The following is a 144,179-nucleotide window of genomic DNA, read 5'->3' on the forward strand; positions in this document are numbered from 1 at the left end:
GTTGGGCAGCAGGTTTCATTTCGAAATTCTATGCGTAATGGTCATAACTGGAAGCTATTTTTCTACATATACTGTAATGGAGTTGAGCTCGAAAGCCATGGGGGGCGGAGTTTCGTGTGACATCATCACGCCTCCCACGTAATCACGTGAACTGACTGTCAACGCAGTACATAGAAAACCAGGAAGAGCTCGAAAAAGCTCTGAAGAAAACATGCATTATATAATTCAGAAGGCAGCGAAACAATAAGAAGCGAGCAAGTGACATATACAATCATATTCATGAGTGCTGCTACTTCGGAAACAAAGCACGGTGTAAACCTAAACTTTAAATTAAGTTCATAGACAGGCTGCCGCTGGCGTTTGTCATGCCCACGGGTCATGCGGGATACAAGTTTAATGAGAGGACGCACGAGAGTTTTGATCACTTTGTAACTAAGTTAAAATTGCAGGTGAGGGGCTGTGCTTATGCAAATTCCGAGGGACTGTGTTTGTGGGGGATTGACAGTTAAGGCGGGTGGCAGAGTCACATCATCATCTCCCCTCCCATTCATCTCATTTCGCTCTGAGCTGCGCTCCGCAGCTAACGCAGTGTTACGACTTTGTGACGCTGCCACCAAATACTCACAGAAAAATCCACAAGTTAATACACACGCTGTCTCTAGAGTTTCTCCACACTGAATCCTCCAGGCACTACTTACAAAAGGTTACATTGACAATCGTGTTATTTTTAAAATAGTTCCTTTTCTTAGCACAAGCACAGCTGAGAAGCTTCGATGCATGTGCTCCATAACGCATTAAAAATCACGAATTTAATCACAAGCAAAGGGGAACTTCTGTCAATGCATAATTTCCTGGTACACCGATTACATTGATCAGCGCTTCCCGATTCATTTTACCCTCGCACCCTCTTGGTTTGAGGAGAAGTATGAAAAAATATGAGGTTAACACAGAAAAACAGATCACCAGTTGAAGCTTTATGAATAATCGATCCGCCATCAGTAATTATTTTGGTAAAGCCATACTCAGTGTAATCCTCCTTCCATTTTATAATTTTTCCGCCACTAGCCATGATTAAATGAACGGTAAAAAAGTAAGAGCGAAGCAAGGGTGATTTATTCAGGCAGGCAGGCAACAGCTCAATAGCTCGAATTTGGATATAAGTAGGTTCTATTTAGTCGCCAGAAATATCTTTGTTAGGAATGGAAGTTGAATTTAGTCTTTAAATTTCTATGGTAAAGAAAAAATTCTGCAATGATGACTACATTTAACTATATAAAGTCAAAAGTTGTATATATAAAGTCATTCCCAAATATATAAAGTCAAAACCTGAGTATATAAAGACGGTGTTGGAATATTTCGGAATATATAAAGTCAAAACTTAAATATATAAAGTCAGCATCGGAATCTATAAAGTCAAATCTTGAATATATAAAGTCAGCGTCGGAATACAGGCTATAAAGTAAGAGCTGCAATATATAAAGTCAAAACTTCAATATATAAAGTCAGCGCTGGAATATCCATCCATTTCCCAACACGTTGAATCCGACCACAGGGTCACGGGGGTCTGCTGGAGCCAATCCCAGCCAACACTGGGCGCAAGGCAGGAACCAATCCTGGGCAGGGCACATGCATCATTTTCAAAACATTAACCGAACAGTGTTTTTTAAATTTATTTTTCTGAATACATTTTTTTTAACTTAGTTCAGTTCAGAGTCGTTTCAATCAATAGATTTTGACTTTCACTTTATGTATTCTTGAGTGAGTTTATATACTCCGATATTGACTTTATATAATCAGGAATGACTTTATATATTCCAGCGATGACTTTATATATTCAACTTTTGACTTTATATATTCCGACAGTGACTTTATATATTCACAAAATCAATTTATTTGCCTGTTTGGCACCCCTTAGTATTTGTGTGTGTATATATGTACACATGTATGTATGTATGTTATATATATATATATATATATATATATATACTGTATATATATGCCAACAACACTCATGACAATGACAAAACAATTACATTGTCAATCATGTTACGTTATTATTAAAATGTTTCCTTTTCTTTTTACTTCTCCGCTGCCAAGCGCGGGTATTTTGCTATATATATATACACATATATACATACATATATATCTACATATATACACACACATATATACACACAAATACATATATATATATATATATATATACATACATACACACACACATATATAAACATATATATACATATACATACATATCTACATATATACACACACAGCTATTTCGTATCAGTGCAATACGCTGTTTGTTAAAACGTTGACTCCCGCTCTTACGTGCAATAACAAATCAAATCATTCAGTTGTCTTTGCTCATATGTCATTTTAGAGCTGGACGCCTGGCATCTTTTTGGCCACAAGTTCGTTTCTGTTTGGTGTGAGGTTCTGTGTTGTGGAGATTCTCAGGATGGATTGCAGGTGCTCATCAGTGAGGCGACTCCTGTGTGCTGTTTTGTTAGTCTTTATCACTGAGAAGAGCTTCTCACACAGATATGTGCTACCAAACATGCACAAGGTTCGAGCCGCATGTAGACGGACTTTTTTTGTTCTTCAAAGTCACCAAAGCGCGTGCAAACTCAGTGCTTAATAACTCTAGCTTCAAATAACTTGCAGCATCATAAGGTAGACTTGATTAGCGCGTAAGTGTTGGCAAGGCAGCTGAAGCGCTGCATTATGGGATCTGTAGTTTATTGTGTTACCAGCTTCATATACCGGGCTTTAATAACAATAATACAGTATATAAAATGATCTCGCGGGCGGATATAATTACACGCCGGGCCGGATGTGGCCCGCGGCCCTTGAGTTTGACACATATGGACTAAATAGAACTTGAAAAGATATATTTTTTCAAATGTGATTGCGCAATTCAGATAGAGTTGGCGCTTTTACAGCCTGCATGCCTCAATTAGTCATCCTCCCCTCGCTCTTACTTTTTTACCGTTCATCTAATGAATACACTGAGTATGGCTTTACCAAAACAATCATTGATGGCGAATAAAGTATCCATTATTCAAGTATGTAGAGCGGGATATATATATATACATATATATATACCCGCGTATCGCAGCGGAGAAGTAGTGTGTTAAAAAGGTAGAAAAGAAAAGGGAACATTTTAAAAATAACGTAACATGACTGTCAATATACAGTATTTGTTTTGTGAGTGTTACTGAGTGTTGCTGTCATCAAGGATTTGATTATCATTATTTCTTTCAATCAGGTTCGTATTTGTAGGATGTGTTGTGTTCAAGTTACATTCCGTGTTTGTCAATCGTTGTAAAGATGACAGGTTTCATTCATCGATTCGTTTCTTACTGCATCAATAAACAGCTCGTCTTCTTCTTTATCTGAGACCTGACACACTGCATGCACGGGTTTTTACACTGTCTTCCTTTAGCGGGACATTGACTTTTTCCACCGTGTGCTTTGTTTCCACAGTAGCTGCATTTATGAATATGCTTATCAGGCGCTTCATATTTTTGCTGCCTTTTCAATTGTGTAATGGGTTTTGTTCAGCTCTTTGGAACTGTTGCTTTTTATCTGTGCACGTCGTCAGTTCACGTGAGCCACTCGGTGTACTTGCATCGAAGGTTCCCAGCTGTGCTGGTGCCATCTCGTGCTATGTCCATAGCTTTATTTAATGTTACCTTAGTCCTGGCACTTAAAACTTTCTCTCGCAGTTTCGCTGAGTTTGTGTCAAACACCACCCTGACCATCTCATCTTCCTCTCCATAAGCACAGTCCTTCACCTGTGAATATTTACCCGTGGCAGTTTGCTATTGGATTGCGCTGACGGACGGCCTTATATGGGCAGGCACTAAATTACAAACGCCAGCGGCAGCCTGTCTATGAACTTAATTTAAAGTGTAGGTTTACATCGTGCTTTGTTTCCAGTAGCAGAACTCATGAATATGGTTGTATATGTCACTTTCGCTTCGCTTCTTATTGTTTCGCTGCCTTCTCAATTATATAATGCATGTTTTCTTAGCGCTTTTGAGGTCTTCCTGGTTTTCTATGTACTGCGTGATTACGTGTGAGCGTGATGATGTCACATGAAACTCCATACGGCGTTGAAGCTCATCTCCATTACAGTAAATGGAGAAAAACTGCTTCCAGTTTATGACCATTACGCATAGAATTTCGATATAAAACCTGCCCAACTTTTGTAAGGAAGCTGTAAGGAATGAACCTGCCAAATTTCAGCCTTCCACCCACACGGGAAGTTGGAGAATTAGTGATGAGTCAGTGAGTGAGTCAGTGAGTGAGTCAGTGAGTGAGTGAGTGAGTGAGTGAGTGAGGGCTTTGCCTTTTATTAGTATAGATAGATATACAAACCGGATTCCAAAAAAGTTGGGACACTAAACAAATTGTGAATAAAAACTGAATGCAATGATGTGGAGATGGCAAATGTCAATATTTTATTTGTAATAGAACGTAGATGACAGATTAAACGTTTAATCTGAGTAAATGTATTATTTTAAAGGAAAAATATGTTGATTCAAAATTTCACGGTGTTAACAAATCCCAAAAAAGTTGGGACAAGTAGCAATAAGAGGCTGGAAAAAGTAAATTTGAGCATAATGAAGAGGTGGAAGACCAATAAACACTAATTAGGTCAATTGGCAACATGATTGGGTATAAAAAGAGCTTCTCAGAGTGGCAGTGTCTCTCAGAAGCCAAGATGGGTAGAGGATCACCAATTCCCACAATGTTGCGCAGAACGATAGTGGAACAATATCAGAAAGGTGTTACCCAGCGAAAAATTGCAAAGACTTTGCATCTATCATCATCAACTGTGCATAACATCATCCAAAGATTCAGAGAATCTAGAATAATCTCTGTGCGTAAGGGTCAAGGCGTAAAACCATACTGGATGCCCGTGATCTCCGGGCCCTTAAACGACACTGCACCACAAACAGGAATGCTACTGTAAAGGAAATCACAGAATGGGCTCAGAAATACTTCCAGAAACCATTGTCAGTGAACACAATCCACCGTGCCATCTGCCGTTGCCAGCTGAAACTCTACAGTGCAAAGAAGAAGCCATTTCTAAGCAAGATCCACAAGCTCAGGCGTTGTCACTGGGCCATGGATCATTTAAAATGGAGTGTGGCAAAATGGAAGACTGTTCTGTGGTCAGACGAGTCACGATTCGAAGTTCTTTTTGTAAATCTGGGGCGCCATGTCATCCGGACCAAAGAGGACAAGGACAACCCAAGTTGTTATCAACGCTCAGTTCAGAAGCCTGCATCTCTGATGGTATGGGGTTGCATGAGTGCGTGTGGCATGGGCAGCTTGCAGGTCTGGAAAGGCACCATCAATGCAGAAAAATATATTCAGGTTCTAGAACAACATATGCTCCCATCCAGACGTCATCTCTTTTAGGGAAGACCCTGCATTTTTCAACAAGATAATGCCAGACCACATTCTGCATCAATCACAACATCATGGCTGCGTAGGAGAAGGATCCGGGTACTGAAATGGCCAGTCTGCAGTCCAGATCTTTCACCTATAGAGAACATTTGGCGCATCATAAAGAGGAAGGTGCGACAAAGAAGGCCCAAGACGATTGAACAGTTAGAGGCCTGTATTAGACAAGAATGGGAGAGCATTCCTATTTCTAAACTTGAGAAACTGGTCTCCCTCGGTCCCCAGACGTCTGTTGAGTGTTGTAAGAAGAAGGGAGATGCCACACAGTGGTGAAAATGGCCTTGTCCCAACTTTTTTGGGATTTGTTGACACCATGAAATTCTGAATCAACATATTTTTCCCTTAAAATGATAAATTTTCTCAAAACTTTTGTTCCGTGATTTATGTTCTATTCTGAATAAATTATTAGAAGTTGGCACCTCCACATCATTGCATTCAGTTTTTATTCACGATTTGTATGGTGTCCCAACTTTTTTGGAATCCGGTTTGTATATATGTATATGACAACAACACTCATATCAAAGACAAAACAATTACATTAACAATCATGTTACGTTATTTTGAAAATTTTTCCTTTTCTTTTTCATAACTTCTTTAACACACTACTTCTCCGCTGCGAAGCGCGGGTATTCTGCTAGTTAAACATAAGAGGCAAAATTGGAAAAGCAATTGCTTAAGAGAAAGCAGAGGGTTGTTATAAACATTTTACAAAAAAAAAATTACTGAGGGAATTTAATTACTTATTTTTGAACATTATCTGGTTGGGCTGAGCCTCACTAGTCCTTAAAGCTGAAATCTCACTGGAACGCTTTGTTTGCTTATACATACTGTACATTTTAATCTCTCAGCACAACCTACTGCTAGTGTCCATGTTTTATCCCGTCATTTGGCCTGCATATGTTGGAGTAAGCCTGGGCCAGCACTGTCACACTGTTGTTACATGAAGTTTACACATTCTGCCCATCCCTGTTCAATTTTTTCAACAACAACAACATTTATTTATATAGCACATTTTCATACAAAAAAATGTAGCTCAAAGTGCTTTACAAAATGAAGAATAGAAAAATAGAAGACACAATAAAAAATAGAAATAAGTCAACATTAATTAACATAGAATAAGTAAGGTCCGATGGCCAGGGTGGACAGAAAAAACAAAAAAAACTCCAGACGGCTGGAGAAAAAAAATAAAATCTGTAGGGATTCCAGACCAAGAGACCGCCCAGTCCCCTCTGGGCAATCTACCTAACATAAATGAAACAGTCCTCTTTGTATTTAGGGTTCTCATGGAAGGACTTGATGATGATGATGGTCACGTAGACTTCTGGCTTTCAGTCCATCAATGTTGGAGCATCATGATGCTTTGAGTAGGTGGTGGTGGCGCAGGCCGCCACCACAAAGAAACAGAAGAGAGAGTTGGGGTCAGTACGGATTTTAGAGCCACTAATAGTTATTATGATGAATTGAACATACAGAGTATCAGTATTAAGTTAAAGTGAAGTTATAAAAAGGCCATGTTAAAGTAATGTGTTTTCAGCAGTGTTTTAAAGTGCTCTACTGTATTAGCCTGGCGAATTCCTATTGGCAGGCTATTCCAGATTTTAGGTGCATAACAGCAGAAGGCCGCCTCACCACTTCTTTTAAGTTTAGCTTTTGGAATTCTAAGGAGACACTCATTTGAGGATCTAAGGTTACGATTTGGAATATAGGTGTCAGACATTCCGATATATAAGATGGAGCGAGATTATTTAAGGCTTTATAAACCATAAGCAGAATTTTAAAGTCAATCCTGAATGACACAGGTAACCAGTGTAGTGACATCAAAACTGGAGAAATGTGTTGGATTTTCTTTTCCTAGTTAGGATTCTAGCAGCTGCATTCTGCACTCGTTGCAAATGATTTATGTCTTTTTTGGGTAGTCCTGAGAGGAGTGCGTTACAGTAATCTAGTCGACTGAAAACAAAAGCGTGAATTAATTTCTCAGCATCTTTCAATGATATAAGAGGTCTGAAAAAATGCTGTCCTAGTGGTCTGATGAATATGCGATTTAAAATTCAGATTACAGTCAACAGTTACCCCTAAGTGTTTTTACTTCCGTCTTAACTTTTAATCCTAATGCATCAAGTTTATTTCTGATAACCTCATTGAATCCATTATTGCCAATTACTAAAATTTCAGTTTTCTCTTTATTTAGTTTGAGAAAATTACTATTCATCCATTCAGAAATACCAGTAAGACATTGTGTTAGTGAATCGAGAGAGTCGGTCATCAGGTGCTATTGATAAGTACAGCTGTGTGTCATCAGCATAGCTGTGGTAGCTCACGTTGTAACCTGAGATAATCTGACCTAACGGAAGCATATAGATTGAGAACAGCAGGACCCAGGATAGAGCCTTGTGGAACACCATATTGGATATCATGTGTCTTTGAGATGTGATTACCACAACTCACAAAGAATTTTCTCCCTGCCAGGTAGGATTCAAACCAATTTAAGACACTGCCAGAGAGGCCCACCCATTGACTAAGGCGATTTCTAAGAATATTGTGATCAATGGTGTCAAATGCAGCACTCAGATCTAAGAGGATGAGAACAGATAAATGGCCTCTGTCTGCATTTACCCGCAAGTCATTTACTACTTTAACGAGTGCAGTTTCTGTGCTGTGATTTGTTCTGAAACCTGACTGAAATTTATCAAGAATAGCATGTTTATTGAGGTGGTCATTTAACTGCATAATGACTGCCTTCTCTAGAATTTTACTTAAGAAGGGCAGGTTAGAGATGGGTCTAAAATTTTCAAAGCAGAGGGTCAAGATTATTTTTCTTGAGCAGGGGTTTAACTACAGCAGTCTTAAGACAGTCTGGGAAGACCCCGTATCTAATGACGAATTTACTATGTCAGAATATTGTCAATTAGCACGCCTGATACTTCTTTGAAAAACCTTGTTGGTATTGGGTCAAGGACGCAGGTGGAGGGTTTCAGTTGAGAGATTATACTATGTAATTCAGGTAAATCTATCCTGGTGAAAGCATTTAATTTGTTTATAATGGAGTACCGGGGCTTTGGAGGTTCTGCAGTGTTGGGGAGATATACTATGTTATCTCTAATATCATTAATTTTTTGATTGAAAAATACAGCAATGTTCTCACAGGTTTCACTGGAAGTATTCTGGGGCATTCCTTTGTGTTACCTGGGTTTAACAGACGATCAATTGTAGAAAATAAGACTCTGGGATTACTAGCATTGTTATTTATAATATTAGAGAAATAGCAGCCTCTCAAGACGGACTGTGTTATTGTATTCTGTTATTTTAACCTTCAATATCTCATAATGGATAGTTAGTTTAGTTTTCCTCCATTTACGCTCAGCTCTACGACATGTTCTTTTAAATCAGACACTCTTTGGGTCTTCCATGGAATAACAATGCTAGAAGATTTTTAACTGTCTTTTCAGGTGCAACTATGTCAACAGCAGCTCTTACTTTAGAATTAAAGTTTTCCACTTTACTATTTACATTATCCTCGCTATTATAGTTGGCACTATAAACGGACTGATTGCTTAGAATGTTTGTAAGTTTTAAAGCTGCTGATGAGTCAAAAAGCGTTTTTAACAATATGCTTCTCATGATGTTTTCTATCATTATTTCTATATTAAATAGTAGAAGAAATGGTCTGATAGACCAATATCAATGACCTGCTTTATATCAACTTTTAGTCCTTTAGTAATCACTAAGTCTAACGTATGACCTGCTTTATGTGTAGGCTGATTAACGAGCTGTCTCAAATCAAAAGAGTCCAGGAGGTTCATGAATTCTTTTACTTTTTGGTCACACTGATTGTCGATATGAAAGTTAAAGTCGCCGACTATTAAGAGTGTGTCATAGTTCATAATTAAAATTGACATTAAGTCAGAGAATTCCTCAAAGAAAGAGCGTTATATTTAGGAGGTCTATACACGGATAATACTAGAACGTGAGAATCTCCATGCATAACAACAGCGAGATACTCAAAGGACTTAAATTTACCAAAACTAACATCTTTACATTTTAACGGCTCGAGTAAATGTTTGCCAAGCCGCCCCTTTTTCCCTGGCGGTCTGCACGAGTAAAACTGTAATCGGGCGCAGATTCGATTAAAACAGCGCCCGTCTGAGCTAAGCCACGTTTCACTTAGTGCAATAAAATCAATGTTTCTATCACTAATAAGATCCTTTATAAAAAATGTCTTGTTAGTTAAAGCTCTAACATTTAATAGTGCCATATTTAATGTTTCGGAGGGGCAAAGCTGAATTCTATGTGCGTTATTGGTATTTGGACAAAATAACAAAAAGTTATTTTTGTTAACGCTGCTCTGTGTGTATTTTTTATGTAATCTACAATCTGTTTTTATAGTTTTAATGCATTGTTGATCTAAAGTAGTAATTGCAATTAAATTATTGGTGTTTATGCTGCACTGCCTAGATTTTTTACGTGCATTAAGATTGGATTTCAGGGTATTTTAATTTTCTGCCACCATCCCAGCAATGTACAGGACAGGTTAATTCACCCTTCTAAGTTTGCCCCATTTGTTTAGGAGTGGGTTTCTACCATATTCCAGATGCCACCAGAACTGTTGCACATATGGCCCTGAATTTAATTTATGTTTTTCATTTTATGAGTTCCTACAACAAAAAAGACTTTACTTTCTTCAGTTCTTACAATTGTATTATTAGAATGGGAGGAGTAGCAGTTCCTTACGTTTCTGTGTTAGTTTTGGGACTTTGTCTTATACAGTATATTTATCTGTTGACTGTGGTGGTGATCTCTGAAGGCAGTTTTCAACCCTTAGTGGGTCAAATGACAAAGTTAGATAAATGGCATCACTGTTCATTGCACTACTAAATATCAATCCTGAAACAACATTTTACAGAACTGATATTTTAAACAAAACTGATTTATATTATAATGCTTCAGGACATCTGAATCAACTGAAACTGCAATGAGGAATCACACTGCCTGTTAATAGGTGCTTGTGACACAGAAAAACTGTAATTGTACAGTACAGGAAAATTTAGAGTATCTGTGTAAAACTGGCAAATGTCAACAGTGATTATGGATGCAAATGACTGAAACTCGGTTAACGTTTCACTTATATATCCATTAATTTGTTGCTAGTTTTCCTGGACTATTTTTGGAATGCCTTATACACCATTATAGAATTATTTTGGGTTGCAGAATCTGCTCCAACCATGATTTTTTTAGCTTAGATTCTATTATAACATGGTTATTATTAATAATAATAATTGTGTGCACCTTTTTCCCCATTACCATCTTGCTTTTCATATGCGCTACCATTTTGATTATTACTATAGTCTTCACAATATTGTCATGCAACGTCTTAAGGAGACGCATGGCACTAACATCATCACTGCAATGGGATTAATGGAAGTCATCATCTGAAACTGCAGGTAAATCAAATAAATTCTCTGTGCTATTGTGGTTAGTGTTAGGGTAGTTTTTTTCTTCAAGGTTAAGAGCTTTTAATTTCTTTATATTTAGATCTTTAGGCTTTAGATTTTGATTTCTGGATAGTGATTTTGTTTTGATAAAAGATTGAATTCATTTGTCCATTTTTTTTAAATCATCTTATCCAGTACGGCATCAAGTTACATTCACTTACAGCAAAGCAATTTAGAGTTATTCAATCTTTCTATCCTAATCCTCTTTGAGGTGTGAGAGAAAAACTGACACAAACCCAGGAAAAGCAGCCTAATTTCAAAGAGACAATGACTAAAATAGCTTCAGTAACACGCAGTCAGTAACTACCAGAAAATCTTATTTATTTTACAGTATACAGTGGAACCTCGGGTCACGAATGTCTCGGACCACATACAAATTGGGTTACGACCAAAAATTTCGCCAAACTTTTACATCTGTCCACGACCGCGCACTTGGGTGACGAACAAGCCAGTTTCCCTTACGGTTCGTACGTGCCGATGATTTCCGCACATGTTCAGTCTCTCCCTGTGCAGCGAGCGAGCGAGAGAGAGTGCAAGAAGGCAGTTAAAGAATGCACCAGGCTTGTTTTTAAAGAGACTGCTTTGAACATTGTTTTAATCTCATTGTATTTTAAGAAGACTTTTTTTCTATTGGATTTTAACCTCCACTTCACTTCTGTTTTTATGGGTTCATTTATTTATTGAAGGATTCTGAAAGCACTGCACTTTAATTTGGACTTTGTTTTTGATTGTTGTTTTGTTGATTTTAATAAAAGCACTTGGCACTTTTTGCACCATCCGATTGCTCCATTGTAGTGCCTCACTGTAGTGCTCATCGGTAACATTACAGACGGTGACGGGTTTAAGGGCTCCCAGAAGCGAGATGGTAGCATGCAGCAAACCTGCGTCGTCACAGACTTTACCTCAAAACTGTAATCTCCTCTCCACCCAGTTCCTTCACGCCAGAACTTGACTCATGCAAGCTTAGTTTTCTTGGTTGTTTCTGGTTAGTTTTTGTATAAATTACGGATTTTTCAAATGTTCATTTTTTTCCCTGTGCTTAAAACTCTTAAAACTTGTGTTTACAGAAAGCGGTTTGCAAGGCTATAGTGTGAACTCTTGCAATGTTAATTTTCTCTGTTCAAGGTTTTCTCAGTGTTATTCAATGTTTTTACATTTAGTTTACTATTACACTGTGTATTCTATAGTATAATTAACAATTTTTATGCTTAAAAATCTTTTAAAAAATATATCTACATATAGCTTGTACGGTCTGGAATGGATTAATTGCATTTATATACAGTCCTATGGGGGAAATTACTTCAGGTCATGACCAAATCGGGTTACGACCAGAATTTTGGAACGAATTACGGTCGTGACCTTAGGTTCCACTGTATATACGAGAGGTGTTCAATTATAAACAAGAATTTTCATGCTCTTTTCTTATAAAGAGTGCAAGGTAGACATGACTATTTGGACAAACACATACATGTTTCAACTTGTCATTACTAGTGCTAGCGGCTCTTTCTCCCCTTCTTGTCAGTTGTAATCAACATGTCGACGAAGGAGGTACACAGTAGTGTTGTGCACCAAATGTTTGACAAATGAAGAAGTTATTCAATCTCGGATTTATTTAAGACTTAAAAATCAGTTTGGGGATGAGTGTCTCTCTCAGTCGAGAGTGTATGATTGGTGCAAGTCATCCAGAGAGGGAATATCATCTCTTTGGTCCATTTAAGTAATTTTTAGGAGGCAAGAAATTCAACTTGAATGAGGAGGTTATTGATGCGGTGCAAGAATGGGCCTGCATGCAGTCAAAAGACTTCTACTCTCCCGAGATTAATAAGCTTCCTGAGCACTGCAACAAGTGGATTGCAAGTGGGAGGAGACTACATAGAAAAATAGTGCGCGAGTCATTTCATTGTATTCAATAAATAAAGTGTAGCTCATAAATTCCTTTTTATATTTGAAGGGCCTTTGTATATTCTGTGTATATATTTGTATACATACACACACACACACACACACACATATATACATATACATTATCACACACGTGTGTTTAGAGGACAACTAAAGGGCTTGAATAAATGTAAAATCCATGCTGGGCCAGGGGGTGGCGAAGAGTACTAATTCTATCTCTCTCAATTCCTTGCAGACCATTCTCGGGAAATCTCACCTGGTTCAAGGGCGACCAACGACATCACTTCCAGTTCCGGTCCTGATGACATCACATCCTCTGTGAGCATTTAAAAGCCGCCATCTTAAAGACAATGATCAGTTCTGTTTTGGGCTCAGTCATGTGAACATGTCTGTTCTGTTTGATCAATTTTGCAGCAGGGAAATATTATATGGGTGGCTGCCCTAAACCTTCCCAATGTCTCTGGGTCATTCTTATTACAGTGGCGTAATCGGCAGGATGGAAGAATCCCAGAAGGAAACGGGACCGGACCTGAATTATAACCAGGTGGGGGAGTACCGGGGCCGAGTTTCCAGGTGGGGGGTTCGTCCTGGATTTCAGAAAAAACCGGTGCAGACTCCACTCCCTTTATCTAGTTCCAGGCCACATAGAATGCCTAGGGAGAGTGTCGAGGGGATACACAGAAGTGGGCTGGTCTCGGTGTGGGAAGCGACAGGGACTTATTATGCCTTCTCGGGGGAGAGGGCTGTCCTCCCCACAGGGGCCAAGGCCCCAGAGAAAGGTGAGGGTTCCCCAGACCAGCAGGTGAGGTTTTTGCAAACCTGGAAGCTAGAGACATCTACCCAAGAGCAGATGGCAAAGTGGTTAAAACCTTCTGAGTAGGGCTGCAACGATTAGCCGACGTAATCGACGACATCGACTACAAAAAATCGTTGACGCATCATAAACAGAACCTTCAATAGAGGCTTCAGTCACAAAGAACCACATTTGGTTTTTGTAACTGCAGTGCACTACATGAACATCTGGGGCAGTATCGTTTGTTACTGTTTGTCAAGACTACACACAGTCCTACCAACAAAGAACATCTGAGGAGAAGAAGAATGTGGAGGAAAATAAACATGGTTGCAATGGCGAGTCGGATAGAGGAGGGGGAAGGAGATGGAAAGAAATTGAGACAAAAACTTTATAAAGTGAGGGAGCACTTCACCGAAAAAGAAAAAAAGTGGAATGCAGATTATGCAAAGCGGAGCTTTCTTTTCATGGCAGCACCACCACGATGCATGAGCATCTGAAACGCAAGCATCCTGGAGCTGTGATGCCTCCATCTTTTGAGAATTTATGCTGGTGCTTTTAGTTAGTTAGTTAGCTTTTTTGTTAAGTACATAACTCCACATGTGTTCATTCATAGTTTTGATGCCTTCAGTGAGAATCTACCAATGTAAATGGTCATGAAAATAAAGAAAACACATTGAATGAGGAGGTGTGTCCAAACTTTTGGCCTGTACTGTACGAATAAGGCAGATTTGTGTGTCAGCTTTTATCCATCCAGATCAGAGAATTTCCAGTTTGATTGTCTCAAAACACCACTCACATCTACAGTTATTCCCAGTTTCAGATAAAAAGTAACAGTGTCAGATCCCTAGGGGGCGGTAGTATGTATCATGATCGAGAGTGAGAGAATAAAAGTGAAAAAAAAAACGGTAACTTTTACAAGTACTACACATTATCAGTGGCTGTTACAGACGCATATCAGATGTATGTGTTTATTGTATAATATTAACAATAAGAATAACTCACTACTCAAAATGATAAATATATGAGGCAGTCAGGATAAAACCGGGGGACTCTTGATTATAAGTCAGCAATTCCTACCGCTGCACCATGGAAGCTATTGTATCGTCCTTGAACCTTTTGTGAAAGTGTTCATTTGATCTTTGCACTTCAGGCTTTACACATTATATAGTTTATGTCTACATTTTGTCATTTATTACTATTACAGTTTTATTTTTTGGTTAAGTTAAATGCACTTTTTTTGTTTAAAGACTATGTGCACTTTAGTTTGTATCTTTTAATGTATTTCTTTTTTATTGTGATGGTCACACTAATATAAAAACATCTGATTATTTTCAAATTCATATGTTTCACTGGTTGTTATTTTAATTTGATTATTATTAATTTAAATCGTGTTAATACAGAGACATCAGGGTGACATTCACAGGTTGACAGACGTGAGCAGATGAGGTAAGACATGCACTGGAACCCAGAACAGAACGATCGTGACTAATCGAAAAATAAATTGAACAATTAGTCAACTACCAAAATAATCATTAGTTGCTGCCCTACCTCTGAGTATTCCACCTTTCAAATTGTAAAAAAAGTAACGTGCTTTATTCTATTAAACAACATACCTGAGCATTTTACCCAACCGGTCTGGGGGTAGTTCATTAGTGTGGACGAACATATCAGGCTCGTGAAAACCTCTAGGACGGCTTTCCAACCTGAGAGAGCAGAACAGTCTTTTAGCAGACACCATGGAGATTAAATCCCAACTAAACCGCCCTCTCGACACAAGCCAGATTTTGCGCCGGATCCGTGGGCGAGCTGCTCACTGCGCGACGTGGTGGAATGCAAGTAGAGAGAGGGAGCTGGATTGTGTGCTCTTTCAAACCCCCGTCCATGCCTCATACAGGAGTGATCGTTGTCAATGGATTTAAAGTAAAAGCACTATTTGATTCCGGCAACAACATTTCCATTGTTGACCGCTGGTATGTACTGCCGCGACAACGGATAAAAATAAAGGCCAGCATAACGTGCGTACACAGAGATATCCGATACTACAAAACGACCTGATGCATCATCAGCCAGAGAGGATTGGTAAAAAAAAAAAATCCCTGTAGCAGTCCTCCTGAAATCTCCTTTCTCTGTGATTCTAGGGCAGGACCGGTCTGATATTAAAAGCGGTGAAGTACTATCCACTCCCAAATCTAATTTAGGCCCAGTATCAGATGGGAATAATACGTCACAGGTTGTCTGCAGTCCATGTACTACGCCAGCGGAGCAAGATATAGGAGGTCAAGAGGAGGAGGAGGTTCCTGGACCGTCGCAGTCTCTGTCTCGGCGTATCGGGATGACTCCCCACCCCTTGAGGTCAGATCGGACCCTCTCACAGATCTAAGTTTTCAGTTTAGACAAACGGCGGCCTCGTTTACAAGGGAACAATGGAATGATGATTCCCTGAAATTTGCAAATAATGCAGTGATACTAGTCAATAGCCAACACACCCATCAGCCCATGCCACAGGGACCCCACTTTGTTATAGAAAAATATTTATCTTGCGATCAAGTGGGTGATTACACAGTTGAGGTACTACCTCTTGGGTCAGGAGTTTACACTTGTCACGGACCATGCACCTTTACAGTGGATGGCCCTACACAAGGAGTCGAACCCTCGAGTCACTAGGTGGTTCCTTGATCTGCAGCCTTAGAAATTCTCACTCATTCTTCAGAAAGACTCTCTCCACACCAATGCTGATGCTCTCTTTCGCGTTCACAACCTCTCGAGGCCTGAATAAATGTAATTCCACGCCGGAGCAAGGGGTGGCGAAGTGTACTAATTCTCTCTCTCTCAATTCCTTGCAGACCATTCTCAGGAAATCTCGCCTGGTTCAGGGGCAACCAACGCTGTCACTTCCGGTTCCAGTCATGATGACATCACATCCTTTTCAAGCATTAAAAAGCAGCCATCTTAAGGGCAATGAACAGTTTTGTTTTGGACTCAGTCGTGTGAACATGTCTGTTCTGTTTAATCAATTTTGCAGCCAGGAAATATTATATGGCTGCCCCAAACCTTCCCAATGTGTCTGGGTCGTTCTTATTACAACATATATATACATACATACATACATACACACACACACACACATACTGTTTGTAGATGTATACAAAGTGCGTGCCCTGAGAATGTGAAAGGCTCTATGTATTATTATAATTGTTATTAAAGTGACTCAAAAATCAAGAATTTTCGAAAATATGTTACTCAGTAATTATGTATCATATAAACATGTAGTTTGAAATGATTTGAAAGTGATCTCTCTTTTTTCATAACCTTACACATATATGTATAGAGACACGCAATATGTGTCTCTTGTGGCACACGGTTCATATCAGCCCTGTAATCTAATTAATTCCAGACCCTTTAATACATACATCTGTTTCCTCAAGCTCCAAAATCTAAAAAAAAAAAAATTAAAAAAACAAAGGGTGGCTACAATTTAGAGCATAGTACATGTTATTGTAATTCCTAGTTGGTGAGATGAGTAATATGTTTGGGTATATACATACATACATACATACATACATACTGTGGCCTTGCCCAGCTGGGACACCTGTTCTTTGTATGTCCCAGGGGAACAAGTATGGACAGAACAGTACTTCCCTTGGGACACTAGAGGGAAGCCCACATGCATAGCAGTGGTGCCCCACATTCCAGCAGGGCTCGATGGGAGATGTTGTTCTCTACAGCCCTGTTGGGATCCGGGGGTGCTGCCAGGGGGCACTGCAGTGGTTCCTGAGCCCATGTGGGCAGTTCTTACTCCACACCCAGAAGTGCAGCCGGAAATGGGTCATCAAGAACCTGGAGGACTTCCAGGTGGGCTATAAAAGGAGCCAGCAACCACCACTCCGGGACCCAGAGTCGGGAGGAGGGAGACAAAGCTTGCCGGATAGAAAAGGAGGAGAAAAGAAGTATTGTGTGTGTTTGGTGCTTATTGGGACTGTGTTGTGCCTCTGGGATCGGGGAAGGTGTTCCCCACAGGCAGAAGAAAAATAAAAATAAAACATTTATTTGTTTTATTAGTGTGTCTCCCATGTCTGTCTGTGTCGGGTTGGGTGGCTGGCACACCCCCTCGTGGTCTTGTTACAATACATACATATATACATATAAATACAGTGATCTCTCCTTTATTGTGGGGGTTGCGTTCCAGAACCCCCTGCGAAAGGTGAAAATCCGCAAAATAAAAACCATATGTTCATATGGTTAATTTTATATATTTTAAGCCCTTATAAACTCTCCCACACTCTTATAAACATTTCCCACACGGCTATACAGCATAAACACTTTGTATTCTCTTAGAAATTAGGTAAGATTCAATGATATTATGCATGTAAACACACTGTTTATATACAGTAAAACCTAAATATTATTTTAAAGATATCGAGCGTCTCCGATATCACATATGTTACAGACATTACAATAGTCAGGCCACCAGCAATAAATACATACAATGCAAGAAAAATTGTATACTGTAAAATGTGTGTACAGTGACACTAAACATACGTACATGTACTAAATACTGTATGTAGAAAACTAATTATGGTTACTCACCAACAATGACACGACGAATTGTCCGATAACGATGAGTTTAGTTTTACTGCACAACAAAGGAAAGCGTTACAGCTCTTCTAAAGGAGCCTCTTCAAACGACTGTGTAGCACCGCCGTTGTTCTTCTTCCGGCAGTCTTCAATCCAAATCCCTAAAGCAGATTCCATCCGGACTACCACCCTATTACATCCACTTAAAACTCGTTTTGCGCTCTGTTTAAAGGACACTGCAGCCGTATATCTTATATTCTTTTTAAATTGAAAGAATAGTGGACTCATTGATGCCATAGTGGTGTTCTGCAGCAGTGTAGCTGTTCTCTTCTTTCAAAATATCCAAAACTTTTACCTTTTGGCAATCGTTAGCACCTTCCGTTGGTGCTTGGGCACGGCCCCTGAAGCAGTAGCAGGAGCAGATTGTTTTGGTGCCATAACAAAGGGTTGACTATGCAAACAGATAAACACAAAAGAGCACAAAAGTTAACTCTTTACACAGCAAAACATGTTGATGCTGAATGAGCGAGACGAGACTTCCTGGTTAACGCAGTGGAATCGAATTTTGATTTCCGTCACTGAGCCAATCAGCACACAGGAACTTAAGTGTGTGCTCTGATTGGGTAGCTTCTCAGCCATCTGCCAATAGCGCCCTTTGTATGAAGTCAACTGGGCAAACCAACTCAGGAAGCATGTACCAGAAGTAAAAAGACCCATTGTCCGCAGAAACCCGCGAAGCAGCGAAAAAATCTGTGTTATATATTTAGATATGCTTACATATAAAATCTGTGATAGAGTGAAGCCGCGAAAGTCGAGGCGCGATATAGCGAGGGATTACTGTATTTTATATATATATATATATATATATATATATATATATATATATATATATATATATATATATATATATATATATATATATATATATATACATACATAAGATTTAGATTTGTTTAACAGTGAGGATGAAGAGAAACAGAACACACCAAACATCACAGAAAAAATTAAAGAGGCCCTAAACAATTTCAACTCATAATTGTTGTTTGTGCTTTGTAACATGCACAGATTGAGAAAACATATCAAGTAAACCAGACTAAGGTCCTTTTTAACTGCAACATATTTTAATTTCACTGTGACATTTCCAACTAAATGAGATAATGCATATGGTATTCCACAACTATATTGAAATTATATTTATATTTAAAGTCGGTCTCATGCACTGGCATCACTTATTGAGTTATGTAAGCAATTAATGTATGAGTACGGTCAGCTTCAGTTTCCAACAGACACCGCTGTTGCATTAATGGTGGGGCGAGGCTTACTTTTTCAGTTTGTCAACGTGTGAGATGTCAGCACACCAATCTCTGTATTTCAATCTTTAAATGTATAAAGTGGCCTATTCACATAATGCCTAGCCCCATATTGAAACCAAGACAAAAGGCAGGCCTGCATAGTTTGACAGGGTGTCACCTACACACAAGTTTGCTTAAATTATAATCATTCAGTTTATGCATTTGACTGTGTGAAAGTTGTTTTTTTCACTGTCTCACATTCATTAAGTAATAAGAATGAGATTAATCTTGTGGCTATAAGCAGCTTATTCTTCATTTAGAGAAGTCAAAATTAAACTCAACATATAATCATCTTTTAGGAAACAAACATCTTTGGGGTAAGAACACTTTATGTTCAAATTAAGAATTAGAGAGCCTGAAAGTCAGGCAAATGTAGATTCATCTGCTTGAGCAAAGTCAAATTAATGGAAGGTATCCAAGCACAAACTGCATATCCAGTTCAGTTAATTCACACGTGGGTATGATCAGCACACAGGATGCTTACACATAGTTAAAATAAGTTCAGAACTTTACAATACTGACATTTTAACATACTGTTCATATTAAGGTAAACTTTAAAGTAGAAATACTCAAATACTGTATAAATAATGTTATGAATTTCTTTTAATACACAGTAAGACTTATTTTAAGGCCAGTTGGCAGGAGAGGAGAAGGGAGAGAATAATAAAGACCTCAATTTGACAGCTGTTCTGAAAGAAATAGACCTCTTAGGGGTACATGGACCTTTACAAAGACGTAGGTTTGTAGTCCAACTGGACGCCCCCTTCCTTCAGGACATACTACAATATCATACTCTTATGCTGAGAAAAGCCAAGCAAAATGACACCTGTTATTGGCTAACTAAAAAGATTACAATATGCAATTTTTCGAGGCAACTGAAGCCCTTTCTTCAGGCAAGATGTAATACAGAAACTGAAGTTTCCTGTGTTTATATCCACACACTAGGACAAGAAACAACATTGGTAAATCTTTAAATGTGAAATCTTAAATGTAAAAAATTAATAAGATTAATTCAGGCTAGAGTTAATTTAACAAGAGAGAGAAGAACAATGTATGGTCAAGATCTTTGGATAAGATAACTGTCCAACAAAGTCTTTTCAAGTTTGTAATGAGTTTTTCAAAACAATGTGGGTCTGTAGACAGGTTGTCTGTGTCAGTCTGAGAGATGCAAACAGTCCTCATACCTGGCTATAAAACTCCTGTCTCTATTCAAGCCATGCTGTAATGTATTAAATTTTAATATGAGCTTAACTTCCCATTCTTTTCTCTCTTGCTGTGTTTTGAAGTTGCCCATAAGCACTGTGACTTTAAAGTCCCTCTCACAGTGTCCATGGCTGTTGAAGTGGGCCGCTACAGGAACATCTGTGTTGCCACGTTTAATGTGGAATCTGTGCAAATTCATTCTCTGGCAGAGTGTTTGTCCAGTTTCTCCCACATAGAGTGCAGTGTCAGGACATTTCATACAGAGAATTAGGTAGACAACATTAGATGATCTGCAGGAAAATGATCCCTTTATGTGATGTTCAAGTCGGCAGTGTGGTATAACGGTCTGTATTGTAGATCTGGGCACACGTTTTACATCTTTTCTGTAGGCAGGGAGATGTGCCATTTTTGTGTTGGTTCACTTTGGGAGCTTCGGACAATAAGTTGCTGAAGGTTTGGTGGTTGTCTGTATGCCAGGAGGGGAGGTTCAGGAAATACATTTTTCAGTGTTTGGTCGTTGTTTAGCATTGGCTGAAGTTCTTTTATAATTTTTCGAAGTGTTTCAAGATGTGGGTTGTAGGTGACAACAAGGGGGATGCGGTTATTGTTGTCTTTGTTTGTATATTCCAGAAGGTTCTCTCTGGGTATGGCAGTAGCTCTTCTTATTTGAGTGTCTGTTGTTTTGGGGGTATAACCTTGTTTGATGAAATCTTGTCTGATCCCCTGTAGTTGTTGATCCCGGTCTGTCAGGTCTGAGCAAATACGATTGTATCGAATTGCTTGGCTAAAAATAATGGAGCGCCTTATATGCTTGGGGTGGAAACTGTCACTTCTTAGGTAGGTCCGTCTGTCTGTTGGTTTGTGAAAAACAGAAGTTACAAGGGTGGTGTCAAGGAAGCTGACTTTTGTTTTTGAGTAATTCAGCTTCAGCTTTATGTTGGGGTGAAAAGAATTATATTCATTATGAAAATGGAGGAGGTCCTTCTCACTGGTTGTCCAGATTATGAAGATGTCATCTATGTAACGGAGATATAACATTGGTTTTGAGATGCACATTGACATGAAATCTTTCTCCAATTTTGCCATAAATAGGTTTGCATAGTGAGGTGCAAACCGACAGCCCATTGCAGTCCCAAGTAGCAATCTTGTCCAAAAGAGAATAGATTATGTGTCAGAGTGAATTTTATCATTTCTATTACTGACTTTGTGGGTAAATCATGTTGTCTGAGGTACGTTTCACATGCCAATATGCCATCATCGTGGGGGATGTTTGTGTATAGAGCCTCAACATCCATTGTGGCCAGTAAGGTTCCCTCAGGTAAGGGGCCTAAAGCCAAAGTCAGTGGTGTCCTGGATGTAGCTGGTTGTGTTGCGGGCGAGGGGTTTAAGGATGTGCTCCACCCAACCTGAAACCTTTTCTGTAAGGGAGTCAATTCCTGAGATGATAGGCCTTCCTGGGTTCCCTTCTTTGTGGATTTTAGGAAGCATGTAGAAGTAACCCATTTTGGGGTTTTCAGGAACTCTTAACTGACTCTTCTGCTGAAACAGACAGCTGTGTTGTAAAGTATTCCAAATACTTGGAGGTCTCTGACAGATTTCTTCAGTAGAGACACTTGGCAAAGCTAACAGAATGCCGAAAGGAAAAACTGAAACAAGACTGTCTTTAAACGTTTTTGTGAAAACTAGATAGACAGACAGATACTTTATTAATCCCAAGGGGAAATTCACAATACTGCTACCAAACATAGATTTGATATATGAAAAACTCAACCAAAAGCTCCAATAAAGTTATCCTATAAAGTAGGCCATCTTCCACTGGTGTTGAAATGCTAACACCACAAAGGCTTCCCTTATAAAACAGTTTTGGGGATCTAAAGGCTCATCTAGCCCAGGGTAGTTTTATTTATCCTTGGAAGTTTTGGGAGCCTAAAATCTTGTGATTATAATGTACAATCGAGGAAATTAAGTCAAAGGGAACCAAATCTGTTTAAAGCTTTTAATGTTGAAACCCTCCCCCCTCACCTAAAACAGAGCACAAATTAATAATAAAATGAGAAAAAAAAGAGACACACATTATATTACATAACCTTATAAAAATTAAAACAATGGTTCTTTAGCAGCGACTCAAACAGGAGCTCAGCAGAGTTAAAGAAACTTTTATAAAACCTTGCCAAAATTTAAAGTTGCTCTGCACAGTTCCATATAAAGAAAAACTGATATTTTGTTTCTAGTTTTACATCATATAAAGTACCAAAGTACTCCCACTGATTTAAGGAGGGTTCCATTAAGATTTTTCCAATTAAGAAGAATTAGTTGGCATGCTAACAATGTAGTGTAGGAAATTATATAAACCAATCTAGAATAACTCTAATTCTGCTGTAAGATGATTTGTAATAATAGTATATATTATTTGACAGAAAATATTTTCTCATAACAATTTTGGACAGTACCAAAACACCTTCCCTCGTGAGGCTGCAGCTTCCAGGTATCGTTCACAATTGAGGTCTAATCCCTGATAAAGTTAAGACAGTTTTCATTTGGAAAGGTGTGTGCAGAGACCAAATTTAAGATGGATTACAGTGTGTTTTGCACAAATTGAAGAATAATCAATGATATGAATTACTGACTTCCACTTGTTGCCTGAGATATTGACAGAGATGTCTCTTGCCCAGGATTGATGAAGGTGGTTTAGTGGTGAGCTCTGTGAAAATATTTGATACAGCCTGGAAATGCCGCTAATATTATTCTCCATACTAGTGAAAATATTTTCAAGTATGAGCGATGAAAGTGAAATGAGGAAGTTAGGCATATTAAAAAAATATATAATATATTATATATATAAAAAATATAAATATATATTTATATATAAATATATACATAAATATATATTTTTTAATTTTATTATTTTTTTTAAAGTCTCTAACCTGTAAATAGAAAACTCTACATTGAAGGAAATCTACAAGACATTTACAAGAAAGCTGATCAAAAGGTGCAAACATCCCATCAACATCAAGATCTCTGAAAGTTAAGATCCCTGGTGTCTTCCAAAACGTAAATGCTGTTCATTTGAGAGGGGGGCTTGAATGCAAAATTATTCTGACAGACCGCTGGGTTTCTACCTTAAAGTGTTTTCTACATTGGTTCCATAAGTTGAGAGAGTGAAGAACATTTTGCTTCCTGTTATACGGGGGAAAATTATAAATAACCAAAGCACCAAACATAACACAAGGTGACGAATTCCTAGAAGATTTTCTTTCCTGATCCAACTAGGCCAGGGCGTATTCAGCTCTGTCTTCTCCTTTCCATCACCTCATATTAGGAATAGTTACAACCCAGTAGAATAGCTAAAAGTCAGGCAGCCACCTTCTGCTATTGATCTTTGTGATGTTGATTTTTTTAATAAATAGTATTTTCCTCCTACAAAAACAAGATGATACTAAAAACAAGCTATTAAAAATAAATTATTAATAAATATAAGAAGTACAGTCCAATTTTACCCATATTAGTGCTGCCTAGTAAAGAGCTGACCATCTATCTGCATCTTGTCTGGTGCTTTCTATCAAACTGCCAAAATTTAGTTCGAAAAGATCTTCAAACTTCATTGTAATTGTAACTTTCTGGACAAAGCATGCTTTTTTTTTTTTACAGATTAATTTAAAATCCCGAGATCTTATAAATAGTGTGATTTATGATTACATATTTCAAATTATTTCAATTTTAGATTGGATTGTTTGTAGTTCTGATTGAATAGACTTTTTAAAAAATCTTGAAATGTATGTTTGAATGTCTTTTACACTGTAATGTATTTATCTGTAACAAATTTAGATTAATATTAAAGAAGAAAAAGGGGGATGTTAAAACTACACATTGGCCTTTAACTGGTGTCAATATAAGTAAGAACTCTGTGTTGGCACTTCAAAGAGCTGGAGCATTTCGACTTAACTGAAGGCCTCACACCCAATGGTGCAAATACTCCGTAAATAAGTTTAAAACAAAAGATGTGAATTAAATGTGCGCAAAATATCCTATATTTCTTGGCTGAAAAAAGAAAAACATTTTTGACAGGGCAGTGACTTGAGGGTTTTAAAAAGATTTATGTCAATAAAGGCTACTGCATGTCACATTATGTGACTTTTCCAGCTATTTTTCAATCATAGGCTACATACTGTATATACAGTCTTAGCCAGTTGGCAGAGCGGTCCTGTGAAGCCGCGCATGTAACGTGACCTGCCTAGCAACTCACTCCAACTAGTCTGTGACTCCCACTGATGAAGTCAAACAGATTTTTTCTTTTTTTTGTCTTTAGTTGTAGTGGTGGGCTCTGTGTGCATGACAGTTGATAACCAATGAATGCTTATCGGAACATGTAGCTGCATATTCCCTAAATTACCAAAGTTCAGCAGCTCTAGCATAAAAAATGGGATTCAACAAAAGCCTGACACAGTTCACACACAAAAAAAGAAAAAAGTTTTTGTTAAGAAAAGTTCTGGTCAAAGCTTAAATCTTGTTACATTTCAAATCGCTGCAAATCACTTCTAAACGTTTCTGAACCATTTCAAAACAGTCTGAAAACTGTATGCCTCTCCCATTTCTAAGCTGAAAGTTGGTCTTTTAAGTCTCAGAGTACTGGAACCTGTTCTGAACAACAACTGACACAACTAACACACTCTATCTCAGTTATAGCAAGAAAGTTCAATCTCTTACAAACTGATAGGGGGAAAAAGACTACACCATTGTATAGGACTATGAAAGAAAATTATTTTCTATTCAAATTAAACAAACACTGATACGAGTTTAACTTTCTAAGATGGGCTCTAACAGGAAGTACAATGTATTTACTGCAGCGATGAGGAGTAAGGTGTTTTGGACCACACAAACAGAAGACAACCTTGTCTGTGTAATATATTTAAGTATTGGATGGAAATATGAAAATAAATTAATTAAATAAAAAGGGCAGCATTTGCATCTGAATTCTGCATAGCCGGTAACACTTCATACAGTGCCAGCTGTATCAGCAGTAAAAAACGATGAGAACAACTGTGCTGAAAGTAAATGAGACAAGTCGAGTAATAGGATGATTATGGCTTGATTGTGGACAGATTGTGTGCTGATACCGCAAACTGTTTAGGTCCTCTCATTTAAAAAGAGAATCTCATGTTGCTGTTATACTGTATTGCCAACAATTACTAGTTTGTTTTTTCATATATTTAAAGACAAGTAGTTATATTTACAACAAACGATACCTTTTAATGTATGTTTTGCTTTTTAGCCAGAGATTCTATAAATGAAAACATTTAGACTAAGAAAATCATGGATTTGATTTTAAAATGAGTACAACAAAAACAAAACCCTGCTGTCATAAACTTTCAAAGCTATTTATTTTTGGACTTTTTAAACTGTAGATTTAGCCTGTTTGAGAAATATATTCATCAGGACACTTGCCAGATTTCTGTAAAATATGACTAACTTTGCATATTCATAAAAAAAAAAAATGTTTTAATAAAGTCATTTAGTTAAACAAAACTCATCATTTTCCATTCATCTAACATTAGCAGAATATCATACTGTGTCTAATATTCCTGATGAACTCATTTAAAAGCATGAACTGGCATGGCCCCTCTTAATCTTGCTTTATTTAAATATTCACTTATAGTTCATACACTGGAGTGCAGGAATTAATCTAGCAGCTGTGTTACATTCTTCTTGTATTTTAGATGCTTTCAAATTAAGTCTTACTCAATTAGAAGTTGAAAGTAATACAGAAAGAGACCTGTAAGAAGCTTAAAATAAATATGATGGGTAATGAGAGTCCAAGTCAGGCAAGAGTACCCTCGTGTCAGTACTTTTATTTGAAAACAAGATAAGAAAATACCATAAACACAAGATATTAATATTCCAGGGTGGGTCTGTAAAAAAATCAAGACATTTCTTATATATGGATGCTAAATGCCAACATAGACAGCATTCAGCTTACAATTACATATAAGAAAAGTATTTAGTGAGGCATCAAAATCAAACTAAAAACATAAAAACGTGAGCTTGTACTATGGGGCCAAAAGAAGGAAAAAACCTGATTTAGAAATACAAAAGAGGAAAAAAGTTGTCAGATCACTCTCAAATAATAAGGAAAAATAGATTATTATAAGCAGGAAAAACAAAAGATTTTTGGTAATAAAACACTCCTGATATTATTACACTGCATACATTTTATTACTAGCCAAGACGATAATAAACATAGTAACATGCTTGTGCCTAAGTGTATAAAGGTGGCTGGAGGAGTTACAGTACAAGAAAAGAAAACAAAGGAGGAAGAAAAGTACAGTGGAACTTCGGTTCACGAACATCTCAGAACACGTACAAATCAGTTTACAACCAAAAAGTTCACCAAACTTTTGCATCTGTTCATGACCACACACTCGGTATACGAACAAGACAGTTTCCCTTCCGGTTTGTGCACACCGATGATTTCCGCACTTGTTCAGTCTCCCTGGGGAGCGCGCTTGGAGAGAGAGAGAGAGAGAGAGAGAGAGAGACGCGTGCGCACGAGAGACAAACAGCTGGATGCATAAGGTGAGAAGGCAGTGAAAGAATGCACAGGACTTGTTTTTAAAGAGACAGATCCGAGCATTGTTTTAACCTTGTATTTAAGGAAGACTTTTTTCTGTTGAATTTTAACCTCCACTTCACTTCTGTTTACAGCGATCGGTTCGTAGCGTGCATTGTTGCAATGTTACTTTTTTTGGATGTTTATACGGATTTTTCAAATGTTCATTTTTTTTTCCCTGTGCTTAAAACTCATTAAAAAAAAAAGTGTTTTTAGCAAACGGTTCTTAGCGCTATAGCGCAAAGTTTTGCAGTGTTAGTTTTCTCTGTTGTTCAAGGTTTTCTCAGTGTTATTCAATGTTTTTACATTTAGTTTACTATTACACTGTGCTTTCTATGGTTTAATTAACTATATTTGTGCTTAAAAACTTAAAAGAAAAATATCTACATACAGTTTGTACGGTCTGGAATGGATTAATTGTATTTACATACAATCCTATGGGGAAAATTACTTCAGTTCATGACCAAATCGGTTTACGACCAGAGTTTTGGAACGAATTATGGTTGTGAACCGAGGTTCCACTGTTTCTTTGAAATTACCATTACAAATAAGAGAAAGTGGCTAGTATGTTGAGACACTTAAAAAATTTCATTGTCGATTGAAGCAAAACTGCTAAAGGCACCAACATTTGCCCTACTTTGACCAAACATAGTTAACTAGAAAAATAAGGACCTGTACATTTTTTAAATCTAATATTAGACCATCTTGAGCCACCAAAAATGTTTATGTTCCATGTCATTAGTTCTACAAATTTTTATAACTATACTGAAGTAATCCAACCATTGGGTGTATACTAAAGGCACTGCTCCTGCGCCTCTGATGTTGTTTACATCATTGTAATACAATATGCACTGGCCACTCAGGTCCTGCAGATGGGACAAACATTTCTATGCAGAATTAGTGTGATCACTCACAATTGCTTTGAATTTTGCGTTGTCCTTCTTGAAATATCGGTAGTATGAACTGAACATGGGCCTCCAAATCAGAAAGTATTTTCTCAGACCACTGTGCCAAAAAGAGAACTCCTTAGTGATAGCAGCTAAAAAGACTTCTGACTTTATAAGAAGGGAGGTCATGAGTAGCTGCAAATTGTTTTACCCAATTTCTATGTTAATTAATGTTGACCTATTTTTATTTTTTATTGTGTCTTCTATTTTTCTATTCATTTTGTAAAGCACTTTGAGCTACATTTTTTGTATGAATATGTGCTATATAAATAAATGTTGAATGAATGAATGAATGAATGAATTGAACATCTCAAATCAATGCACAGACATGAAGATTCAGGTGGTTGCACTTCTGACATCAGTTTCCCCTATCATCTTACCTACTGCCCCTTGTGGACCATCAACAAGTTGAGCAGTCTCATTACTTGTGATTGTAAAAAATCTGCCTCAAGAAACAGACATGTCAGTGAGAATTCTTTTGTGAGCCACGGGTCTACACAAAAATTTTTTTACATGACAATACACATGATAGGATGTCAATTGATTAATGCTTTCAATGATCAAAACTCTGGAGATGTACTGATATATGTACAGAAGTATTTAAAAATACCTCTAATCTATTTGAATTAAAATTGCCTGCTTTAGTATGATGTAAAAATAACTGGTTGGATTTTTAAAATGAAATGGATACATTTTTAGGATATTCCAACTCTGAATATAGGCGGCTAAGCATTGTCCTTTACTTTACACCTTCATACAAAATAGTAATAGTTTATTGACAATTATACACAGTGCAAGAAACAAACTAGACAACACTTCATAAGTAGGTTGGGTGTTTTTATACTGGGTAAAAAAAGAAATCTACCTAATCTACCCAGGGGTAAGTGTGCTTATCAAATTCGTTACACAGATTGGTCTACTGTTGCACCTTAAGATTAACACACACATACATAGCTATACGCATACACACAGAAACTCAACAGTGCCCTATGTATGACAAACACACAGCTGGTTAATCTCTAAGCTCTTTAAACCGCACAAGTGCCTTATGAATAACATAACTTGTCACTCTCCTAGCACTTCATGAGATTTACATGCACACAGACCCTAACCACAACACTACCCCATGAATGACACACACACAGCTGGTTAACTTCTGGTACTTTAAACCACACAAGTGCCTTAGGAATAACACAGCCGGTCATTCTCTCTGCATTTCAAGAGATTTACTTATTAATCGGCACGAACAATATACAATATTTTAATGATATCTCAGACCTAAATATTACTTTTGGTCTACGAGAGTACATTTACACATATAAAGGCTCAGCACTCTTGACTATAGACCATTTATCAGCCAAAAGTGCCTTACTTTATGTACTGTTCCCTACTTTTGGGTGAAACTCTCACCCTCAGTCCTTAACCCTCGCAGCACAGAGGTAATGGCAAATCTCCAGCTGCACCAGGTGGTCAAAGAAATCTACCTTATTATTTCAATCACTCTAGACATTAAGACAAAGCATAGAAAGTTAAAATCAGCATGGTATTTATTACAGGAATAATACCACCAGTAGAATAAAGAATAATAGAAAATAGGACTTATAGTTAAGTCCATATAAAGATAAGTCTTTAGAAAAAGCTTACGATAAGTTAGAGATGACAAGGATGAATGTCTCAGGCGGCTTGTGATCTAGCACTCGTAGTTGTTCATGATGCTTCTCTGATGATCAGATGGAAACGGCCGCACATTGTCATCGCTTTGTTCTCTGACGTCTTCATCTCTTCTTCCTCCCTCCTATATCGTTGTTCAGACGAGGCATATTTATTATACAATTCTACCAGGGAGTTTTTTAAGATGTGATTGTTAGATATTCTGATTGGCTGGCTGTCAATATGATGAATGAATTCACTGTCCATTTTCCCCAAACAATAAAGCTTTTTTGATGTTGCCTGAGGTATCGGCATGTCTTCCTTTCTCAGGCTGTAAACCAATTTAGCTACTTGTTGTCCCTGATGCCCAGGTTATAAACTAATCAATAGCCTTTGGCACCAGCATGTGTTCCTTTCTTTGTTGGAACACCATTTTAAAAGTGAGCTACAACTGGGAAGATAATATGCTTTGATGTGTCCTGAATTTAGTTCATCTGTTGTTGTCGTGAGCAAAATATAATGAAAATACAGAACAAATTTTACAGATTTTGTACCCCATAACAGGATTGCATTGGGTATATTTAAGTTTAAAACATTTATATGAGAGAATGAAAAGAATTCTGTTATGAAGTGGTGGGCGTTGATTTGTGAAATTGAAGTCCTCTGTATAATAAGATACAGTCTCTATCAAAATGTAATAGATGCCTTTTTAATGACATAGTGAAAGGAATCAGTCAATTCCCAATTACCATCTACAGTGCGTACCCATACAACTTCAAACATTACCAGTTCTTTATCAGCATCTGCATTGCTCAACAATAATAAGGCATAGGGAAAAAATGTAAATGTAAGGCATTCATTTATGCTCAAACTGCTTCTCAAATTTTCAGCTTTATGTGGTATGTGAGAAAGGCCGGGGTCTTAAGAGAGGAAATTATGAGGACCTCCAGCGTAACTAAAACGGAAACTCTGCCCTAACATACATTTTCAAGATATTTTGAATGTTTAAATGATGAATCAGTTCCCGATGGTGATGTAAGACCTCTGTACACATCAAACCTCTGCAGGCCACGCCTCTATCATCAAAGGCAAAAATATCAAAATGACATATGGTATAATATCAGTTTTAGGAAGCATTTTTAAATAGAATTTTAAATTTTCAGTTTTTAAATAGAATTTGCATAAGCTGCAACACTTGCAAAAAACAAATACTTCAGCTAGTCATTTATAAAAGAAGTTTAACAAGATGTTATATGCCCTAGAGAAGGTGACACGGGTGCTTTGATGAAGATAAAGGACACAGTAGCATGTGAAAGGGGTTATAATTATGTGGAAAGTAATGTTTAGAATATAAAAGCTAACCAGAGATATGATTATCAAATGATTTACACAATGCAGAATGTACATCACAGAAAGAAAAGAAAATGGGTGGGAGTACACACAGCAGAATGTGCTTTAAGGCAGTTAGAAATAAACTAGTGGCACAAAAAAATAGTTTGCAGTAACAATCAGGTACAGGTGTTCTAACAAAAATCACAATTACCTATTGACTGAAGAGACATGGACAGGAATAAAGCAAGAGAAGTACAGGGACATGGATAAAGATTTGAAATCGTAGACCATTTTGAAAGTAAACAGAGCAGAACAGAGCTAGTGAGAAGAGCAGGAACAGCAGTGAGCACGATAAAGTAACACAGAGCTGAGCCAGTGTTAGGAAATCAGCAGATCAGACATTATACCAAATAATGAGCCCATCCTTGAGGTAAAGCTGATGAGGTAGAAGCAAAAAGAATGAGACTGCTAGACTCAAAGAGTATGACAAAGTGTAGGATTCTTTCAGCATCTTGGCTTGCAATCTTCACTAAACTATGTGGGTTATGGAAATGCAGACGAAATAAAAATTATATATGATGTATGCAACATTAAGTGATCAACAATTTCTAATTAACACCTGTGAAAGATGAGTAGCAAAGTGGCACAATGGCTAATCTTCTAATCTTAGCTTTGTCACCGTCTATGGCAGGTTAGTTTGACTAGTCACTGTAAACTGGCTTGGTATCCTCCCAAGTGTCCTCTAGTGAACTAGTGCCCTATCCTGTGCAGGTTCCTGCCTTACACATAATGCTTCCTGCAGTCCTGAGTGGGTTTAATAAATGAATGGAATTGTGAATTATACCAAACAGATTCAACGATAACCACCATTCTCTTTAAAGAAAAACCTACTGATTTTGCACCAGAAATTAAAGTCTACTTTGCAAAATGCCCCGATTTCTACACCACAAGGAATACATATATTATTTCAGGGGAAAAAAAAAAAACGTTAGTCTCAAGAAGAATCAATATTAGACAATAAAAGACCATTTATTTACTTATGAATTTCAATTAAATGGTTTTAAAACAAATAAAATATAAACTTGTACATTATAAATCAAACCCAACCCATGAAACTGGAGCCGTAAATTGCTTCAAACAGCCCAATAATGACACAAAGTTAAAGTTTGCCATCTTGCACACACTTGCATCGTCATACAAACCTGACCAGCAGGATGCAATATAAAAATCCCTTAATATGAAGGATTAAAACGATGTGATCATTAAGTATCTGAAATACTGAAAAGTACTTAACAGTTACACAAAAATTAATTTATTTTTTTCTTTTTTCTTATTACGCACAATACAAAATGTAAAAATATTTAGGATATGTGGAAAAAGAAAAGATTATATTTAAATAATCACATGGAGTTCTGATTTAAAACATATTTAGTGTTCACACACTAACCACATAATAATAAAGCCTACTACTGTCTAGCCTGCTGCTTCCAGGCTAAACAATAAACCTGATGTAACAATTAAGTATGGTGACGCATGTGCAAATGGACACCACCTGGAAGGCCCAGCTAAGCCTGCCAATTTTGCTCCAGTGCGAGAGGGGGTACTGTGTTAACGATATCTCCTGTTTCCACTGCAGCACCAACCAAACCCTGGGAGACGACGCCTATTCCCTGCCTCCACCTCGGCATCTAAAGCTTGCCCCTTCCATGTTCTGACTTATTTAACAAACTACACAGGGAGGTTGCCACTTTTGGACGCACTACAACCGGAGTTCGACTTATCCAGTGCTGTCAGGGCCACAACACTGCTTTTCTTTTGGTATTAGTATTGATGCTCAGCAGAGTAGACTATTTTCTGCTATTAGGTCAGGCTATACAGCTTGATACCCTAAACCTTGTACCCATGTCTCATGAACTCTATACAGAGTATTTTGATGCATGTTACTGCCAATCTCACAAAAGTTGTTTGTTTTTATTTTTTTTAACACACAAATTGAGTATTTACTTTTAAAATACAAGATGCTTCTCCACTTGCTCTTTAAAGTCATATTATGTGAAATCAGCAGTTGGCTAAACTGGAAAAATTCTATAACTAGAGCAGTGCAGGTTTTCCATGTCTCCCAGTACATCACCAGTTTTCAATTTGACTGAAGTTGGTCAATGTAATTAATTTTATATTTAAGGCCAATCATTAAATGTACGAGTACAATTTGTGTTAGAAAGCAAGTCATTGATACCTTAGCTGTACTGGATCACCTGAGCACTACCAATCTTAGGTGGCCATTAGTCTCAGGAAAAAAAAAAAAACATATTTTAGTAGTTTGTACCCGTACATAACCTTTTCTTGACATTTTACTACTATTCTTTAATATAAAACAATATTTTGCCTAGAACAATAACAGTGATGCAGTTAAACTACTGCATGCAGTATATAATTCTGATTTTCAAGTTATTCCATCTGCATTTGCAGAAACGCTATGGATATTACATGGATATTCAATATTACTGAATTCCTGCAAATAAAAAACTCATGAGGTCTCTTGTACCGGGCATCATTCGGCCTTTCACAAAAACTGATTTAGTTCAAAGTGTGCCCCAGCTGTTCCATGCGAGTGCAGCACAAATTACAAGGGGTTTACACTTTCTGTTGCAAGTTTAGCTCAATCAAGCAAACAAAGGATTGGTTGTTCAGATGTTTAACTGTTTGATGTGTTTAATTACTGCTGAAAGAAAACTTTAGTGATAAAGATCTGAAAAATATCCTAGTTAGAAAGTTTTACAAATTAAGCTGAACAAGTTTAATAAAAAAACATTGGCAATAATTCATGAGACAGTAGCAAATTTCATTTGACTATCAACTTACCTACACAGATATTACAATTTCATTTTCAGTTTTAATCTTATGTCTTCATAAAAGGTTAAACAATCTACCACGTTTTGTTTTTAAATAGACCAGTATGCCCCAAATCCCTGATAACATGACACGTTACACTAAATCTTCATAGCGAACATACAGTGGTACCAAAAGTCAGTGTGTATCAAAAATCACAGCAGACTGGTAATGATTTTACTTTCCATATTAACCACAATATGAACAAAATTTGCAGATTTTAATGGTACATAATTTACATAACTAGTGTAGCATATTCTTATTTATAAATCTACTATAAACTATTTTATTGTAAGCAATGTCTATTTGAAAAGTGCTCTTCTATGACTCCTCCACCAGTCTCCTACTGAGTGGCTATAAAATTAAACCCCATGCACATCCCACACACACTCCTCAAAAAAGTGATGCCAGATGTTGTGGTTTGAGAGAAGGCTTCAACCAATGAGCATTTTATTATGTCCAAGGAAGAGAAGTAGGAATTTCAAGGAGACAATGTTACATTCTTCAAAGGTGCCCATTTAGGGAAACTGTTCAGATTAAACAAGGGGACTCCCCAGAGAAACACTGCTAGCAAGACACAGATAATACTGATAATGTTCACTCCAAGGCCAGCTTTCACCTGGGAGAGAAAAAAACAGAACAGTGTTATCACAGTATTGTGCTGAGAATCATATGAAATAAACAACAAAGCAACATAAAACACAATATTAGAAATACAACATTTCACTGCTGGCTAACACCTCCACAGTCCTTGGTTTCAATCCTCATTCCCAGGCATCATGTCTGTGTGGAGTATGCCTGTTCTCTCCATGTTTGAATCAGATTTCCACTGGTTTTCCTTCTACATCTCAAAGACAAACATTTTAGGCAAGCAACACTAAACTGGTTCAGTGTGTGTGTGTGGGTGTGTGTGAAGGATCCCCATGATTCATTAACATTCCTGGTTACTTTCCATATTGTGTCCAATGCTGCCAAGTATACTGTAGGCACTGGATCAATGTGACCCTAAACTGAATAAGTGGTTTCTGAATTGGACCAGGAAATGGTTGAACAGTAGCTCAATTTACAGGATGTCCAAACATAAATCATACCCTGGGAGAAAAATGAAAATGTACAATATGTTCTTAAAAAGAAGCTGTCAGCAGGTTCCATGCACTTTAAATGAATGAGAAGTATTATATTATTTAAAAAGGCACAGACACCATTACACAACACAAATCTTGTCAGGAAGTGCACAGATTCATTTCTCAAAGACCTCAGAAGGAAACAGAGAGGAAGTGCAGTCAAGTGCTTGGTCATAGATACTTGCAGTGCACTGAACTATGGGTGTCTGTAAACACCTGAATTGAGTACTAAAACAGCAACCACATTTGTCCCACCATAGTTTGTTATTTTATCAAGTTAGATGTCAAGAATCAATGTAAGTACACTGTCCTCCACACACAAGCAATGGAATTGAAAATGGCCTGTAAAAGAAATACATAATACTTAGCTGAAGACTGCAAAATATGAAATAAATGGGAATATGACAGATGGCCTAATTCAATTTTTATTTTTTAGGCTAAATTAAATCCTTAAACAACATAAAGATTGTAGAAGAATAATGAGAACTAATAAAAGCAAGATAGTCATTTCTAAAAGAAAAAAAGGAAAAGTTGCTTTCAGGGCATTGCCTGGCCTCCTTCCTAATTATACAGTAAAGCTAACTTTTGATAAAGAAAACCACAATTTTAAATCTTGTTAAATAATCAGAGGAAATCTTATGTTGGCAATTTCACGCTTACAATCCAGACATTTCAGGAGTTAAAGAAAAAAAACACTCACAGCTGAATTTATTGCAAGGTAAACATCAAGCAAGATAAAACGTCAGTGCTCTATTACATTACAGCATCTTTCTAAATACAGTTCTCATTGCATTTATCACTGTTAAAAACACTGCCAATATTGTCATGAAAGAATTTTATGAGGAAAGCAGAAATGTAACAAAATGCTAAATTTATTTTTGATTAAAAACATTTCCCATCATACAGGCCGTCAAAATGTATAAATTAATTTTAGTCATTCGTCACAGACAACAACTGAACCCCAGTTCCTAAAGTTGTCAGGTAGTCATGCTAATTGATGTGCTTTGCTCTGCATACATGGTTCTCGTATTTTTCTCCGTGCCATTCCATCACAAAGCACACTCAAACAGCCACATTCATTCAAACCAGGCCAACTTTTGAATATTACCAATTAACCTAAAATTCACATCTTTAGAACTGTGACAGAAAAAATATCATGAGAAAACTCAAACATCACACAATATTTTATACATATATATATATATATATATATATATATATATATATATATATATATATATATATACAAATATATATACAAATATATATATATACAAATATATATATATACAAATATATATATATATATATATATATATATATATATATATATATATATATATACTGTATATAATTAAATAACCTCTCTGGAAGAAAATAACACATTCAGTCGAAGTGCCCTGTAAATGCAGTTTCAGTTAACACCATAAATTGGATTTGGCTGGGTAATGCTTATTGTTTAGCAGTTAATAAAAAAAAGTACTAAGTGAACTCCAAGAATCTGAACCTCAAATACAAAATTATAAAGTTGGCAAAATGACAGAACTGCAATTTGTTTTTCTTATACTGACATTTTGGCAAAGTAGTTGGACATCAGGTTTTGAAATTAAATCAATCTGTCGCAGGGTTTCCTCTAAACTTGTCTATCAGTTCCAACCAACTTTCAACCAGACCTCTATCTGGTCCTGACTGCCATCTCAAAATTATATTCGACCAACTACTCCTCAGTTCTGCAACTCTCTCATCCAACCAAGCCACGCTGCTGCCCCAGCAATGCCTGCTCTCCTTACCCCTACACTTCTATCATCTCTAAGGTGCTCAAAATGTTCCAATGTGTTTTAGTATTTCTGGTGGCTCATTAAGAGGAAGCAGGTTTCTTTTTCAGAAATTGAGATTAGATAGTCCTGGATCTCAGAGCAAAATTCAGCTCGCTATACTGCGATTTGCACCTGTAGACCAGCCAGTTTCAGAACAGTGGACTTCAATTGGCTTATCCAGTCTTGAATAGGTGAATCAAGATTAACGCGTGTTAAGCCCTTACGAGTCAAGCATTGAACAGCCAATTAACTACGGACTACAAGTCTGAGAAACAGAGGAAGCAGCCTTCATGCAAAGCAAGAGATGCTGGTGGCAGTACATGAATGATTATCTGCATATCTGATACAGCAGCTGCCACAGCCAAGGAAACAAAGATGGTTTGGAGGAATATCACTGATTGAGTCAATGCAGTCAACAGTTAATGAGTCAAACCCATGTAATTCTTGTGTGGTAAATTGTTGCATTGTGCAAAATATACCTCTACTTGAAAGGTTATATGCCCTCAACTAAGCATTGTACTCCATTTTCATAATATCAATGATAACAAAAGACCCATGACTGTAAGTGTTCGGAATATATAGCGTTGTTCTAGTTGTTACTGTGAGAGATGTGAACAGTTTTCCTGCCTGCATTAAACCCTGTATTGTCCAGTAATTACATGTCAAAAAAAAAAAAAAAACAAAGGTTAATTATTTTCATGTACAAATTTGCAACAGATGATTCACAGTGGCAACTCTTTAAATGGCAATTTATCCTGTTCCAGCCTGAGACCCCGGATATATGGCCTCAACATTTGTGCACTAATTATGTGTGTGGCATCCTATATCATTTTAAGAATGGATAAGATGACAACATTGATATAGATATATATAGAGATATATATATATATATATATATAGAGAGAGAGAGAGAGATAGAGACAGAGATGCAGACAGATAGAGACAGAGATGCAGACAGATAGAGACAGAGATGCAGACAGATAGAGACAGAGATGCAGACAGATAGAGATAGAGTTACAGACAGATAGAGATAGAGATACAGACAGACAGAGATAGAGATAGAGATACAGACAGGTAGAGATACAGACAGATAGATAGAGATACAGACAGACAGAGATAGAGATACAGACAGACAGAGATACAGACAGATAGAGATACAGACAGGTAGAGATAGAGATGGAGATACAGACAGACAGAGATAGAGATGCAGACAGATAGAGATGCAGACAGATAGAGATACAGACAGATAGAGATACAGACAGATAGAGATACAGACAGATAGAGATACATTATGTTTATTTGGATGAACAGAAAAAATATTTTCACACTTCAGCTATTCCCGGGAGTTTAAAAAAATGTAAAAAAAAATAATTTCCTAATGATTTCAGTACAAACTGCCAATTTATTAGCATGCTTTGTATCATGTATTTGATGTGTATTTGTACATAGATAGATAGATAGATAGATAGATAGATAGATAATGAAAAGCACTATATGATAGATACTTTATTAATATCTATCTAATGTTTGTGTACAAATTAACATTAACATAAACACAGACTGTACTTATTAGTAAAACATAGAAAAAAGGATAGCAGTATTTACAACACAGATGCTTCCACATACAGTAGTGCACCTTATGCTAATAATAGAAGTAGGGTCTCGCATTACACAACTTCAAATCTCACATAATTACAGCTATCAAAACAGTAAAAGAAAATCTACTGGTTCTTAAAAGGCAGGGGAGAGTAGTCAAAGAATTGTTTTTGCCCAGAGCACTATTGATCGACACAGCTCAATATGACTAATAATTAATAAGTTATGAAATGTAAAATGATATTGGCACAGAAACAGAAAAGAAAGATGTTATCAAAGTTCTTCAACAGGCGGAAGCACATACACAACTCCAGGGACACAATTTGCATTAAGTAAGAACATAGAGAGATGTCATCATGGATGATCAGGTGGTGGAAGCACATACTCCAGAATTGCAATGTGCATTAAATAATAATATAAAGAGAAAATGACTCAAAAGTTTAACACCAGCCGAAAATGTTTTGCCAGAAACCTCACAAGGCTGATAATGCTTTTTAATTGTGTTGCATACAATTCTTACTAGACTGTATAAGTAGCAGTGTAAACAGAAAACACAGCAGATGAGAGAACCAAAAAAGATAAGAAATTCAGATCAGATGAAAATTCCTTTACTCTGTTCCAGGCAAATGGCTATATACTGAACATATGACATTAGTATAAAGAACTACTGTATACAATATACATGTCAAGAACGTCTGTGAGTCTGTCACGCAATCTAACAATTTTGATAAGATATGGTTGTACTTTTCTGGTTATCATTCAGATAAATGTTATAATGAAAAAACAGGCCCCATTTTCTTTTATCATTTTTCTGTAATTTTTGTTCAAATGCAAAAAGAGAAGAAATATCTTAAACCTACCATGTCCAACACTTTTAGGTGTCCATATGAAAAAACAATAGCGTTTGGCGGATTGGCAACAGGCAAAAGAAAGGCACATGAGGTGCTAATTGTTGCAGGAATAACGATAAAGAGAGGATTCACGTTTATTCCTTCAGCCTAAAGTGAAAGAAAACATATACAGCTTTATCAAAAATTGAAAATGAAGTCAATGAAGATGCAATAGAAAGCAATTTTCCCTTATGGAATTTTTTTAAAGAAGTACTCTAGTTAAACATGCAAGGGTCTCCTTAAATGCACTGTAAAGACAGTTCTTTAATACTAAGCTTTTCAACGACTACATACAGACTTTGTATACTTTGGTTTACCTTTTTCTTTGGATCAAACCATATTAGTAAAACATTGTTCTGTGAGAGATACACTATAGGTTAGAAAGTAGTGTTACACCTTTTTTTTTTTTTATTAATTATATTGATTTTATTGTAATCATTCCATACAAATAGATTAATTTCTACAAAAAAATAGGACTGAAAACAAATCAACCCCCACACCTGAGAAAGAGAGCATGACCAACGGACTAAAAATTAAAAATAGTAAAAATGAATAAAATGATGAGTTGTTTTAGGCGGATACAGATACATGGGGAAGAAAAAGAAATGGGGAGAGAATCTACTTCCTCTGTGCTTTAAGAGCTTATTCTAAAATAGTATTGATTTGATCCTGCCAAGTTTTGAAAATGTTCTGCACAGATCCTCTAAGTGAGAATTAGATTTTTTCCAATTTCAAATAATATAAAACACCAGTTACCCACTGACTTAAGAGGAGGGTTAGGATTCTCCCAGTTTAGCAAAATAAGTCTGTTTGCTAATAGTATAGTGAAGGCAATCACAGTTTGTTTGTCCTTCTCCACTTTAAGCCCATCTGGGAGTACACCAAACACAGCTGTTAATGGGCTAGGAGGGATTGTGACACCAAGGCTGTCTGAAAGGCATTTAAAGATTTTGGTCAAGAATGATGTTAATTTGGTGCAGGCCCAAAACATGTGGCCCAGTAAGGCTGGAACTTGAGTGCAGCGTTCACAGGTTGGATCTTGCCCTGGAAACATTTTGCACAATTTTAAACAAGACAGATGTGCGAGATATATAATTTTGAGTTGAATAATTGTATGCTTTGCGCATGTGGAGCTCAAATGAATTCTCTGCATTGCTACCTACCACTCCTTTTCTGATATGGTGAGAGATCCTTTTCCCATTGTCCTCTTGGATCTTTAAAAGGGAGGCACTGTAAAATATTTTTATATATTGCAGAAATGCTGTCCGAGTCCTCGAGACTGAGCAGTATTTTTTCCAGCATAGAGGAAGGTGGGAGATGGGGAAAATCGGGCAGGTTCTGTTTGACAAAGTTTCTGAGTTGAAGATAATGAAAGAAATGTGTTGCTGAAAAATTAAATTTGGAATGTAATTGTTCATAGGATGCAAAGATGTTGTCTAAATAAAGATCACTAAGCAATTTAATCCCATATTTTTTCCAGATATTAAAAACTGCATATGTTTGTGAGGGTTGAAAAAGGTGGTTCTCATGCAGAGGTGCCACAGATAAAAGATTCTCCATCTTAAAATGCTTTCTACATTGGTTCCATATTCTGAGTGAGTGAAGCACAATTGGGTTATTAGTATATTGGCGATAACTTGCATTTATTGGGACACAAAGCAGGGAATATAGAGAGGTACTGCAGGATTTTATTGCTATTGCAGACCAAGCCTGTGTATGTTCATTTATTTGTGTCCAGGTTTTTATAGCTTGTATGTTTGCTGCCCAGTAATAAAACTGAAAGTTGGATGGAGCCATGCCACCTTCTGTCTTAGGTGTTTGTAGAGTCACTCTTTGGATAGGTGGATGTTTTAGGTTCCAAATAAATGTGGTTATGGTTGAATGTAATTGTTTAAAGAATGATTTATTGATTTATATTGGAATGTTTTGAAATAAAAAGAGAAGCTTGGGAAGGATATTCATCTTAACAGCATTAATTCTTCCAGCTAGAGCGAGATGGAGGGTAGACCATCTATGCAAGTCTTGCTTAATTTTTTCCATACAGACGCCGAAATTTTGTTGATAAAGAGCTATGTTTACTTGTGATATTTACCCCTAGGTATTTAAACTGATCTGCAATGATAAAAGGGAAGGTATCCAATCTGATATTATATGCTTGAGAATTCACTGGAAAGAGCACATTTTTATTCAAATTAATTCTGTGGCCAGAGATCTTTTGAAATTCTGTAAGTGCTGTTAAAACTGCAGGCACAGTATTTTGTGGGTCTGATATATACAAACTCATGTCATCTGCATATAGAGAAAGTTTCTGTTCAAGTCCTTCTCTGATAATCCCCTTTATCTGATAAGCATTTCAACAGTGAACTGCCAGTGGTTCAATGGCAATTGCAAATAGCAGTGGTGACAAGGGGCATCCTTGTCTGGTACCACGTTCTAGTTTAAAGTAGTCTGAGCAAATGTTGTTAATACAAACTGAAGCTTCTGGATTGGTATACAGTAGTTTGATCCATGCACAAATAATCGGGCCAAACCCAAATTTCTCTAATGTAGTGAAAAGTTAGTTCCATTCAATCATATCAAATGTTTTTTCTGCATCCAACGATAACAACAACTCTGGGGAGTTTGACTTTGCAGGTGAATATATTACATTAAACAGGCGTCGGAGATTGGAAGCTAAGTGTCAGCCTTTAATAAATCCAGTTTGATCTTGTGATATTACCGATGGCAGCACTTTCTCCATCCTTCTAGCTAGGACTTTGGAGAGTATTTTAACATCATTATGCAGAAGTGAAATTGGTATGTATGATGCACATTGTAGTAAGTCCTTGTTTTGTTTAGGAAAGACGGTGATTAATGCTTGGCAAAGAGTTTGAGGTAGAATTTTATTGTCTCTAGCTTCTGTAAATGTTGCTAATAAGAGGGGAGCTAGCCAAGTAGAGAATTTCTTATAAAATTCGACAGGGTAGCCATCAGGGCCTGCTGCTTTCCTGCTCTGAAGTGACTTTATAGCATCTAGTAATTCTGATAGTACCAGAGGTTTATCCAATTCCCCTGAATAGAGTATCTTTTTGTGGTATCTGTAATGTATCCAGAAATTTATTAGATTGTGTGTTGTCTTCTTTGGACTCGGTAGAATATAAGGATTTATAGTAGTCTCTAAATGTGTGCATTATATTTTTATGGTCAATGGTTTTATCTCTGTTCATGTTGGTGATTGCTGGGATTGTATTGTGAACTTCTTGCTTGTGGATTTGTTGAGCTAAGAACTTATTAGCTTTCTCACTGTGTTCATAGTAATGATGTCTTGATTTAAAAAGGAGTTGTTCAATTTCTTTGGTTGTTACGAGGTTGAGCTCTGAATGCACAGACTGTCTTTTCCTATGAAGAGCTTAACTTGGATACCTGGCATGTTCTTGATCTATTCTAGTAATTTCACTGGTTAGCTCTGATACCTTCTTGGTTTCTAATTTATTTCTGTGGGAAAGATATGAAATAAACTGTCCTCTTAAGAAAGCCTTTAGAGTTTCTCCAGAGTATTCCTGCAGAGACCTCGGAGGATGTATTTGTCTCTAGAAAGAAACTGTTTTGATATAAATACTGTACAGTTCTCATCTGCTAATAGAAATGGGTTAAGACACCATCTGTGAGATGAGTATGTGGGGCATAATGGTTTCAGCTCCAAGATCAGAGGGACAGAAATAACAATAGCGTCATACTTGCAAGATTTAATCGCAGGCAAGAAATTATCTGTAAAGAAATAATCAATTCTTGAGTAGCAATGATGCACTGGTGAGTAGAAGGAATATGATCTTGAGTTTGGGTTTAGAAACCTCCAGGGTTCTGATAAGTTAAAAACTGTATAATTGTCTTCGCAGTGTTAGATATCATCACCCCTGTGAAAGAAGTCCTATCTAAGAGTGAATTTAAAGCACAATTAAAGTCCCCGGCCATTAAAATTTTATGAGTGTTCACATTGGGAATAGATGCAAATACGTTTTGCAAGAATTCCATATCATCAACACTGGGTGCATAAACATTAATCAAAATCACTTTACAGTTAAATAAGTTGCCCATGACAATCACAAATCTCCCTTCAGGATAAGATACTACATCTGATACTACAAATTTATTTTATTTATTTATAAAGCACTTTAAAAACAATGTCAAGGCTGACCAGTAGTGCTGTACAATAAAAACTCAGCATATCAGACACACAAAACCAAAGGGTAAATGAAACAGAAACACACAAACAAATAAGCACATAAGAGCTGAAGAGATTCTTAATAAAAAATATACAGATAGCCAACATCCCATACTCAGTTAAAAACCAGAGAGTAAAAATGTGTTTTTAAAAATGATTTCAATGCAGCTAACGAAGGAGCCTGCCTAACGTGCAATGGCAAATCGTTCCAGAGTTTTGGGGCCACAACTGAAAAGGCTCGTTCACTTCGGAGTTTGCATCGTGCCTTGGGAACACGATGCATGTGGTCTGCTGACCTGAGAGAACGAGACGGTACATAAGGGTGCAGCAGTTCCGACAGATAAAGAGGGGCACAACCATTAAAGGATTTAAAAACAAATACAAGGATCTTAAAATGAATTCGAAAGCGAATTGGAAGCCAGTGAAGGGAAGCCAAAATTGGGGTAACATGCTCATGCTTTCTTGTGCCAGTTAAAAATCGAGCAGCAGTGTTTTGTACCAGCTGTAGGCGAGCAATGGAGGCCTGGCTAATTCCAAAAAGAAAAGCATTGCAGTAATCTAGACGAGATGTTATAAAAGCATGCATCACTGTTTCAAGGTTGCGCTTAGACAAGACAGGCTTGATTTTTGACAGCCGCCTCAGCTGGAAAAAGCAAGATTTTACCACTGCGTTCACATGGCTATCAAGTTTCAAAGTTGGATCAATTTTCACACCTAAATTTATGATTGTGGTTTTCTCAAATTGAGCCACAGTGGAAAGGTCGATGCAGGGGGTCCCGCTGGTGCTATTGGATCTAAGTAGCATGACTTCTGTTTTGTTCTCATTAAAATTAAGAAAATGTAATGCCATCCAACTCCTTATGTCAATAAGGCAGTCAAGCAGGGGCTGGACAGAACATAGGCCTTGGCGCTTCAGAGGGAAACAGACCTGACAATCATCTGCATAAAGATGAAAGGAAATACTGTGTTTCCGAAAAATAGCGCCAAGTGGCAGAAGGTGTAAGGAGAACAGAAGAGGTCCCAGGATGGAGCCCTGTGGTACCCCCCAGGGTGGGGCAACAGAGATGGAAGTAAAATCATCAATACTGACACAAAAACTATCTGAGAAATAGGACCTAAACCATTGGAGAGCTGAACCTGTGATGCCCACCCACTGCTCCAGCCTGGAGATGAGAATCTCATGGTCTATTGTGTCAAAGGCAGCTGTTAAATCCAAAAGCATAAGTAGTACACAGTCACTAGAGTCCACTGTTAAAAGAATATCATTAAAAACCCTTAACAGAGAGGACTTAGTGCTGTGGTGAGTTTTAAACCCAGACTGGAACACTTCCAGAATTGCATGTTCGTCCAGAAAGGACTTCAGTTGGGCATAGATGACATTTTCCCAAGAGTTTGGACAAAAAAGGTAGTTTGGAAATAGGCCTAAAATTAGACATAACAGAGTGGTCCAGATCCTTTTTTTCAGCAGTGGTTGCACAACAGCATGTTTAAAACTTTTAGGCACCACAATAGAGCTTAAACTATTATTAATTGTAAGAATAGAAGGACCCAAGGTAGAAAAGACCTCCTTAAGAAGTCGAGGAGGGACAACATCAAAGGGGGAGCCAGACGGCTTCATACTGAAAATGAGCTGCTGTAAAGAGGGAGGAGTGACAGGCTCAAAATGGTCAAATACAGCCAAACAGGGTATTAAAATGGATGGATCATGAGAAGGTGGTGAAATGAGGGCCCTAGTGCTTACAACCTTCTCCAAAATAAAGTAAAGAAATTTGTCGCAAGTTTCCCTAGAGGTTTCCAGAAAGACAGGTTCACGAACATTAAGTACAGAACTCAATGTGTTAAAAAGTACACGGGGGTTGTGAGAGTTGGAGCCAATAACTTCAGAAAAAAATTTTGATCTTGCAGCTTTCAAAACTTTCTGATAACACAACCAACTTTCAGTATTTCAAAAGAAACCTGCAACCTGTCCTTTTTCCACCTCTGCTCAGCTCTCCTGCACTCCCATCTATATGCACGGGTATTCGCATCTAACCACGGCTCGGAGCAGGGCTTTAGTTGCCTGCTTTTTAATGGTGCCACAGAGTCCAGAGCAGTTTGGCAAGCAGAATTAAATTGAAGTGTTAGCTCCTCAGTATTGGAAGGCACCGAGGGCTGTGAGGTCACTTCGTAATTAAAAACAGCAGAAAACTGAGCAGCAGTGGAAGATCTAAGAGCACGGCAACACCATACAGGTGCAAGGGGTTTAGCAAATTGACAGAGAGGAACAAAATCAAATAAAACGGGCATATGGTCTGAAAATACTGCATCACCAATTTCCAGATTAAGAACGGATACACCACGAGAAAAGACAAGATCCAGCGTATGCCAACATTCCTGAGTGGGACCAGTTACAGACTGAATTAGACTAAAAGAATCCATTAAATCTAAAGCCTTCACCAAAGGCTTCTCAGTACAACAGACATGAATATTAAAATCCCCTACAATTAAATTCTTATTTAATTTTATTTTGGCAAAAATTCTGCCAAGAACTCAGAAAAGTCACTTATGAAATCCTTATTATACTTTGGTGGACGATAAACCATCGCACAGAGCAGCACAGGAGAACGACCCAACTCAAAAAGACTTGGTTCAAAGCTGGAGAAACAGCTAGAAACCGCTGTTTACAATCGAACCTGGATTTGAAGACAGTCGCTAAACCTCCACCACGACACGAGAGCCACGGGGAATTAAAATATGAGCAGCCACACGGCAACAATTCAGAGAAGACGCTGGACTCACTGGGAGGCAACCAGGTTTCAGTAATACTGAGGAAATCCAATTCATGGGATGCGAAGAAATCCTTTAAGATAAAAGTTTTGTTTGTTACAGATCTAGTATTTACTAGACCCATCCTGATGGGAGCCTTGTCCGAAACCGCAATAGCAAGCGGAGCACGCGCCAGAGGCCACAAATTCTGAAAATTCACTCCACACCAGCACAGGTGACGTGGGCAGAGCTGCGGGGGTGACATCACCTGATCCGAATCAAAAACAGGTACAAGCCAGGAGTCCAAAGGGTCCTGGGAACACCATGATGCAAAAAGGTGAGGAGCCGATCTATGCTGAGCTAAAAAAGCTTTGGGAGATCGAGCCAAACCGGCCCTTAACTTCACCAACTGCCTGCCGCGTTTACCTCGGCGTTTGTGGTGCTTCCTTCAGCGACGTAAAGGAATGCCGGTATTCCAGATAGAAGCTGGGGAGGAGGATAATCTCGCCCTCCATTTATGGACTGTTTAAGTTTTACAGCAGACAAGCAAAGATCCAGAAGTGTTTGACGATCATACAGCATTAGTGAGTTGACATTTTGCATGACACACACAAAAACAACAACAAAAACATAAGCAAGAACAGAGAACGGTGGTAGACATGCCACACACACTGGTACCCTCTTTTTTGATTCATCCATCTTTTTTACAAATTAATCTGTTCTATGTATAAGAATTCCCACACCTCTGGGTTTCTTTGTGAAGCTGGAATGGAACACTTCTCTTTTACGGTTATGTTTCTTCTTAGTAAGTATAGATTCCTGATGGTTATAGTTATAGTTAGAGTCACTCTCACAATTTCGTAATCAATCAAACAGCATATATTGGACTGCTGAACAAAGAGTCCACCTGAAGAAAACATGGAAATGCCATACGGAAGGTTCAATACCTAAAAATCTAATAGAGTCCTAGAGTCGTAACACAGCAAGGCAGTTAAACCTAAATTCGGCAAATTAAACCCCTATAACACATGACAAATAAGAACAATTTCCTTTTCACATAAGACAAGAAAATAAATTCTACAGAAAAAAAAGTTTAGTTTTATAATGTGCCTTATACTTTAGATTACTTACCATTAAACACAATTCTTTAAAAGTATATTTGCTACTTCCATAGTATCTAAGTAAAAAACTAGAATATCTGAAAAAGAACCCACACAGATCCAGGGAGAACCTGCATACACCAGACCAAGAATAGGCCAGAACCTAAACACAACTGTGCTACCCCCTTTTCTAAACGCTGTCCATTACAAATATAATACAGCAGGTATTATGTATAATGCACCTGCAGTGAATGCAAATCAATTTTAGACAAATAAATGGAAATCAAGATCAACTGACAAATGCTATTGTTAATAAATACTTAATATATAAAGAATATCATCAATGCATACCAGGGTAATAGCGTTGAGGCCATGGAGCTCCAGGGACATTATTTAAATTGCTTGCCTGGGCACTGACTATTGCATGTTTTCCTAGGGTTCTTGTGGGTTTTTCTCTGGCTAATGCCGACATCTATAAACTATCTATAGTATCTCCGTTTTTACATGGCTACTTACCAGAGTACATAAAATGGGCTGAAAGATTGTAATAGTGGCAGGGTTGCTCGCCACTTCTGTTACTGTTGTTACAATGAGGCAGGTCAAGAGTATGGTCACCCACACAGGAAGGTTGCTTAAAGGCTCTAGTTTGCTTCCTATCAAGTTTGACAGACCGGAATCCTATAGAAAATATAAGGAAATTCAAAGATTTAAACACTTCAAGTTACATTTAGTCCATTTGGAAGGTAATGTTGTAGCACTTAAATACAAAGCAAACTCAACAGAAGAAAATAATGGCATGTCGCTTTAGCAGAAGTAAATTTTATGTAAAACACTACAAATAAATCAGTCAACAAACATTAACTTGGTACAAATGAATACAGTTCAGTAGTCAACACATTATGTACGGTATAAGATCACATTGGAGCTGTGGTATATCACAAATAAACTAATATTAGGACTTAAGTAATGACTGATAAAAATTAAATGCTGGGCCTCTAGAAGGTTAGTAATAGTTAGGATGGACTATTTCAACTGGTTTCTTTTTATCTTCTGAAACCAGAAACTCTGTCCTGATGGTAACAATTGGAATTATCAATGTAAATAAACGAGTTCTGTCTGACTAACTACACTCCGCTCTACAATATACATGCTTACTAAACAGATCTATTAGATTTGCACAGTTTTACAATTTTGGTTCATCTTGTTTTGATGCTAACAATAAGATATTCAAACTAGGTGAGAGGAAGATAAGGTGCACTCAATACAGCATTTCTAAACAAAAACAGATCAGCAAGGACAACGAGACAGATTATAGAGAGGAGGTCACATTCTTGGTAGAATGGTGCTAGGGCAATAACCTCACCCTCAATGTTAGCAAAACTAAGGAACTTTTCGTGGATTTCGGAATTCATCCCATTTACATCAGAGGGGAGGCTGTGGAGCAGGTTAGCAGCTTCAGGTTCCTTGGGGTGGCCCTCACTGATGACCTTAAATGGTCAAGTCACACTGCAGCAGTAGTTAAGAAAGCGCAATTAATATTTTCCTCTGTCAGGTTCTTCTGTGTAAGTGCTTCAAATGCCTTCCTAACAAGTGAGCTCTGAAGTCATTTAATATCTAGACGAAAGAGATGAGGAACACAAATCATATAAAACAAAATATGGGATTTGTGTTTCACACATCTCACCATAGATTTTGCAGTTGTGCTCTGCAATGCATTCAAAATAAAACTACATTGATAAGCTTGTACTCTTTAATAAGAGTTAAAACAGAGAAAACAGGAGCTTTTAAGCAAATGTATTAGCACTGCAGAACTGCACATGCACGATAAGCCATTGTGAAGAATCTACAAATTATAAAGTAATGCCTTTTCTTACAATTCGATTTCCCTTCAATTTCTCATTACAAAAATGTAATTTTTTTAGGCCAGTACAGAATTTATAGTTTTAAATTTAGTAATGTCTGTTTTAGAGATTAGTGCAGTGGCGGTTTTAGTGTACTCAGATTCTCTACCCACAAGCCAAAGAGATACACACATTAAATACTTAATAAGTCTTAGCAGTTTCAGTTTAATTTCAAAAGCCTTCCTTTGTGATAAAAACCTTCATAATAGAGAAGTGCTCACCCCCTGCTGGCTTCACTACATTAATGTGTCTAAACTATGAACAATAAATATATTTAAATAAACACACATACACACACATGCATACAGTATATTCTGAATGAAGTTCATTTCACAAATACAAACAGGATGACATGGCCAGAGTTACAGAACTGGGGCTTATAAAGGATACTCTGATTTCAATAAAGGAAAATTCACAAGTAAGGGCTTTACTGAATCTTAAGGAATATGGGAGGTATTTTCTGCAAAAAATGAAATGAAAATTAAAATTATAAAATAAAAGTGCAATCTCCCTTTTGCCATTTATTTTTCAAAGTCTATGCACAAGGATGCTGCAAACATTGAAAATAAATATGTGGTGTTGAAAATGAAACTGCAAATGGTGGGTGTGGAAAATTAAATTGCACATGGTGTTATTTCATTTTATTTTTCATTTTTGCAGCATATGTGCAAAAATAAATAGGAAACGAGAGATTGCATTTTCATTTTAGAATGTTAATTTTCATTTCTTTTTTTGCACAAAATACCTCCTTGTATTGTACATATGTGAAAAATTTTTAAGAAAAACTCAAAGTCCCCATTTGGATATTCATTTCCTACATAAACTGAAATGAGGCTGCAAAAATGAAGCCAAACACAAATAGGCCCTGCTGCCACCTGCTGCTCATTTTCATTTTCAAGTTCAACATGCAAATCTATTTTAATTAGCACAGGAGAGTGGGTGTGGGTTCAGCATGTGACTGATGCATTTTTTGAAGGTACCAGCAGCTTCTTATAAGAAGGAAGTTGTGTTTTTGTTAAAATGTTGTTACATATGTATTGCCAACCTAATGGAAAAGAAAATATGATGGAAATACTGAATTTTCATGTTAGCAGTTATTATACAAGTCATGAAGAAAAATTCAATCTAAAGTGGGGATTGCATTTTCATTTTAATTTATTATTATTAAATTATGAGACTGACACACCAAGACAAAATGGAAAATGAAACGAAAAAGGAGTGATTTAATTTTTAAATTTTCACAAACTCTTATGTGGTGTGGAAAATGAAATTGCATTGCATTTTATGTTTAACTAGCGACTGGGAACCCGATCGAATCGGGCTATAAATTCTACGTTTGTGAAACCATACTTTCTCTGCAAAGATTTGTTTTTTTAAGTACTTAAAATTATTTTGTTACCAATGCACTGATTTGTGCTTAAAATAGACCTTTTCGGCCGATGTAATGAAGAGCTTCCTGTTTAAATGGGGCTGCAAGACGTGAACTCAGCTCTTCAGCGTACTTCATTTGATTTTTTCCAGCAAACAAATTTTCAAAACCAACCATATTTTACGACTCTAATCAGAGTCAGAGTAATAATTATGTTGGCGTGGTCATTTTAGATCTGAGATTGGCTAAAATTTAAACAATGACCGTTGTTAATACCCAGCTGTCATTTCTCAGTTTGCCAATAGATGTCAGAAGGACGGATGCCAAAACCAAACTGCCCAAAGATAGATTTCGATGTACCAAGCAAATGGCGATAGGTTCTAAACTACTTACGGTTCTGGAGCTGTCGAAGGGTTTAAGTCAGTCGACGATCTTAGTCCTGGAAAGTACGCCCCACCAAACCAACGTTCCAAAAAACAACCGAACTTACTGTTATCTGTTCGAACCAACACCGATTTACTATACTCGGCCTCTAGCGGCATCACTGAAACATTCGAACAATCTTAGCCAATAATGCAATACTGCGTCCGCGTTTGCCACGTTATGTTCTAACTACAGAGTCCCATTGCATGGTTCTAACTTGTATTGAGTCGAGGTATTGACGCAAACACCATACATACAGGGTATTGATGCAAACACCATACATACGTATAGTATCAGATTATTTATAAGGATTTTTGCACATCCTTCCGCATAGACTTAGAAAAATAAATGGCAAAAGAGAGATTGTATTTTCATTTTATAATTTTTATTTCCTTTTTTTTTGCAAAAAATACTTCCCATATATGGAATACCTAATCTAGTCTGATTATTTTTGTAATTTTTTTAACCAAATTTTCCAGATTATTATTATTCTGCCCACACTTTTACCTGAAAACGAACTTCATCTAATGGAGCTGGCCATATTTTGTTTTTCCCCACCCCCCACACTTGAGTCTGTCACACAATAATAAGGCACAGAAAAATTTCAGATCACCTGTCATATTCCTATAAACCCTACTGAAACTAGAGGTTTACATTTATTGTCCTGTTTGTATTACACCTTCAAGGATTTTAAATTTAATGAAACATCTGATTAAATAAATAAATGTATAAAACGTGAGTCATAGCCATGCTTGCTCAAAGTATGCTATTAAGAGCCAGCTCATAAATATTTTTGTGAGAACACACCCTGTGATCTAACAGCTGAATTTACTTACAAATTGACAGTCTTATTTTTAATACATTAATGCAATCGGCACATGGTATAATGTCAATAAGCATATTTGATATTCCACAGTACACTTTTAAAAGACAATTATTCTCTAGCACTTTTCTGCAATCTGCATTAAACTGATGCCCAGCCTTCCTTCCAATGCTCCCAGGATAGACTCTAGCCGCTGCAGCACTGAACTGGATTAAGCAGGTTCCAAAATGTTATGTAACATTTTTATAGTAAGCACCATTGTGGGGCACTTATATAGTATATATTATAGTTTGTATTCTTATTCTTTCGTTTTTAACATCTTAAACACAAGCAGGTTAAGTCAGAGAGAGGGAGGTAAAGGAACAGGAGACGTTGTGAATTACAGTCCAATGTTTTCATTACTAGGACAAATGTAACTACTGTGATGGATGGCCAGGGCCCATGCCCGGCTCAGACGCCCCTTCTTTATATGTTCCAAGGGAGCAAGCATGGGCTGCACAGTACCGCCCCTGGACCACTTGGTGGCAGCCCCCCTGGGTGACTGTGGTGCCTCATATACCTGCAGGGCTCCATGGGAGATGGAGTTCTCCACACCCCTGTTGGGATCCGGGGTGGCCACCAGGATGCACTGCAGGGGTAGTTCAGCCATACCCGGAGGTGTAATCGGAAGCAGGTGGTCAAGCACTTGAAGCACTTCCTGGTGAGCTAGAAAAGCAGCCAATAGCCACCACTCCGGGAACCAGTGTCGGGAGGAGGGAGATAAAGCTGCCAAGGAGTGGAGGACTTGGAGTTTATTTGTGCTTGTGAATTGTGGTTTGTGGGACTGTGTTGTGGTTGAGGGACACGGGGAAGACGTAGGCCCCCGGCTGAAGAAGGAAATTAAATACTTTTTTGTTTATTTTAACGTGCCTCAGTTGTCAGTCTGTGTTGGGTTGGGCACATATATAGCGCCTTATTACACTATCTAAAGTAAAACGTACCTGCATTTAATAGACCATTCCTGGCCTAGCCTAACAGATTACTGTTCCTTAAAAAGAAAAGAAGGCGTTACTTTGTACCTGGCAGCCCTTTGCCAGAGCAAAGCCTCCGCCAACCAAGATTACAATTTGCCAAGGCATGGCACTTTCAAACTCTCTCCAAGAAATCATCGGTTCTGATGGTGAGTCATCATCAGTTTTTGATTCTCCACCTGTAAATTAAAATTCAAAAGCAACCACCATTAATAAAAAGCCCACAGGGCACCCTTTGAAAAAAGCATTTACATTCATAACAAAAGAACACACAAAAAGAAATACCCAAAGGGGTGGATTTAAGGCCGCTTACTTCTTAGAAGGAATGGGTTTCCTATTTACAACCAGTTATGAACCTCAGGGCAGCAAACAGTGTTAAAATTAGTCAATTAAAGAATATACCTTTGAAAGGCCAAGAAAAAAGTTTTGGCTTCTTTGAAGGAATAATAAATAATAAAAATCCTAAAAGCACTCCTGATGTGGCATCAGTTTTGAACCCCTTCCTAGAAGGCAAAAAAAAAAAAAAGTAAACATTACAGGTGTACCAGCTTATGTAGTGAAATAATTAATAACTACAATAAATACTTACGGACCAAACAAGGACTCCCAACCTGGTATAAACCCCGGGTCCCTTGTAAACCATGACAGTGCCATCAAAGTAAAGATAACTAAGGTAATAATCTCTTGGTAACTAGAAATGAGGAAAAAGTATGTTGAGATACATTTGTGTACATCATAAAATGTCTATAAGCAAGCATGCACCAAATATCCAAAAACATCTACCTAATGCCTCCTAATCTGTCATATTCTTCTTTAATTAATTTTCTAGAGACATCTTCTTTCTTGCTGACTTTCTTCCTTTTAAAGGGAAATAATTCCTTTAAACTACAAGCAAGCAAAAAGAGCAATTATTTCAGTAGGAGTTATTTCACTAAATGTTTTCAGTCACAACTCTGCAGTCTAAATAATAATGGGCCAATAGTAATAATGACAAAACAAAAAGATAAAAGAAAACTTTTTAACACCCACAAAAAAAGGATAAAATATTTTTTTCTTCTTCAAATGCCAACGATGGGAACACCTGCCAAGGGGTGGTGCCCAGGTTTAGAAAAACAGTTTGTGGCTCTGGTTTAATAAGCATCTCCAGCAGGTGTTTGATAAAGGTTTGCTTGTTCTGCACCTGAACATGTAATGTCTTATTAATTCTAGTTTGAGAGGCAAGAAAATATCTCAAAGCAATGGCTCTAAGGAGTACTATACAAAGAGATCCTAAAAGATGATTTAGAGGAGGACCTGGCAGCATCTTAGGTGTTTGACTGCAAGCTTAAGTCCATATCCTGGAGTCAGCCTCCGACGTGCTCTTTAATGGACAAAAGATCTCTAGCACCATTTAACATTAGGTTTCAGATTAATGGCTCCAAATATAAAAGGAACACTTTACAACCAAAAAATTCAAGGGTCAAAAACCAAAGTCCATAAAAATAAACTATTACTAGTGTTATTTTAATTTATTGCACGTTAACATTAGCTTCATTAATCCTTTCATTGAGAACAATCAAATTATTATTGTGGGAAACTGGAGTCTGCCCCAGAAGCAGCCTAACCTGGGTACATCACTTGTCCATTACATGTCACGCTCATGGATACCAGACCATCTTTAACTTACCAATTCATTTAACATACGCTTTTTGGGATGTGGGAGGAAACTTGGAGAATTTGCACAAAAACACAGGGATAAAACACCACACAAGCAGTGACCTACTTAAATTTTAACCAACTCTTCTGGAGCTGTGAGGCTGCAATAGGAGCCATTGCACTATCAGGGATAAATTAGTTGAGAAATATAAAATCACAGCTTTGGAATGTGTGGTATAAATGTTGGCACAGTTGAGTTGCAGTAGTCACTATACATTTTGCTCTGTCAGATATATCAGACTACAGAGAAATTCAATTTTGAACACTAGCTAATTAAAAGATAAAGTGCCTATAAAAAAATTCACACTCTACTGTACAATTTCCATTTTTATTGTTTTATAACAATGAGTGACAGCGGATTAAATTAAACATTTTTGACAATGGTCATCTGGAAAAGGTTGTTAAATGTCAAATTATCTAAACATATTACAATTAATAACTAAAAATAATTGATTGCCAAATTATTCGCCTCCATACAACAACACACCATTACTGCTACAGCACGTTAGTACAGAAGTCACATAATTAATGGAGATCACTTGTGTGCAGTCAACATATTAAAAGCACAGCATTATGTGGAAGGTCCAACTGCTTGAGAGTCGGGTTCCTGGCAAAAACAGCAGCATGAAGACAAAGGAACACTGGACTAGAGATTGGAGCAGGATTAAATCCACTGTGACTCAACAATAAAACTCTTTATAGGCACTGTAGCACTTCAAACTAGACATTATTTTGATTATTAGTATTGTGACATTAACACAGGATGGTCTGTCAGACCATTTCTTTTCTAATCATTACAAGGAGTTTGTTATTTTTAGCATTATTCAGGTCATTCAAAACATTTAACAAATCATAATGTCACAAGTATCTTTAATAACATACCCCAACCAATTTAAAAATACATTTTTAAGTATATTCTCCAAAAAAAAAATACATAACTAAACAGCAAAAAAGTTGACGACTTACAAGTATATTAAACAACTGTAAAATATTTCCTTGCTATGTATCTAAATTATAAAGAACTTGATATTAAGGATGCTGTTCAAATATTCTGCTTTTTGTTCTTGGTTATAAAACTCTATCATCAATGATAATTAGGGTACAGTAAGCATCATCTGCTAAAATATATTCATATTACAACTTACTTTAGATCAAGAAAAAGCCAGTACATCCAGATCCAGGAGAAAATAAGAATTATTACTGCAGCAGGGAAGGAGAAGATAAACCAGGATCCAAAATTGATGCATTTGCAATCAGGGTAACGTCTGTATGGAAAAGAAAAGGTAAAAAGCGTTTGATTTAGCTTCTATAACCCTGGTTTTGTCTTTAAAAATCTTATAAACATTAAGGAATGGTACACTGGCTATTCCAGACTAACTTATACTTTAAATCAGCCCAATAAAGTCAATCACTTAAACCAATTTCCATATTACAAATAAGTATAAAATAAAGTTAACATTTGGTGAAATCAAATTGACATATTTTGAAAAGCAGAGAAAAAGTGATTAGAGATTAGGGGAGTAATACTTAGATTATGTCTAATACTAAAACTATTATGCATAATAATGTGCAGTGTGTGTGTGTATATAATAATAGGACAGAATATCCTCATGGCATCTCTCCACACTCATAAAAATTCAAGGGTATTAAAACTGTATGTTTACTACCACAGTACTGTACACGGAGAGAGGAAAACGCAAGGCAAAAAACAAATTACAAATGGAAAACAAAGAAAACCCTGTTGCCACTCTTGGTCTTCTTAAGCAGGCCATGACATTCTTTCCACAATATTGGTGTGCTGGGTGCTCACCTACTTACCTGCCTCAAAAGTGCCACCTAGCACTCGCATAATAGTATGCTTTTATCGTAATTCTTCTTCAAATTCTCTTGACCATGAGGCAACTTTTTTTGGCTATGGGAATGCTAAGGAGGACCACCCTCTAGTAGATCCCAATGTCCCAGCCATCACAAGTTCACAGAAGGATTTAAAGGGTCTAAACTCTTGTCAGCACTCACTTCATGCACTTTTACTGTGTAGACGGGGTTCGATATCTGTTGAGTTGCCCATGTCCTGATATTTTGGCTTAATATTACTGGTTTGCACTAAAGGTATAACCCCCCCTCTCACACACAGATGGTCCTGCATGTTGCCCTTAGGACACAATTCTCAGTTGGGTGAACCACCTTCTACTGGTCTCCATCCTTCCACATATGCATGTACAATTGTTCTTTCTGTCTTGATCTATTCCATTCTAGTACTACCATGACACCAAATAACATCTTGACAGTTGAGCCATTCCCACATCTAGCATCTCCTAGAAATTAACTTTAATACTTTCCTGAAAGTTTGGCAGAAAATTTGAGAGCACTGCTAATTTTTAACACCGGAGTCCTGAGTTTAGACACATTAGTCTGTTAACTATCATTGTGGAGTTTGCTTGGTCTCCCAGGTGTCTACATGGCTTTTCTCTACTTTTTCAGGTTTGATATTTTGATAGACATACTTGGTTAGACCAACTCTAAATTACAGTATGTGGAGGTACACATGCCATGCAATGGGTTGGATGATATCCTATTCATGTTTGTTTGCCACACTGCTTATTATTCTTCTGGCTCAAGCTTTAGACTCACGCAACCCCATTCAGAAATAAGCAGGAATAGAAAATGAAAGAATGAAGAAATGCATTTCAGAGATAACCAAAAGAGATAAGATACACAAGTAAATGCATTCCAACTTGTTTTGAAATTACAAGAAAGAAGTGTAATAGTTATGTAGCATATGCATTTATTAAGGTTGGTACCTTTCTTATAAGCATGGCTTTGCTAACATTAGCCAAAGAAAATCATATATGTGAACAAAGGCAGCTATAAGCTCTATGAAAGATGTGAAGTGTGGGAGCAAGTTCTTAGTTCCACAGATGCATGCAGGAGAATTCAATAAGCTTCTGGTAGAACAGAATAATTGATTATAAATATGAACACTTTTCGGAATGTACAGGAAAGCAAATTGAATCTTACACTGTATCTACCTGTGTATTTCCCATATTGCTGTGGATCATGCTCTCTCTGCTCTGTGGAACTGGGTTCAATATTCAACACTGCAATGGTCTTTCTGGATTTTACTAATTTTTCTGTATGCAAGTCAGTTTTCTTCAGTATCTTTCTACGTTAGGTTTCTAAACTGGACTGGTATGATTCAGTATAGGAGTTGCAAAACAGTGACAAAAGAAAGCCAATAATCTCACCCAGGATTTGATCCTGTGTTATGCCAGATGCTGTAAAGACGAGCTCAGGCTCTCCACAGCCACATATTGGATCATAATATTGACTGATGTACTTCGCATGTTCAACTTAAAATCAGAATACTCTACAAGACCTCCAAATTGATAGTCACAGTTTCAGTTCATTTTCAGCACATTACCTGTACACATACATTTACATGTGCATATATACACAGAAGTAATTTTAATGTTTATATTTTTATTTTTTTAAAAAGTTTATTCAAATACATCACCTCCAAAACAGCTCTATTCTTAGTAATCTTACCTAAAACAATACAATGGACATATCATGTAAGACGTCAACTAACAATTACCCAATGCCTCTACCCAAGGCAATTTATGTTTAGAATATATTAAAGCTGCTTCCATAAATATTTTTCATAATCAGAGTAAAGAAAAGTTGCAGTAAAAGTAACCTTTGTGCCTAGGGTCACAAAACAGTCAGATGGAGGAAACGAACCAGTAACCTCACAGGTTAAAGTCTGAAACCTTGACCACTACATCACAAAACCTTTCAATAATCATGCATACATACAATATGGGATTTTATTGCTATATCGTAACTTTGGCTACTTTAATAGGTACACTTCTACAAATAATCCATTCTTCCTGTCTTTTGGCTACAATTCAACATATTATATGTGTTTTTGATACAACATGCAGACAAGGTCTTGAAATGTAGTTGTTATTTGAACAAATGTTAGAACATCAAGACATAGGACTTGACCCCTGGCATGGTTGCTGGTACCAAACATCTTAAATTCCACTCCTTCCAGGTTCAAGCAGAAAGATGAGGCACCAGCAGGTATGTAGTAACAAAACTACACTGGACCACTGAAAATTGGAAAAATGTAATTAGTCTATATTAATCTCTATTTCTGCTGCACCAGGCAGATGGCAAGGGCAGAATAAATCCACCCCATGTGTGTATTGTGTTGGTAATGCTTTCAAGACAAACATTAGTTGTCTTAATACCATTTGGCTGTCCTTTGAATGCCACAGCGTGTCACAAAGCATTAATGGCATGCACAGTACCCAGATTTCAATCCAACACAACACCTTTAAGAGGTCAAATAGTGGGTTCACAGCATGATTTTATAGTTGAAAAACTTCATGTTGCATCTAATAAAATGACCATGAAATGTATATTATGTTTTTGTTGGAATGATATTTGTACACAACCACACACCTCACTACGAGGTACTCGGAGCTGTGGACATAATCCTGCACTGCATGGGACTTTGGGTACCTTGTGAAAAGGCACTTAATTGCTGAGTGTACAAACACTACCTACACTCACCTAAAGGATTATTAGGAACACCTGTTCAATTTCTCATTAATGCAATTATCTAATCAACCAATCACATGGCAGTTGCTTCAATGCATTTAGGGGTGTGGTCCTGGTCAAGACAATCTCCTGAACTCCAAACTGAATGTCAGAATGGGAAAGAAAAGTGATTTAAGCAATTTCGAGCATGGCATGGTTGTTGGTACCAGACCAATCTGCTCAGTTACTGGGATTTTGACGCACAACCATTTCTAGGGTTTACAAAGAATGGTGTGAAAAGGGAAAAACATCCAGTATGCGGCAGTCCTGTGGGCGAAAAATGCCTTGTTGATGCTAGAGGTCAGAGGAGAATGGGCCAACTGATTCAAGCTGATAGAAGAGCAACTTTGACTGAAATAACCACTCGTTACAACCGAGGTATGCAGCAAAGCATTTGTGAAGCCACAACACGCACAACCTTGAGGCGGATGGGCTACAACAGCAGAAGACCCCACCACGTACCACTCATCTCCACTCCAACTAGGAAAAAGAGGCTACAATTTGCACGAGCTCACCAAAATTGGACAGTTGAAGACTGGAAAAATGTTGCCTGGTCTGATGAGTCTCGATTTCTGTTGAGACATTCAATGGTAGAGTCAGAATTTGGCGTAAACAGAATGAGAACATGGATCCATCATGCCTTGTTACCACTGTGCAGGCTGGTGGTGGTGGTGTAATGGTGTGGGGGATGTTTTCTTGGCACACTTTAGGCTCCTTAGTGCCAATTGGGCATCGTTTAAATGACAACGGGCTACCTGAGCATTGTTTCTGACCATGTCCATCCCTTCATGACCACCATGTACCCATCCTCTGATGGCTACTTCCAGCAGGATAATGCACCATGTCACAAAGCTCGAATCATTTCAAATTGGTTTCTTGAACATGACAATGAGTTCACTGTACTAAAATGGCCCCACAATCACCAGATCTCAACCCAATAGAGCATCTTTGGGATGTGGTGGAACGGGAGCTTCGTGCCCTGGATGTGCATCCCACAAATCTCCATCAACTGCAAGATGCTATCCTATCAATATGGGCCAACATTTCTAAAGAATGCTTTCAGCACCTTGTTGAATCAATGCCACATAGAATTAAGGCAGTTCTGAAGGCGAAAGGGGGTCAAACACCGTATTAGTATGGTGTTCCTAATAATCCTTTAGGTGAGTGTACACTGGCGCAACATAAACAATAAACCCATAACTGTAATTTTAGAAGAAACCATTGAAATCCTGGGTAGAAGGCACATTTCAGCAGATAATTCATACAGCACCTTTGAAATTATGTGCAGCTTAAATACTTACACAGCTCTATTTATTGAGTTACACTGGGTGGTTCCTTGAATTATGCAAACATTAGGATTTACTTGACTACCAATTTTAACACATGTAAGACTTATTATCAGAAGCCAGGATCTTATTAGTCAAGTTCTTGCTTTAAAACTTCCTATAATTTTCATCGAGGACTACATTATAAATTTTGTAATTGATATCTGTGCACCTGATACTCATCAAAAAAGCAGCCATAAAGCATGTACTCTGTACCATTATGGATGAACATGTCATACATTAGCTTTGCTTCAAGATGAATCAAGGTCTTCCATCTTTTATGATGTTTTTCTTAAAAAGATCCATTTATATTATGATATTTAAGAACAAATGTAGCTTTTATAGTTTATATTTTTCTTTACATATTTTTAGTGTTCCCAAAGGTTGTCCAAATTGTGTTCTGCTTAGATCTGAACTAAGGCCTTCCAAGAGGCATATTATTTTTTTCTTCAGTATCACTGAAGCCTATCAGGTAACCGAAAAGGTTCTATCATATTGGCTTGCATACTTTCCCCTGAAACTGATTTAGTAGTTCTCTGCTTTTTCAATAGGTAGATATTTATTTTCTGTCATTGAACCAAGGAGATCTATAACAAATTCATGCAAATAACTATTTTGTGAAAGTTTCATTGAAACATCTATCAACAATTCAAAACTACCATGCTTTGACAGAGTTTTAAGTGCTCGCGATATAAAGAAATGGCAAGCCAGCAATTAACTTGGAATCAAACTCAATAATGTAAAGCACATGGTGTCAGCAGGTTGAGAATTAATATGCCTGAAAGTTAAGTGGCCAAATGTTAGTTTATTTTTCAGGGAATTTTAAAATGGGCCTCAAAAAAACAGTTCCAAGAGAAACTGAACAACTACAAGAATTTCTGAAGTCGAACACAGAATCAGATTATGGAATATGAGAAATCTTCTGATGACTTGAACCTTGCCCCAGGAGATATGGCTGAATGCTTGTGTCCTGCCAGAGTCAACTGCTAACATAAGTAAATGCTGACCACATAAGAGTCTTTTCTACAGAGCAGTTCCTTTCATTGAAACAGATCCATGCATTGCTCTTTGCAATATAAATCTTTTACAACTCTGTTAAATTCACCAATCCTTTTTCTAAGCTTTCTTATTGCATGTTATGGTTGTGGAATCCTGAAGCCTGAAGCCCATCCTCTCCATCATCAGGCACAAGACCAGAATTAGCTCTAGATGGGGCACCAGTTCATCATGGTGAACACACAAGCACACTCATGCATACACCCATATTGTCTAAAAGAGGGACAACTTACAGAGCAACATGCACCTTCTGGATATTCTATACAAACTGGAATACATAAGTGTTAATATGAAAACTTCACACATTCAATCACTAGAACAGGATTCCAAATGAGGTCAGATATGAGAACTACACCACCCATTTCCAATAAATATTTATTTGTACAGTATATATATTTGCTATAAAGTATTTCATTACCTATCCATCTATTTTCTGAAACTAGATAACAGATGTTTGCTTGAAGCCAGTGCCTTTCCCAGCAACCTTAAGGCAAGGCTGAAAATGACACTTGACTGGATACCGGTTAAATCACAGGGCACACCGAACAGCACTCATTTATACCAGGCCAATTTAGACACACTCTTCAGGTGGGAAATTTAAAACACCAAAGAAAACCTCCATAGAAATGGGAAGAAAATACAAACCTCATCCTTGAGACATAACAATGCTAAATGCTATAATTCACTTTTCCCTCCCTGAAACGATATATTATTTCTTATAGTCTCTACACAGGCTAAAATGACAGGAATTGAATTCATTTGGATTTCACTAATTACTTTTCCTTCACGTGTTTTCTGAATTTCATCTTCAATAGTTTATTGGGATATAATCATTAGCAAATATAAATGTAAGAGACTACCTTTTGTCATTGTTGACTATGGTACAGAAAAGGCACCATTCTAGTTTTACTGATGCTCAGCAAAAGAAACAAAATTCAGCAGGTGCTAAACTACTGCGGGACATTGCCATCTGTGTTGTCAGTTTACGTTTATCTGTGCAAAATGACATGATGTGGCAAACATTCAAGGAAGAGATCATAATTAAATTAAAAAAAAAAAATTCTATAGTGCGGGTGGCACAGTGGGTAACGTTGCTGCCTCTCAGTTAGGAGACCCGGGTTCGCTTCCCGGGTCGTCCCTGCATGTTCTCCCTGTGTCTGCGTGGGTTTCCTCCCACAGTCCAAAGACATGCTGGTTAGGTGGAGTGGCGATCCTAAATTGTCCCTAGTGTGTGCTTGGGGGGTGTGTGTGTGTCTGTAGGCTGGTGACCTGCCCAGGGTTTGTTCCTGCCTTGCGCCCTGTGTTGGCTGGAACTGGCTCCAGAAGACCCCCCGTGACCCTATATTTAGGATATAGCAAGTTGGATAATGGATGGATGAATTCTATAGTGCATCATAATGGGGTTATGCAATGCAGGTATTCTGAAATTAAAAGCACACTTTAACTATTGAACACACAAAACTGATAGGCAGAAGTATACAAACGCTTTTAACACTTTTTAAAGTAAAGTTTTAACCTTACACCATGCACATACAAAAAGCCAGTAAACCCAAGCCAATTCTTGCTGACGCCTCAAGAGCTACACTCATCTCTTTTACAGTAAAGTATGCTTGAAGGCTTCACAAATCACACTGGTGTTATTTGGCATTGTGCTCATAAGTGAGCAAACCTGTTCATATTGCTAATAAACAGGGAATGTGTGAGTGGAAACACCCACATTTTTACAACAGAGACACAGAGAGAGATACAACTAAGAAATAGCTTTCTGTTTTATAGGGTCTTGTTTTGACAAACAGAAGAGACATACTGTAAATTCAACCTGTGAAACTATACAGAAACAGGAGAGCTCCTTGTCGAAATACACATGGGTGAAACTACTGGAGAATTACGTAGCACTTTATTATACTTCTTAAGTGAAAGTGTAAATGAATGCATCCCATCCAGGGTGGGTTCATGACGAGATAGCCTTTAGCTCCCAGCGTCTTTGAACTGAATATAATGGCGATGCACATGTACACTTCAAATCTACTTCATCTGATTCAGGATTGCAGGGGCTTGAAGAGTTTCCTAGCAGTAGGATTAGCCACAAGGCTGGAACAACCTTGGATGAAACACCAATCCAGATCAGCAGAAACACATTACTGAATACATAAATTATTATTTAAAAAAAACATTCGACAGTACATATAATCACAGCAAATATAGTAATTGTGAAAGAAATTAATATTGTTCCAAAGTATCATTTCAGTGACACTTCCGTATTTCCAGTTTCCAAATCTTGCATATGACTAGCATCCGATGTCTTATTAAAACTATATTTTATATCTTTATATAAAGGCTTTATGTGTTTGAGATATAAGGATGTGAGTAAAAATAGCATATAGTTAAATGCTATATACATACGTATCAAACTGCTCAGCAAAAATTAAATTAGTTGAAGTCCCAGTAATTGTTGTCATCCCACCAATAGTTGAGGAATACGCAATACTGAGAGAAAGTGCTTTGCACATCATGTGGTCCTTCTTGGTCTTGTATGGCTGCCCAGTCGTCTGTGCATGAAAACAAAAAATGGTCAGCAATTTCACAGATAACTGGGTAAAAGGGTTGAGTATCCAAAAAGAGCAGTTCATCATCCATTCCTAGGAACCTGATAGAAAATGTATTCCGAGTATAAATTCAACTTTTAATTTATCAGTAATAAATTTACATATTCACCATACTTGGACAAATAGGATAGCTGGGGGAAAATGTATATCTAATATGGTATAAAATTGTAACTATTCATCTTATAGATATATATATATATGTAGATATAGATATGAATCAAACATTATACCTTCAACATAGCAATATTCTTTTGTAATTATTTCTTTAATGTGGACAATAAGCTTGTAACATACTCAATGAAAGTGAAGATGATACACGAATCCTACACAAAAAACTTCCTTCCAATTAGACTGACTTGCACCAGAAGTGTTCCTGAGTGTTAAATTTTGTTTTAACGTGAACTACTCAAAAGGTTTACATCTTTTCTTTTGAAACCAGCAGGAGTGTTTACATTCCAAATATCAGTTGGATGTTAAGCTAGGAAATGAGGAACACACAGTATGGAGGCACAGCACATTTTGTTGACTTTTCACATTGTTTTGTTCTGCCTGTTTTGGTGCTTGTTTTCACTCACAGACAAAAAGACAAACTATCGTGTTGATTAGGGTCTTTAAACTGACTGATTCTAGAAGACTAAGACAGATTAAATGCAAACAGTGAATAAATGTGTAAACGTGTGGATGGTAGGAAAAGAAAACTGACTGACAAATAAGGAATGCATAAGCAGCACTATTTTGAATTCATGTCACAACTGAGCTGATGCCAAGTACTTCACTAGGTTTCTAAATATTTGGAAAATAGTTACCTTATTGGTAGAGGTGAATCCTCGAAAAGGTTGTTTTTCCTGTAAATGAAAGAGGAATCAGATGAACATGTATTAAATATGAGGTGTTTTACTTTAAGCTTTCCTCTGGAAACCACAAAAATGTTTTATCTTGACAAACATAATGAGATTAGTAAAACAGCATAAAAAATGTGTTAAGTAAACTTATAATGCTAAAACAAATACTTAAAAATCTCTATATATATCCTCTAGAGAATATTACTTGTTTTTAATTTTCAGAGAATAAGACGTTGACCCTGTAAAGATCTCAGAGACTGAATTACATGAAATGGATCAGACATTTAGTGAAGAAAAAAAAACTGCAAATGTAAGTAACACCCAGAACTTAATTCTTTTCATAAACTATACAGTGAAAGGAAAGGAGACCGATGAATATATTCTAAAATATTCGTTTATTTACTCATGTCTAGGACCACCACAAATGATAGGAATGAGTGAACTGAACAAGGAGACAAGCTTGGGCTCTAAACATGGGGTCCACACCACTTGTGCTAGCCATTTTTTTGGTAATTATTTTTTTATTGAGTCACACTTGCAATCAAATCTGAAACAAAACAGTTAAACAAGAACCTACCCAAGACCTGTGAGGAATGATTAAGAATAAAAATACAGAAAGTGCTGAGGCAGGCACAGAAGATGGCAAAACCACCAACTACTAGGCCAAAAATCTAAAGGCCAATTTGAAAGGCCAAAAAGGATTTAATAGATTCCCACATCACTGACTTCCAGTCACTTAGCTGCACAGCAAAACCCATTTCTCCATATAGGAACTGGGCCATTAATCCATGGAACAGCAATTTAGAGTTACAGAAGAATTCAGAAAGAAGACTTTCACTATTTAGAAGAAAGAGATTCATGGAGTTCTTTGTGAGAAGTCAACATTAACTGTGAAGAAATGGCATCCAAGCTGAAGAGTTTATACTGAATACACAGTATGTGAAAGGAACAGCAGATAAAATAAATAGACCCAATTCTTTATGAAAAGGAGAATAATAAATGGTCAGAAGTGTGTTGCAATCATAGGTGACCTGAAACACAGCAATACACTTCAACCTCTACTGGCATTTGTCTTAATTGAACACACACGTTTATTTGTGGCAAAGCACAACGGACACAGTGAAGGTGCCAATATCATGCGATAATGCAAAATACTGTAAAACCATCTGTCCAAAATGATAAACATTTCGTGATTTTGGTTAATTTATGCAACATTAATTAACTGACATTAAATTTGTCATTCTGAGCTGCAATATTTAACTACATAACAATACAACGTCCTGTTTACAACGACATTAATCTGCATCCAGCCCTGCATGTAGGCCCTCCAATCTGTAAGGAAAACCTGGGGGTTGGTGGCAGAATTGGCACTCCAGTCACCATAAAAAAACCTCACACTGGTTCCATTCCATCTGAACTAGTGTGGTGCTGAGGTGTCACCCATTTAATGGAGGCACTCAGGTCCTAATCTGGGATCCCGAGTTGGTTTGTCATGTGCTGGGTGTGGCGAAGCGCTGTATCAGCACGTGCTCCTAACCTCTTATAACAATATAAGAAGAATATATAATTTACTTTAAAAAGTGAATTAAATTTTTGATAAAATGAGCACCCAGTTTTCAATATTCTTATTTACAAACATTAGTCAAACTTATGTTAGTATAATCTTACAAAATAAATTATAAAAATGTATAACCCTATTGTCATTAGCTCACCAGTACTTTCAGTGCAATTTCAGTATGGTAACGTAACAGCAGCAATAATAATCATTTTCATAAAAAAAAACAAAAAAAAACCTGGAATTAAAAAATATTAAAACACATATTCAATATTTTGATTTGTGTATTTGGAAATTACCGAAAAAATTATGATGACCATACACAAAGCTGGTACACGATACCAGCACCAATAGTAATATCATGGAGACAAGTAACACCTAATTTTTTAAGACTAACTTTACTTTCATAATAAATCAATTTCTTCCATTACATAAAGTTTGCATTATTTAACATTTGTTGGAGTACAATAATGAGTGTTCATCACTGTTTCAACTTATTGTTGACTAGTGCTCCGCTTTCTGTCTTATCTCTAATACTGCCAGGAAAATCCCAGGCTGCGTGCAGTCCACAAATGAATTAAGAAAGCCTGACAATGTTCATATAGTAATCAGCCTGAATTTGTGCTGTACTTAATTTAGACAGAGTAATGCAAGAGTGCAATTAACAGCACATCAGACCACTAGGAATACAGTATTTGGTCTTGCCATATGGTTTAGTTAATGTGCACACAGTATTCCACAGTTTCTTGAATGACATATTGGGATTCTGTGTGCTGGCAAATATTGATATTTTCATATCTTTCACAGTATAGGTCAATGAAATCAACTAAAGTGCATGACATAACTCTTTCAAACCTAACATATGTGTTATTTCTAAAATATTTTTAATTCAATATTTGCATTATGCAGTTAGGAATAAGGGACAAGTATAGATCATCCTAAATTAAAGGCTGTATTGGAATGGTCTGTTTTAAATTTCTTTAAACTCAAAGACAAACATGTACTGGTTTATGCAAAAAAATTACAGAAAATTCATTATATTCTTTATAATCAAGACAACATTTTCAAGTATCAAAAATGAAAAGCAAAATTACAAAAAAACAGAAATGCAGGTCAAAGCAGAAGAATTAGAGCATTAAACACTAGAGTGGCTCTAAATGATGGCTTTTACAAAGGCAATAAGTAGTCTATGTTAGAGCTGACCCGCCGTCTGGTCATTCCCTTTTTATTTCCCCTGCCCCTCCAATCATTGATTGCTACTTAATTTGTGTTCCAATGAAACAAACACAGACAGGAAAGGCAGTGGAACCAAGGTAACAAGGAAGTGCAAGTCCCAACTAATGCCTGAATGTTAATATAATGTGTTGAGTATGTTATGAGCAAGGATGAACTAAAAACAACCAAGAGACAACTTCACATTATAAATATGTCCAAAGGTGGTCTGCAGTGCCTTTTTAATTAAAAGGAAGGGAAGATCCTCAGCTTGCAAGCACATAATGACATTGTAATGCAAGCAATATCAAATAATCCAGCATTAACCCCTGTTGTCTGAGGTCAACTATCACCACTAGTTAAATAGTTCTGGTAAAAATCTATATGGAATACAGAATAAATAAAATAGAGAAACATTTTTCTAAATACAAACTACTTTATTTACTTTAGTTATAAATGCACTAAAAAGCAAAAAAAAAAAACATTTTTTTTCTTTTTATCTAAATAAAATCGTGGAGTGCACATCAATTAATTGATTCAAACAATTTTTGAAACTTGTTTAGCATGGCGGGGAATTACAATGTTATTTTTTTTTATATTCATCTTATGAAGAAAGTAGCTATTCTATTAATTGATTGAATGAATTAATCTATATGTGCCCCACGATTTTATTTAGTCACATATAACTATAAAAATTGTGGTTAAAGAAAAAAAATATATTGATGACAGAATGGCAAGCTTACGCCAATATTTCCTCCTCGTGATCATCAAGGGTACTCCTTCGTAAGAGTAAACAAGTAAAGTTGGCACGCATATCACCCACTCCACTCACTGGAAGAGGCAAGTGGAGGCAATCCGATGAGTCCCTCACTTGTATGCTTCTATATCTCACTATATTCTCTCTCCGCAATTGTTGTGTGTGTGTGTGTGTGTGTGTGTGTGTGTGTGTGTGTGTGTTAATTGGAATTGTATCCCCATTGATTATGGCAAAATTTAAGTAATTGCATTGGTTTTGATGCAATTTTTGAAGAAATTCGCTTCACCAAAAGTGGGTTGAAAAACATTACCAAGATTTGACCCAGACAAACAGACAGACAGTGGAGTCAAGTTAAATAAAATAGTTTAATAAAAATATAAAATGGTCATAAGGTAACAAGTAAAATTTAGCTATAATATTAATATTCTGATAAATGATAAATAATCCAACTTTATAAGGAAAGAAGGGTGATTACAATTGTGATAGACCCTTCGAATTGCACATTTTAGATTCATGACATTCATGCAGACAACCGCTTCAGAAATAAAGAAGAATTATAATAATAAAATGTGATCTGCATCTTGCTTTCGTGGGCTAAAACGTTTTTGATGGTGCAGCACTGTTCTCACATTGCAGGCTACAGATTTCCATCTTCCATTCCTATATAGTACAGGTGATAGTAGGTATTAGGACATGAAGGAGGGGAGGGAAAAAAAAAAACAAAAAAAACAGACACCTCTTTTTGCAATCCATCACAGCACTCCCCCAACTGCCCTTCATGGTTCATGCCAGATGTTCAACAAGAAAAAAGCAAAGCATTATGGGGGCCGTGAAAGTAGCTCGACTCCGTTGTGGGTGTTATGTGGCTAAGTTGACACCACTCTGCATCAAGCCTGGAAGTTTATCAGTATGTGCTTAATACACATATATAAAACACATTTAATGGACCACCTTAATCATATATATTTACTCATCAAGGACTGTAACACCCAACAAATGGCAAAGATCTATTTAATACAAGTGCAGGGCATTTCCCCCAATGACGATTGTAATAGCAACAACAAACCTTTTATTTCCATATCTTTATCTCTCTGCTAGGTGGACACTATTATATGTTACACTCTTTAAAAACATACAAAAGCATAAAACAGAACACTGTATATTAAGTGCATGAATAAAGTTATCTATCTTCTTTTTTTTTTTAAATATATATCTTTTCAAGTGATATAAGATCAAGTCCATGTTGACTACATTTTCCAACTCACATGGGTTCAGTACACAAAAAAAAAAAAAAATCCACAGAATTCCGAAAAACATCAACATCAAAAACAACATTCCAAAAACGTGATATACAAGTATGCTGAAACTACAAATCTCTCTGGTTACTGCATATGATATGCAATGTTTTTTTTTTTTTTTTAATATTTGGTTAAGCCTATAAACTGCTGTATATACCAGATTTAGGTAAAAATTGTACTAAATAAGTAAAATCTACCAAGACACTACTGCACACTATAAATGAACTGGTTAATGTTTGCCAAAGCTGTAGCAGTTCTCCACCAAAGCAATATCAAGTACCATCCTGCCAAGAAAACACTGGTGTTAACATAAAACAAAACAGAAATCATCTAGTTCAGCATGAAACAAAATAACGCAAAATGGCATCACATTTAACAAAATTCATTTTAAACACTTAACTAGAACTGTCATTTAAGTTTCTTTCAAACATTACCTCATCAAAATCACCAGTGCTAACAGTGCAAAATTCCATTATGCCATTGCTGGAAGAAAATGAAGATGGTCAGAACATGTAGTTAGCATTGTGTTTTCCCTCTACTTCTACATGCCTCGAAATTTAGTTGAAAAACAAAACTTGCCAATTCATGGAAGAACACAGTAAGTAAAAGAGAATAAAAAAGGAAACATTTATAATGTTCATTGCCTCTTTTACTATAATGTCTTTGTTACATTTTCTTTTTCCTGCAAAAAGTAACAAAGCTAACCTATGTGAAATTACGTAATGGAGGAAAACAAAAATGATTTACCTCTCACAAGAAGTTTCCAGCCTTTTCTTCTGATCATTACTGTTATCTATCGATGAAGTAAAAACAAAAAAACCCTGATTTTTCAAAGCAGATGCCATTAAGCAAACTATAAATAGAAGACAGAATAAACACTTTTATCATCGGCAGTAAGTTACAGACCATGACTGGAGGAAATGGGTCTTTAAATGCTGGAGGGAACTGTTGGCTTATAAGCAAGGTTGAGTACAGCATCAGTGTTACAACACCAAAACGCCTTATCCCAAGATCTGTGAAGATAGGCTAAAAATTCCACAGTCTTGTGCAGACATGTCTTATATTTAGCACAATAAATATCAAAATAATGCAACATACTGCTTAGTAAAAAGATTTATGAAATATCACGTTTGAATACAAGCAAGGTAGAAAATAAAAGATAAAAAAAAGTTCTGGAGAGAAAAAATTGCAATCACCTAATATAATAATGAAGAACATTTTATATGGTGTAATATAACATACTCAACCATTTTAGTATAAAGCAAAATAAATCAAAATGGTACTCAAGGGAAACTATAGAATAAACACAACATTGGAGTAAAGGCTTGTAGAGGAATACATGGCACACTGCAGGTAAAATGTTAGACTTGTGTGAAAATGACCCCATAGCCAGACCACCAACCATCCTCCATGTCAACTTAGGACTGGAATAATGAAGAGTAAAACACTAAAAATACAATGGAAGGGAGAATATAATGACTGTGTTACCAGACTGTTAGGAAATGTTTCTATGTTTAAAAATGTAGTTTACAAAAAGAAAGATTCTTTGATTCTAAATTATTTCTTACCATTTTCAAATTCAACACCATCCTCTTTTGAAGCACATTTCATTGTGGTCTTAATTTCAGGCCTTGAATTTCTCAGCTGGCAGAGAACTGCTTCAGCAATGGGCATTACCATGGCAGCGGTAGAGGTATTGCTGAGCCACATGGACAGAAAGGCTGTGCACCCCATGAAACCAAGCATTAAACTGAAAAAAATAACAAAAAAAAGGTTAAAGTACTGGACAGTAAACCATGACGATGGCTAAGCCAACCTCACTGACTTACAGCATGAATCTGAGCAAGCTACTACTGTTGGGTGTCTTTCCTGAAAGCTTTTTAAATGCAAAGTACTTCACTGTCACTTAGTTAAATCATTCCTTAATTAGAGAGTGTTTCCCAAAACCCTTCACACTTAACTATGGTTACCAGACATCTGGCAAAAGGAGGACATGTCCTCCTCTTCAGAGTTGTGCACTCTGCCCGGCAGGCATTGCCTTAAAAGGCGAAAATGTTCGGCTTTCATCAGTCACTGTCTTGACCGTGTTATTGGCTGAAATTTCACGTTATCATCTCTGTGTTTTCCATAAATGATCTGTTTTATCAAAAACAAAACATGGCTATGCACCTACGCCCACTTTTCTATTTTGTGTTGTCCATACATGTCATACTAAAATGCAGAAGTCTTATCTACACACTAACAAGAGGAAATGCAAATTCTCAGACTACATGAAAACAATGTAATCGTGTTTTGGTGAACAACACACTGAAAATAAAGCAAAGTGTTTTGTTTGTGATTCTTAAGTATCCATTGCAAATAGGGGTACCTTTTGTGACCTGTCAAATTAGTTGTTTTTAAAGTTTTCATCGTAATTTACAGTTCGCACTGTGTTTCGTGAATAGAACAGGACGCAATCTCCTTTGTCCTCCTTTATGACCTTCAGTGTCTTCCTTAAGGTTTGCAGGTCTCTGGTAACCCTATACCTAACCTCATTTGGTTAATAATGAGTGATACAACCCATATGTTACAGGTCACCCTTAAGAAAATCACAAAAAAAAAAAAAGAAAATACTGATGCTCTATTTGTACAATGTAATAATAACAACGACGACAACATTAATAGGTCAATTCTGCAAAATAAATAAAAAATGATAATACAGACTATAACTTAGCAAAAATTGGTTCTTTGCGGTTTTAACACCTTCAGACAAATTGAGTACAAAATGAGTTAACAAATCAAATTTAGTATGTAATCAGGCACATCCCTTAAAGTAGGAAGGTGACTTGCACCTTAGTATCAGCAACAATAGCAATTTTCTAAAAAATTGTACAACCCAACCGGAGACACCGTTTAAGACAGCACCACACAAGAACCCAATTTGCAGGTCTAAATGCTCTTTTGTTGGCAGAAATTAACCCCTTGGACCATCTCAGTAATAAACAACTAATAGAGAAATACAGCCTGCCCAGAGATAACATAAAATCTTTCCTTGGTCTGATGCAATATGAACTGGAAACAGTAATACTGCAACTTCTGAAAGCTCTCCATTCTTATGCTACCGATGGACTCCTGCCAACAGTTGGTGATGCATACAATCTCAGCAAGGCTGCTTTTGAACACGGTTCAGCACTTCTTAATATTTTGCCGCTTTCTCTACAAGTTGTTAATAACTTCTAATCTGCAAAGTGCTGCTTCTCCTCCCCCAATGTTGTTAATCATACTTTTTCTGATTTGTAAGGAAGCCACATCACCTTTTGAGCCCATTTAGAGATTTTCTTACTCATTGGTTACATTAATTTTACCTATTCGTCAGAATTTTAACTTTTTTACCTATTTTTAATGTTTAAATTGATTTTTTTTATTACGTTTTCATTCATTTGAACATGTCTGGTTTGACATTATAACATATGTGTGACCATCAAAATACATAAGATCAATATTACTGCTATCAACCATTTATGCTATTCCGATGTGGACGTTGAGGAGGAGCCATCACAGAAGAAATTTAAACCTATTTTTAAATGTTGGATAACAAAGGGCTTCAGGAAACTCTTGTTTCTTACCTACATTGTTCATTATCTTGTTTTTTATTAACCAAGATCAATTGATTTTGGGAAATGCAATTTCATCAGCAAGCTAAATATAACAACTAGCCTCAAACCAGTACTGTTGACTTTGAATCTGGCTTTCTTCTGGCCAATCCATACATGCATACACAATCAATTATGAAATTTGTTTAATTCAGTTACGGTGGTTGGTTTTTATCCAGCCAAAAATCAGTAACAAGACAGGAGATGACCCTAAATGGAATATCACCAACGCAGAGCATGTGGATTTACTCGCTTATAGTGATATAGAGCTATCAATTGAAGTGCCAATTTGCTACACGTCTTTACAACATGAATGGAAAACTTGAGAAGCTAAAGGAAAAAACAAAAAAAACAATAGAGACAAGGAGAACGTACAAGCTCCAGAAAAATTGTGAATGGGCTGGGATTTGACCTCAAGCTTCTACAAATATGGGCGCTAAGAAATGTGTTACTGTGTTAGCCCAATTTTTCCTTGGTGTTAAATAATCATAACTGTTCATCAAGAATTACAGAAAAAAGGCTAATTTTTTTTATTGTTTACCTGCCAGGATTTGGACCAACAGCAAGCACCATTCGGAGAGCAATCCTTTTATGCAGATTCCACTTCTCAATTGCTGCTGCAAGGCAGACTACTCCAAACAAAAGCAAGTGAATATCTTTGAAGTACTCAGCCGCCACCTAAAAAAGTAGTTCCATATAAAGTTACAAATCAAGAAAAGAAAATGTGGCATTAGCACAATAAAAAATAAAACCGATTATGTGCCTGCAGTAAATTAAAATGTAATATGTGCTTATTAACAAAGCAGGCCATAACAAATTGAAGGCTGTACAGTTTATGCACATAATTTTAATACAGTTATCCACCCATCCATTTTGTAACCTGCTGAACAAGTTTAGGGTGGTGGGGCGGCATTTACTGCAAGGCAAGAACAATTTCTGAATGGTACTCCAGTCCATCATGGGGCACATAAACAAACACACAAACATTCCCTCACAAACGGCCAATTTAAAGTTGCCAACTAACAAAGTGTATATTTTTGTATGCATTGAAAACCCATACTGACCCAGGTAAAATGTGTAAAAATCCACAGGAAGCATCTGAGCCAGGACACTGAAGCATTGACACAAAAGCACTAATGAATGTGCCACTGTGGGGACCCTTAAACATTTTACCCCAATTAAAGGCAACCCGATTTTTTTCACACTGCAAGCGAAGGTGCATAAATAAATAAAATATTTGACAAGGTAACTCCAGGTTTTTTAATTTTCTTACATGTTTTCCCATGGATTGTATAAAGCAATATTTGCTATTAAATAAATGGCTCCTTGCTATACCACCTGTTCTGATAAAAAATTGAGTTCAGTAAGCTGAAAAAAACAATTGGGAAAACTTACAGGGCTTTTTTCCTCATGCTCCCCAGGCAGGTTAAGAGACTTTCTCAAAATCACATAGTGAATCAGAGATACGGATTAAACAAGCAGACTTAGGGTATAATACAGTCCTCTAGCTCAAGATCAGAAAGCCATACACCATCCATCTTCCTCAACTAGTATAGTAGTGCCAAGCCTCAACAGAGCCTGGAAGGGCATTCTAACTTGTTAAAGGAAAAGCTGTTCCCTTCACGTTGGACAGAAAAAAACTTCATTTATGACAAAAGAAGTTATCTAACCAAAAACAGACATCAACTGGAAGCAACATGCAAATGCAAACGATATGGCCATTTAAAAATTTCCTGAAATGACACAAACCTGAATGGAAAGCTTTTAAATGTAATAATTAATTCTGAATATTCAAACTGTAATATATATTAAAACATATTCAAATTTTATTTATAAATGCAAAAGACTTAATCTGCAGAGTCCAAGTTCACTCTAAGTTCTCTGGAATGGATGGGTGTTGACAACTTTGCAAACTCTTTCTGAGAAGACTGTGGGGCCAGTACAACAACAAGAACAAGAAGTCCCTTTCCAGATGACTATTATGCAAAGACATTTTACCAACAAATTGAGAAATTGCATACACCACTTTAATCCTATTAGTTATCAGAGGTGGCATTTTTTTATGCTCATTTTCAAAAACAGTCCATCATGTTGACCATTTACATGAAAACTGCCTATGCTGGTGGCTGTGACTGGATAAACCTCAGGATAGTGGCAAGAATCTGTGCTGAAAATTAATTACTTCCAATTTTGTTTTATTGTCATAAACACCCCTCATAAATGCTGAAAGTATTTTTTTTCCCCCAAAACAATTTCACTTCAAACTTAACATTGTTCCTTAGTTGTTTTTTTTGTTGTTGTTTTTTTAAATTAAAAATTCCTCATTGAAGAATATGTTTCAAATAATGTGGAATTATTTCAGAAATAAAAATTGGTGATTATTGCAGATTTAAGATTAGCAATGATGTGGTCAATCAGCTGTGAGTGGCAATTTTTTTTTTAACTTGCAGCATCATTCATTTGATGGAGGGACATCAGAAATTAAAATGAGAAGAAATGTGCATGAATCCACTAATATGGTGAAAATGGAACCATTTGCCTATCCTACTATCCAACAATGAAAATTACAATTTATATGTTACAAAGTAAGAGCTCTAATATAGCTACATGAAGCACTTTAACAAAAAGTGAGGAGATCTGGTTAAAGTAATCAAATATTTTTATAGTAAATTCACTTGTTGGAGGAAAAGTAACAGTTCTGTACTTTAAACCTTAATTCCACTATCTTAAGTAAGATGTTTATCTTTCAGTGTTATGCCTTTTGAGTCATAAGCAACTCTCACATGTTTCTGCAAAAGTTTCATGGTTTAAGGGAATGCTTCAACCAAAAATATTTTTTATCTGTCTTTCAGCCATTGTGGTGAGTAGTGGTGCCATAGACCATTTTTTTACATATTAACACTAGAATCCCTGAAGCCTACAAAGAAACTCATAATCCTGGGCTTCCATAAATTCTGTTGCATCTCTCCATTAGCGCCTTTTGTTTTGCAAATGTGTCGATCAACACAAGCACCCTGCTCTCCCATCCCCTACGGGCACAGCTCAACTCAGTAGGGGGGAGTTCTCCCAACTCAAAGCTCTTCATCTGGGTGTGAGGTGCCTAGAGTTGTATAGGGTAAATAATATATTGTTATTTGGAATGCATGTATTTCATGTGTGTTCCATGTCTACAACGTTCTATGTAAATGTAGGATGACAGGAAATGTGAGAAATGCAGGAAATGTTGAACACATAGCTAAAACAGAAACTTTTTTCATGTTCTAGTACTAATGACAGAATTTTGACATGAAGTGTATAATGTGTGAAGACTCACAAAAGGTATATGTATAACAAAACAAGTGCGCTTTTATTCAAAAACATAACAGAAAAAAAAGAAAATCGGGTTAGAGTACAACACTGACATAATGACCGCTTGGGTGGTGCAGTGGTAAGAACTACTGACTCATAATCAAGAGGTCACAGGTTCGATTCCGACTGCTTCCCAGAATTACCATTTTGAGTAGTGAGCTGCTCTTATTGTTACTATTATACAATAAAAACATAGATTTGATTTGAGTCTGTAACAGCCAGTATAAATTTATGGTACTTGTAAAGGTTAGCGTTTTGTTTTGGTTTTTTTTCCAAGTTTTATTCGTTCACTTTCATTCACGCTCCCCTCGATTTGACACTGCTGTTTTCAAATAAAGACGTGCTATAACAGAGGTGAACTCAGATGAGGATGAGAAGAGCATGCCGAGCTCGCCAAGGTATCATGCAAAGTTCTGTTTGTGATTATGTTTTGTGATGGTCTTTATATACAAAAACATTTATGTTACTTATATAAAAGCCACATTGAATGTTATTTCCCTTGATTTATTTACTTATATTCCTATAAAATAAAAACGCTAACCTTTACATAGATCATTGTAGACACGGAATACACATGAAATGCCTGTGTTCCAAATAACAATATATTATTTACTCTATACAACTCCAGGTACCTTACACCGAGATGAAGAGCCTTGAGGTGGGAGAACTCCCCCAAAGCTGAGCTGCAGTGATGGGGGAGATGGGATAGCAGGCTGCTTGTGCTGATCGACACATTTGCAAAAAAAAAAAAAAAGACACTAATGGAGAGGTGCGAAGGAATTTAAGGTGGCACAGGATTTTGATTGTGACAACAGTTTTGTCGTAGGCTCCAAGGATTCTTGTGTTAATGGAGAACAGATACATCAAAAAAGACCTGCCCCCTCCTCGTCTTTTATTGGTCAAGTGTCCCATTTTCAATTAAAAAAATGTGATTACATGTGAATGGGCTTCCTGTCTAAACAACTTTAAGTTTTCAGAGCTTTTACTTAACAATATTAAAATCCTGCATTTCGAATGGTGTGACCATATGATTATTTTTGGGTTGAACATTCTTTTAAATTGAAATAAAAATGTGCAAATGATTAACTCAATAGGTCAAAAGAAAAACGCACACACATACAATTACCTGACTGGATTTCAGAATTCCAAATATGGGAAATAGAAAGGCTGGAACAACAGCAGCTGCACCAAGCGGAACGGCTTCGGAAATCCAGTAAGTAGCAGTTATCAACAAAGTGTAGGCACATGCAGCTTCCTAAAGAGGGAAAGAGGTTAATAAAAACATTAAAAAAAGCAGCCTTGAAGACAATGATACTTATATCAAGATAGCATGCTTTGATAATTCTTAAAATAGAGTACAGGTTAGGCAGTATTGGCTGTTACTCAAAACCAGGTTAATAAATCTTTGGAATGTACTGACAGATAAGAATTATATATGACTGCAACGTTAATAAAAGGCTTAAAACAGTATTAAAATACAAGTATTCATAAATCCAAAATTATCTATACAACTTTCTGAAAACATTTACTTCTGAAATCTTCAATAATTCTGAAGCAGTGTTTTGAGGACCTCCTTTTCCATACAGTATACAGAAATCACTAACAATCCCTGCCAGCTTCAAGTTTCAGAATCCTGATTGTTTGATCATTGACACTGATGTCATCTGTTCACTATTGTTCACCACAATTAATGGCTCAATGTACTCATGAATGTCTTAAGTAAACATCAAGTACATGATACTCCCAAGCATATTCCCAGGCTGGCAGAACTGGTTCTCAGATTTAATGCATGCTTTAATAGTTTTTAATTACTAGAAAACTGAAGTCACTAAATGTATTAAGGTGGGCTCCGCTATTCCAACCTTAGTTGGATGAAAGTGCCTTGGTCAGTTTAATAGAAATACAGTGGACTATGTTGAAGCAACCTCCTAATCCACAATTCAGTTTCAGGAACGACTTTCCGGTCTTCACTTATTTCTCAAGTTTATCACTGATGCACCTTTACCTCAATATTATTTGACGTAACTCTGTTCACTCCCTCTCCAAGACTAGAAAGCTCTGTTCATTACAAACCCCAATATTCTTAACAGCTCTTTAAATTTAAAGCACACTAAAATCTAACCAAATTTTTCAGCTTCTCAGATTTCAGTGCCTCAGTTTCAATTACACAATTTTCCATAACAGGGTACTTACTGTAGAATGTGAAGTATGTATCGAGCTAATTGATCATTTTCACACTGTTGTCAAACATCCACTTCCAGGCTAAAAGCTGACCGCACAATATCCATTATCCAACCAGCTATATCCTAACTACAGTTTCACGGGGGTCTGCTGGAGCCAATCCTCACAATATTCACCCTTAAAAAAGTAAAATGGAACCAAAACAAATTCCCACTCATCCATTCTACCTTAACTTTTTTTTTTCTTGTCAGGTCACTAAACAAACATTTCCCTAACTTTCCCTAACTCCCTGGGCATTTTAATATTACACAGCAGAGCATGTGCTTTTGCACTAACCTTATTTAGTGTTTTTTTGAAACGCGTTTTGTGATCTACATTGGCAAAATAGAAAAACGACGAGACAGCTATTATTTCCTGGGAGCATACAGTATGTAAGGAGCACATTTCACACCATTCTGTTGGATTGCAGTTTATGACAAAGAGTCAAAGATTCATTCTACATAAATTAATCTAACCTCAAGTCGACCTCAGAGTGAGCCAAAGTTCTTTCAACCTTTTATTTCAACTTCCTTTATTTATTTATATAAAAACAAGTCAGACTGTATGTAGCTTTGTGCATTTATGCATCCAGCTAAAAAAAATAATAATCTAAGCTAAACACATTCTTGACATTGTAGTCATTCGGTATGTTCCCTTGAAAAGTAACCTATATAATGAGGGCGGATGTTTAATAGTTAACAAAAAAAAAAAGGAACGTAAATCCTATAACTAAAACAAGTTGGCAACCTTTTGGTTTATACCATACTATTTTCTAAGCCCATTTAATATCCTAAGTAGGATCGTGATAAGCAGCCGGAAGCAAGAGGGAAGCAAGGCAGAAATGATCTCTGGACAGCCCATCACAGGGTCTTATTGCTTTGAATGTTATAGTATTTTTCCTGATTAGTAAGTAAAAGTAATATTGCTCAGTCCTAATGATGTCACATTTATATTCTGAGAAGCAACTATAATCAATAACAAACAGATATTGAGAACAACCAATTTTAACAAAGCATTAGATATTTTAAACGGACAGGAGTCTGTACAAAACACTGTGCCAGTTAATAATGACAATGTAAAGATTAATAATCTAGCTCAGCATAGTCAGTAGCACTGCTGCCTCACATTATCAGGGATAGCGGTTAAGTCTTACCCCAGTCATTCTGGAACTTCTGCTCATGTCTGTGCGAGACCATCTTCAGAAACTATGATTTTTCCCTAAACAAAGCTGCATATGATGGGCTAATTGTTGACTCTAAGTTGGTCTGGCATGAGTGAGTGTGCCCAGTGATGCGTCAGTGTTCTCGCTGGATCTCACCACATGCACAATCCTGCTCGCAGAGGTTTAGTCCCCCAAGATTGTGTAACAGAATTAGCTGCTTCAAAAAACTGAAGGGTGGAATACAAATCTATTATCTCAGTGTACCTAAATTAAACTCCATGTGGTATAGTTTAAAAAGGTGTAATTTCAGATGTTTCAATTTTTTCCATAGATTTTTATCATTTAATTTTCAGGGTTGAATATGTCTTTTTAAATAAGACAAACAAAACCCATGGATGGGGTCATGATGGGACTGCTGCCATTTCTGACCGATGACCTTTTTAATGCTTCTTTAACTACAACATTTTGACTTTACTTGAAGGGAATGGCAAGTTAAATGTTTGCACATGAAGTTCTCCCTCGCAGACATATTATACCTCACTTTTTTTTTTTTTAAACTTTTTGAATTATATCTGAATGCTAAAATAGCCCATTAATCAACAGTAATATAAAAAGGTATTCAGTCCCTTCAAGATTTCCTGCATTGATAGGACACCAGAAGTTCATCAGATATTTCAAGTAAAGGCTAATATTGTATAAAACTGAAAGTCAAAATTAAAAATGTATCCTCCCTTCTTTATTAAAGAATCAAAAGCAACACAGAGTACAGTAACTCCAAGTCGAAGTTTCCTGTAGTTATATATCACTATCCACATATTCTTAATCAGGGTTACTCCAGTCCAGTCCTACAGGTCTGCAGTGACTGCAGGTTTTCATATCGACCAGTTTTGTGATTAAAGGCCAAGCCAAACAGATAGTGAAACTTGGTATTTAATGATATAAATTGTTAGTGCTTTCACTCTTCCAAGACAAATCTTTTGTACATTGTAGTTTTTTTCATTTTCAGAGAACATTATCTGTATGTTTTGAGGTCTGGAACCGATTTACCTCTTGGTTATTCCCTTCTCTCTCATTTAATTCAAAACAATTTATTAACTCAAATACTTCATGATGCATACCACACAGGTTTAAATGGAAGCATGTTAGCTGGAGAGCTACTGGTTCTTTTCTCATTTGCAATTCATTATAATGTGATGGCTGATTAAGAAAACTGGAAACAATTAAAACCTTAATGCGGCCGAAATGGCAATGAATTGTTTTGAATTGTACCAAATGAGTTCACTAAAACTAAGCCCAAAAACCATATAGCTTTAGTAGTAAATGAATGGGTTCTAATTAAAAATCGGTTAAATCAAAAACCTGCAGCCACTGTGGACCTCCTGAACCAGAGTTGAATACCCCTGGTCTAAATGAATTTTCGACTACTACTACTTTAACTCAGTTAGCTTGTGGGTCTTATAGGACGAATTTATCATTTTATATGTTGTCACAATCTAAATAAATTTTAAGTCTAAAACCTAAACTTTAAACCAATCTTTTGCAGGCAGACTTTCATGTTTTGTGACCCCAAGTGATGGCATACCTTCTAGGTTTTGATGCAAAAAAGCATTTCCAAACTACATTATGATACTATCAACCAATAAGCTTGACAGTCAGTGTGAACTTCATATTGTAAAATGCAGTCATTTTCTCGAGACATATTTCAGCCCGTCTTAGCCATCATTTGAACTTCACCCACTTGCATTTTGAAAAGCATGATGTGAGCAAACCCATTCACATTATCAAGCAGCACTTCCACCTTTGTCTACCACAGACCTGTTACCCAGTGTATTTCTCAAGGATGTATTCAGGGACGATGATTTTAACAATTAGTGGGAGTCTTTGAGAGCCCTAGATATTATTTCATTATCTTTGTAACTTCAGGGAATATTTTAGGCCTAGGTGTTTGAGGAATCTGGCAGAAAATCCACTCCCAAAAAGATTACCGTATATACTCGTGGATAAGTCGGGACTTGATTTAACAGCATAATTTCTGGTATTTTATAATGTTGGTCTTATAAGTAGACTACGCAAAACTCGCGCTATTGGTACAAGGGATTATGATATGCCCACCTGAGAGAGTAACCACGGGGCACACTGCCTTTTTTTCTATGTGGGTGCGGCAATGTGTTGTATCAGCGGGTGCTCCTAACCTCTCTCACTAACTCTCTATTGAGTTTACGTGACCACACAGTAATACCCAAACTATTCCGAAGCAATGTTTGCACTGATTTGTTGAAGTTGCGAAAGAAATTAGTAACTGCACTGCTGCAACAAAATTTGATCCGTCAAACTGGTGCGAGATTGGAGAAGGCAAGAAGATGAAAAAATAAAAATAAGTGTCACATTTTTGAACGGGCGTATAAGTCTGGGTCTGATTTTATGATCGATTTTTCGGGTTTCAAGATCCGACTTATACGTGAGCATATACAGCAATTACTGTCCAGACATCTATCCATTTGCAGATTTGGGAATGCCCTAGAAATTTATGGAATGGTACGCTTAGCCTTTCCTGGTAGGAGACATCAATGAAAATTTTACCATTAGTTTTCAGGAATCCCTTTTGATTGCAGCATAATGTGCCTGTAGAATCTCTGTGGTGACAATTTGACTTTAATGATTAAATTCAAAGTTCAGAAAGATTTAAAATAATTGTTGGGCTGAATTCATCGGGGATCGTGATCTGTGTGATAGTTGCATGTAAATGTATGACCATAAGATAAATTAAGATAATTGCTAAGTTTATAAAGTAACTGCTTCTTGTCTGATAACTTTTGACTATAAACAAGTAAAACCACTTAAAATATTTAACTTACTTTTAATTTTCACAAAAACAAAAATTCAAAGCTAACCTTTAATTGTTTTTTTATGTGTGGACATAGTTTAAAAAAAAAAAAACTGGAATTTCATGAAAATAAGTGTGGGAACTTTAAAAATTCCCACAATACATGAGGGCAGGATCATTACAAGTACAGAGTTGCTGTTGGCTGAAGGTGACACTGTCAATGACTGAAAACTCAACAGGGCTGCTTATTCACTAGCTGCCCTCATGACATATGATGTGCTCAAAGGCACTTAAATCTTCAATCTTGCCCGCTTAATATAACTTGCACACATATGCACATCTGTTAAAAATTGTCTGCTGCTCTAATTAGCACTGATTTTACCTATGATTTTAGTACCAACAGAGAAGTCATTGGAAGGACAATCCCACCTAATGCAGAAGTCACTCAGAGTACAGTATACACAAATAAGGGAACAAATATATCGACATAAGCTAGGAAACAGCATAGAAAGACACCATGATTGACACCTTTGCCCTTTCTCCATTACATCAGTAAGAACTAAATGGACTTGTTGGTCTTAAAAAAAAAAAAAAAAAATCTTAAGATTAAATACTGAGCTAAAAAATTAAAGATGTAATTAATGTCCTATGTATAACATTGGACTGTGATTCTTCTAAGAGATGTTATTGACCTTTCTGCACTTCAGTGATTTGTACTCTAAGTTACTGTATATTGCGTTTGTTTGATTACAATTACAATTATATATACACAGTACAATTATTAATTTGTTTCCTAATTTGACTATACTGCATTCTTACTTACCTTATTACATATTTAAGTTTTTTATACTTTTCATATTGATTGGTATTGTGTTTCATTATAACATTTTTGATCCTTGTCTGCTGCACCGTGTATTGCAGTGTCTGTCTATTAATGTTTCTGTACCATGGGGGAAGGCAAAAAATGTTTTCATTGTACTGAATGCAACTGTGAAAGTGAGCTTAACTGAACTCATTTCCAGAGATCAAATCAAATCAAGTTACAGATTATCTTGTTTTTGCTACTTAAAGAAAGCATCAGTAATGCTGGTTGAACCATTCCAGTCCTTGAACTCATAATTATTCATGTTATTTTCTCAATTTCTTAATTATGCTTTGGATTAAACATCTGAAAAACCACATTTCGTACCGCAAGCTACCATATTTCACTGAATAATTCCTTTCTTTAATACAATACTATAATATGATAATTATGGAAAACAAAGACTTAGATCATATCATCTACTTTATACCAAAATACTAAGCTCTGTTTGTGTCCAGTCCAATTGATCAGGCTTTTGTGATGCAATTGAAAGAAGAAGAATGAGTGTCAGATACATGAGGAGTAGTAAAGGTGGAGGACTCGTGCTAAGAGAGTCACCTTCAAAGATGAGAAGCATAAAAGCAGACAGGAGCGGAGAAAGGCACTGTAAAAATACAAAGTCTGAGAAGCAGGCTGTAAAGCAGGGGTTCCCAACATTGTCTATGCCCTACTTCCTCAGGAAATGTTTATGTTTTCAACCCTACAAAAGGAGTATTACATTTGTAGATGAAGGTGTCAAATTTCTAATTTTTGAACTGCAAATAGAACCACATGCAGTACTGTGGGTGAATAAACTCAACTTAAAAAAAAAAAGGCAATAGGCAATTTGCCTTTATAAATCTCAAAAATCTTGTAAATGTGTTCCCTGTGAAACTTAAGACATTTCATTGACAATTCGTGGGTCGGGGTATCCCACGAAGCTTCAAGTGTCACAAGGAAATGACACACAATCAAAGGTCTGAGAGACTGGAGAACTCATGAACTAAGGGTGCAGGTGAATTGCTAAAGAATGAAGCACAGTCATCGAGCTTTGTCCCCAATAATACCTGCACTGCAGTTCAAACACAGATGCATGGCACAGTTAAAATTGCTATGCTACTGTCAGGATCACCAGCAGGAGAGATGGGCTAAGTGTAAGCAGCAAGTATTGCATCCAGTTCAGTCCCCAATGCCCCACCCAATCAAATCTCAAAATCAGTGATGTTTCACGATCAGTGTTTGCACAGAAATCAACACTAGACTTCATTCACTCTTCTCTACAGATCATTGCAAGGTCCAAATTCAATTCTCTTTAAAAAAAAAATAAAAAATCTTTCGCCTTCACCAATGCTCTGCCCGTGAGAAGGCACATTTCTGCGGCTCATTCACAGGTGACTATTGCACACACAAAGCTCGATTATTTTCATATCGTGGAACAGGAGCGCTAACTAATAAATGACTGCAAGACACTGATTGCACCACAATAAAAATCAAACAATGCACCTCACTCAATTTAGGCAACCTTGCTGTTGTTGCACCCCTTGAAATGCCATCTCGCACCACCTCACCAATCAAAAGAGGTTCAGACAATGCTGAAACTGAGAAAAGATGCTGAAGGTACACTAAGGAGAAGACACAGAATAATATAAAACTAATATTAACTGTCATCAACAGGTAGCATATCAGTACGAAATATAAATAGTACTTAATATATAAATGTGACAAAAAATAGGTATGTGATAAACTAGAAAAAGTATGGAAAAGAATCAAGGTTTAGAAAATGGATAAAGATAACAAGTTGAATGCAAGTTCACCAATAATATTATTTAACTCAATGATCATTTTGTCCATCTTCTTTCTGAACCTTCACAAGGCAGTAACCAACCACATATGATACACCATTATTGTAAGTCTTGGAAAAAAAGAAAAACATTTTGGGCTTATCATCCCAACAAAAAGTTGCCAGTCCTTTATTTTTTTTTTTCTTTAAAAAGAAGCGCTCACCCACATTTTTTTACGTTTTATGCAGTTATCCCAAGGGGAAATCCTTTTAAACTCTTGGCACAAAATTAAAGTGTGTTTGTTATGTTAAGAATGAATGTTAATCATTTTCAAAAAGGATGAGTGGCATGATGGCACAGCAGTTAGGGGCTGCTATTTTATGGCTCCAATAAGCAGGGCTCAATTTCAAGTTCACTCAGAGTTTATGTGGGGTTTGCACACTCCTCTCAGGCTCACATTTTGTATTTCACACCAGATACTCCATTCTCCTCACACATCTGAAACACAGATTAAATTAGGTTAATTTATGATTTATTGGGTTTTTATTGTCATGTGTTACGAGTACAGTGAAATTCTTACTTGCATGTGCGTATTAATACCATCTCCTTGGCACCATAATTAGCAAATATAACAACCACACCTTCAAACTACTGTCTTCCTTACCTGAAAAAAAAAAAAACTGGGAGCTAAGTTCATAACACTGTCTACAAAAAGGACGCATTCAAACTCTATAAAGGTGTTTGGATGTTCTGTATTGGACAAGAGTCTCGTTTTAAGGATTCGGTCTGAGCCCAGTGCTGCTGTGATAGGCTTTGTCCTCCCTCTAAAATTCTCTAATTAAATAAATAGGTTCAGAAAATGTACACGTATATGCTAAAAATGTATAAGCAGAGAACTATACAAGACAGTAAATTTAACTGTCAAACTTTGCATAAAATATAATAAAGACAACATATTCTCAAACCAGATATTTAAACTTTCATACATTACATATAAGGAACGCATTGACGTTAAAGCACACAAAAGTAAAAAAACTCAGTCTTGCTGTTGGGATGTAATTAGGGGAACAATCATGAAGTGAAAATGCTTTATTACTTTTGTAATATTTTTTATTTTCTCTTTTCCACAATAGAACATTCTCAGATCCACTTAATGCAATTCAGAATTGTTGATTTCTTAAAATGTTAATCTCACTGGAAAGAATAAAGGAATCTCTACAGAATCCAAAAGACTCCTATTAGAAATTCTACAGCCAGTGTAGCTAGCAGACACCACATATATAGCATTTAATGTAAACCGATCATTCCATGGACTCAAGAGTCTATACTGAAGATCTTGCGAAATAAAAGAGAACAAGGAATTGCAAGGGAAGCCCTTATTTATAATGGGGTCAGTAAACTCCTCTCGGCCTCAGACCCTGTGCTTTTCTTATTGTGTGAAGCCACTGTGAGCACATATACCAAAGCAGCCAAAACCCAAGGGGATCCAGACTCCACCAAAGGAGGTCATGGAAGCAAAAAGAGGGCTCCTCATAATGGTACTGAAACAGACGTTTACGTTCTTTCCCAGGCATACAATAGCCTTAGGTTTGAAAGAGAGGATCATCTATTAAACTCCTTCAAAGTAATCAGAGCTCAGACTGCTCCAGGTATCCCATATGATCTGCCAGAAGGTTAAAGACATTCATTTAAAAGACTCTCACTCAAAAGTTGTTCATAAAGATAACTCGTTTGTCTGGATTTAAGAATGCAATTGGGGCCTTCATTTTTTTTATTTTTTATTTGCCACATGCCCTCTAGCAATTGCAATGTGCATTAACAGGGAAAACATATTAGCAAATTATAATTGTACATTTAGCTGAAGCCTGACGCATTTATCCAAGGCAATTTACAGGTTCAGTGTTCATTTGACAATTGGTGCACAGGTAGGTTAAGAGAGTTGCCCATTATCACATGGCAAGCCTGAGGTCACAACTGAATCAGAAAGATTGTGGCTTAAAGAATATTCCACCCAAAAATTATATATTAAAATAAATATTTTATTTACGTTACTTGTCCCATGTCATTTGTAATGGACTCCAAGAAAAAAAATTAATCTCATGTTTTCAAGCAGAATGGAGAGAAAAAAGTTTGACACAATAGAAGCCAACAGTGACCAATACCATATCAACATTATACATCCATCCATCCATTATCCAACCCGCTATATCCTAACTACAGGGTCACAGGGGTCTGCTGGAGCCAATCCTAGCCAACACAGGGTGCAAGGCAGGAAACAAACCCCGGGCAGGGCGCCAGCCCACTGCAGGGCGCGCACACACATACACCCATACACCAAGCGCACACTAGGAACAATTTAGGATCGCCAATGCACCTAACCTGCATGTCTCTGGACTGTGGGAGGAAACTGGAGCACCTGAAGGAAACCCACGTAAACACGGGCAGAAAATGCAAACTTCACGCAGGGAGGACCCGTGAAGCGAACCTGGGTCTCCTAACTGCGAGGCAGCAGAGCTACCCATTGCGCCACCATGCCGCCCCATACAACAGTAAATGACATGAAAAACATCCATAAATAAGTGTTGCATAATTCACATGTCAGTTATCCTGCTGAATACACAAAACTTGCAAAATGCATGCTTTTTCACTGAAACATTGCTAAATATTTACTTTCAGAATGATGAACATGCACCATAAACAGGAAACCTGGAGACTCAGGGGAATAAATGTTTGAACTGAAGACAGGACTCTTGACCAATACATGTGGAGGAGAGGTAGATTTTTCCATGGATGTTTTTGTCATCATTTGCCATTGTATAGCACTGGTCACTATTGGCTTTTATTATATAATAAACTATATTCTCTACATCCAGTAACAAAACACAAGATTAAAAATTTATCTGAGCCAAACAAATACCATTTCTGTATTCCTTTAAAGTATAATGTCTGAGCACCTACACCATATGACCTGAATAATGAGAAATTACACTAGCTATAGGTGAAACCTGTGCACTGCTAGGTCTCTTCACAAGATATTTTCTTCAAAAGAAATTCTATGTATGGGTGTTCAATACAGTTTGATTTACAGTTTCAAATATGAATCCAATCCAGTTTTCAATTTGGATTCTTGAAGCCCTTGGAGGTTTCCAAAACTACTGCAGTGGTGAACACGTTTAGGCCACTACTCTCTGTACTCTCAAAGCAAATCAGTAGATGCAGATGTATTTTGGTGTGGCACTAAAGTAATTACAATGGATAAAAAGAAAACTGTTTTATGCTACAACCTTCTACTCATTGCCACTAGCAAATGTAGTGTAAAAGTTAAATTGCAGTTCAGGTCTGTAATTAAACATTTTTATAGCTTAGTAAACTTTTTGCAGAGTATACTACATTTACAACAGTTTTAGGAAAACCAAGCAAATTACAAGAAATAAATATTAAAATCATTTTTAAGTTCAGTGTAGCATCAATAGCTTGAAGGTAAATTCTAATTATTTTCATTTGGCTGTATGATGTATAAAAAAAAACAGAATATTCATTTATTACTAAGTACTTTATGAAGCCAAGTAATTAACTTTGCTGATTCAATAAACAGCTATAAATGAGGATGACAAGACAGCAGCTCTCTTCAGATATAAAGTAAAAGGCTGTGGACTACCATAGCATGTCATTTTACTTTCTTCAGTGTCTTTATACAGTATATAATTTTACTCTGTCATGGTCTTCCAAACTATTTTCAGAAACATGTTTACTTTATTCATTTGTTGGGCTCTTTCCCTTTAGTTGTGCTCCATAAACTTGATGCTTACATCAATTATGCACTTGCTCTCATTACTCTCTGTACCACACTCTGTACTGTAAGACTATACTTTCATATTTACAACCAGTTCTTTGATGAGTGTTATCAATGAATATTACAAAATAAGAACATTTTTGAATAGAACAGGCCATTTATCCTAACAAATTCTATCTTCCTTAATTCCTCCATAACAACATCAATTCAACTTCTTAATATCCCTAAAGTCCTACTCTCTACGACACTCCTTGATAATTTATTATAAATACCTATGGTTCACTGTATAAAGAAAAAAATGTAATGTTTGTGCAAAATTTACCCTTAACAAGTTTCCAGCTGTGCCCCAGTGCTCTTGTTGAACTCATTTTGAAAGAACACTCTTGATCCACTGTACAAACTCCTTTCATAATTTTAAACTTTTCAATCATATCTCCTCTTAATCTCCTTTATCTTAAACTGAAAAGGTTTGACTCTTAGTCACTCTTCTATGAATGTTTTGTAGCTTTGCTGTTTTTTTTGTAGCCCAGAGACCAACACTGCACTCAGTACTCCAGATGTATACTCATAAACAAGGCTGTGGAGTCAGAGACAATTTTGGGTGCCTGGAGTCGGCAAAAACGTACCAACTCCGACTCCTAATAAATTTAAATTGTAATAAAAAAAAAATACAGCAAGTTCAAATGTCCCATTTCACAGTTCAGTTCAGTTCAGCTGAGCTATTATACAACCTGACATTCACTTATTGTAATCTGGATTATGGTACATTACAAAAAGTGTTTTCATTTTGTTTCAGATATAATGTGTTTAACAAGTTCATTTGAGTGTAAACAAGTGTATTGATGGAGGTGTAGGTGTGTGCTATGACCTGATGTGTGTTCAGGGGTTTTGTCTTTTGTTTAAACTGGCCAATACGGTAGAGTCAGCTTCCTAGCCAATAACTCTGTGGTTAAAATGACGTGTTTGTTGCCTTCCTTTAATCAACATGGAAAATACATTAGCATATTAAATACAGAGGAGTCAGAAGTACTAGAAACTAAGGAGTCAGAATCGAAGGATTTATCTATCGACTCCACAGCCCTGCTCATATGTATACACTACTATTCAAAAGACTGGGGTCATCCAGAATATTTAATCTTTTTGACAGAAATTAATACCTTTTATTATCAAGATTCCATTACATCGACTTAAAAATCTAGCCATAGCATTACTAGTGTTTATAATGGCTACTACTACTTGAAATGATTGATTCGAAAAGCCTAATTTTCAACCAAAATTACTTCAGCGTTCTATTGGTAAACTCCTTTAGCTTAACCTAAATGAGTAATGCTTACAGTACTGGCTAATAGGTTACTAGAGAAACCTTTGTACCTGTTAATATACACTTAAATAATTCAGACCCCAGAATGTATATAAAATGTTATTATATTTAAATGTTCCAATGTTTTCATCACTGCTTTGCATCCCCTCAAACTATTTGTCTACTTCCCATGGATGAATCGACCATCATCATCACACAATCAAACCCACATCGACATGGCAAATGCATTCATCAGAGAAGGCAAACGGATTACATTGTGTGCTGTTTCTATACATTTGAATATCACTTATGGATGTGCACATGCCTAAGTGCACAATGATTTCGGGTATCGTAAAGTTTGAACAAGAGGAGTACCCAACAGCTTACTGATCACAAGCCAACATCCTTTGGTGAATTTCAGCAGGTTTCACTCTCTCCACCCAAAGAAATCTCACTATGGCATGCTATCAACAGTAGCACAGCCCTGCAGCAGAACATCCATGTTCATTTGACCTTGGCTTTAACTAGACTAAAGGCAGAGTGCTGCACTATGCACATTCGAACACCCCGTACGCCATCACAAGCCGGCTGTATTGCATCAGGGTCTTTCCAATGCAGTTACTCATATAAATATAAGGTGGTGAAATGCAAAATTGCACAAGGAAGAATACCAGTAAAACAATTAAAATTAGGCTGACTGAAGATTGAAAAATTCATTTAAATTTTTTAAATAGTTACCCTGTAACACATCAAAATATATTTTAATTTCAGACATAAATGTGTCAGACCCATCAGTTCTGTCAGGTTAGATGTTTTATTTAGCCATCCGAGTATATTTCGTCTGTTGCTCTACACGAGTAGTGTTGGATGATTCAGACTTCTTTCACCACATAGCTAGTAACAGCAAGACTAAACCTGGCTGGATGGTTTTAAGCAACACTAATTTGTTTAAAAGGAGTGAGGCTCATTGCTTTAAGTAACATTGTTGACACACGGCATGCTGTCACTGTTCAACTAACGGGTTTGCCAGGGTTATTTAAAATAGCAGATACTCAGTCAATGTACATCAAAATGGAAAAACTAGTAGGAGCACAACAATGGAATGCTGTTTGTCCATAGCATGGTCAGAGATTCAGGCAGTTCACAGCAATTCTAGGCAACTAAAATGTGCGTGAAAGAGATGAGGTGTGGCCACAAGTAACCAGTTTGTCAGGTTGTTCCATTGTCCAATTGTTCCAGTAAGATGCAATAATGAATGGTGCAAAAGCAGGGCATGGCAAGATAGCAGTGGCATACAGCTGCAGAGTTGCTGCTCACCTGGGGCCTCATGTATAAACGGTGTGTACGCACAAAAATGTTGCATATACCCATTTCCATGCTCACATCAAGATGCACAAAACCTGAACATGGCATAAAGCCACACACATTTTCACAGCAGCCTTGGACCATGTGCATGCGCACATTTCTGTTCAGTTTTGTAAACAGGCAGCACCCATCATCAAAGCAGTGCTACTGTTTGTGTGGTTTCCCTTTCTTTTTTATATTCACACCCATGTTGCAGGCTTTATTAAATACACTGAAATTAATTGCATACTGTTTACAAATGTAAAGCTCTTGATTATAATCAATCTGTAACAATATAGTCGTGCACGGAGTGGCCAAACTATTCCAACTAACACGGCTGCTTTAACGTTTTTAGAAGACTTTGTAAATAGAAGAATGCACTTATTTAGATATCATACCGATTCATTGTCCCATGATGATGACTGGCGTCAAACTCGATTTAGATTTTCAAAAGCTATCCTCTCAAGACTGTGGGCTGGGCTGGGGCTGGTTTTATAAAAGCATACTTTGAGGAATTGTGCTCTGCCTGCTCCTCTGCAAATTCTGTCCACCCTCTGTTTTTTAGCCACAGGAGCTTTTCAACATGAACTGGCTGACCAGTCGGGTATTTTCCAGCTATCACTGAGTCACACCATGCCAGCTGAATGGGATAGCATTATTCGCTTGTCATATAAGATTTCCTTACACTGGGGTTGAATGGGTGAGCATCAAAGCACAATTCTCGGCAATGTCCAGGTTTCCAAATTTAATTGGAGAGATCAACTGTGTGTACACGGTTATAAAAGCACCTTCAGAGAATGAATTTGCTTATGTAAATAGAAAGCATCTCCACTCTTAAGGTGAAAACTGCCTGTGATGTGAAAATGTGTCTCAATGTTGTGGCAGGATATACAAGAGTCTCGCCAACAACTGGAACATCTCGCTCCTCAAACAGTGCGAGCCCTAGAATTCTTGTATCTCCTCCAATGGTGTTGACATTCAGATGGTGGGCTGCTTCTTGCCTTTTCATGTCAACTTTGACACGTGACCACTTATTTTTTATTTCGGGCACTTAGCAACTTTCTGATTTTGAACTTTTGACTGCCTCGCCACACTGTGCCTTTCCATCAATTTTCTTTTGTTGCTTATACTACTGCTTAAGCCACCAAATTGCATGTTTTTCCTTGCCTCCAGTTCACTAAGCAGAACCTCCATTTTCTGAAATTCTTCTTTTTTATATGTGCTTTTGCCATTGTCTTTTAACAAAACACTAAATGGAAAGGGCTACTTATATTGATCTGCTTAGTCAAATAGGCAAAATTCTGGGAGGAGTCAGGATGGGGCTGTCAGAATGAGCATGTGCATTAAAATTCACATTAATTGGGATTTATAAATGGAACGTACGTAGAACTTTGCTTACACACAGTTTTATGAATTTGAATTTTTTGTGTTTACACATAGTTCTAGTTTTGCCCAAACACCATGATTTAGTGTGAATTCTATGCAAAGCATTATACATAAGGCCACAGATAATGATTTTCTGGAACCAGAAACCATATTTTTCAAGTATCTCAGAGTACGAAAACATTTCTAACTGGCTCAAAAATCTTACAGTGATGTCATTTGGTTCTACTCTTAGAAGCAGCTCTAAATGCATTTTATTAATTTTCTTAAGTTTGAAAACTGTTCACCAGGATTTAGGAGTAATAATGAGCTGGCCTAGCTCACTAGGAGCTGCCAGAAGATGGCATTCAGGCGGAGATTGACACGTACATCCTTGTAAAGGTGGAATGGTTTGGAAATGCTTGACAACAATGAACATAAAAAAATCTTTTGATTTGACAGAGATGGAATAATATTCAAAACATTATAATATTCCTGTTTGTTACATTATCAATAGACAGATAGACAGATAGACAGATACTTTATTAATCCCAATCCATCTCTGCAGAGAAGCCATGCTGTTAGCTGAAATTAAAGTGTTAATTATGTTACATTTTTTGGCCATATGGATAAGGCAGCTTTGTAATAGTAATAATTCAAGTATGTCACAACCAAGCACTTGCAGCAAACACAATTGCAGTCTCGAGAGATATCACAGCATCATCACACAGGTGGTCATGGATGCAAACTGTATTGTAGTAGCCAGCATATTACTCTCAAGATAAGCACACCAGGATGGGTACTTGACAGTGAAAGGCCGGCGTAGACTCACGGGACATTGGGTAAACAGAGTGTAGCAGAAGATAAAGTGGATCATGGAGACACAAGACTCTGGAAGACTATTGGGAACAATGCAAGAGTGAACCCAAGTATAGTAACTGTGCGGTAACAGCTGTGGCTAATTTCAGTAACGGTTATTTTACAAGGCATTTACCATAACAACAGGCTGTGAAATGTACCCATTATCAGGCTTAACTCTTATGCAGTATGTGTGTCTCAGTCTGTCAGTCTCAGTGTTTAATGCGGTATTATTCATGATGTTGCAAAGTACCAACAAGCTCCTTTCTTATTAGGTTTTCCTTCTTCTTCTGCATTATTGGTATCATAATCTTTTGGTAATGCCTCTACATTAGTATAAGAAAACTACAAAATGTCAGTGTGTGTGTGTGTGTTAATTTGCAGCAAGGAGTGCTAAAAAATTGTGATGTCATTCAATGTCAAATGTAGCCTCTTACTCTTCACTGTGACAAGGATGCTTCCTAATTTCATTTAAAGTCCTAATCAGAGGGAGGACAAATTCTTATCCTAGTCAGACTTAGTGAATTTCCAAGAGTAATTCTGAAATGGTTTATAAATATGGGCCTAGGTCTAGCAAACCTGGGGGACCATCCCTGAAACAAGACGGTATAACAACCGCAGGCTAGCGACAAAATCTCTGAGGGTCCAGTGCTGACATAAGTGGTTGAACTGAAACCAAAATTCTGACTTACTCTGTTCAGTTGCCATCTTTCTGCTCCTTGCCTTTCGTTTTGACTTTAACACAATATATTAGTCAAGCAGGGGGAGGTCGGAACACCATGATACACTAACATTCAATCAGAGAGCAGGCGGTAGCTTTCATCCACATGAAGCTTTAAGCACCGTGATACAATAACATTCATGACCCCAAACTTCAATCAAAAACTCGGCACGTTCTATAAACAGAAATTGGAAGAGGTGAGTACCAGCTCACTTCAGCCACTGACTGGCATCAGGACTGTCTGGATCTAAAGCTAACACATGCTGTTCTGGTCTCTGAATGTACTCAGCAGGAATGTGCCCATGAAAGAGAGCAATGTCCCATGCTTACTTAGACAAAATGTTTGTATCCTTTGCTGTTCCAATAATGAAGGGAAAAAAACCCATCAAGACTCAGCTAATTCAGTCATGCTAGACGGGTCTTCATTCAGCAGGTTGACAAAGTTAATGGCAGAGAGCCTTGACCAGGATCAGCGATTTAAAAAAATGAGGCAGAGAGCGGACACTAACAGGGTACCTTTGGGCACACAAGCACTTAGCTGAGAAGCAGCCCAGATATAACTGACTGTTGACAAATGGCGAGGAACCTACTAAATAAGGTATAAAGAGGCCCTTCACTGCGGGTTGCTCTGAGCTTAGCCTGTAGGCCTTAATGCCACACCCAACCAAATGAACAGCAGATATTCAGTGCAGAATTAATAAAGTGGCTGTTTTCCTGCCCTTATGAAAGACACCAGAGATACGAGGAATCTTGGAGGTTTATTTCCTCCTGGAATGCTACTGACTGGACATTTCGTTCTCCTCTCCTTTATTGTCAACTGGCCAATATCTCAATGACAACATTAACAGATATATACATTATTAGAATCCATTTATGTTAATATGTTTGAAATTAATTTATCTTACTACATGTTTAGTATATTCTGCATTTTTATGTTTGTGCATTATGTAATTTGCACATTTTGCAATTTGTTTTTTACCTGCAAGTTTGTTACAGTGCTTTGAGTTAAGTAAATGTTATACAAAAATGCATTGAAAGATCATGTGCAGACATTTGGTTTTCTGTCGCTTGCTGTTACTGCGGGCTACAAACAGTTTCTCACCGAGTGTAGTCAGTTATTTCTAAAGCACATTTACAACAACCAACATTGTCCAAACTGCTGTACATTAAACTAAATAAGGTAAGAAGGAATACATTCCAAGACAGGTTCAACAAAAGACAAAAAACACAGTAAAAATATTATAAGGAACCCATTTTAATTAAACGCCAAAGAGAAAACGATGCCTTTTCAACCTGGATTTAAAATGGTGACAGCTATGGTAGACCTGACATAAGCAGGTAGATTGTTCTGAAGTCTAGGAGCTACTGTCACAAAAGCATTGACACCTTTAAGTTTTAAGTTTAAGTTTTTGAGCCCTCGGCATTACTCAGAGCATCTGATCTGAAGACCTAAGCTGGCAAGATGGAATGTAAAGGTGTGAAAGTTCAGAGACAGATTATAAAGATAAAGTTCTATACATATTAGCTGTGCTACCTCTCTAAGACAGTTTGAAATGAATCAACGCAGACCTCAGCGTTAATGTTTGCGTGGCAGAGAGTCCATCTCTGTGTCTCTGTGACATTCGATTTGGTATGGGATTCATAAAAGCGGTGCTAATGCTTGTGATGCACCATCCGTTGGATAGCAGAGACATATTAACCAGACAGACACTTGTCCTTTTATTAAGGTGGATTCCAGATATGGCGGCATGGTGGCACAGTGGGTAGCGCTGCCGCCTCGCAGTTAGGAGACCCAGGTTTGCTTTCAGGTTCCTCCCTGCGTGGAGTTTGCAAGTTCTACCCGTGTCTCTGTGGGTTTCCTCCCACAGTCCAAAGACATGCAGGTTAGGTGCATTGGCGATTCCAAATTGTCCCTAGTGTGTGCCCGGGGGTGGGCTGGCAACCTGCCAGGGTTTCCTGTGTTGGCTGGGATTGGCTCCAACAGACCCCCGTGATCCTGTAGTTAGGATATAGCGGGTTGGATAATGGATGGATTCCAGGTACATTTTAATAGTCTAATTTATCCTAAAGTTTACAAATAAGGAGACTGTTGATTTATTACATAAACTAACAGTGCTGGTTGGCACCAGTACTGAAGTATCAATGAAACTATGTATTCATCAGCTTCTTCTTATTGATTTATTTTTGAGATTTTAAAAATCTGCAACCAAAGGAAATGACATATAAACTTTTTAATATTTCATTTAAATAGAGTTTATATAATATTAAACTACATGGCTGTGTACAAACTTGTGTGCAAGTCTCTAATGCATTTTTAACTTCCTTAAAACCAGATTTACCTAAAGCTTTTGCTTAAGCCACAAAATCTCTATCCACTGCATAAAACCAGCCCAGTACTTTCATTTTTGTCCAGAACTTAAAAAGTCCAATCCAACTCCCAAAATTCAATAAATCTTAGCTGTAAAACTAATATTAAAGGCATACAGCACACACGGGTAAACATAGGTGTGTCATTTCCACCCACCTAATAACAGCTATTGTTGAAAATTTGCAGCTATCAGGCTAAAACATCCTCCATGCGTTGCAAGATAAACTATCTTTAGATAGATTTCACCATTTAGAAACAAAGATGAAAAATCAATGACTATATGTGTGGGTATTTTTTAAGATTTCAGAAAACTAGTGAAGATCAATTGAATTTTGTACCTTAGATCTCACAAATGTACACTAGACTGAGGAGGTTTGAAAATGAACTGATGGATGGTAGAATCCTGGCCAGCCACTGTGACACAGTGAACACATTCAGCGTTAGCCATTATAATCTAGTAGTCAGAGCTCACTGCCTTAAGAAAGAATAATTTTACCATATCAAGTTGGCAAAAAACTGTACAGTACACTGCAAAATTAGAAGATGTGTTTACAAAAACAGCTAAGATTGTTTTTTACATTCTTTTCTAAAAAAGGTTACATCCATAACACAAATAACTTTCCAATGTTATATTTCAAGTGCAAATAAATATTCATGTGTCCGTATCCTCTTCGTTGATTAACTATCTCAAGTTCAGAAATATGTGCTTCAGGCTAATGTCAAAGTGTCAGCAAAGGCCATTTATATTCGCAATGCATGAAAAGAGAACAAATTTTAAAAGCTGCATTACCAGTAATACTTAAAATACCTGTTCTTGGACTTATTTTGAAGCACACCCAACACAGTGTACTTAAAATAATTGAAAGCAAGGCATGTGAATTTTAAAGAAAGTGCAATTACAGCAAAAAAAAAATAAAAAAATCACAAAATATAAAATTTAGGAATAAGCAGAGACCATGCAGAAAATTCTAAAATAAGACTCTCACAGTATATACTTTAAATACACTCGCATGCAAACACACATATGTAACAAATCCATGAACAAGCTGTGACTTGCAATTAAAAATGAATGAAATTACATTCTTTCCATGAACTCTCCACTAAAGGAAAAGAAATCCTTTTTATTATTTATGGCTGATATTTTAAAGTGTTTCTTTTAGTCACCATGCCTAAGTTCAGACATTATGTTTTTTTCTTTGGACAATGCGGGTTGGAAAGTTAAACAAATCTACTTTTAATAGCGTCATAGTGCTCAGCATAATCCTTTGCAGAGGCGTAGCTTCGTTTCACATGTTTCACATATTTCAGCAGGATTAGTTTATTGCACTAAAAGGAAACACTGGATGTGTACATACAGAATGCGATTACTACTTTTCCAAGCAAGAAAGTTTTTTTTGACTACATACAATGGCAAGTAATTATATACAGCATACCTCGCAAACTTTTCAAGTAAACTCTTGTGATGCTTTACCTTGCTTAAGCAAAAACTTACAGCAAGTATTGGACTAGAGGTGACAATTTTGATTATTTCTCCCACTAGAAAGAAAATAATTAATTTTGATCCAATTTAAAAATACCTCTAATGTATAAATACTTAATTATATCCATAAATAATGTGGCATACAAAAAGGCAGCTTGTGTCATATGTCACATTTAAACAATGTTAACGGTAAATGTGCAGCTCCCATACCATTTTACATAAAAAGCTATGTTCCGGGCTTCTAAGTCAACTTTATCACATACTATAAGACATCACATAATTGTACAGTTAAATACCCATCTATTCATCCTTGCTGTGGAAAAACAAATGTAAAATAAATTCAAAAAGCACATCCCTGGTGTCTGTGGACACACTGTGTGTAATTGTAACGTAAAAGTTGGGCTTAGGTTTGCTCAAGAATGTTTCAGGAGAAACATAAGTTCCATAAGTTTGAATATTAATTCTACTTTAAAACATCGTAGACTATATAGTCGTCTTATTACTGGAGATTTAATATGTAGGAAGAGCGTCCTGCGATCGACAGTTACCCCAGCCAGATTTGGGTCCTGCCTTGCGCCGGACATTAGCACAGACCCTCCTGACCGGCAAAACTAATGGATGGGTTAGCACGATTACTTAGTAGCCTAATGTGCAACAGTTCTCACTCACACATGCAGGCGCAGGCGCAGAAAGCATTCAATAAGGCGAGTTGTTCTTTTTAGTTTAAACAAAAAATTTTGAGTGAAGCTGACGGCCCGTCCAGCGTATATTTACATCAAATCCAAATATTACCACCACCTTCCCGTAATTAAAATTTTAAAAAATCTGCTGGTCCATGCAGTGTTCTTGTGCGTCTCAATCTCATGAATTTTGTAATCTGGCATCACCAAACATCTCACTAAATGCTACTCCAGTCATTCAATAGAAGCTTCCCTTTTTCAAGGAGGTTTGCCTAATATTCTAAATTCTTTCCGTCTTACACAGATATCTACAGAGCAATAACAGGCCATAAAGGTGTCGACTGGAACTGTATGCCCTGGGATGGAGAACTACAGTACTGTACACATACAGTTTGAAGTTTAATGAGAGATAGCAGGAGAGCCGTTAGTTTCTTGCTTCAAACAAAACTGAGCAGTAAATAAAAGGTGTGAGAAAATGTCTTCTCGTCTCCTCACAGCGCTGCTCGCACATTCCTGGCAAAACAGCTCTAAAAAAAAATAAAATGATAAAAAAAAGTACACACATCCACACCCCCAAATAAGGACGAACTGCATCCGAACAATGGAGGTTGAACTACCCAGTCGAACAGGCAGAAAACACCAACCTAATTAAACTGTACAGCCCATTTAATGCCTGGCGTGCACAGCTGCAGCCCATTTTGTTATTTCCTCTACCTAACAAAGCCTGACGAATTGCCGCGTTATCACATAGCACGAATTTCAAATGCCGGTTACTCAGCATTCTTCACAAAACAGCCCACGTTGCCTATCACAGCAGGAGAATGAGCAAAAGACAACCGTCACGTAAAAAAACACACAAAACTCCAGAAAGCGCTTACCTTTGTTTGAACTACCACTGGCAAAGGCAGCAGAAGGAGAGGAGTAAGAAGAACAATCAGGGCATCTTTGTGCTTCCATACTCGTTTGATGAAACTCATTACGTTCGGGACACAAAATACGAACTGTAAAGCTTACTTTCAGCTTACAACAGTAGCGAAAGGTGAACCGATTTAAATAAAAAAATAATAATAAATCTAACCAGCTACCCTAAGACATAAAACCTCCATAATCCGATCTCCGTAGTGTCTAAATTGAGAGGAAAAGGAGGAGGAGAAGAATGACTTTTAAATCCTTTTGTTATCCCATGCAAAACACCGCATGCAAACTTTCCACGACGCGGGTAAGTTGTACATCATAGTCACCGAGCAGGTACCCATCGTTTTCCTCGCCGCTCAAAAACACGCCCCCGGCGCAATGCCACACCCACTTCCGACTTACCTGAGGCGATGAAACGCGAGATGGGGCGGAGCCTCCCTTCTAAAATCTTTTTATCCCTTTCATCAAGAAACCTAACTTTTTCCTTTTGTCAGCAAACGCGGTTTGTTGTGTACATAATCATTTATTCATTCATTTTTTGGTGTTGTCAAACATACTGAAGAAAAGGAACATGGAAATGATCCAGTTTACAGCACTTAAAGTATTTGATTGCAAATATTTAGGAAGGTCTTTCAGTCAAATATTTTCTAACTGAGTCATGGTGGGTGTTGGAGTCCATCCCAGCTAGCACAGGTAGCAAGGCAGGAACAAACCCTGGTCAGGGTGGCAGTCTACTTCTGGGCAAACTAAATAACCCCAAAACCACACTGGGGCTAATTTTGTATCACCAATCCATCTAACTTGCATATCTTTGGACTTTGGGAGAAAGCCTGAACACTCAGAGTAAACCCACATAAACATGGGGAGAACATGCAAACTCCACACAGGGTGACCCAGGACGTAGATCCTAGTCTCCTTACTGCGAGGCAGCAGCACTACCACTGCACCACCCACTTAGGAAGGTGACATATATAATCCTAAATAGAAAAGCACTTTATTGATAAATAGTACAGAAGGTGAACAGACCATAATTGTACAAAAGACTTACAAATCTCCCTAGGACAAAAAAAAAACTGTTAGAATTTGATGTTATGCTGAATAATTTTGCATCTAACCAAACTTTTTAATAGTTGTCATGTGTACAGTGTGTAAACTCCATCAATTTGCACCGTAATCAGTGATTTGAGCTATCTGCATTTCTTTTCAGTCAGGTGGTAAACTATCATTGTGGTGCATTTGTAGCCACGATGCATAGTACTTATATAAAAGAACTTGTGCCTTTGACCAGCTCCATGGTGCTTAGGGCAAGTCCTCCCTGAACTTTGCATATCCTCCTTAATTTGCATGGGCTTCCCCAGACACTGCATCGGCTGGTGACTCTAAAATTTGGCTGGTGTCACTAATACTGAGGAAGGGTAATTGCATGTGAGGGTGGTGGGCAGTGGCCTGGACTCCAGTCCAAAATGGTTTCCATACCTTATGTTTGGTACTCCCCTTAACAGGGTAGGACACATCAGTATAGAAAAGCAAATGAGGAGAGGATATGCTGTAGCTAAATCAAACATTTTCCTCATGTAATGTTGAAATGATAAAGTACTGTACGTACTGTATACATACTATACATTGGATTCAGAAAGTATTCACACCAGGGGGCTTGCTATATGGGCTTAACCCACTTAACTACCCCACCCCCATAAAATGCCACAAGTGGAAGAGTGGAGGAAATGGAAGATTTCCCCATGGAGCTCCTCGTGGAGTTTTGAATGAGTCGTCCATGCATGGTAGAGACAGTAATGGTAGGAAAGGGTTCCTGGGCTCTTGAAGAACAGGGGGTGGACCCCAGAGACCAGGGGCTGGGAGCTACCTCCCAAATGATGCCACTGATTTACACCCCTTCACTTTCTACACACTTTATTGTTAATTTAAAATAGATAAATATGGCATTTTTGCCTATCAATTTACACTCATTAACATGATAGCAAAGTGGAAACATGTTTTAAGAAATGTTTGCTAACTTATTAAACATCATACAACTATCCAAACCCTTAATTCAGTACTTTGTAGAAGCCATGTTTGAACCCTTTACAGCTTCAGGACTTCTTGGGTAAGTCACAATGAGATATGCACATAGACTGGACTGAGGCAGATCCTCTCAAGCTCCATTAGATTGGATGACAAGTATCTGTAAATTGCCATCTTCAGGTCTCTCTACAGACTGCCCCAGTTTGAGGTCAAGCGCACTCTGTAGCAGGTTTTCTTCAAGGACATTTTATATTTGACTGCATTAATACTGCCCTCAGTTCTGACCAGCACTCCCATAGAATGATGGTACACTTCAGTATAGGTATGGCATTAGACTTAATGCTGAAGTTCTGCCCAAAGAGTCAGATTTTTTCTCATTAGACCAGAGAATATTTTCCCTCATGCTCTCTGGCTCCTTTAGATGCTCCTTGGAAAACTCTAAGTGGGAATTAGCCACTGTATCTTAAACACCTGATTGATGGAATGGTGCTGAGACATCTTTCAGATGGTTGACCCATCTCATCAGAAGACATATGAAGTTCTGTTAGAGTGACCACTGGCTTCTTGGTCATCTTACCTGGCTACCTAGTTTGACTGGCCAACTTAGTCCTGATGATTCCAGACCTCTTCTATTTCATAATTATTGAGGCCACTGTGCTCCTGAGAACACTCAAAGTTTTAGAAATGGTTTATGCTCTTGCTCTAATCTATACCTCGCCACAATATTATCATGGAGGTCTGCAGAGAATTTCTTGGACTTCAAGGCTTTGGCTTTTTTGTGTGAATTATGGGACCTTATATATCAGTGTGTGCTTTTTCAAACAATGACAGTGGACTGCAATCAAGTTATAGACACATCTCAAAAATAATTAAAGTAAATAGGATACACCCAACCCCGTGGTGTCACCAACTGTGACATTTAAGGCCAGATTAAGACCCTCCACAGGCGCCTGGTTGACTTGAAGAACAGAACTCCTTAACAGAGAGTTGATCATATTTTAAACAATGCAGTACATGGACATCTGGCCAATTAATGCAGCATGCTAATTCTCACTATTAATGCAGCATGGTCCCTTGATTGTTTCATTGAGTGGGGGGAAAGGGTCTCCCTTGGTGATTTCAGCCAAAAACACTACACAAAAAAAATTATAGACAGTCATTTGGGTGTCACCCAGTGCAGTCCACACCCCACTAGTAACACCACTTACCTTAACACAATATAGTGTGCTACAGAAAAGGGTCTGAGTACTTACATAAATGAGAGATTTCAGTTTTTGATGTTTAACATGTTTGCCAAACTTTCTGAAAGCATGTTTTCACTTTGTCATTGGGCTAGTGAGTGTAGATCAAAGGACAAAAATGGTAAATTTATCAATTTAAAATTAAATGTACAACACAATAAAGTGTGCAGAATGTATATACACTAGTTGCATGTGGTCTTTAAGAAAAAAACAACCAGAGGATGCTCTAGCAATTTTACTATATTTGTGAACTTGGAGAGGTGTCACCTAACTCTTAATTCTTAAGAATTACCCAGTGCAAGGACGTGGACCCACCTGTGCTTGCTGCCCCACTGGCTTTCATAAGAAGACACTGGCGATACCATATCTTAGGTGTATCGGTGGCATATGAGTCCTATTAATCTTTGTTTCGAGAAAATACTTCCAGATAGACCATGTTTTCAGTGAAAACTTGAAGGTTTGCCCTCTGTTGCTGAGGCATTTGCTTAGTTTCGATGTTGTGTCTCTTCATCTGTGTGATTAGCATGATGTGGCTGTTACGTGGCGGTGTTTGCAGCACACAAACCTTTCGTGGTGAGAAATGAGGTTCATCCAAGTCCTGAAAAAATGTAAAAGTGCATGCATGCGCCTTCTAGTGGCTTGAGTGTAAGCAGAACGGACTGCTCCATACAAACATATTGTTCTCTCATTTATACCAGGGATGTTCAAAAAGTTTTGGCACTTTTTTTTAAATCTATTTATTAAGAATTTTAAAAATAAATTACACTTTTCTAAATGGTCACCTTCGTTTCAATGCAATATTCTCAGCATCATACCAATTTTTTAATGCCCAATTACTACTCCTCCTGCCTTCACCATTTCCAATGAAAATATAAAAGTGCGGAAACGTTTTGACTGTCCCTTGTATATGTCCAATTGTCATGCATGCACATCAGATGGTCCGCTTCTGGGTTCAGCTAAAGGTGTGTAATACCACACTGAAATGAGAGAAGGTGTTGCCACTAATTTTTCACCTGTTTCTATCCCCACAGCTCTCAGAAGACACCAGTGACGGCAACTGTCTTCGCCCCCTCCGAGCCAAGTACTAGGAGATAAGATAAAATAAGATTCCTTTATTCCAGTACACTACCTACATGATACTCAAAACTATAAGTTAAAAAAAGAAATCTAATATCTAATATTCGCACATATACAGCTCACACATTACACAACTGTCAGCACATGCAAAAAAAAATTTAAACTGTTGCACAATCTACAATAATAAATAAATAATGATGAATATGATAATTCACAATTATGTCTATAAGGTGTGTGATTTCAGTACAGGATTTAGTGTAGTGATCACTTTGGGGTAGAAACCACACTCTAACGGACTTATATCTCTTCCTTGAGGAGAGAAGTTCAAACAGTTCATCTGCTGGGTGATACAAGTCCTTTATAATGCTGGAAGTCTTCTGCAGACATTGTGAAGTGTATATGTCTTCCAAGGTAGGCAAAGGTGTGCTGGTAATTTTCTCTGTTGTCTTTATGATTCTCTGCAGAACCTTTTTGTGAGCTGCTGAGCTGTTGCCATATCACACAAGTATCCCATGAGTCAGAACACTCTCAAAGGAACATAGATAGAAAGACACCAGAAGCCTTTGTGACAGATCAACCTTCCTCAGATTTCTTAGAAAGTAAAATCACTATTGTGCTTTTTTAACTATTGAGTTTGTGTGTATTGTCCATGTGAGATCTTCTGAGATGTAGGCACCCAAAAACCTAAAACTAGAGACTCTTTCCACTCTGTCACTGTGTATATATACATTGGCCAGTGGTCATCCTGCTTCTTCCTGAAATCAATGATCCGTCTTTTAGTATTTTTGGTGTTAAGTATCAAGTTACTCCCTAAGCACCAGTCTGTCAGTTTTCAAATCTCCTCCATGTATGCAGACTTATCTCGATCAGTGATCAGTCATACTATTGTTGTATTGTCTGCAAATTTAATGGTATTGGTGTTGTGGGCTGGTATGCACTCATATGTATGCAGAGAGTAAAGGAAATGACCCAACACACAGCCTTGCAGTGCTCCTCTGCTGAGTGACAAAGTGGTTGAGTGGTGGGGGCCCATCCTGACTGACTGTGGCCAGTTTGTTAAAAAGACCTTTATACTCTGGCAGATATTATGCTGGAGGCCTAGGTCGGACATCTTGGAAAGCAGTCTGCCGAGTATGAAGGTATTTAAAGTCAGGCAGACCCAAGAGAAGGAGTCTCACTTTGAGTCAAGCCAGACCAAAGGAAGGAACTCCCCATAGAGACAAGACCCGTTCAACCGAGTAGCAGCTTTGACTTAAAAGAAGGCTTTAAAGTTTTGCAGTGCCATCGTGAGTTTCTTTTTGTTACTTTTCAGTGAAAGAATTAAATGGAACAACCCAGTTGGTGTCCCAACATTTCTTTTGAATGTGGGTTTTTTAACCAGTAGACCACTATTTGTATAGATTTAGTTCTAGTGAATAACCTAAATTGGTACAAAGGTAAACTGCCAGAAGTTTAAAAAGTTTAAGTTACCAAAAATTAAAAAATAACATAATATTCAGTGTTATACAAAAATGCTCTTTACGGGGTAATAGTAATGGGTTAACAACTTAAAGCTTTTCTGCAACGATGGAAGTTAATTAAGCCTTGAAAGTTGATGCAAACAATTCCTACAGATGTCCCAATTTTTGTTGAATATAAATCTTTTTTCTGTCTAAAAGCAGTGTTGGCAAAACTGTGTTCCTACACTGTCTGAAACATTATTTGGACAATATTGCACTGTGTATTTCTATCATAATGGTGATAAAAATGCAATTACCAGACGGTTATATCCTTTAAAAGTGTAGGACTTTCCTTTACAGAATTTGCAAAGAAAGTCTGTGTGGACTTCATGTTCTCCCCATGTCGTTATGTCTTCTCCAGGTTGCCACTAATGTCTTAATTAGGTGTCTCAGAATTTGTCCAGTGTGATTGGGAGTGTTTGCATTAATTAAGAAAATGAATTAATTGGCAGTATTTTACTGAAGTAAGGATTGATTTAAGAATGATTGAATTTGACATGAGTTTGACTGATTATTCAATTGATAAAATCAATTATAACACCATAAGCCATTACAATTTTTTCTAATAATATTATTATGTGGAGTAAGGACATAGGACCAGCACTACAATGAAACACACACATTACAGGAAAATATATATATTCCTTTTACCTGATAGTAATAATAAAAAAATATATATACTCTCTTTTAAAATGCACCGAAAATAAAACCTCAAAACGTTTCTGAAACAAAGGATTTTGAGTACCACTCTGTTTTTATAATACCAACTGTCACTTACTCTCACTAGTCATTGCTTCTGCCCCATGGAGCAAGTGTCCACAGTTGGAGTCCTGAACCTGGACGCTGCCTATGTGTTGTCTGCTTGGTCTCCTTGTGCATGTGTCAGTTTGTCTCCCACAACGACAAAGACACTTAACATGTAAGACTTGTATTAGCATTCCTAGATATCTAGTTTTCCTTGCATATTACATCAGTGTGTTGTTTGCTGGGATTTGGGTTGTTGCACTTCATGGTGGGTAATAAAAATTTAATACCATCATGGCGGAGAACCTGAAAACTTCACTGTCTCCGTAATGGATAAGGTAGTGCACACATCATAAACTTTTGGAATTCCACCAAAAATCCATCAATAAACGTACAGTTTTCAGCATTTAAGTAACTGCTAGTAAAGGAACAGAACTGGTGTTTAAATAAAATACATTCATAGACACTTTAGCAGCATGTATTAAGTTAAAATTCTTGTTGCTTACCTACAGATTAGTCAGAGTATCTGCACCTATACATATTGACATGTCTTGTGATGTCTTATGCTCCTTCTCAACCACTTAGGTCTTCTGATGAATGGCATCTGGTGATGTCACCTCAGTGTGGCATCAAATCTCAATCCAGACTCTTTTCATGTATAGTTTCTAACTGGTAGAACAAGCTGCCCACCTCCACTCCAAACTCTGACTCCCTCAACATGTTTAAGAAGCATATGAAGACTCTCTTGTTCGGTGAATTACTGTCTAACTGATACTAGTTGTTAGGTTTTTGTAATCTACATGTTTTAATTCACTTGTATTTTGTTTTGTGAGATCTTCATTTGTGATGATCAATTTTGTAACCTTGTCTTGGACCACTTGTTCCCAATCATTCCCCAGACAAATGTTTACTCGATTATGTTAACCTCTTTTGTAATTTGCTTGGATAAAACTGTCTTCTAACCAAAGAAACGCACACTGAACTGAAGTATGACCCAAAGAAGACAGCATAAAAATGCTTGTACATAGCTGAATGGAGTGAATTGTTGCGATATAGTGATTACGCAAAAAATAAGCCAGAACACTAAACAGTAAAACCAATAATTAAGAAAGATTGTTAGGAATAAAATCCAGATAAGTGAAACCAAATAACAATTGAAATGGAATTAAATTTGTTTCGTCTTGAGCAGAGAAGGCTGTGTGGGGACGTCACCCTCATCCATCTTTAAAATTCTCAAGGTTATCAATAAAGTGTAGTGGAGGAGACCAGTAGAAGTTAAGAGAAAGTAAATTTAAGAATAAAATCAGGAAGCATGTCTTCTCACGAAGAGTAGAGGGAATTTGAAATAAGCCACGGGATACTAAGTATCTGGATGAGATACTGAGACAACTTACAGTAGCTATTAGCAGAAAAATTAGCTCAATTGACTAAAAGGTGTTGTATCACTTGTGAGACTCCTTAACGTTTTTATGTTTCAAAGGAGAAGTACTTTTTTTTTATTTGAGCTTTTCTACTTGAAAGTTAACACAAAATTCTGTAAATTTGTTGCATTTGCTGTAAATTTGTTGTAGTCTAAGTAATCAATGTAGACCTCCGCATTAACATTTGCAGTGCAGTGAGTCCATTCGGTTGCATTGTCTCTGCTACATACCATTTAGTAAAGGATCCGTAAAAGGAGTGCTAATGTTTGTGATGCACCATCTTTTGAATAGCAGAGGCATATCAACTAGACAGACACACTGACGGACACTTGTCCTTTTATTTAGGTGGATTATCTAATTGCTAGAAGACACACAGGGCTCTATAGTTCTGCAAAACAGAAAGCACAAATTTGAATGTGCTCCTTAATAACTGAGTAGCAACTCAACTACTCTTTTAACTGACAAGTGATATAAGAACAAAAGACACAGAAAGTAAATGTCCGTCCATCCAACTTCTAAACCCGTTGTATCTTGAGCAGGGCATCAGAGAACGTGGAGCCTGTCCCAGCAAGCATTGGGCGCAAGGCATGAACAATTCCTGTCAGTCCATCGCAGGGTGAACACATACACACACAAGGGCTAATTTAGCATCACCAGTCCACCAAACCTGCATGTTTTTCGACCATGGGAGGACCCCGGAACACCTTGAGGAAAGCCACACGGACAGGGGAAAAAAACAAAATAAAAAAACAAAAAACAAATCACTAGTTAAAATATAAGGGCGGCACGGTGGTGCAGTGGTAGCGCTGCTGCCTCGCAGTTAGGAGACCTAGGTTCGCTTCCCGGGTCCTCCCTGCATGGAGTTTGCATGTTCTCCCCGTGTCTGCGTGGGTTTCCTCCGGGCGCTCCGGTTTCCTCCGATAATCCAAAGACATGCAGGTTAGGTGGATTGGCGATTCTAAATTGGCCCTAGTGTGTGGGTGTGTTTGTGTGTGTCCTGCAGTGGGTTGGCACCCTGCTGAGGATTGGTTCCTGCCTTGTGCCCTGTGTTGGCTGGGATTGGCTCCAGCAGACCCCCGTGACCCTGTATTCGGATTCAGCGGGCTAGAAAATGGATGGATGGATAGTTAAAATGTGGAGGACATAATGAGAGACTGCTTCCAAGTTTGTCATCCTGCAAAATTCTCAAACGATATACATCAGAATCAGCCCCTGGAATGTGAGAATATTAAAATGAATTAGAAGTGGGAACTTGAAAGGAACGCAGAGGAATTCCGAAAACATAAAGAAAGAGTAAAAGACAGAGCCAGAGTCTAAGATGTATAAGCTAGGGAAATAATAATGCTGTTAGGAGCAATCAGATGTCTAGTAGAAGAACAGAGTGAAGGTAAACAAATATATAATAACATAGGATGAAAGACAGAAGGGACAATTAAGAGATAAAATCAGTTAAAGAAAATATTACTCACTGAGCAAGCACTTGAAAGGAATAACTGAGAGGCCACACAAGAGCTATGAGCAAATGATTGTGCTTATGTCCTGTTATCATTGTTATCAGCTATGAATGACCATTATCAGTTCTCAATGATCACATACAAATGGACCAGTGCATACCAACTGAGTTTGCTAGTGGACTAAGTGGGCTTATCATCTAAGGTTGGTTTTTGCCTTGTGACTGATGCTGTAGAAACAGATTCTACCCTTGCCACATTGAATTGAATTTAGTGGTTTGAAAACAGATGAACTTATGCATCACAACCTGAATCAGAGATAGCAATGCTCATGTGCATTAACTACGAGTAAGAATTTGTTGATGTCACTTGAAATTTGATCTTGCAATCAATGGTGTTTCTGCTTTCAGGGCAAATAGGGCCCTGTTCCCTTATTTCCCAGGTAACGTTTCTGTTGTGCAGAAATCAAATTAGTAAAATTGCTTCCATAATTTAACACATTGTTAAAATGTTTATAGCAAACTTAATTTAGTCCTCATAAAGAAAATTTTCTAATTTTCCATAATATGCTATATCTACAAAAAAATCTTTAATTTAGAGTACAAAAAATTTCACAGTATGTGAAATGACCCTTTTCTGGGTTGCTTGGGCACGCCTTTGAACTCTGCAGTATTCTCAGCCTACTTTTGCTCCAGTGTGTGTACATACAGCCTGAACGTTTCAGTTCTGCCTTGGGGCTTTTTAAAGAGTTTATAGAGTGCATGTACATCTAACTTTTTTGGAGTAGTTGTCACCACTATCATGAATCACATCAATTACTTATGTACAACAACATTTAACCCTTTGTCCATGGAACAAAAATGGAAAATTTAGGAATATTCACATATACTGTATTTTTGCTTTCGGATTTGAGTGTTTGATGGTGTTGTTGAGGTATTTTTTATTACTGCCATTTGGTGTGTTTTGAAATATAATGATTTGGGGTGTTAGTTGATCATCCCATTTAATGTGAGACACTTTCTTCCAAATAAAATAAAGAAAACAAGAAAAAATCAAAGGCCTTCAGTCCAACGTTGAAATTGTTCCTTCTTATTAGAAAATTACATTTCCTCCTCAGAGGATCTGTCCTCTTTGGGTGCAAAGTCCAGAATGAACTTGAACTTAAGGTTTTTCTTCTTCTTTAAAAGGGCAAGGACAAGAAAGGGCAAGCAAGGCTTCTGGAGACATGGTAGAAATGATGTCACTGTTCACCTAAATTATCTTCCTCCATTGTTGCTGAAAATAGGTAAAGGCAATAACCGACTGTATCATACCTGGATCCTTCCATGAAGCACTTCTGAACATGGTCTGACCCTACAAAAGGCTGGTGGCCAAATCTCTAAACTTTTCCCTAGTAGTTCCAAGCAGTCCTGCCAGATGGCTTCTTCCTTTGTAATAAATGATCCTGTTTTACCAGCAGATACTTAAAACCTAACCACAGCTCGTGGCTGCTGCCACCTACCATCCAGGCTGACCAGCTATACATTAAGCAGACCCACCCACCATCTATCTATCATTTGTTTTATTCATAAATGCAAGTTATTTTTGTTTTATCTCATACCATGAATGTTCTAGTCACCTTCCTAGATGTTTTGGCATCCTTTTGAGAAATGATCTAGCCGGACAGCTGGCAGGATATAAACTTCTCTAGAATTCCCACCATCACCATGACTCTCTTTTTCTGACATCATCCATTTTCACAAAGCTATGTGTATGAGTCAGTATTACAAATTAAACATTAATTAATATAGTTTGGAGAATCCTGGTTCCCCACAACCCAATGGCATGAATGCTAGATTAATGGTTGACTATGTATGACTTTATCTTTTTACCTTTTTTTCTGTTTTTCTCTATTTCACTGATCAATTCTACCACTTTATTTATCAGTATACTGCTGCTGGATTATGTGAATTTCCCCTTGGGATTAATAAAGTATCTATCTATCTATCTATCTATCTATCTATCTATCTATCTATCTATCTATCTATCTATCTATCTATCTATCTATCTATCTATTGGTGCCAGGACCTGAACGTGATGTCATCGACGGCACCAGAAACGGAAGTGATATCATCAATGGTGCCAGAACCTAGCGGGATTTCCCATGGACAGTCTGCAGAGGATTGAGAGAGAGAGAGTTAGTGCAGCTGGTCTGGTGTGGTATTACTATTATTCAGGCCCGCTAGCTGCCTTCCAATCACACATGTGTGACAGCAGCTATTACTTAATTCATTTATATTTATGCATGGTACTCAAAGCTTTGGAATGTAATGGCCATGGACATTGGCCTCATATTAACTCCTGGCAAGAAAAGTTAAAAGTGCATAACTAAATTATGACACATTAGCACATTGTATTTGAAAAAGATGTTTTGCTTATGAGTGGTCTGTCAAAATGTTATCATTTTTACACTAAGATCATTTCACTTATTCTGTTGTATTACAAACATTAAATATTGCTCATTCATTTGCATTTCACCACATGGAGAAAAAACTATGTTTTTGTGAGGTATGGCTACATACATTATTATGTTTGTCAGATTATTGAAGACTGACAAGCCCACCCCCATAACTGCACAAAACCATCAGTAGTCAGACATTGTCTTTTGCTGGCTTTCTTACTGAGAGCACAAAGGGATGGAGGACCACAAGAACTGATTGGCAAAACAGATGCCCCTTTATGTAAACATTGATATGTATGCATTTATGTTTGTATGTGTGTATGCAAATTATGCATCTTGTGCCAAAGATAAATAGATCAAACATCACAGAGAACAATTCTGAAAAAAGTTCAAAAATAACAACCATACCAGTGGCTAACAAAGCTTCTGTAGGAGTATATTACATGATGGGGGGCTAGACTTTTATTACTTAAATATTGTTTGTGATAGAGGGGCTTGGGTTTGAAGATTAGGTTGGCTTTATTATATTAACATTACAAACCTAAATACGTACATTCATATTGAAATTAAAATGTGAAAGCATCTTTTGTAGCGTTAATGTCTGTCTGTTCATGTAAAACAATTCAGCTCTCAGTGGATGAAATTTGTTGAAATTTGGCACACTTATTCTTCACGGAAAATTATCAGGAAAGTTTCATTTCATTGAAATATCTCAAATAAAGCACACTTTGTTTTTGAAATTTTAAAACTTGAATTGTCTTTCTTAAAACTTCTTATGCTACTTCAGCTACTGATTAATTTACTCTTTCAAATTTATGTTGAGAGGGACTATTTCATCTCACATATTTTGTATATATACTGTTTTTACATGTCCAATAGCCACTTCTGACAGCAAAACAATTCCTAAATACAAGTTACTGAAACACCATAAGAATCGTGGATGTGGGAAAACGTGGTGTCACCCCAGCTTCTTGTACACACAGCCAGGCATCAACATTGATCTTAACTCTAAATTGGGTGCTTTTTTTAAAAACATGTTTAATAAAGAAGAAAAACAATTCGGTATAGACCTCTAACTACCAATAGTACACCAAATGAATGTCATTTCACATCACATCAGCTGGGATTAGGTTTCTATGAAAGCTATTTTAACAAACTCAAGCCTATTTGAGCTCAGTTTTAACTATATGATGTTGTAAAATCTTATTAAAACATGTATTTTTGTACTCTAATACATGTGATTATATTTTATTTTTCCTGTTATTTTTAAATATTACTGATGGCTAAAAATATTTGATAAACAAAAATTTGCCCTCATTATATTTGATGGAGTCAGGTCAGGTTTGGGAGCATGTACTGGAACAGCACGTTGCCACAACCACCACGTGACGAAATAGCTCAGGATCCCAGTTGGCAACCCCCCAGGCACACATGCAGTCTAGTCCCACCCTCCAGAAATGACCATCTATCTGTCACAACCAGGTGTTAGGTGAGCGTCCCCTTGGCCTATTCCAGCCGCTCGGGTCCTCAACAATGAGGATCCTGTGAGCCGAATCACCCTATGGGGATTGCACCACATGGCCGTAGTGCCGTAACCTACGCTCCCCTACAATACAAGTGATGTGCCTCATTTGAGAGTCCGTGAGCAACCGCTCTTTCGATATAAAGTCAAACCAGTGTTACCCGAGGATTCTCCAAAGAGACACAGTACTGAAGGAGTCCAGTTTTCATCTCAGGTCACTGGAGAGCATCCATGTCTCAAAACCATATACCAAATCAGGAGAAACCAAGACTCTGAAGACTTGGATCTTTGTGCTTTTGCTCTCCCAATTCTTCTACTGACTTCATGGGAAGTGTCACCAGAGACATGAGTGTCGCTGCCGAAGTAAGTAAACCTCTCAACAAGGTCATCACTCTCTCCGCAGACAGGCACAAGTCTGATGGCTGTGTCTAAGAGGTCATTGAAGGCCTGGATCTTAGCTTTTATCCAGGACACTCGCAAACCCAGACACTCAGACTCCTCACTCAGTCTCTCGACAGCCCTAATTGGAGCCTCCACTGACTCCACTAAGATCACAGCATCATTGGCAAAGTCAAGATCAGTGAATCTTTCTTCACCAACAGATGCCTCACAGCCGCTGGACCCAACAACCTTGCCCAATGCACAGTCCATTCAAGCACTGAACAGAACAGGAGCAAGAAGACACCCCTGATGAACCCCAAAATCAACTGGAAAAAACGCTGAGGTTCTGCCTCCACTCTGAACAGCACTCTCAGTATCAGTGTAGAGACTAAGATATCTAGCAACTTCAGGGGGATCTCACAAAGTCTCAGGATGTTCCATAGGGCAGTTAGATCAAGTGATTTGATGGAGTAAAAAAACAAAAACTTAAAATGCTCTAACTTTCAAAACAGTTACTTAAGTCTCCCAATGTATCACAATATTACACCTTCCATACATTATATAACTTATTCAACAGTGGCTTTACTGAAGTATGTGACTTTAAAAACAATGGGTGAGAAAGTGACTAAAAGAAAAAGATGATTTAATAGCTAAGCTGCACAAAAACTCCTCAAGCAGCCAATGATATCCTTGCTTTTTGTTTATTATGAGGATTTATTTCCAGGAATTGAATAACAATTTTTTGATGTGAAAACATACATGCATTGTCAACAATGGGCAAGTACTGGTTTCAAAATGAGTTTGATTATTTATGTATGAAATACCTCATAAGTATATTCTGTTTGTGGCCTCTGTTTGGCAGCCTGTTCCTGCATTGCTATTGATTACATTGGACAGTCAAACCATCCTTTTATATATTCTAAATTTCATAACAGTATTAACTGGGTGCCAGAAGCATGCATTCAAGTACCAACCCTTAGGACTACTTTCAAACAAACTGCATTAACTTGGCATTCCCAAATTGCCCCATAACTCATATTTTTAACATGCCAAGGGAGTCCAAAGTAAAAATGAACAGAAATATGAAGTGAACAATGGCAATGCTCCACCTGGGTGCTTACTACATTTGTAAATCATAGTAAGAAATAAAACACTTTCAATCAGAAACATCACATAGTGCACTGTATTACTTACTGCAATATCATAAAGAAATCTGTTTTATTCACCAGGATAGGTTACTTTCGTCTTAGGTATGTATTATGATTAGAAATTGTGCTTTAAATCCTAAGGCTGCTTCTTCAAGCAAGTCTTGTGACCCTCTGTGGGACCCCGAGAGTGTCTCATGACTCTCCAGGACTCCACCTGAAAAACAGGTGTAAACAGATGTACTTGGGAATGTGCTTAAGATAGAAAGCTATTGTTTGTAATAAAAGCTGTTAGTCTTGTTTGTTCTATAGTAGACTGGTGTCCCATGCAGGTCCGGTGACTTTTTGTACCCTGGTGATGAAGTAGACAAACATAGTTGATACAGAAAATAATGGGTAAATAGAATTTTTAAAGCTGTTTGATCAATATCAGTTGACGGAGCTTATTCTCTTCAGGCAATTAACTGCATCCATATTGATTTTAAATGTTAAGGGGGGGATGTGGTAAACTAATAAAATTAAAACCAACATAAACAAAATACATATGGTACGGGTGACATAAAATACATGACAAAGTCTGGCAGATGTTCTAAAAGCTAAAACAAACAGTTGGTTGGTGGCACCTTAGTCCTAGTACTTCACAGCTCCATGGTCTGGGGTTCATACAGCAGGCTACTTGCTGTCTATATGGATTTAGCAATCATTTGTGAGTCTCCATTGTTTTTTGTGCAGGCATTTCAGGACACAGGCTCAATAAGAACATGCAAACTCCACAGAGATGACACACTTACATGAGCTTCAATAACCCAATTATTCACAGAAGCCTGATTTCTAAAATGCCATATATACCCTTATTCCAATTAGAGAAATCGAGTAATTGGAATCTGAGAAACCTGATTAACGGAGGTAGACTTCTTTGCAAATGACCCAATTATGTGGCCATGTAAACCCATAGCTGGCTACTGTTAAGAATTTAGTAGTCTGCACATGTCCATTGCACTCTAAACGCCTTACGCATTTGCTTTCACACGTTTTCAGCAGCCATGGGCAGAAGCATCTACAAAATAAATTTCCAGAGGCAAATGTCTTGCCTGAAGAAGGGGCCTGAGTTGCCTCGAAAGCTTGCATATTGTAATCTTTTTAGTTAGCCAATAAAAGGTGTCATTTTGCTTGGCTTTTCTCTACATTCATAATGGCTAACATGGTACAACACCCTAGTACTACAGAGGCAAATGTTCAAGTGATTGCACTATTCCTTCTCCTGGCTGAAATAATCTGTCTCAATATTTCAGAAATTGATAAATTTATGTTGATGAGTGGAATGTACCATGCACAGCAGCACTGACTGAAGAACAGTAAGGCAAAATGTTAAAAGTCACAAGAGTTACGTAGTCTTATCAAGTTATCTTATTGAATTAAAAATACCTCCATCCATCCATCAGTCTATATCCTAACTACAGGGTTACGGAGGTCTGCCAGAGCCAACCTCAGCCAACACAGGGCACAAGACAGGAAACAAACCCTGGGCAGGGTGCCAACCCACCGCAGGGTGCACACACACACACACCAAGCACACACTAGGGACAATTTAGAATTGCTAATGAACCTAACCTGCATGTCTTTGGACTGGGGGAGGAAACCGGAATACCCGGAGGAAACCCATGCAGACACGGGGAGAACATGCAAACTCCGCGCAGGGAGGACTCGGGAAGCGAACCCATGTCTCCTTACTGCGAGGCAGCAGCACTACCACTGCGCCACCATTGCCGCCCAAATTAAAAATACCTGCATTATTATTCCAGCAGCACTGGATTTGAGGCAAGAAGCCCACGTACCTGGTCCTTTGCAGGGCTCAATCTCACAGCCAGGCAGAAAAGAGCATACTGGAAACAATTCAGTAACAGAAACCTATAAATAAAGGCATCAATTTTATAAAACATTAGGACCAAATTTATTACAGGTATCATGTTTATTTTCAAATTCATGGTGACTGATGATGAAGATTAACTTGTTTTTGCATAGTTTAAGGACATTGGAGCATTTTGACAAAGGAGAACTCCTTTAGATTACTTGCACATATAAACACGGATTCTTAAGAAATCAGGTTTCTGTCTTAATCAGGTCATTCACCTTAACTATGTGTGTACATGTAAATTCACTGATTGATTGGGCTGGGATTTGAACCCAGTGCTGTGAAGATCTGAAGCTGGAGTGGTAATTATTCTGCCAGTCAATGTGAAATATACATTGGTTTCTATAGCCTTTATCATTACATGGGTCAGATGTTTTGCTTTTGGAGATTTTAAAGGTGCCAAGGGAAGGAATTTTGTGTTTGCACAGTTGCTTAACTGTTTGTCTTCTCCGGCCTTAGTTTGAAAGAGCCAAACGAAGCCTCTCCTGAATCCGCCTTTCACTACACCCCTTTTACCTCAATGGCTTAATTACCTCACTGTGACTGCTCTGTGATCTTTAGCCAAGTCAGACGATTACTGCTTTTTTGCAATTCTTTGTGTGTGTGAGGGAGGTTGCTGTTTGTTATAATATTTATTGAACTTCTATAAAAAGCAAAGTTTCCCCTTAGTAAATAAACTATCTATCTATCTATCTATCTATCTATCTATCTATCTATCTATCTATCTATCTATCTATCTATCTATCTATCTATCTATCTATCTATCTATCTATCTATCCATTTAATCACCAATAGTCATCATTTGCAGGCCAACCAGCTCTAGAAGCAGTGTTGTAGCTGTCTTTGCTTATTGTTTACATCGTTTAATTCACCCCATGGTCAATTTTTGCTAAATTCCATTTCTGTGGTGTTGAGCATAACACAGGAGCCATCCCTAGACAGGGCACCATTCCATTACAGAGCACACTTCTGCACACATCCATGCCAACACAGAGATGCCAGTTAATGTAGCCTGTTTGGATCTGGGATATGGTAGGAAATCCAGAGTATCTGGAGAAATCCTAAGGAGACAATCACAGCACAAGAAACTTTCAGGTGGGCTTCACACCTAAGACTCTGGAGATGTCAGGCTTTAGTACTTACTATTGTGCTAACCAATATGAAGTATTCATTCATTTTTCAACCCACTTAATTAAACGCATAATCATAGCAGGTTTCAGGAACCTATTCTAAAAGCATCAAAGTGTACATTTATGTTCTTGTCAATACAGCTTTGCTAGTTAGTCTCATCCGCACATCTTTTGGAAGTGGGTGGAAAAGCCAGCGCAGACAGAAACAATATGCAAGCCTCACATAGTCAGTGACTGGGCTATAATTTAAGACCAGGATTCTGAGATGGTGTGGCAGCAGCACCTCTTAATGCAAAACAGATGCAGATGGTACAGTAAACATACAAATGGTTAGCACAATAAAAGAACAAACTTAAAAGACCTAAATCAAATGTTAGATAAAAGCCTTACAAGTAGGAAAAGCAGGCTTATTAAGTAATAGACAAGAATGCCTCTGGCCCCGGAGCGGGACATTAAGACCAAATGAGATTCATAGAATTAGAGGGTTAGAAACGGAGCTCTGGAGCAGAAAGAATGTGCGATGTTGAGGATGCTAACGTCAGAGTCACATGCTTATACCGGTTAGGTAGCATAGGCATGTATTTTAGGGCAAGGGTGGCCAAACCCAGTCCTGGAGGGCCACGTCTTTTGCTGGAGAAAGTGTGATAATAAGTAGCTGCATTTCACTAAATATGGAACTGAACCCCCAGCTCTATTTAATAATATGTTACACCATTATGCCCTGGTATTGTGCCTTTCCTCCAAACATTCACACACATTTCTATTGCTTTTGAATTTTATCTAATGTACCCAGTTTCAGTGAAACCATTTACTGTATATAATAAAAGGTCACTCCTGATGGGTAACTGTGAGAAACTCACATCTGTGTCCCTCATTCAAAAGGGTGCTGTTACAAAGACAACGCCAGACTTAAATTGAAAAGTAAACTGTAATGTCAACAGCAAAATTTCATTCTGAAACTAGAAGCCCTTGGCAATTGGAGGTAACTTACAGAACCGGATTTCAAGTTGGAGGAGAATGCTCATCAGTGAAGGCCCTCAGGGTCTATCCTTTGAATCATATCTCTTTCAAATCCATATTAAAGACATTGATTCGAATCCTCTAGGATGAAGTATAAAAGCAATAAGGGACTACTTCAGCTCATTTATGTTTGGCAGAGTGTCCAGTGGGGGCTACATGGTCATTTGGCCTGGGAATCCCTGCAGTTTCTTTTTTTCTCCAGAATCTCACCAGTTGGAGTTTTTATTTTTCTGTCCTCCTTGGCCATCTGACCATAGCATTGAACTTATCATTATAATAATTAGAGACAAAAATGTAGAAATGGAAACCATAACTAAGGAACTTGTTTAATCTGTTGCTTGTCTATTCGTATTATGTAACTGTGTGTTGAATCATTCTCATTTACTATTTTGATATTTCATTTATTTATTCATTTATATGCAAACTTTTTAAAAATGTATTAGCATTCTTTTTACTTGCACATTTTCTGTAACATCTTGTTAAGCACTTTGAGCTACATGTTTTGTGTAAATATGTGCTATAGAAATATTTGTTGCTATTGTTGTGAGATTCTAGGATAACCCTAAAGCTGGAAGGATATCAAATACTGAGAAAGCTGCAAAAAACAAAACAAAAAAAATCTAGATATTGTTCAAAACTTGAAAAATGTTGTTTAATGCAGAGTGCAAAGTGCATGCAAGCAAAAGGAACTTGAGGTATAAATTGAAGATGGGCAATGTTGTCCTACTGAAAAACATTTAAGAGTTTATTCTGATACCATCTTATCATTTTAATGATGTACAGAAGCAGATAAGAAGGCTAATGAAATTACAGTATATTGTTAAAAACAAATATAAACCAAGAGATATTATATTCAGGTTGTAATGCATTAGTGAGACCACATCGTTAGTCCTCTGTGCTGTTCTGATCACCGAACAATAAAACAGATGAGTTGAAATGAACAACTGATTGGAATTTGTGTCTAATGGACATGTCCTACTCTATTTGTCGATTCATTTTGTGTAGAATCTATTCTAAAAAAGTTTATTATTTCTATCACAACATCATTTTGTTTTCCCTTTTTTTCATCGCCATGCCTATATTTCCCAGATGTCCCTGGGGTGCTTTAATTTGTGACATCAATTTTGTGATGATAAAAAAATCACTGTGGCCCTTTCTGGGGTATCCAAGTTTGACGGATAAACCTTGTATCGCCACATTAAAAGATTTTTATTTAGTAGTTCCTGCTTTTTCAAATCCCCACTATTGTTTTTTAACTCCAAATTCCTCAATCGCATTCTGGCATTGAGAAAGTTTTGACCTTTGACCTGTGTTTTGACTTTCCATTCTCTTGGTCATTTTCATTTCTTTTTTACTGCCTCTCGCAATTCATTATACTAAGGAAGGTAAACCTTTTCAGTCTTAAGCAGTGGAAGCAGTATGGTTACCTCATCCAGGTCTCCAAAATTTTTAAATGCATCAGTAAAGTTGATCAAACAGAATTCTTTGAAGTAAATAGTGAATCTTGTACTTCTGCACATCCATTGAAATTAAGGAAAAGTGAATTCAACATAGGGTCTAGAAAGCACTGCTTTACACAAGCAGTCCTTTAAATCTCAAACAAAGCAGCAAGTCATGGAAATGACCCGTGTTATTGCTCTGGTTTACATTTTATTTTTTGTGCATTTAATATTTTGTTGTTTTCATGGTTCTTTGTTTCTGTTTTTCTTTGATTATGTTTTCTTTAATGATTCAGTTTATAAAGATAGTGTTTCTATGTGTGGTACATTCTCTTATGTTTCTTGTATTTTGTGAGTGGTACCCCAAGAGGCGGGGCCACCCTGACATCACCACTACTGAGCTCTCCCCCTGGTTATTTAGGAGTGGCGCATTGTAGTTTTGAACGAGCTCTGTAAGTGCTGCCTTTTGTTTGGAATTACTTGTTTTGATTATTTAAATTGCTCTGTTTCTTAGATTACTTTTTCAGATTGTGTACTGGAACTTAATTACTGTGGATTGCCTATTTATGCAACTCCATTTTGTTCTTTTGCGCTTTTTCTTGCATTTTTTAGAAATAACCCCTCATTTAAGGTTTCTTGGGTTGCTTTGTTTCTTCAAGCCAAAGTTTTTTAATGGTTTATTTTCCCTTGGAAGACATCCTAGATGTTATAGATATGTTAAAGGCATTTTGAACTTTTAACACCAGTTTCCTCAGACAGTATTATGGGAGTTGGCTGCTTTAAGGTGAGGCTGGTTTGGACAGACCGGTGGAGAGCCTGACCTGCTCTGGTGCTGATTTCAAGTCCTCAACACCTTTTTTGCTCTGATCCTGACTCCATTTCATAAAAACACAGAATATTCCACTATGGTTTGCGACAAATAAAAAATGTTTTTCTGTAATAATTAAATAATGTATGACTAGTGATGGAGCATTTCAGCTAGCCTGTAGCATAGGCAAAGCCTACTTTTTTATTGCCATTATTGCGGGCAAATGAATAAATAAAAGAATCCGGACAAAAAGTTCAGAACTGGGAGATCAAAATGCAAAGTTCTAACGCTAGAAATGTAAATCAAAGAAAATCAGTATCCACAGTTTTGAGAGAGAGAGAGGTTGACAGCATTGGATGACCTGGAAATGAGTTTTACTGACCTTTATATAGTTGGACTGATGAAATCACAGGTCACGACCTCTTGTCAATCCACATGGCAACCACACTAGCAACAGCACACAAAGAACTTACAAAATGTTGTCATCCAAGAAAAGAGACAAAATAGTGTCAGAAAAGACATAGCTTTAAAAGTATAATGAACAGCAGGCATGGGCTGACGTCCTGGGCAGGATGATTCAAGGTTCCATAGTTTAAGGTTCCTGACCTCAACCAGGAGATTTGCAGAAGGTGGCAACACCACAGCGGATATGCTGGTGTCCCAGAAGATCTTAGTTGAGGAGGCCAGTATGCTGGGAGGACAGGTTAAGGTCACTTATGTGAACAAGACACTAGATGGCAGCTTCCATGAGCTATGGCTGAGACCTGTAGTCCTGGAGGCTGGCCCTATCGGCCGCCATGGGGTGCTGCAGGGACCTGTGCTCTCTACTTTGTGGAGCTTCCAAGGTCTTGTATAAGAGGAGCTACTCTGCCTCACTGAGGTCAAGTCAGAGTTAGGAGAGGAGCTGGACAAACAACATTCACCTGGGACAGAAGAGATAGGGGAAAATATTGTATTATGTTTTGCTGCTGTGCTATATTATGCTCACAGAGAAGAAGTCCGAAAAAAGTACTTTGTTAGTTAAATGTATGCGTTATGAACCAAGGACTGTGTTTGTGAGGTTGTGTTTGAGGTTTAGGGGTGCTATTACACTCCTAATGGTCACAAAACATATTTCAAATGAATCTGCATCCCAAAAAAATAAACGTATGCATAGAGCAACAAGCTGACATCAGAAGAAAAGGGAAAAATAAATAAAATTCAAAACTACTTTATAACATACCACCCTTGAAAAGTATATGGATGATATATGGGACAGTTTAGCTATTAGCTTTCCAATAGTGAAAAGTGATTTGTGCAAAACTGCATGCACAGCAAAGCTCAATGAAAACAAATGGTGTTATGCTTCCAGCAGATTTTGATAGAAGAAAAATGTGTTTAAGTCTTGTTTGGAAACAATTATGCATGAATTATGCATGCCTCTGCCAGTCATTTGGTATTTATGCAAATATTTATAGTGGACATTATCTCTGGACTCCATTCTTGTCATGTATACACATTTTTTTGCACCATAAGACATATTCTGGTGCCATGATCCCTACTTTGCCACTTATGATGTCAATTTTGGTGAATGTAACCCCAAAGATTTATGTGAGAAACAAAAGAAGTTTAACTCTTCACCAAGCTTTGAGTGTGCACATCCTGAGCCTCTTCTGTAGGAATGAAGGAACTGGAAAAGGCAGGTGCTTGGTAATGGCAGTGTGGGGGTATGATGGGAGGACTGGCTTTCCCTGTAGTGAGTATTCTTTGGAGAACACAATGTGTATGATGGTATATTTAGGTGTGTCTTTGTGTGGAAAATATGCAGCATGTCACATTTTTAAAATGCACATTGAACTGCTCCATGGTGATGTGAACAAGGGGCATAAATAGAATTGATTTGACATGTGTGCTACAAATTACATGCATTACGAAGATGTGGAAAAGAACACAGGTGAATACAAAGGCGTGAATGAGGCTCTTCCACCTGAAAAAAATTTTTTAGTTTGTTTTTCATTTTCTTATTGCAGATTGAATTTTAATGAAATCGTGAAACTGTATGCAAATTGAAACTTTCCTGTTTTACTTATTACTACTTGCCAGGCACGCTTGACAGACTGGATGGTCTTCTCTCTTTACATTCTTTTGTTCTAACTAGACAAATCTGTGATTTCATTTGTTAAAAGTCTATACATTAAACACATAATCGCACTAAGCAAGTAAACCAGTCAAGTAGATTTCCCGTATAGACTTAGTTTTGTTTCTTATTGATTGTAATGAACATCTTAAGCCACTACTGCCCTTTGACATTGACTCCTTATTGTAAATGAGCATCAGAGTATTGGAGGTGAAGCCTGTCATTGGAGGTCTGCCATTTGTTGGTGAAGTGCAGTGGATAGTATTGCTGCTTCATAGATGTGGGTTTAGCCTCTTCTTTGTCTATGTGAAGTATTCATGCTAATTCTGTATCTGTTGTGTAGTGGTTAAGGGTTTGGACTTCAAATCCTCCTGCTGAAGCTGTGTGGCCATGAGTAACTCACTTCACCTTTCTGTGATCCAACTGGAAAAACAAACTAAAATGTAAACAATTAAATTACACAAATGTTCTAAGTTGCCTTGGATAAAGGTGTCAACCAAATAATACATTCTCCACCAGGTCCACTAGTGTTTCTATAAAAATCAAAACTACCTGACTTAGGTTCCAAGACAATCCATTCTCAACTGCCGGTCTTCTAAAGAATCACACCTCTATAATAATAAGAAGAAAGTTCAAACATTAAGTGCACAGACTCCTCAAGTTGGGGTTTCTCACCAGGTTCTCTGGCGTTCTTTCCACATCCTCCAAGACATGCATCTTAAGGTCATTCATACATTTGGCTATTGTGTGTGTAGACCCTCTGATAGACTGACATCTTCTCCTTGGCTGTTTTATTACATTGGCTATGGGCTCCCATAATCATTCAGATGGGTTAGGCTGATTTGAGAATGGCTGGATGAAGAGCTGATGGTGTCAAGTGTGTTTCGTTAACTTTTAAAACACAATGTATTCATCAGACTCCTGTGCTGTTGTGCAACCTGCTCTGACCAGCTAAAGGCATATCATAACACTCTTAGACCTGCTTGATTCAGGTCATGGTTGTGGGGGTCTGAGCCTATCCCAGTAGCATTGAGTACATGGTGGGCCACACTTACTCATAAGGGTTCAACTTTAGAATGACTAATTTAAAGAATGTACATGTTTAAGAACCAGAATGCCAGGAGAAAACAATCCAGTCAGACACAAGAGTGATGATGGAGGCAGTGGTGCTAATAACTTCACTCTTATGTGATGCAATTTGAACAAAAGGCCAAATTTTCGTTTGTTCAGATTCAAAGTTGGCTGTTCCTCACCATAGAAAGCACCACCATTCCTCTAACCTGTTTCTGAAGGATTCCAATGGATTCTTGCTTTAATTCGTAACTTTGAAAGTTTCCTTTTACATCGTTAGCTTTGTATTATATCCATAAATCCATTTCCTAACTTGCTTATACAATTCTGGATTGTGAGGAGCCAATCCTGTCATAGCAGGAGCCAGCATCCTTGAGGGATCCAGTCCATCTCAGGGCACATGCACACATACATCATTGCTCAATTACACCTGACCAAATGGCTACTGCATGACAAACATAAATTTCAACAAGAACACCAAAGAAATAGTAGACTGGTTACATAAAAACATTTACCAAATTTACCAACCTCCAAACATAAACAACATTATATTTGAGAACCAAAGCTTCTAATCTTTGTAACTTGAGCTTATCAACTTCCTTCACTCTAATTTTTTGGTCAGAAATTATTAACAATGCAAATGATCATCAAAGTCATAATGTTTTCCAAACTACAACCTGAAGGTATCCAAGTTTCAACGTCATCATGTCCTTCAGGCTTCAGGATCACCCCTTCCTCAGGGCCAGATTTTACTACTGGTATAAAACAGACCCATCAGCTATTCAAGTATACACCCAACATATAATCTTTATTGTTCTTACAATATCACTTACACTCAATTTTTGACTCCATGGCTCTCAGATTTTAAAAGCAGATTTTCTTTTTTCAAAATATACCCAGCAGTATACCACTTGCATAATACTGGGGTGTCAATCACCAGAAATGACTTAACCTCTATTTATCAATCATTCGGTTTTAGATTTAAAATTTTTAACTCTTGCATGCTGTTATAAAAACCCACCTCATGAAAACAGTATTAAATCTGAGAAACTAATTGAACCAACCGGTCGCAGCTGTCAGTACATGGTAAATATCATGAAAGTCTTTGTGTAACCCGTCTGCTGCTTCTTTGGTGTTCTTGGTGAAATATGCTGTCTGCCGACTTTAATAATGCAGATCATTCATAAAATAGTCAGAACAGAGCCCCTATGGTTCTTCAGTATATCCCGTATGTGGGTCCATGCGGGCAAAGGAAACATTAAGAAGGGCATGAAAAACATGCGCCTCAAGTGCCTGCAGATTTGATCATATGCTAAAAGCTAAAAATGATCTTTACTGCTAAAAGGTGATATGCTGAGGCAAAATACCCTGGTAAACTGCACATCACATGTACTGTCAGAGACAAAAATAATTTGACTAGTGATGTGTCCGCAATTCCCAGCATCCAGTTTCAGAGCTCATAGGCAGGCAGCACATTGAGTAGCAGAGTGCTGGACTTCAAACCTGCAAGCTCAGTACAATAATGTGACCTGACCTTGAAAATCATCATGGATATTCATTCATCCATTTTTTGTAGCCACTTTGTTCCGTTTAGCGCCAAAGCCTATCCTGAGCAACACTGACCGAAAGGCTGGACCCATTTCTGAAAAGGGGTCAGTCTATCGCAAGCCATAAATAATAACATCATTATTGTGAGATAAAACCTTTATTGCCCAAATATTGATCTAAGGTACAATACAAAGCATGTAGTTTGACATCTATCAAACATTGTGCTTATAACATTTTGGAATTACTTCTCCAAAACAACATTACACTCTGAGATTCAAATATGGCCTGATTATCCTTTTTTCTCAATACATCTGTCCACCACCACCACCCACAACGTGAACTATTTCTATAGCATATATCCATAAACAGTGTGTAGCTTAAAGTACTTTTGAAAATGTCAAAGAAATAACTACAAGAAAAGAAAAAGAAAATGAAATTAGGTAAGAATAATAATGAATAAGTATCATACATGCTTACATAACATATAATCAGCATAAAAGTAGAGTCCTTATACAGTATATACAGTAGTATGTGGTCCACCAGGACGCATAGAGCCACCCTAACCCCGACACAGGCAGGCAGGACACAAATGTTAAAACAGCACATCCTTATTTTTCAGCTGCCAGTTCCCAGCAACATACAAATAATGGCCACAATGACAGCACAGTCTTTTCCTTCTCTGTTCTCTCCTCTCCCAGCAAGCTTTGTCCACTTCCTCCCGACTCTGGCTCCCCGAATGGAGTAAGGTGGTTCCTTTTATAGTGCTCCATGATGACCTTCCTGCAGCACTTCCTGGTGTGGCAGAAGTGCTATATGGTCACTGGGAATCACGTCGGGTGTGCCTGGATTCTCTTCTGGCGGAAGTGCTGCACTACAGGACTCCAGAATTGTCCAGGTGCACCCTGGTGTTGGCCACGGTCCCCAACAAGATTGAGCTTCCAAGCTCTAGTCCTTTGGCCTCGATGTAAACTAGGGGGGCTGCCCTCTTGTGTCCCGGGGAACGTCTCTCTCCCAGTCCTTCCTTCCTCCAGGCGTCCCGACTGGGCCGGAACACCAGTCGTCCATCACACCATGTTTTAACTTTTTTATACTGGTGCCAGTGCCTATTGCTTTTCCGAAGAATGCATCAAACATACAGGGCTTGCCACACTCTCAAGGAGCACGTATTCTCACTCTGGCATGTTCCAGAACTCTTTTGCTGTCAGTAACATAGTTTTTGTTGTCCACTGGCATTATGTGTTACTTTGGATGTATACAATGTAAAAGATAGCCCAGACACAGACAGACACAACACCAGATGTGCACAACACACACAGTTTATTTCTCTTTCCTGCACACACAGTACACAAACCAGTAGCATAAACTCAGTTCTTATCTTTTCTTTTTCTCTGTATTGCCACCTCTACTCCACTCCTCGCAAGCTCCGTCCTCTTCCACCTAACTCAAGCTCCTTGAATGGAGTGAGGCAACCCCTCTTATAATGCACCCAGATATGCTCCAGGTGCTCCCTGATGATCTCCCGGCAGCACTTCCTGGTGTGGCGAAAGTGCTGTGGTCCAAGTCTCCTTAGTCATTCGGGCACCCCCTGGCAGTGGCTACGGATCCCCACAGGGTTGAGCCTTCCAGTTCTGTGGCTCCCACACAATTCAGGATGGCTGCCCTCTTGCATCCTGGGGAATGAATTGCCCCTCTCCCGGGACCCTGTTTCTCCAGGCCTCCCGGTGGGGCAAGGTCCCTGGCCATCCATCACAACACTCAATTTGAACAATTAATACCTCATACAGATTCAACAGACACAATTCTCATTCTTTCCCCTTTCCCACCCTTTATATTTTAATAATATTGTGAGTGATCGGGTGGTGCCCTGAATTCCAAAGGACATGAATGCAAAAATTTGTCTAAGAAATGTCCCCCTAGGCAGGCTGAGGTCCCTTCTGGGAAGTGTACAACTGCCTCTCAGGGAGAGTTCTTCCTAAAAGGAAATGGTAGCTGACTGTTCTTCCCTTTGTGTGTCCCCATTTAATGAGGGATAGGCAGAATTCTTCTAGCATCCCCTCTGACCTTTCTTTTTTTTTTTTTTTTTAATTTATTTATTTATTAATTTTATTACAATCAATACATAGCAATCAAGTTTTTACAAAAAAAAAAGAATTATGCTAAGAACAGATCGATCCCCACCCTTGAGAGAGAGAGCAAGCCAAACGGTGTAAAATTTAAGGCTTTTAAAAATACCTAAATCAACAAATTCTATGTGCTTTATGAAATCATTTCAAAATATTACTGATTAGATCCTGCCATGTTTTGAAAAAAGTCTGCACAGATCCTCTAACTGAGTATTTGATTTTTCCAATTTTAAATAATATAACACATCAGTTTCCCACTGACTTAAAAGAGGAGAGTTTGGGTTCTTCCAGTTTATCAGAATAAGTCTGCGTGCCAACAGTGTAGTGAATGCAATCACAGTTTGTTTGTCTTTCTCCACTTTAAGACCCTCTGGAAGAACCCCAAACACAGCTGTTAATGGGTTAGGAGGGATTGTGAGTCCAAGACTGTCTGAGAGGTAATTAAAAATTTTTGTCCAGAATGATGTTAATTTGGAGCAGGCCCAGAACGTGACCCAGTGAGGCTGTGGCTTGGTTGCAACGTTCGCAGGTTGGATCATGCCCTGGAAACATTTTGGAGAGTTTTAGTCGAGACAGATGTGCTCGATATATAATTTTGAGTTGTATAATTGTATGCTTTGCGCATATGGAGCTTGAGTGAATTCTCTGCATTGCTACTTTCCACTCCTTTTCTGATATATTAATTGAGAGGTCATTTTCCCAGTGTCCTCTTGGATCTTTGAAAGGAAGGGATTGTAAAAGGATTTTATATATTGTAGAGATGGAGTCTAACTCCTTGAAATTGAGCAATAATTTTTCCAGCGTGGATGAGGGTGCAAGATGAGGAAAATCTGGAAGGTTCTGTTTAACAAAGTTCCTGATTTGAAGATAGTGAAAGAAATTTGTAGCTGGAATGTTAAATTTGGAACGTAATTGTTCATAGGATGCAAAGACGTTGTCTATATAAAGGTCTCTAAGCAAGTTAATTCCAAATTTTTTCCAGATATTAAAAACTGCATATGTTTGTGAGGGTTGAAAGAGGTGGTTCTTTTGCAGGGGTGCCACAGAAAGAAGCTTCTCCGTCTTAAAATGCTTTCTACATTGGTTCCAGATTCTAAGTGAGTGGCCTTTCTTGACTAAGCTGGACTCTTTATTCTTATGGTATCCCTCCTGAGTTTGTCCTGATTAGTTCATGCATCTCCTTCTTAAAAAGCAGGTTGAACAGGTTCTGGTGCACCTGCATTTCTCAAAGGCCCTTTTTGTAGTTACCGCTCTCTGCTCCCTGAAGGTTCAGAATGAAGAGGCAATGGAAACTACGATAATACACTCATAAAACATGATAGGAAGGGCCCTTGTGACAGCCACTCATACATACTAATAAGAAATTTTAACGCAAACATTCAAATAAACAGAAGAAAAACCCTAATTTATTCGACATGGATACTCACTCACTCTTCTGTCCCAGTTGTTGTCTGTCTTTCTCTCATTGTTTTCTACCTGTTTCCATCTTGGATAGACAGACTACACTATAAACTCTCCTCCCATCTCCATACTCTAATATGGTCTGACTAAAAGGTTGTTTTAAATTCCTTCTCAGACACAGTGTCAGCAAGCCCTGGATCCATTTCTGAGGTCAAGGGAGAACAAACATTTACTGTTCACATATGTTTTTCCTAAGCTCTGTCCTAGAAAGTCATGGTGGCTGCAGGTTTTTGTTCCAACCCAGTTTATTAAAGAGAATTAAATTATTGCTGCTTAAGCACTTATTGTTCAAGCCACATCTTTATGCATCATTTTAGCTGTCTCGTGTGTTATGATTACACACCCTTAATTACTTTTTTTTCTTAAACAGCTGCATTCCCTATTTTTTAACTACTCTTTATTAACAATAACATGAAACACGGTAAAGGAGCCAGCAGTTCTCCATCTGACTTGTTTCCATTGACACCTGTGTGTATTCATCATAAATTATCTGGTTTAATAAAACATTTGGAAGGAAACAGAAGAAAACATCGAATGACTGAAAATTACTTATCCGTTTCAGGCTGCAAGTCATTTGGATGAGACCTTTGGAAATCAAACAGTCTAAGATTATAATAACCTGACTTGGCAGAATGAAAGCACTAACAAGTGTGACAGATTGAGGTCCTCTTGACCCCTTGAACCCTCAGACCACTCGACAGACACCAGATAAAAATCCAAATAATTATTTATTGCAATAATAATGTGCACAAAGCACACACCTCTCCACAATTCTCATAAATAATAATCAAATCAATTCTCCAATAATCAAATCACAATCTTCCACTCCCAGACGCTTAGCCACCCTGCCTCCCAACTCAGCTTATCTGTCTGGGATCTCCCACAGTCCTTTATAGTCCTCAACCTGGAAGTGTTTCTGAGCCCTCAGTCCATGTGATTATCCAACACTTCCGGGTCAGGTAAAAACTTTTCTTTTTCTTCAGCCCGGAAGTATATCATTTCTTCCGTTCCCGTGACTTGGAAATACTTCCGGGCTATATTGGAAATATAAATCCCTGGGCCTCCCTGCAGCAACTCCTGGCAGCCCCCTTGGTATCCAGCAGGGCTGTACATTATAATCCCACTGTCCATAATTCCCTGCTGGCAGTCGGGGCACCTCTATGCTGCAAGGAGGGCTCAATCTGGCGGCCTGGGGGTATTGGCCGGGATGAATGGCCGGCCATATCTCACACAAGCCATAAAATGAAATAAGATCTGCTATTGTCAAGGATTGGTTTCTAAATTAGTAATTACTTTGGAACACATACATCCAGCCACTACAGCCCCTCTGAGAACTGATGATGACCCCTGGTCTAGTGCAGTAAAATCAATTACTTTTTCTCTTCATATCTTTTTCTCAACTTTGCCATATTCCCTCTTTCCATTTGGACCTTCGCTCAGGACCCTGACGCCAAACCACCCAGGACGCACTTACTCCCTATGGGCAACTGGCCCACTAATGTTTTCCAGAATACAACACATTTTTTCCCATACTTCAGCTGTCTTCTACTGGTGCCCAAGCCTTATCCCTTTCTGAAGAATGTATCAAATATCTAGAGGCTACCTCTAGTGGACCCTGCATTCTCACTTTGGATGGACAGTATATTATGTACAGAGTAGCTACAGTATATTGTTATGGTTATTTATTTAATGTTTTGCATTCTATTTTGTCAGTTGTTGTGAGTAGAAATTCATTATACTCTCTACACGACAATAAACCTGACTTGAGCTGCATGATTTCTTTTACTGCTATTAATGTATTCTCGATCTACCAAATTTTGCATAGCTGCTCTCCAACAAGACAAAAAGGCTACTATGGAATCAATTATTTTGACACTGGGGGTCCCAGTTGTTTTTTTGTACAGTTTGCACACCAGTGCCACCTTCTGGCTCAGAGCAAGTGAAACATCTGAACAAACTGAAGCTATTATATACATTACACTCCACAACCCATAATGACAAAGTTAAAACATATTTTCAGAAAGTTTGTGAATTTATTAAAACTCAAAAATTGAAATGTTGCACTCCAAATTGTAGTTAGATACTTTCTGTGTGCTTTATTTATCCTAGAGACGTGTCTAGAACTTCACTAGAGTCCACTTGTGACAAATTGACTTGATTGAATGTCATTTTGATAGCTCCACATCTGTAAATATAAATACAAAGTCTGACAATTCACAGCACATGCCAGGACAAAAACCAAGCCATAAAGTCCAAGAATCTCTCTGTAGATCTATGGCGTCAGGTTGTGGTGAGGCATAGATCAGCACAAGGTTATAAAACCATTTCTAAAGCTTTGAGTGTTCCAGAAACACTTTGTACTTAATAATTGTGAAATGGAAGAAGTTTGGAACCACCAGGTCTCTTCCTACAGTTGGCCATTTGGCCAAATGGAGTAATCGGGCAGGAAGGGCTTTGGCCAGGGATGTGACTTCAAACACAATGGTCACTCTAAGAGAGCTTCAGAAGTCATCTGCTGAGATGGGAAGGATGACTACTTCAGCAGCAGCACTGCATCAATCAACAGTTTATGGCAGTGTGGCTAGATGGAAGCCATTCTTGAGTAAAAGCAGTGGCATAGCTAGAGAAGGGTCGGAGGGGCACCACTACACTGCATGGAAGCTGCCATCTAATGTCTTGGGGGAAGTAGTGTTCCAAAGAGGTTGCCTTGCCCCATCCTTCCACTCTGTGGGAGTCCCGGCCGAGATGAGCTGCCAGCCGTCTGGTATTTAAAGATTTTCTGGCTTGATGAGACAGAAACTGATCTTTGGGCAGAGATCTGAACACTTGGTCTGATGAAGACCAAACACTGCTGATCACCCAGCTAATACCATCTCTATGCTGAGGAATACCATCATAGTATCGGTGTGCTATGTGGCAGGGACAGTGGGACTAGTCAGAAGTAAGGGAAGGATGAATGCAGCCAAATATAGAGAGGTCCATGAAGAAAACCTACTCCATAGTGCAGTGACCTCAATCTGGGGTAACAGTTTAGCTTGAAGCCCACAGACAAGGCAATGCTGGAATGACTTCAGGACAAGTCTCTTACTGTCCTTGAGTGGCCCAGGCAAAGTTCTGACTTGTATACAATAGAACATCTGCAGGGAGACCAGAAGATGGCAGTTTACAGATGCTTCCAGTCCAGTCTAATGGAGCTTGAGAGGATCTGCCAGGAAGAATAGAATACACTGCTGCAGTCCAGGTGTGCAAAGCTCATTGAGACTTGCCCAGAAAAATTCAAAGCTGTAATTTGCTGCCAACAGGGCTTCTACAAAGTACTCAATTATGGATCTAAATAATCTCTCTGAATGAGAGATTTCAGTTTTTGATCCTTAATGAATATGCAAACCTTTCTGAAAATACTTTTCACTTTGTTATTATGAATCCTATATATATATATATATATATATATATTTATATATATATATGTATGTGTGTGTGTGTGTGTTTACAAATTCAATGTACAACCTCATCCTCATTCATGTCCTTTCTCACAATACAAAAGAACTGTTTAGGCTCTACTTAAAAACAGAATTGTTTGCGATACATAAAAAACATCTGCTGAGGCTCATTTGACCCCGAGGCAGAGGAGGAGTGAGGGACATGTCAATTATGGTATTTTTTAACTGCATCATATTTTGTTCCAACTTGTCTGCCCAGTTTCTTAAAGTACAACTTATACTTGGAAGAAAATACTATGTAGAAAGTAGGAAAACTACCTGTAATTAATTCTTAAATAACAAAATATAATTTACGACCTACTCCTTCACCAAATTGGAATAATAACGGCTTTGCTGCGGGGTGGTAATGAAATACTCACGTGCATTACAAAAAAATACCTGGAATGCATTCTGTGTGTATGTGTGTGGGAGTCTGGTGCATATCTCTTTTTTCACACTGGAGGGCAGTAAGGACATTATTTTCAGCAGCTGACTATTACAGATGTAAACAATTGTTCACGTACCTCATTTATGTGCCTAAATACATAAAACTACATGTTTATTTCTAAAACATAAACCACACTATTGTGGTGATGTTTAAACACAAAGGTTGTTTTAAAAGTAATACACTTTATAACTTGATTACTTGTGTAAAATTTATTTACAATTTTGAAGTGGACTTTTTAAACCTAATGTGGTAGAAAAAAATTACATGGCACAGACTAAGGGTCTTGTTTATAAACCTGTTCATGAATCTGAGCGTGAAAAAAAAGAAAAAGAAAAATGCATAGCCCAAACAAAATCAGATTTATTAAACCTGGCGTAGACACATTTCTATACAATGTACTATTTATAAAGGCCCTTTTCTAATGTTGCAGCCTGTTGTGGGCACAATAGGACAGTCCTGATGTGACAGTTAATGCACCTGTGGTCTAAAGATGGAACTCAGTTTATTGAAAGAATTGTAATTTCTTAGCATTCTGAGAATATAAGTAAGATGAGTTTTTTTAAGTAATATAAAATTGCTGGGAATTGCATTAATGATCTTAAAGAAATCTTTAACATTAACTACTACATTATAATGGTCTATGAGTTTTTGGTAAGAATATAAAACACAATCTGTATTAGAAAGGTAAGACACAAAGCATATCCTTTTATTCTACCTTTCTTGTATCAAAATAGATTTATTGCCAGATAAAATGTACTGATTATTCCAAATAAGAGCTGAGTGAGGAGAGGAGTTGCGCTTATAAGCCATTTTCTGAGAATCTAGGACTTGTATGTGAAAATTAGATAATCAGATTGGTGATTTGCTGCATTTGAAATCACAAGATAACAATAAGCCTAAACCACCACACTTTTTAAAAGTTAATTTTGAAATCCTAAACCAAGAGGAACATTTATTAGACATATGTTTCTTGATCCAATTAATTTTAAAAACTGAATTTCTAGTGTGGACATTAAGAATATAGTCCCCCTTCTAAGTAACCTGCATATTCTGTCTTATTTTTCCAAATAAATTTGAATAAATGTGCATAAAAATCAAATGGTAGGTCATCTGGCACCGTTAATTTATTTTCCTGTGATCCTGCTCTAGATAAAGGGGTTAGGAAACTGGATAGATTGATGGAGGGTGTATTTCTTATTATATTATTTAACTAGCCATCCCCCGCGTATTGAATCATGACAGTGAGGAGGGCCCGGCACACCTCCCTACTTCTGACGTCACTCTTCCCTTGGCCTGCAGCCTCCATCTCGGATTAGCACGAATATATCGCTCCTGCAAGCGAACTATGATTCTTAGTGCAATGAGAGAAGTCGCAAAATCAACAGGAATGTTCAAGCAAATTATAGAAAAAAAAGATCCAAATCCGTTAAGTATTTCTCTCGTTCACTAACTAAGCGGAGTTAAGGTTTCACCCAGAGGCTGGTGCGTGAGTGAGGAGGGCACTGCCCCCCCCCTCCCCTCAGATTCGTGCAAATAAATCAGTACCGCAAGTGAACTATGATACTAAGTGCGATGAGAAAGTCGCAAAATCAACAGAATGTTCAAGCAAATTATAGAAAAAAAAAACCAATCTAAATCCATTAAGTAGTTCTCTTGTGAAAACCAGACAGACATACAAACAGATCTAAAACACTATAAGAAATTTCGCGCTTGGATCACAAAATTTTTAAAACCGTTTCTTAGCGAGCACCTATGTGCCAAGGGTAACTACATTCCAAATTTCAAGTCCCAAGTCCTCATGGTTCAGGAGATTTCGTGATGAGTGAGTCAGTGGTATTTGGCTTTTATATTGTCGAGGATGTCAGGGGCCACGACCCAACCGGGACGCCTTGAAGGACCGGAAGTGGGCGTGTGCCCATCTGGGATCACGTGGGGGCCGCCTTCCTGGTTGCTTTGGGGGCCACGGGTTCAGGGCATGGGAGCCCCACCCTGTAGGGGCCGTGGTCACCGCCAGGAGGCGCCCCAATGCCTTGGAGACTTGTGACCTCAGCACTTCCGCCACACCAAGAAGTGCTGGGGGGAAGAATTAGACGGACACCCAGAGAGCTGCCGGGAGAACAGCCGGCATTTCCGCCACGCTGGGGCGTGGCCATGAGGGGAATGCTGGGAACCACCTGGAGCTCGTCCGGGAGTGTATAAAAGGGGCCGTCTCCCTTCATTCAAGGCAGGAGTCGGGTGGAAGAAGGACAAGGCACGAGAGGTGTGTGGAGGTGGCCCGAAGAAAGGCATTTTGAGGCCAGGACTGTGTGTTGGGGTTGGGACTGGGTCTAAGTGACCATTATTATTGTAAATAGTGTATATAATAAAACGTGGTGGTGATTTACAACATGTCCGCCTGACTGTGTCCAGGTCGGCTCCACAATATATATAGATTCTTCTAAGATGAGTATTATCACATTAACTTATTATAATAATCACTTACTTTAGTAACAAATCTATGTATTTTATTTAAAAAATTAATTATATCTGCTCATACTTAAGGCTTAGGTATACAACTCTTTGTAAAATGTTGAAATAAAGGAAGAGATTTCTTTCAAGCCAGTTACAAAGGTATCATTGATATGTAATAATTAAAACCAACATCTTCTTACAGCTACATGTCTTTTCCATTTTTTTACAGGAATATGATTAACTAGGCTGACCCGCCTTTTAAGGCGACCGACTTTTAAGTTGACCACTTCTTAAGGCAATTCAATATGTAGATCAATTTGATATTTTATACAAACTCATTAATTTGGTTACATTGCATTTGAGCGGTATTACTTTAATACTCATAGTTTCTGTTATTTTTGTGGTGAAATTTAAACTTTTTTTCTATATTGAGGTCGCCCTTTTGAACCCCCCTGATATTTACTACGCGGTGAGGCATTTGTACTCCATCAACATTAATTATTTCCAGAGACATAATTTTGTCTATTTTTCCAGTGCATTGCGCACAAAAGCAAAGGAACGATGGGAGCACCAGAACTCTGCTCACATCATGTCACTTCATACCGCAAGCTGCAAGTAGTAAGTCTGTGATAAGCGGAATACCACTACGCTTTATACTCACGGGACTGAAGGACAATCCCGACCGCTTTTAAATAGTAAGAAAGAAGAAGAAGATATCGCACAGTCTGGAGTAGAAAATCATCTTTCACCTGGAAAAACGAAACTACAAATCCCATCGTGCATTGCAAAATGGACGGGGCGTGTGTGAAACTCTGCGCCTGCGTAGCACTCACCGGACGGAAGGACACCCGACCACTTTTATATTAGAAGGATGTTCTCCCAAGATTCTAACCATGTTGTACTTAAACTAATAAATCTACCCTTGGCTTTTTCTGTTTTGTAAGTCATTTAAGGCAATGTTGTCTGAGTCAGAAGCATCTGAGTTTAATGTGTCACTAATCTTTGTACATAATTCTTAAAATTGCTGTTCATTTTCCTTAGCATACTGTTTGCCAAATTGCATAGAAATTCTTTTACATTTATATATTAAAAATTTCATATCTGGAAGTTGCAGACATAGGTTGGATACTAAAAAGTTCTTTGGCCTTAGCTTTTATAGCATTGATAAACAGTTTAAAGTGTAACGATTCACAGGTTAGATCCCAGTAACCTGTATTAGTTTTATTTTTACTACTTGTATTATTTAAAGTAAATTCTATGGTGTGATAATCCATTACACTAGAAGGTGTGCTTTATTAATAATTGATGTATGAAATCAATGAACCACAAAAAAGTAAAAGGTTCAGAATGAGGATGCACAAGTCTGAAAGCAGTAGATAATGATAAAGAGTTACAAAAGGACTCCTGCTCAGCAACGAGACAATGGATGGTGTCCTGGGGGATCTCCTCCCAGATCTGGACCTGGGCATCACTGAGCTCCTGGATAATCTGAGGTGCAACCTGGTGGTGTCAGATGGAACAAAACATAATGTCCCAGAGGTGCTCTATTGGATTTAGGTCAGGTGAGCGTGGGGGCCAGTCAATGGTATCAATTACCTCGTCCTCCAGGAACTGCCTGCATACTCTCGCCACATGAGGCCGGGCATTGCTGTGCACCAGCAGGAACCCAGGACCCACTGCACTAGCATATGGTCTGTCAATGGGTGCAGGGATTTCATCCCGATACCTAATGGCAGTCAAGGTGCCGTTGTCTTGCCTGTAGAGGTCTGTGCATCCAAACATGGATATGCCTCCCCAGACCATCACTGACCCACCACCAGATTACAGGCAGAATAATGTTCTTCATTACTTCCCCAGACCCTTTCACGTCTGTCACATGTGCTCATGGTGAACCTGTTCTCATCTGTGAAAAGCACAGGGTGCCAGAGGTGGACCTGCCAATTCTGGTATTTTATGGGAAATGCCTGGAGAAGTTAGACTACCTATGCCAACAAACTCTGTAGGGTCCAGGTATCGCCTCATGCTGCCAGTAGTGACACAGACCATAGCCAAATGCAAAACTAGTGAAAAAAACAGTCAGAAAAGATGAGAAGGGAAAAATGTCAGTGGCCTGCACCTGTTAAACCATTCCTGTTTTGGGGGTCGTCTCATTGTTGCCCCTCTAGTATACCTGCTGTTAATTTCATTAACACCAAAGCAGCTGAAGCTGATTAACAACCCCCTCTGCTACTTAACTGACCAGATCAATATCCCAGAAGTTTCATTGACTTTTGACTTGCACATAAACACACAACACAGACACACACATTTCTATGAGAAGGTTTAAAGGTCACTAGGACTCAAACTGTTTACAAGACTGAACAGGCATTGTCTCCATGAGCCAGGAATTGAATAGACTGTTTAGAAAAGGAGTAGGTAATGATTTTTACAAATACATTACCACATTTAAAACATATTGATCTTACAAAACTAACACTATTACAGTTTTTTACAATTGTTTGTCCACTTCTTCAAAACACTTAACACATGCATGATGGAGGACACAGTCAACTGTCTGACATTAGGCAGTACTTGCTATCCAGCCTCTGCCATTGTAAGGCCATGGTTGATCATATGGTCCACAATTGTTGTCCTCATTTCATTGGGGACAAACTGATGACTTTGACCTCTTCTGCTTCTTCCTCTGCCATGTTGTCTTCTCCTCACCCTAATGCCACCACACATTTGCTATTCATCTTGCTCTTCTTCCTCTTCCATAAGCAGACTGTTGTTCATGTCCAAAATTTTCCTGAACAGGTTCTTCCATTGTAACAGCTCTGTTAGAGTCCTGCTGCAGACTGTGAATGTTTTCCAATTTATAGTGTAGTGCCTGAAGTACACCTCTGAAGTTGATTGCATGCCCATCCCAATTAGTTAAGCCATGATATGACACACTTCCTTCATAGCTGGAGTTCATAATTTACTGTGACTGACATGGCAATATCAGACATACCTCAAACAATACCACATCACTGCAATGTTTGCAATATTTTTGTGACTTATTATGAAAGTTTGTTCAATTATTTTGAATGTACTAGCTTAAACTTTGATTGCATACATACAAAGTTTTGCTAATGAGACTAATTCATTGGAAACATACAGGATCCATTTTCATCAACAAGACTTATGCAACTGAGAGTTATGCCGAATGATAATAATTGTACAATACCATTAGCATATACTTACTAAACATACTGAAATTTGTAGGAGACAATGAGAAATAATATTCTGTTATGCGCAGGTGACAGAATGGGGTGGAAGTAAGATTAACTGTTTTGCATACATGAATTGTCAATTGAGACATGCAGCAAAGCAACTGTAAAAACTGTAATTTTTAACAGGTGCAATGTGCTCTCTGTACAAGCAGCACACATTTATATTGAACTTTTCTAGAGACATTTTGGCTGTTTATCGTAATCAGAAACTTTCTCTCTGGTGGATCAGGTTAACAAGGGCACTATTGCTCTCCTTAGTTCAAATCATTTCCCCTACTTTGGGCACCGCCTTAAAGAGGTGTTTGATTGGTTTTGAAATGTGATAGTCAGTGAGCTCTGCAATTGTTCCTACTCCATTTTAAGCAAAATTTGCTCTCTATCTATCTATCTATCTATCTATCTATCTATCTATCTATCTATCTATCTATCTATCTATCTATCTATCTATCTATCTATCTATCTATCTATCTATTATAAAAGATGACTGTCTCACTGACTCACTCACTCACACATCAAAATATCCTATTTAGATTAAAAACTGAAATGAGTCAGAATAATACATCTAGGGTTGTAGCTTTCCACTAAGAAAGGGCATTTCGATATTTCAGACATGTATTAAGCAAACACACTATGTGCTATTGCCATGAGCTGTGGCTGTGAATATATTTTAGCACAACTGATCTAGTAAAAAAGGTATTTAACATATATTCCCTCATCTTATCTGCAAACTTGTAGCAGATGGAGACATTGGGACTACAATTTCCATCAGCCAGTGTGCAGCTCCTGATGATTTCATCAGTACGCACAAAGTTTAAATAAAAGCATTGACAAACATGACATGTTGTCAAATGTAGGAACTGCTGCGTTCTTCTGAGAAATGTCTTACCAAAACAAAAATATGCAGTGTTGCCAAACCATTAAGGAGTAATCTTCAATTCTTTCTTTCTACAGCCAAAATGAAAAAAACTCCCAAACTCAAATATTTATTTTTAGTAAGTTTTGCTAAACATATTTAAAACAAAAACTCAGATGTTTTGTTTGTCATTACCTATTATGATTTTTTCTGACATAATCTTCAAAGTGAGATTTGGGCAGCTGGACGGTGCTAATGTGATGCACTTCATTTTATTGTGCACATCATTTTACTGTGTAAACCATATATGACAACAAACCAAAGATAAAATGATTTCACTACATTTTTTTCTGTGTGTCAAAAAAAACAAAAACAAAATTGTTTTCCACCTGTAAATCATCATTAAATCTGCAGTATCAATCAATGATCAGTGTTAAGCAGTGTTAAGAAAAAAAAAGAAAAACAACTGATGGAGCCAAACCATTTTTGTGTTGATATACAGTATATTCAAACCCACTATATGATGAGGCTGTAGAAAATGTAGACTTTGATGCCAATGCACAGTTAAGATATTTAGCAATTTTTACCATTGAATCAATGAATTTTAAATCATCTTTACCAAATACTGCTTTTGCTGATATCCAATAATACAGAATTCTGCAGAAATCTCTTCCACACTAACACCAACAACTGTAGGTGCTTTCTGTGTTCCATGCTGTACGTAGTTCACCATATTATTTCTTTTCACCTGTTCTTTTCTGTACAATGCTTAAAATGTTCAATTCATTTCATGTCCCATGTAAATGTGCAGCCTGTAATCATCTTTACTGTGTAATAATTTCAAGTAATACATGATTCACCCAGAATGTCATATGAACAAAATTAAGAAATAACAATAATAATAAATACTTTAATATTGCATTCCCTATTTCTCATGAACATATGTCTGATGGTGAATTTGATAACAAATTTTTGACTGTACAAAGTAAAAACTCACATCTGAAGTGGACTTTAGTTCAGCTTGCTTTCTGCTGTTGTATGATACATATGTTGTACTCATTGCAAGGTTAAGGTTTGCAGTTTCCTCTGCTTTTTATTTCACTTATCAGCGTTTTCCATTTTGTAACTTTATTTGGGGTTTATTTCAGTTCTTACTCGTTCCAATGTTTAGGTTTCTACTTTCTCAGAGTTAAGCTGTTGTTCTCATAAACTAGGCCTGTTTCAATTTGTGAACTGATTTTGATCTAATCCCTCCAAACCTTACAACAGTAGGAGATTACAGATCAAAAGCATTACATTCAAATCTGATTGAAGCTACCTTTTATACAGGATGTGCTGTAAGGTGTAATTGTATAGCCAAAATTCCCATTATTCAATAAATTACCTGTCTGAATTCAAAAGAATATAGTTTCCTGTAAAATTGTGTTTTCCAATGACCATCAACAAAAGCAAAGGTCAGTCACTGTTTTACTCCAAGGCAATTGCATGTAGCATGTTTAAGACTAAGGAGCTCCAGTGAAGTATTAATATTAGACCATAGTTTAAAAAAAAAACTACAAATATTGTATACTGAAAAGTAATCAGTTACATCGTACTTCTGATACATCTGATTAACTGATGCCACTATAACTGAGTCCCATTGTTTTAGAAAATTTCCTGGGTGATGCCGGGTAATACAGCTTGTATATTATATGCCTGGCACAGCGAGGCTATGTAGAGGGAGTGCCAACTCCAATTACAAATCCACAGCAATGAACATACCTATGGGAACCAATCCTAGACAGTGTGAAAGTTTATCACAGGACACTCAAACACACTCTGGTTAACATAACCAACACATCTTTGGGTTGAGGGAGGGAAAAAAATAACACACACACACACAAACACAAACACAACATAGTAGACAAATGTGCAAGCCACACAAGGGCATCAGCCAGGAGAATATTTAAATCCAGGACAATGGAGGAATAAGTCAGTGTTGGCCTAATTATATTATGATTTGGTTGGCAAATTGGTTTATGCTGGTAATTGAAACTGAATTCTGACAATATTGCTATTTTTGTTTAATTACTAATTTAGAATTTGTTTACTATAGGCTCAGAATTTGGCAGGTTTAATTTGAGTTCATCTCATTAACCTTTTTATCTGCCTTAAGGGCCATCACTAAAGTTCAACAAATTCTACCTTTTAAAGCCCTGCAAAAGCTCTTTCATGCTTTCATTTCATCCCATTCAGACTACTGTAGCTCCCTCTGTATTGGTGTTTGCCACTCACCTTGACTGGCACTTAAAAAAAAGACTGATCCGTGACAGCTTAATTAGTTTCCTGTAAAATAAAGAATAGATTTTATTTTATTTTCAAAAGCAAAACATCACAATAGCATGCCACTTGATCAAACAAATAATAATGTCTTAACGGATGCAACTATTTGAATACAAAGGGAGAAAAAAGCAAAACAAAATAAACTTTAACCCACACCCAAAAGAAAGAGAAAAAGAAGGGAGACTAGAACAAAAAAAACAAAGAAAAAGATCTGTTTTTTTATTTTTTGAAGTGATAAAAAATGATTATAACATAGGAAGGTTAATCACAGGCTCAGCATGTTTATTCTAAAATAATATCAATTATTGCCATTTTTTTCAAACATCTGGACATCTCCTCTAAAAGAGGATTTGATATTTTTCTAATTTGAGATAATACACAGCTTTGCTTACCCAATGAGTTATAGAAGGTGAGTTGGGATTCTTCCAGTTAAGAAAGATAAGTCTTGCCTAGGTACATTTTGGAAACTTTTAAATGTAAATGTGATTGATGGAAGACGTTTAATTTAATTATGGATTGGTTGCCACATACAGAACTAGAGTGTATTCTGTGTATGGCTTAGTTCCACTACTTCTCTGAGATGCCAATTGAAAGGTTCCTTTCCTACTTTTACCTAGAATCTTTGAAGGGTAAGTGCTTGCAAATATGTTAATACATTGTTGAAATTCTCTCCAAGTCATCACTTTAAGATTTAATTGTTTTACATGGGATCTCATGTGCCTCTGCTCATCCAGCAGGTCTCTCAGATGCTCCAATCATGTATTGCTATTTGTTTCATGCACACATTAGATGCTGTGAGGTGATTGTGCCCTCGCTGTAGTGGGTCCTAGACCATTGAATAGCCTGCCCTTCTGAATAAGATCAGTCCCCCCAAATGAAAATTTGAAACCCCAGGTAAAAACTTACTTTTATTTACTTGCTTTTAATTAGCATTGTCAGACTAACTTAACTTTGTAGTTCTAACAATGATTTTATTTTTTAAAAGTATACAATGTATTT

The 144,179-nt window shown here is 37.4% G+C and overlaps 2 protein-coding genes across 2 annotated transcripts in view; both read right to left on the reverse strand.

The window, feature by feature from the left end:
* Nucleotides 1-15,406, reverse strand: part of LOC120523527 (coiled-coil domain-containing protein 73-like) — a 127,933-nt gene extending 112,527 nt beyond the window's left edge. Inside the window, exon 1 of the mRNA XM_039744957.1 lies at nt 15,282-15,406. Within this exon, the coding sequence (XP_039600891.1) occupies nt 15,282-15,406 (125 nt within the window). The remainder of the gene's footprint in view (nt 1-15,281) is intronic.
* Nucleotides 15,407-34,113: 18,707 nt separating this feature from the next.
* LOC120526492 (solute carrier family 13 member 1-like) lies at nt 34,114-101,143 on the reverse strand. The gene is made up of 16 exons (XM_039749659.1): nt 100,766-101,143; nt 78,280-78,408; nt 74,347-74,483; nt 71,742-71,923; nt 70,921-70,966; nt 70,608-70,656; nt 65,316-65,354; nt 64,307-64,452; nt 56,060-56,179; nt 54,003-54,104; nt 53,809-53,910; nt 53,622-53,722; nt 53,268-53,398; nt 48,210-48,371; nt 39,618-39,755; nt 34,114-34,839 (listed from the first exon to the last, which is right to left on the reverse strand). The coding sequence occupies exons 1-16, from the start codon at nt 100,862-100,864 to the stop codon at nt 34,702-34,704; spliced, it is 1,821 nt and encodes a 606-aa protein (XP_039605593.1). The 5' UTR covers nt 100,865-101,143; the 3' UTR covers nt 34,114-34,701.
* Nucleotides 101,144-144,179: the final 43,036 nt, after the last annotated feature.

This window comes from Polypterus senegalus, chromosome 1, assembly GCF_016835505.1.
Source record: "Polypterus senegalus isolate Bchr_013 chromosome 1, ASM1683550v1, whole genome shotgun sequence".
Taxonomy (NCBI): domain Eukaryota; kingdom Metazoa; phylum Chordata; class Cladistia; order Polypteriformes; family Polypteridae; genus Polypterus; species Polypterus senegalus.

Bases quoted from the DNA above. Each gene is read 5' to 3' on its own strand.
- LOC120526492 (XM_039749659.1), bottom strand. From the start codon at position 100,864: ATGAGTTTCATCAAACGAGTATGGAAGCACAAAGATGCCCTGATTGTT. The intron at 54,105-56,059 runs GTAAGTTGTAAT...GCTTGCTTGTAG, and splicing joins TGGCTTTTTCTTGATCTAAA to TTTAAAGGAATTATTTCCCT. The intron at 34,840-39,617 runs GTAGGTTTAAGA...TTTCTCTCCCAG, and splicing joins ACCTAAAAGTGTTGGACATG to GTGAAAGCTGGCCTTGGAGT.